This window comes from Geotrypetes seraphini, chromosome 8, assembly GCF_902459505.1.
Source record: "Geotrypetes seraphini chromosome 8, aGeoSer1.1, whole genome shotgun sequence".
NCBI classification, from domain to species: domain Eukaryota; kingdom Metazoa; phylum Chordata; class Amphibia; order Gymnophiona; family Dermophiidae; genus Geotrypetes; species Geotrypetes seraphini.
The window spans coordinates 88,143,919-88,265,814 of NC_047091.1; the positions used below are offsets into that span (position 1 = coordinate 88,143,919).

At 44.3% G+C, this 121,896-nt stretch overlaps 1 protein-coding gene across 4 annotated transcripts; it reads right to left on the minus strand.

The window, feature by feature from the left end:
- Positions 1 to 11,801: 11,801 nt before the first annotated feature.
- TIMM44 (translocase of inner mitochondrial membrane 44) lies at positions 11,802 to 120,806 on the minus strand. 4 transcript variants are annotated; one of them, XM_033953629.1, is made up of 13 exons: positions 120,593 to 120,806; positions 116,106 to 116,213; positions 108,841 to 109,011; positions 98,374 to 98,454; positions 91,636 to 91,785; positions 83,309 to 83,448; positions 74,025 to 74,110; positions 72,846 to 72,938; positions 67,002 to 67,126; positions 52,195 to 52,245; positions 43,727 to 43,816; positions 39,898 to 40,008; positions 11,802 to 12,210 (listed from the first exon to the last, which is right to left on the minus strand). In XM_033953629.1, the coding sequence occupies exons 1-13, from the start codon at positions 120,653 to 120,655 to the stop codon at positions 12,091 to 12,093; spliced, it is 1,389 nt and encodes a 462-aa protein (XP_033809520.1). In that variant the 5' UTR covers positions 120,656 to 120,806; the 3' UTR covers positions 11,802 to 12,090. The 4 variants fall into 4 exon arrangements, with proteins under 4 accessions (XP_033809520.1, XP_033809519.1, XP_033809522.1 ...); XM_033953628.1 differs by lacking the exon at positions 120,593 to 120,806 and adding an exon at positions 119,815 to 120,201; XM_033953631.1 differs by lacking the exon at positions 120,593 to 120,806 and adding an exon at positions 119,770 to 119,798.
- Between the last annotated feature and the right edge of the window lie 1,090 nt (positions 120,807 to 121,896).

The window sequence follows — 121,896 nt, forward strand, 5'->3', positions numbered from 1 at the left end:
CCTGGAATAGGAATCACCTTGTAAAGCTATTCCAGCTTCCTAGGGGCTCCTGGAACGGTGAGAGGAGTTTCTAAATTTTTGTAAAAAGTTTCCCTCAAGATGTCATGGAGGGGTAACTTTAAAAATTCTTTCGGAGGCTGGTCAAAATCCAAAGCATCAAGAAATGCTTTGGATTTTTTAGAGTCAGACTCTAGAGGGATGGAAAGGGTGTCCGACATCTCCTTAAGAAACGTGGTGAAGGACGAGTGCTCTGGCTTACCAGCAGGATCCTGCACCGATGTAACATCCTCCTCCGAGGAATAATCTGCCTCGGTACCGAGGGAGTCATCAGAATCATCCCACAAATCAGGGTCCCGTACCGATGACAGACGGCCCTGAGAAAGTGGGGTAGAAGGTTCGGTATGCTTGGTTTTGCGTACCGATTTACCAGACCTCATGGACACCGTACCGGGTGACTGTACAGCAGTACGGGTGTCAGAGAACGGCACCGGCTCCGAAGTCGAGTAAGCAGTGCGTCGAAGAGACTTCGGTTCCGCCGAGAGAACAGGCATAGAAACAGATTTTTGCGGTGCCGACAACGTCGATGCCGACAAAACAGGCTGTTCGACGATCGGCACCGAATGCTCAGTAGGTACCGACACTGGAAGGCTCGGAGTCAGCAGAGCCGGGAGCAAGTGCTGTAACTGCTCCTTAAGCTGGACCTGAAGGATGGATGCTATTCTCTCATCCAGAGACGGTCCCGATGGCACCGGTACCGCTTTTTTCTTGCTCGGTACCTGTGGTGCAGCTCGACGCTCAGGCGAAGTCGATGCCGATGAAGAGGCAGTGACTTCAATAGGAGCGGAGCGTTTGCGAGGCCGGCACGCAGTCTGCAGGACTTGGCTCACTGCTTGTTCGACTGGCGGGCTAAGGACAGTAGGGGATGGCTTCTTAGCCGGCTTACCTACAGGGTGCGACACCGAGGATGGATCTTGCAGTGTCGAAGTCACCGGTGCCGATTTGGAGGAAGATGACGGTGTCGATGCCGGGGGAACTTCCATGGCGGCACCGAAAAGAATTCGCTGTTGAATTTGGCGATTCTTTAGAGTTCTCTTTTGGAGAGAACTGCAGCGGGTGCACGTTTCTGCCCTATGGTCCGGACCCAGACACTGAAGGCACCACTTGTGCGGGTCGGAAAGGGAAATAGAACGTGCACACCGCTGACACTTCTTAAAACCCGGTGAAGGGAGCATGAAGGGAAAAACGGCCGTAGCAAAATCGAAGCCTGAGGCTTCGATGGTGCCAACAGGCCCCGCTGGGGCTGACCGGAAAAAAGTCGAAAAAAATTGACTTTTTTTTTTTTTTTTAAATAAAAGAAAGAAACGATAAGGTGAATAAATCACGACAAGAAAATAACGCGCAAGCGGGAAGGCAAGAAAAATTTGAAAAAATTTTCCAACAGCAGTTGGAACACGCATCTTCTTAGCTCCGCGGAAACTAAGAAACTGGGGACCGCGCGCCTCTGTCGGGCGGGAAGGCACTCGCGCGTGCGCGGTGCGGCCTACTAGAACTTTCAAAGTTCTTAGAGTGCAATCACTCTAAAATTGTCCGTACCGGGGCTCCGTCGGTGCCGTCACCCATCAGTCAAGAATATGCTGTCTGCTTGTCCTGGGATAAGAAAAGGTTAGTTTGGTGGGGTGGAGGTTTGGGGGCTGTTAGCGCGCGGGGGGGAGGGTGCGGAGGGGGGTGCGTCTTCGGGCAGGAGGGATTGGGCACCCTCCTGCCAGCGATCGGTAGTGTCGGGGGGGCATCTTCTGGCAGGAGGGTTTGGGCACCTCCTGCCAGCGATCAGTTGTGTCGGGGGGGGGGTTGGTAGTGTCGGGGGAGGGCATCTTCTGGCAGGAGGGTTTGGGCACCCTCCTGCCGGCAATCGGACAGGCGGCCGCGGCCCGCTCTACTTATAGCGTCAGAGAGATCCCTTGCCGCAATAAGTATAGTGGCCGCGTCTACTTACAATGTAGACCAGCATTTTGTTGGCCTACATTGTAAGTGTCTCTTCCTCTACTAGGGAGACGCGTAGGGCCGCCTAGGTTCGCCTAAGGCCCTTAGGCGAGCTTAGGCATCTTGCGGGCCTCCCTATGCTCCCGGAGGCGCCTTCAATATAGGCGGCCTGCCTAGGGAGCATTTTTTTAAAAAACGTGCATCCCGATTGGCTGATTAGACAGCTGTAGGACGCCTACAGCTGCCTAAAATCGGGACGCACTTTGTAGAATCAGGGCCTAAATGCGCACCTTAATAAAGACTTTTCCTCTCTCTTTTAGGTCCTAGTTCACGCTTTCTGTCTAACACCAGCTCTGGCAGGATACACATTTCAAATCTTACAGATTGTAATCACAAAACAGAAAATAAAATTATTTTTTCTATCTTTTGTTGTCTGGTCATTATTCAAACCATGTTGGTCCCAGGCTCTGGCTGTCTTCTGATAACTCGCTTGCCAGGGTTCTCTGGCCTATTTGTCATTTTCTTCTTTCTACATGCTAACCATCCATCTTCCATCTCTGTCCTCCCCTTCCATTTCCCTTCCCTCCCCCGGAGATCTGGCATCTTTCCTTTTTTCGTCTCCATCTCCGCTGCTGTAGTGATGGACCCCACAATCCCCAGATCCACCATCTCTCCTTTTCTAAACTACCCTTTCATCCAGCATCTCTCCCCCCAGCACCCAGGGTCCACCATCTCTCCCTTTCTCTTCCCAACTACCCTCCTATCCAGTATCCATTCTCTATCTCCCCTCCTCTTTCCCTTTTTGTTCCTTCCCTCCCTCCATCCTATTGTCTACCATATCTCTCCCTCTCCTCTGCTTTACTCATTATTTCTTCCCCTCCCCCACCCTCAGTCCAGCATATGCACATCTGTTTGGACTCCTCATTCCTTCCCTCCCGCCCGCCATGTACTTCTACACCAGGACACCCCCCCCCCCCCCGAAGGTCTACGTGTTTTTCCCCAACCACCTCCCCAGGTGCACCCAGGCAGCCTCTGATGCATTCACTAGAAAGTGCGGTGGCTAACGTCGCCACCTCCCATCCGATATATCATGTCCAGTCAGTCCAGGACTCTGAAGGAAGGAAAATGGAGCATGCTCACTCCCACCAATCAGGCGTCTGTTGCAGCGGTGATGGACAAGCATGAGGGCCAATGAGGAAAAGAGTGCCGACCCCGTCCATTCATGTATCCTTCTATAGCAGGGGTGTCAAGGATCGCTGGTCAGTTGTAGCAAACCTAGCAGGTTGTCTTGGCCTCCGCGGCATGTTCTCTCTGCCGCAGTCCCACCCCTCCTCTGACATATGGGCCAGAGTTTGACACCCCTGGATTAGAACGAGAACCTGCCAGCAACGCCCCACAGTTCGCCAGCTAAACCAGCCAAACCAAGTGCCGCTGCTCTTAATATACTCCCCAACAACCAAGACAACAAAAACCCACAGAAAAAAAAAGCATAACTCTTCGTGAGAAACACTGAACAAAATGACAGGGCGGAGTCTATGCCGGTCTGGAGGGACTAAAAAAAGAAAATTAGCAGGTAAGAACCTAATTTCTCCTTTTTGATCATCCCTCCAGACAGGCACAGAAAAGATGGGATGTACCAAAGCAGTACCCATCATGTGTAGGACCCCTGAAGGGTCACCACAAGCACACACTCCCTGAACACTGAGTCTCAATGCACCTGAACATCCACCCGGTAGTGACGAACAAAGGAATTGAGCGAAGACCAAAACGCCGCTTTACAGATATACACTGGAGGCACAAGCGAACTCTCATCCCAAGAGGCCACCTGACCCCGAGTGGAATGAGCGTTGAGAAAAGCTGGAACAGGTTTCTTTTGAAGATACGCCGAAGCGATAGCCTCCTTGATCCAACGTGCAATGGTAGCCTTGGAAGAACCATGAGAACAAAAAAAAGATGATTCAACTGACAGAACTCCTGGGTCCGCTGAACATAAACGTGAAGGACTCTATGGACATCCAATTTGTGCAACTGTCTCTGCTCCAAAGAGCCCTCCCGACTACCCAAGACCAGGAGGACCACGAACTGGTTGACATGAAAAGGTGAAACCACCTTCAAAAGAAAAGGAGGGAACCGGCTGCAGCACAACCCGCTCCTTAGAAAACTCCAGGAATAGCAGCCTACAAGAGAAGGCCTGCAGTTTGGAAACGTGCTATGTGAAAGTAGTGGCCAACAGGAAGACTGCCTTAAGAGTAAAGTCCTTCAATGTGCAGGAACCGAGGCTCAAAAGGCAGACAAACAAGCACGGAAAGAAGCAGAGAGAGATCCCAGGCTGGTATAGACAGACGAACTAGAGGGAGGAACAATTTCACCACCTGCAAGAAATGAATCACATCCAGAGAAGAGGCTAAACGCTGACCATGCAATAGACCGCAAAAAGAAGATAAAGATGCAATCTGCACCCTAAGAGACAACCAGGCAAGGCTGCACTCCAGGCCATCCTGCAAAAACTCCAAGAAGTGAGGCAAAGAAGTGCAAAGGGGAACCATGCCACGTGTGAACGCCACTCCTCAAAAAGATGCCAAACATGCACATAAAACCGAAAGGTGGAAAGTGTCTGAGAACCCAAGAAGGTGGAGATCACCTTATCTGAATAACCTTTCCTACTTAGGTGTTCCCCTTTCAAGAGTCAAGCCGTAAGACAAAAGGGACCCGGAACAAACATTGGAATGGGACCCTGAGTCAGAAGATCAGGCGACAGGGACAGTGGGAGTGCCACAAGAAGATGAACTAGATCTGTATACCATAGACACCTGGGCCAGTCCAGAGCCATCAGGATCACGCGGCCAGCATGCCAAACAATGAAAAGAAAAACTCTGCCCACTAGTGGCCACAGAGGAAAGACATACAGCAGGTCATCCATCAACCAAGTCTGCACCAGAGCATCTATCCCCTTGGCCTGGTAATCCCTGCGCCGACTCGGGAACCTTGGCGCTTTGGCATTGACACTCGTAGCCATGAAGTCCATGATTGACCGGCCCCATGATTGAACAATCAACTTGAACGCTTCCTGTCTGAGACACCACTCACCAGGATTGCACACATGACGACTGAGGAAGTCCGTCTGGAAATTGTCCACCGGCTATGTGGGAAGCCAAGATGTCCAGAAGATGAGCTTCCGCCCACTCCATGAGAAGAGAAACCTCCTGTGCCACCAGATGACTCTTGGTTCCCTCCTGCTGATTGACGTAAGCCACCGTGTTGTCTTGAGAGAACTCGAACTGACTTGCACTCCAGCAAGGACTGGAATTCCACCAATGCTAGCCAAATGGCTCTGGTATCCAGAACATTGATCGACCAGGACACCTCCACCAGAGACCAGTTGTCCTGAATCGATCGATTGAGACATTGAGACCCCCAACCGAGGAGACTGGCATCAGTGAAAAGTATCGTCCATTGGGGGCTGATCGAGACTCACTCCCTGAACCTGATTGCAAGACTGTAGCCACCAGCGTAGGCTGCGGCGAACTAACCCCCAAAGAGGTACAGCAGAGTCCAGATCGTGAAACTGAGGCAACCTTTTCTGAAGAAGCACATACTGAACAGGATGCATATGAGCCCGAATCCACCTGACTACTTCCATTGATCCCAAGACCTGCAGAAAATACTGTGCCCATGAGCATTGACAATCCATCAGGGAGCGAATCTACGCTTGCAATTTGCATACCCAAGCCTCTGGAAGGAATACTCTCCCCAAGCTGTTGTCTAAGAGAACACCAAGATACTCCAAGTGCAGAGACAGAGTCAACCGGCTTTTGGATAGGTTGACCACCCAGTCCAGCAACTGCAGAAACTCCACAAACCGAGTCGTAACTCGGGAGCTCTCCTGAAATGACTTTGTTCAAATCAACCATTCATCTATATGGGGTTGAACCAGAATGCCCTCCTTGCACAAGGCCGCTGCCACCACCACCACCACCATAATCTTGGTGAAGGTCTGCGGCATCATGGTTAAACCAAAAGAAAGCGCACAAAACTGCTAATGTTCTCTCAAAATTACAAAGCAAAGGAATCCTTGATGCGAGACCCAAATCGGAACATGCAGATAGGCCTCTGTCAGGTCAAAAGAAGTTGGAAATTCTCCAGGCTGGACAGCATGAATTACGGATGTCAGGATTTCCATATGAAAAGATGAAACCTGGAAAGCTCTGTTGACATCTTTCAGATCCAAAATGGGCCGAAAGACCCATCTTTCTTGGGTACCATGAAGTAAATGGAGTTCCTGCTGGTGCAAATATCTTGAGGAGGCACTGGGACCACTGCTTTGAGGTCCAGCAACCTGAACAGCGTCTGCCGAAAAGCCCTCTTCTTCCAAGTTTCCTGACATGGAGAGGAGAGAAAATGATCTGGCAAAGGATGGGAAAATTCTAGAGCATAGCCGTCCCAAATCACTTCCAGGACACATTATCCAGTATGATCTCAGTCGACCCCCGGTAAAACCCCCGCAACCGGGCTCAGACTGGCATGGGGGGAAGGACTGGCAGCGAGTCATTGGGCTAGGCGGGCCTAAAAAGAGCTCCCAGAAGAGTCTCACCCCTCCTCGGCAGGCTCCCCAAAAGGACTGCATGCATTAAAAGAAATGACCTCTGGAAGGAAAAGGAGCTGAACCCCGGCCAGGGCGGTACCTATGAAAATCATGCAAATGCCCATGGGTGGTACCATCTGTGAAGCCTGGTAAGGTCAGTCCTCTGGCAGCCGAGGCACCTTAGAGTCACTCAAGGCCTGAACCAGCTTATCCAACTCCCCAAAGAAAAAGGAGCCCCAGAAGGGAAATGTAGTGAGCTTAGACTTAGATGCCACATCTGCCGACTAAGGGCCATGGACTTGGCTGAGGTCCGCAACAGATCATACATGGCATCAGAGAGATAAAAAAAGCACCAAGCTCAATCTTAGCCACCTCCTGATCCACTAAGGACCCGCTTAGACCACTGGAAACAAGCCCATGTTACAAGACCACCACAAATCGCCGCCTGGACAGCCAAGGCAGCCACATCAAAGCTTTGTTTAAGGAGAGCCTCCATCTTACAGTCCTGAGGCTCTCTCAGAGCCGAATCATCCTCAACTGGCACTGTATTTCTTTGAGCGATAGTGTAGACCATTGCATCGACCACAGGAGACTTAAAAGTATCTCTATACCCATTAGGAATGGGGTAGAGCCTGGCTATGAACCGCGCCAAACGAGCCAACTGAGCCAACATCACATTCCGAATATCCTGATGCATAGGGAAAGAGTGGGATGCTGACTGGATCTCTCACAGCAGAGGATCCACAACCTGAAGGGGGTCCTTAGCTTCCTCCTCAAAGCGTAAAACCGATGACACCTGAAGAATAAGCTTTTGCTGCTCTTTCCAGTGAAAAACGCACCATCGACGATCTTTGTCAACTGGTGCCTCCAAAAATCCTCCATTCAAATCATCAGACCCTCCTAGAGGATCCTGGAGGAACACCCCAAGATCCAAGTCCTCATCCAGAGAAACCAGATCAGCCATAAAAAGATCCTTGTCCCAAGTCACCCGCAGCCGCTTGGACAATGGCAGTCAGAACAGCAAACTGAATAGGGATGGCCGTGGAAGGTAAAGACCCTGAGACTCCCGGAACAGAAGCAGGACCCCCAGCCGCCTGTAAATAAACCTTCCACATGGCCAACACAAAATCAGGGCAAAAAACCCAGGCAGCAATACAGAATTCACAGCAGGAGCAGAAGACACATGCAAGATCTGTTCCTGTATTTCAAAGACAGGAGCAAAGTCACCTGAGGCTGCAGGCAAAATAGCTGTGTTCCCGCCAAACCCGAGGTAAGGCCTGCCAACGAAGCAGCAAGGAGGCCTGACTTGACCCTGCCACTAAGATAGGACCTCCTGCAGCAGCGGGAATTCCCCCCCCTTCCCCCCACCCCCCCAGCGATCAGCAACACTGAATTTCCCTGACTGCTGGCAGGTGAGGAAACCCCAGCAGAAGCCCAGGCATCACCACTGCCCCCGCCGATGTGCGGTGCATGCACAAAGGGAAGCCCTGCATACCGACACCCAAAGCCTAAGCTGGTTCCCCCTCGAGGCAGCTGGAACCCTTCATGCACACACTACCGCATCCACCGCTCGGCGCCCACAAAACACACACCTTTTCTGCTTTTTAGAAGTGCTAAAAATGAACACACTGAACCCCATGCACAACAATTCCATATAAAAATGGCAGCCTCATGCCCTTTTTATGTTCCTTTCATTTCTTCTTGGTTTTTTTTCTTTTCTTCTTACAGCTCACCAACTGTATCAACAGAACAGACCCCACTGGCTCTCTAAACTGTCTGTGCCTAACAGGTGGCCAGGCGTACAGTTGAGGCTCCTCTAAAGCAAAGACATAAGGGGAGGTGGGGAAATGGGGGAAGTAGCTCGATCCTTTCGAGTGTGACATTCCCAAGGTTGGTAGGACCTCAGAGAGGGTCCCCCAAGCTCTGTTCAAACAGCAAAAAGGACATAAATGATTCACTAATCAGATCCAACAGGCCCTAACAAACCTCAGCACGGACTGCACACGTTTACCACTCCACCTGCTGGCAGAGGAGCGTAAACCCATCCGTTCTGTGCTGGTCTAGAAGGACAATAAAGAATAAGCCCTTCAATTATTTTCTACCAGAAACAGCTAAGCAGATATCATCTGTGCATAAGTCCCTCTTAATTTGTTGCAAGGATCTTATGTGTATACTTGAAGTCACATTAGAACAGGGACAGCAACAACATAAAAGAAAGCCTCGGGGTTTTTTACGGGAAAATCAAGATGGTGTCGGAAGCGGACGCTGTTGACACTGCTTGTTAACCTTCCCTTGTCTGGAGACATGGGGAAGAGGAAGGTGGCCCTTCGTTCTAACCCTCCAGCAATGGTAGCCCAGCAGCAGTTAGTCCACCCAGGCAAATCTGCACTTCCTAACTCGGGGGAGAGCCTGATTTCTTCAGGCAAACCTGTGCAAGTGGAAATGGCCTCACTGAGCCCGGAGCAGCGGATGATACCACCTCAACCTGGAAGCACACTGGTGGAAGGAGAGCTGGGGCTGACAATCCCCAGAATGGAATCTTCAGACCTCGGCTTAGGAGGGAGCCCAGCACTAGCCTCAACAGGAGAGGGAGAGCAAGAAGTTCAACACATACCCAGCACTGCAGCAGAAGTGAGAGGTGCTTCGGGAGGGCCCACCTTACAATTTGGGGTAATGGAAAAGCCAGTAAAAATAGACTTGGAGGCACTATGGCAAGCCATATCAGTTATGGACGCTAATCTAAAGTTACCTTTTTCTACATTATCCACTGACTATGGGACTATCTTCTCCAAAGTGGAGCAACAGGGTTTTGCTATTACACAAGTAAAAGAAAAAGTGGAAAAGCACGAGACAAAACTCTCTGAAATGAAACAGACAGAATTTGAATTGATAAAGGAAAGGTCCTATATTTCAAGAAAAATTGAGTTTTGAAAACCAATTAAGAAAAAATAATTTGAGACTTCTGAATTTTCCTAAACCCCCACCCCCCACCCCCGGTGATCTCTCTCATTGAGATGGTTAGGAAATACCTCAGAGAAATATTATGTATTCCACCAGAAAATTTACCTCCTATTGTCAGAGTTAATTACCTTCAGATAAAAAATCCTGTGGGAGCCTCCACTCCTAATGAGAATCAAGGGGATAAAGGGATGGATATGGATTTAACAACTTTTTTGGAGAGCTCACAGGAGGTTGTAACAGAAAAGAGAACCCTGTTAGTTACCTTAGCTTTGGAAAGTGATAAGAAATATACATTGCGATTGTATTTCCAGCATTTAAATGATCAGTTTTTGGGCTCTAAAATTCATATATTTCCAGACATGTCTCAAAAATCCCAGAGGAGAAAGCAATTCTTGGCAATAAGGCCAAGAATCCTGGCCTTGGGAGGAATATTTTTGTTAAAATTTCCAGTAAAATATTTTATTACTTATCAGACCACGAATCTCCTTTTTTTAGCCCAAAAAGCTAATAAAGTTTATTGAATCAAAGGAAAGAGGAGTATCCGTAACAAATGATGTGTAACTTGTTCTACCGGCTTTAGGAAATGCAGAGTATTACCGCTTCCTTATATTGTATGTTAATTCTAATTGAGGTTTAATTTTCTGTTCATTTTCTCAAATATTGTGGACTAAATATCCTAATACTATTGTTTCCTTTTTATGAATTTTGTTTCCATTATGATGAGATTGATCTGTATTCAAGTTGTAATTATTATGCTTGATTGTAATAAGAAAGTAGTTATAAATAAAAAAAATTAAAAAAGAAAGCCTCATTTTAGAAATAATTCTCTTTAGTTGGATTGTTTGTTCACCCTGACACATATTTCATTTGTTGCTACAGAGGAGAGAGTTCCTTGAATTGAGAACTGCATTGTTGGGAAAGAAATGGCACTAATTTGAACAAACAGGATAGTGAAGTATAGTAAAATATTCGCATGAAAGTCTTCTAGCAACTTGGTAAATCAGGATGCAGAAAGGCACTAGTATGTAGTGCCAGAAATAAGTGCCAGCTTCTTGATTTATTGGAGAGTTTGCATCCTTCTCCCTTCCTTAATTTGGGCAGCTGCAATTTCCAGGCAGTGCTTCTATCCTCTTCTATGAGTAAAAATAAACATCCTGGTCTTCCCTATGCTTGTCCTCTCTGTGCTCTATTTCCAGTTGGGTAATGGATATATTTCAAACAGGATCACCTTAGAGAATACCAGCCTAAACAGAATGCGCCGAGGTTAGTTTTTATCCTTTTCAGTAGAGTATTGCTAGCAACAGGAAACAGTGTCAACTTTACCTTTGGGGAAAACTCTTGCACCCATTTTGACCGTAGGCTCTGCTAAGTTTTTTATTAAAATTGCCCTCCTCAATGGTCTATGAAAGACAGCTAAGCTTGGCTCATATTAGCACAAATAAAGTAGTGCAAAAAAACTCCACTTAAAAGATAGCTGAGAGTCTGCTCAAATGGAAGAAAAAGCCTCAGGTTTTATTGGCAGAGCTCAAACTCAAACCACCACTTCCACATCATTGGCTAAAAAGCTTCCATAGAGTGACAGCTCACTGCTGAGGTTTAAAATAATTGAAGACTGAGATATTTTGCAACTGAAACCACTGTGAGTGTTTGAAGCAGTCTGTTAAAAAGGCATTTTAACAGACTGCTTTAAACACTCACAGTGGTTTCAGTTGCAAAATATCTCAGTCTTCAATTATTTTAAACCTCAGCAGTGAGCTGTCACTCTATGGAAGCTTTTTAGCCAATGATGTGGAAGTGGTGGTTTGAGTTTGAGCTCTGCCAATAAAACCTGAGGCTTTTTATTCCATTTGAGCAGACTCAGCTACCTTTTAAGTGGAGTTCTTTTGCACTACTTTATTTATATTTCCCCACTTCACCTTTTGCAATACTGTAGTTATTCATATTAGCACACACATTAACACACTCAGTCATTCAATGCCAACACATCTCACCAATGCTTCATGTATGCACTCCTCTACTGACTGAAGATAGAGTTTCAAGTTCCCTTCTCAAAAGGACAGCAAATCCAGACATCAGTAATTTCAATGTATCTATCTACAACCAAATGCTCTGCTCAAATCTAGCATGTCAGAAATAGTTGTAAAGCCTCCTCCAAGATGGAATGAACTGGCCGGTTCGCTGGTACTGGAAAGTGTCCTCAGCCACTCATAAGTTTGAGTGCTAGGGCAACCTCAATGAGAAATCAAAAATCTTAAATCAAAACAAAACAGACATCCTCACTGAATGCAATAAAATATCTTTAAAATGAAAACTTCAGATGGTTAAGTCTCAGGCTGAAACTGCTTAAAATAAACAGTTTGCAACATGATAGAATGTTTTGTTAGGCACCTGTCCCCAAAGCTGAAGAGGCAGACCCTTACAGCTCACAGAGGCAAATCGCTCATGAACGCCTCTCCACACAAGCACGTGGACAGGCCATGCCTCATCACCGACACTGCACATGCAGGTATGTGGCAGGCCACATCAGGTAGGGACATCCAGCAGTCCTTGCCCAGGTACAGCTCCTATCAAAGAATCTGTTCTGAGCTAGAGGCAGAAATGTCCAAAAGGCGCCAAGCAGCATAGGGATTAAGTTCGTCCTGATCCCTGCACAGAGCCCAGACATATAGCATCCGCAATACCTTGTCCTGAAAGAGAAGGAAAACAGAGAAATAAAATTATTGACCATGTTATAGACCAGTATATCGCAAACTGTGTGCCACGGCACACCAGTGTGTCTCCTGAGATTTCAGGGGTGCTGTGACATACTGGCGAAGAGGAGAGTCATTTACACCGGCTGACTGTCTACAGGATGTGCGTCTCACGGCAAGAGGCACGCCCTGCAGGAAGTCAGACGGCACATACGACTCTCCTCCTAGTCGGCATCTCTCCTCCTCTCCCCGCACCTCCCAGATCCCTCCCACCGAAGGGTTGGGGCCAGATGGGCCTCAGCACATACGCAGACATCGATGCGATGACATCCGTGTTAATCCACTTCCGGGTGCCTTCTAGCTGGGGCACTAGATTTAGTGTGCTGCCAGCTGGAAAGTTTGTGAGACACTGTTATAGACAGACAACTTAATAGGAAGGAGTCAGTACATGTATAGAAACAGAAGTCTTGTCTTAACTGATATATTTTAATTTTTGAATACATAAAATACCATATGTGGATAAAAGTCAGTCGGTTGATATAGTGTATTTTCAGAAAGCTTTTCACAAAAGTCTCTCAAGAAATATTTCTCAGGAAATTAAAATCATGAGCTAGGGAGAAATACCCTACTATGGCCTGGAATCTAGCTAAAAGGCAGAAAACAGAGAGAGGATTAAATAGTCTATAGAGAATGACACGGTGAAAAAATTGGTCCCCGTCACCGCCCTGTCTCACCATCCTCTGCACCGCCCCGTCACCGCCATTCCCTTCACCGCCCCGTCACCGCCACTGCCACCCCATTCACCGCCCCGTCACCGCCACTGCAACCCCATTCACCGCCCCGTCACCGTCACCGCTGCATACATAAAAGCCTCAAACGGGTACGATTTTATATACTTTTCTTTATTTACGTATAAAGGAAACATTCTTTAAAACTTTAAAACTTAGTTAAATATTAGTTAATAACTATACAAAAACAAAACACGCAGAGAAAAAATTAATTAATATAAATTCTCAAAACTGACACATTTTGATCACTAAATTTAAAATAGTTATTTTTCATACAGTTTTCCCCTCCCCCCAGCGATCACGGCAGGAGGGCACCCAACCCCTCCTGTAGACCCCCCCCAACGGCCCTCCCGACAATCGCAGCAGAAGGGTACCCAACCCCTCCTGCCGGTCCTCCCAATGGCCTCCCCTAAGATCGCCAGCAGGAGGGTACCCAACCCCTCCTGCTGGACCCCCCCCCCAACGAACCCTCCCGCCCCGGAACCCCCTTAGTCTTACTTTCCAAGTTGGACCGGACGGCTCCTCACACGTATGGCCAGCAGGCTTGCCTCCGTCCAAATGAGGCGGGCCCGCCCTTACCCTGCCCAACCCACAGGATCCTAGGGCCTGATTGGTCTAGGCACCTAAAGCCACTCCCGCTATAGGAGGGGCCTTAGGTGCTTGGGCCAATCAGGCCCTAGGATCCTGTGGGTTAGGCAGGGGAGGGGAGGGGCGGGCCCGCCTCATTTGGACGGAGGCAGGCCTGCTGGCCAGACGAGCGAGGAGCTGTCCGGTCCAACTTGGAAAGTAAGACTAAGGGTGGTGTTTCGGGATGGCGGGGTTTGTTGGGGGAGGGTCCGGCAGGAGGGGTTGGGCACCCTCCTATTGGCGATATAGGGGGCCGTTGGGGGTGCCGGCAGGAGGGGTTGGGCACCCTCCTACCAGTGATCATAGGGGGGCTGTTGGGGAGCTGGCAGGAGGGGTTGGATATCCTCCTGCTGCGATCGTCGGGGGGGCAATTGGGGTAGGCAGGAGGGGATGGGTACCCTCCTGCCGCGATCGTTGGGGAGGGCTGGTTCTGTCGGCATGAAGGGCTGAGCACCTTCCTGCCGGCGATCGTCGGGGGGGGGGGGGCGGGTTCTATTGGCAGGAAGGGTTGATCTGACAAATGAGGAGCACGGTGAAACACAGGTAAATAGCGGTTCCTAGAAGGGGGTACATTGGCCTGCGGGGACAAATCTTTTCACCGTTTTTGCGGGCGGTGAAAACTTTTGTCCCCGTGTCTGCAGCGATTTGGCTTTGGAGTCTCCATAACCCGCAGCCAAACCGCAGCCACGCCGCAGCTCCCTGCGGGGATCGCTCCCCGTGTCATTCTCTAATAGTCTATTTCCCAAAATGAAAAAAGTTCAAGGGCTTGGACTGGGATCTGTGACATTTTACATTCAAAAACTGAACTTGAGAAAGGCACAACAGAATTTGCACAAGACAAACTATTCACTCACATACCACAAAATAATAAGGAATGCCTAGTCTAAGGCCACGATGCTCAAAAGCTTACCATGCAAGTTAAGTCTGGTTGTAGCCAGACTTAATTGCAAGTTAGCTTAGCCTCTGATGCACAATAGGGCTTTAACCAATCGTGGTAGCTATGCAAATGAATCACAAGGTGCTCATTAGTATTAAAATGAGCACTATGTGTAATGCTCAGAAAAGAGTGTCCACCTTTTACAGTGCAAACTTTTCCAGCAGGTCTGAAGCTGTCGGTGACTTCTGTAGTAGGAGCAGTTCACTTGAATTACAGCAGATTAGTTAAATTTTAAATTCTGATGTGCGTTTGTGTCCTGCAACTAACAGCCATGTCTAAAATCACTGAAGTATACACACAAAAATACCCTTCCAAACTTGCTGTAGTGAAAGAGACTTCAGGTACAGCTGGAATTTTTTTTTTCTTTTTTGCTCTTGCTGCTGCTTACCTCTGGACTGGAGCTCCTGTGATCACAGCCCTGCACTCTACTGGGCCTGCACACAAGAACTACACCTACCGCTCAGCTCTTATGCTCAGGCACAGCTCCTCACAATTTCACTACAGTACTCAGCACAAAAGGCGAACATATAATTTACATGCTGTTTGTGTTGAGCTGTCTGTTTTGAAAGTCGCTACCAACGCAATGTTTTCCACCACATTGCTGGAGTTCTCTACATCCAGCCCTAAGTGGTTTATGATAAACCAAAAAAATGAAGTGGTAAAGAAATCCCATGGAGAGGAATAGAAGGCGGCCTGGGTTATGAAATTCAAATTAAATATTGTAAATATCAACAAACACCGCAATAACTAATCATAAGGGAAGGAACGGTGAGAAGGAGAATTCTGAGAACTTAAGACTCATACAGACAGGTAGGAGGAAGGGAGATAAACAGTGGCTAACCACCAACGCCGATGACTCCCATGCCACTAATCCAAAGGAAATGGTTGAATAAACTCAAAACATTTTTAGGGCAACCTCAAGTTTTTCAACAGGTTTCAAGGTGGATGCTGAGGGGTAACTAATTCCTGAGAGAAACTGTTAGGAACTGCAGAAGAACCATGTGACACCAGAATACCAGGCATCTAAATGGTACAACGACAGCAGATTAAATGTAAAGTAAACCAGTACAAAGTAATACAAGTACAGAATGATAAGTTTCACATTAGGAATCACAACACTGTGGATAGTTCATTGAAATTTTCAGCTCAGAGTGCCACGGCTGCAAAACAAGCAGTAAATAGGAAGGAATTAAAAAAAAAAAAAGTAGAAAAGTAAACAGAATATCATTATGCCTTTGTATAGGTCCCTGTAATGCAGAGTGCAGTTTTGGTCACCCTCTCTCAAAAAGTATATAGAGGAATTTGAAAAGATTCAAACAACAACAAAAATGCTGAAGGGGATGGCATATTTTCCTATGAAAAGGAAAAAAAAAACCTGTTAGGGTTTTGTAGAAAAATAAAAAAAGATGATGAAGAAAAGGTTATGATGGAAATTTATCAAATCAAGAGTGCTGTGGAATGGTTATATAAGGAGTGGTTTTTAGTCTTTTGGACAGTAAAACAGAGGACACTCTCTGAAATGAACAACCAACTGATTGAAAACAACATATTTTTTTTCCTCTAGTGCATAATTAAACTGTGGTATTTGTTGATGGAGACAGTCAACTGTAGGCTTCCAAAAGAGGTTTGGACAAATTCCTGGAAGAAATTTTCTTGTAAAATTATCAACTTGGGAAAACCATTTTTTATTCCTTGAAATGAGCCGAGAAACAGATCTACATGAGACCTGTAAAGGCAGAATGCACCATCCAATATGCTTCAGACAAATTCTGCATAGCTTAAGTTATGTCTGTATAATTACATGCAGAACAAATCAACAGAGTCAGAAGTTATAAGGTAATTATACTTTGAGTCCAAAAATCAATGGAAGGAAAGTAGAAATATAGAACAATCTAATATTTTTAAGAAGTTAGAAAGGAAGAAGGCAGGCAAAGCCTATAACACAGGGTGGGGCTTCAGGATGAAGTAAAGGTTGCTTTGTTTACCTCATTGGAATAACTACAAGACGGCATTGTATCTTCCAAAACAGACAATATTCGTTTATTGTTAGTATGAAAACTATAAGTATTACAGCAGCAAAAGCATATTAGAAAAATGTATTGTCAGTTCAGAATATGCAATGGAGAGAAGAATTTGCACCCATATGCTTAGCAGGGGGCTAGCAGTTCCCCGTAGCATAAGTAAGTGAATCTCTCTGGCTCTACCTAAAATATACGTGTTTTTTTATACAGAGCAATTATACAGAGCAATTCTTCCTTTGTTCCAAGAAAGTCCATCCCCGAATTCTGGTTATGTAATTCCCTATTGGTACATAAAATAATGTATAGATAACTCCTCCTCTCAGTCCACGCCTCTCTCACCTCCACCCCCCTCCCCAGTAAAAGGGGGGGCCTTGCAGAAACAGAGAACTCTTGGTGAACTTTCTTCTTTCAGCACTGAGACATGTAGATGCTAATTAGTGATTTTACAATTCTGTGCATATTCGGGATGGCGTCCTTGTAAGCTGAAAGTTGGCAAAGGTGACCTTTCAACAATCCAGCTGCTTGGTTCCCATAGCTTGGTTCAGAGACAGGGAGCAAATGTTTTGGTACCAAGTTCTTTCATCTCGTTACACCCACATGAGCAGGGCTCCTTGCTCATTATAAAAGTTTTATGGCTTTCTAGGGTGCCTGGCATATGAAGTCATACAGCACTGATAACAGTTCAGCAGAACCTTGAAGGGATATTCTCCCAGTAGGGAATGGAAACAAGAACATCATTGTTAGCATTGCAAAGGCTGCAGATGTTTACAGACAGCAAGGTACAGGCTGGGCCTGGCTATGGGAAAATATAGGTCTGTAGTGTCCAGCATACACAAGTGAGAATATAGGTCTGTAGTGTCTAGTTGAATCATCTGTATGTCCAGGTTATGCATGTCAAGGACCACTAGACACACCTACAAGAAAGATTACCTAGTTAAGAACCAAATCTTTCTTTCTAGAGCAACGTTTGAATACTAGGGACAAACCAAAGCAGTCCCCAGAGTCTAGGGCAGGTCCAATGAGCCTGCCTTCAAAATGGAGGACCCAAAAGTAACATCTTTCCTGGCTGCTACATCCACCCTATAGAACCTCATAAAGGTATGAAGGATAGACCATTGAGCCGCTCTACAATCCTCAGGTGAGACAGCCCTAGTATCTGCCCAAGAGACGGCAACCCCCCCAGTGGAGTGTGCTTTTAACACGATTGGTGGCTGTTTACCATAGCCCACATACGTGGAAGAAATGGCCATGTTAATCCATATGGAAATTGAGGTCCTAGATTCTGGCCTCCCTTTCTTGGCATGACTGATCAGAACAAAAAGGTGATCTGAAATGTGAAACTCATTGGTAACTTTGACATCCAGCAAACGCAATGCTTTATCAATTTTCTCAGGCAAGGTAGGGTGGAAAACGGGCAAACGAACTGCTTGATTGACGTGGAAAGACAAGACTACTTTCAGTAAAAAGGATGGAATTGTGTGTAAGGAGAGCCCTGCTTCCATGATCCTAAGGAACAGCTCCCTGCAGGAAAGAGCTTTAAACTTTGAAACACATCTTGCAGACGTAATTACCACCAGGAACAGTGTCTTGACTGTTAGATCCAAATGGGACACCTGTGGAAAGGGCTCATACAGAGCAGTACCGAGACCTTGCAAGACAATGTTAAAGTTCCAGGAAGGGAAAGGAGAATGCACCAGAGGGCACAACTGCAGAGCCCCTTTAATGAACCGGGCAACATTTGGATGAGAGGCCATGGAGCTTCATCCCCCCCCCCCCCCCCCCCCGAGCTTGGGAACAGGAAAGGCCTGCTACCTGCACTTTCCGAGAACATACAAACAACCCCTTGTCCAAGACAACTGAAATCTGAGTTTGCTAGGCCCTACATCCTTCACAGCACACCAGTGCTGAAAGGACTTCCAGGTCTTACTATAGGCTGCAACCATGGATGGCTTCTTAGCTATGAGCAATGTGGTAACGATCATGTTCGAATAAACCTTGTTTTGTCAGGGTCGTCTGCTCAAGAGCCATGCTGTAAATCCAAAGTGTCCCAGATTCTAAATAGGAACTGGTTCCTGAGTGAGAAGATCCGCTTGGACCAGAAGTCTGAAACCTTTGTCCCTCTGGAGATGGTCTAGATCCGTATACCATGGTCTGTGAGGCCAATTGGGTACCACTAGGCCTACCAAGCCGGGATGGATCGCAATCCTGCAAATTATTCGACCAAGCATGGGCCATGGGGGAAACACATACATGAGCTTGTTCCCCAGCCAGTTTGACTAACATGTTCAACTCTTCTCTTATGAGCTTGAATCTTGTGCTGTAAAAATGAGGCATCTTGGTATTCACTGACAAGACCATCAGATTCAACTGTCGAGGCCCCTCACTGCGTTTGGATGCTTGTGGAGACAGTGACCAATCCCCAGTGTTGAGAGCCTGCTGATTGAAAAAGTCCACCTACACATTTTCTATTCCTACTACATCCGCAGCCGAGACAGCCTGCAAGCGAGTTTCTGCCCACCAGAAGAGCAGTTGAGATTCTAGGCTCAATGAGGTGCTTCTCGTGCATCCTTGTCTGTTGACATTTGCTACCACAGTTGCATTGTCCAAGAAGACTCTGACTGCCCTGCCTTCCAGAGACTTCTCTAGTGCTTGAAGCACTAGACAAACAGCTCTTAGTTCCAGGTGATTTATGGACCACTTCCACTGAGCCAGAGTCTAATACCCCTAGACTGCATGTCTGTTGCAGTGACCCCCCCCCCAAAACCGTAAAGGCTGGCATCAGTCGTTAGTATCTCCCAAAAGAAGATGTGAAGAGGCAAGCCCCTGGAAAGGGCAGCTGGCCTCAGCCACTACCACAGGCTGCTCTTCGCTGTAGGTAGCTAGGGGAGCAGCTGTTGTAGCAAGTCTAACTGAGGGGACAAGAGAGAGAGAAAGGAGAGAGTCTCATGTGTGCTCTGGTTCAAGGACCACCTCTTTGGTCGCCGCCTTTGATGCCAGGACCTGCAAATAATGCCAACCTTGGGAGCTGGTCTCTGGAGCAACTATGAGATCTGCTTCTGGAGCTTCAGTCTGCATGGCTTTGGAAGAAGATCTAAGCTCCAGTTGACTATCGAACCCAAATCCTGAAGGAGTCGCACCACTTCTCGAAACCGCTAACTCCCTTCTTCCTTAATCAGAGCTCTGATGAACCAATCGTCCAAATATGCATGCACCTGAATCCCAGCTTTGCACAGGTGCACTGCTACCACTATCATCACCTTGATAAAAGTATGAGGTGCCGTGGTCAGGTCAAATTGGAAGTGCTGCTCTACACATGAAATCGCAAGTAACTCCTGTGGGCTGGGAAAATGGGAGGGAGGCGAGAAATTCCCCCTATGAGTGACCAATAGGTCTCCATGCAGAAGTGTGATACCTTCAGAGCCACATTGACTGTCTAGAATTGGTCTACAGTCATCTGAATCTTTCTTTGGCACGATGCAGTATATGGAGTACCTGCTCAAGCCCAAGTCTACGTCCAGGACCTGCTCCATGGCATGAAGGACCAGCAACCTTTTTACTGGAGTCTGAACTTTTGAGGACTCTTTCCGGCCAGCTAGAGAAGTCACAAAGCAGTCAGGCAGGGGGACACAGAACTCGATTTCGTACCCCTACTGGATTACATCTAACACCCAGCGGTCTGTGCCAATCTGAGACCAGACCGACCAAAAGGCCAACAGTCTGCCCCCTTTCTAAGGGAGCTCAGCCCCTGGCCTGGCATTGTTGTGCTTTCTTAGTAACAGGTGAGGAACAAACCCCCGAGGATTGCTGAATCTATGACGCGATCCCTGAAAGGGTCTTTGCATTGTTTGGCCTCCCGAATACATACAAAATCTTTGTGAGTCTCTAAAATTGCCCTGACCCAAACTTCAGGCTATCTGGGCTCTGCTGTGCAGAAAGGACTTGGGGCAACAGTATGTCACACTGGCCATCAGGTCATCTAAGCCCTTGCCTAAAACATCTGCCCTGAAAGTGAAACATTCTTAGTGTAGCTTTAGAGGTAGCATTTCCTGCCCACTGTCTGATCCACAGCATCAGTCGGGAAGCTCCTGACTAGATCAGGGAGGCAAGCAGCTATGCAGGGGATGTCTTCAGAGCTCAAAAAACATAAAAGTAGGCTGGCTAGCTAGGTGTATTCAAAGGCTGATCCTCCTAGCAGCAAACTTCCACCATGCAAGTCTGCATCTTCTTCCAGGCAGAGGTCTCACCAAATGGGAACGTCCAAGTACCGAGCCTCCAAACAATACTGAGAAAAAATACCCAAAAATAATAAAACCACTGAGCAGATAAAAATCACTTCTGAGCAACTTGCTTGCGTAAAACAAACTGTCAGGAGCAGCTCCCTGGGAAGGAGGTGGAGTGAAAACATGATTGACAGCTTTCTGCAAACAACTTGCTAGTTCAGATACAAGACTCTAGCATTCAGGACCACTAGACACATTGCACTAGAACACAAATTATTAAATTATAAACCTGACTGGACTTAAATTCTTGATTTTACAGTCAACCTGCCTCCCAAATTTTCTGTCTATGAATCTCAAATACATATCTGACATCTTAATAGCGGTTGTTTTAGTAAATGTCCTTAAGGAATGGAAACAAAAAGCTATGGTGATTTTTGCTTTTATGGTGGCATTCTGTTTGTCTGATAATGAAATATGAACACAGGATTACAGAGAAGAGTGGAACAATGGACAGATTCTGAGGAATTTGGCAACTTCTACTGTATTTTTGCCTAGAGAACTGATTTAGTTTTCTAAATTCTTTTATTCTATTTGATCCAAAAACTGTAGTCAGTAGGATTTATTTCTTATCATGACTTACTTGTTATCTGGTTATTGTTATATTGTTGTTTTGTACTGTTTACTTTGCTATTTTTCTCTTGTAAAATCAATGGAGATTATTGGACTACAAAAGATTAAAAACCCAGAGCTTAGATCTCCAAAAAGAAAGCCAATGTAGCTGAATCAAGATGTTATCTGGAGTGTGAAATAGAACACAAGGAACATGTTCTGGGAAATAGGTTTTTAGTCTGCCAGACAATAAACCTGACAAGAGAAACCTCTGCCCACCAACTGTCACCTATCCTATTAGTGTTCACATATAATGCAATTGCCTGATTGTAACTGGATTCAGCTGCAGATAGCATTGGGGAATGCAGGTATAAACTAGGTGATGACATCTGATGGACCCTGAGTGCTGAGAGATTTTAATTAAACTTTTCCAAGTGCCGCTTTTCTCTGTGAAGTTCATTCAATCTGTTTCATCTGCAGGACATGCCAACAGCCTCCTTTACACCTCCAGGTTATCTCAGTGCAGACTTGTTTTGTTGGACCAGACTCTGCAGCAGTACTTCCTTCTAAGCAAGACCAATGTTTCTTACCTTTGCTTTCGTTGTGTGATGTCAGTACACCACCAGCAGTTTCCTCTGCAGTATCTCGGATCCCACACCAAATGGAACAAATTCAGCCAGACAAAAAACAATATAACTGCAGAACACTCACTCAGGTGTTCATAATCACATACTTTCAACTGTATACAACTGTTAATGAGTTTTAATGCTCAAAGAAATGAAGGTGATAACAGGGGAACCCCAACACTAGCACCTCACCGCACAATCATCGCATATTCAAAAACTAGTTGTAAAACTTGTCACTTTTGTAAATGCCTACATTGGTGCTCAAGGCTACACTTTTATGATCTCTTTGATCTTATGAACGTTATGTTATTGGTCTGAACAGCAAACTTATCTTATAGCTTTCAGGTTCTGACATGACACGTTTCGTTCCTGCCTCAGGAAACCAAAGGAGTATTTGAAAGTTTTCAAAGCAATAAACTCAAAAACTGAACACTTGTAGCATATATCAGCTCATTTGTAAACCACCTCCTATCGTGTCAGCGGTTTACAAATGAGCTGATATATGCTACAAGTGTTCAGTTTTTTGAGTTTATTGCGCCCATATACTTTGAAAACTTTCAAATACTCTTTTGGTTCCCTGAGGCAGGAACGAAACGTGTCACGTCGGAACCTGCAAGCTATAAGATAAGTTTGCTGTTCAGACCAATAACATAACGTTCATAAGATCAAAAAGATCATAAAAGTGTAGCCTTGAGCACCAATGTAGGCATTTACAACAGTGACAAGTTTTACAACTAGTTTTTGAATATGTGATGATTGGGCGGTGAGGTGGTAGTGTTGGGGTTCCCCCTGTTATCACCTCCATTTCTCTGAGCATAAAAACTCATTAACAGTTGTATACAGTTGAAAGTATGTGATTATGAACACCTGAGTGATTGTTCTACAGTTATTTTGGATATCATTCTCAATCACTCCACTCTCGATCATTTAGAGGTTTTTTTGCCCTATTTTTGTTTATTTGACTGAGTCAAAAAACAATTGCACAGGATGCCACAATCATGAACCCTACAAATGGGGGGAGGAGAAGTGGGGGGGCTCTGAAGTCATAGTCCCACTATATTGAGGCCAATACGTCACTCCCTACTCCTTCTGTAACTTCTGTAGCTTCAGAAAGCAACATCTGTGAATTTGAATTAACTTTCAGAAAAAAAACAAAACAAAACACACCCCTCTTCCCAAAAGTCAAACTTATTCTGACAAGGGAAAAAGCATTATAACTGCTGCTTCTCACAATAAGAGACCTGCAAAACCATACTGATCTAAAGAAGCAGTTTTCTCAGAGGCTCTGACAGTTAGTGTTAGTATTAATTGCTTTTGAAACTTAAAAGTTCTCAAAATTCCATGACATTTTTAGCCCAGCAGACCCTATGGCATCTGACTTAATTTCTCAAGTAGCTACAAATAGCACCCTTATAGAGCAGGTGTTTTGTACAGGATAGTGCCACTCTCTTACAACCGGTAGAAGTCCCAGCGGTCTTAAATCATCTCCTATAGTTCCAGTGCAGTTCCAGGATAACCCACTTTCATTCTCATCTTCTTTGTCTCCTATTTGGTTGTTATGCCTATGGCCAGGGGGTAACAAACTCAGCATACTACGTGATATGTCTCCTCAAGTCTGCTTATCTGCTATCCTGACCTCAGTGACCTGGGTGCTGCCAAAAACAACAAACAAAAGGACAGTAAAACCAGATGGAAAGCTGGTTTCTGCAACAAGTCTGCTTATCTGCTATCCTGACCTCAGTGACCTGGGTGCTGCCAAAAACAACGAACAAAAGGACAGTAAAACCAGATGGAAAGCTGGTTTCTGCAACAAGCCTGCTTATCTGCTATCCTGACCTTAGTGACCTCAGTGACCTGGGTGTTGCGTGCCTGAGTCGTAGTGAAGGAAGCTGATTACTGCAGAATCAGCTTGGATAACTATGAACTCAGCAGTTTTCACCCTATATAAGAACGGGACTTTGCCCCTAACATTAGAATCCAAGACGTTGCAACCATGGAACAGTCTCCTTTGGTCCACCCACCTATCAATTGCAGGGATTCCCAATTGTGAAGGATGGTAGTTGCCTGGGATCACGGTGAAGCTATTTTAATCTTATATTCATATATATATATATAATAAAGGGTTATTGTCTATGCTTTTATATTGTCTGTGTGCTTTTCTGAGTGATACTGATCATCCCATCTGACAGAAATAAGTGGCGGAACATTGGTCATTGCAACATTCTTCAGAATATCACAGCTCCCAAAATTGCTCTCAACACTCTTATAATTGGTATCTCATTACAATTACCTCTGTCTCTCACATGCCACAGCACTCCTCAAATATCTTAATAAATCTTCAGGTCCTATACCATTCAACAACATTTTATACAGTATATCAATGTAACCACTTTAAAATTTATTCTCTTCTCAAACAGCAACCAATGCAATTGATTTAAAAATGGAGTCACACGATCATTATCTTCTAAGATCATCTTAGGCACCTGACCTTATTTAATTTGCCTAAGTTTTTATGTTCCCTGTCCTCCTAAGCTCCTTCCACCTTAATCCTTTTCCCCTTCCTTTCCTCAAGTCGCCTACAGCCTGTTTAGGTATGCGTTGTTTGAAAACTATTAGTAGAAAGGACAGAACAACTGAAAAACCCCCCCCATAACCCTCTTACTCAATTCATTAACTTGGTTCTCAAAAGTCAAACCACAATCCAGTATAATATCCAAAACCCTAGATTTCTCCTGAACTATAAGTATCTCACCAGTAGACAATACTATTTTTTTACCCATAAAACCTTCTGAATTGCTAAAACAAACCAACTAGGTCTTCTGTTTATTCATTCTTAAAAAATTAATAGATATCCAATCAACAATTAATGTTATTGTATTCTGAATAAATCTAAAAGCCTCCTCAAAATTTTCTAAAGCTGGACTCAAAATAAAAATATCATCCACATAAGATAAGACAAATATTCCTAGTCAGCCATTCCCCCAAAGAGCTCATATACAAGTTAAAAAGTAAGGATGAAATTGGTGAGCCCCATGAAACCCCACAATCTGCCAACCAAAAATCAGAATTTAAATTAGCTCCTTTTACACAATATTTTCTTTTAGTCAAGAAATAAAAAAAAAATAATAATTCAACACCTTACCACCCACTCCCACAGCAATCAATCTATTCAACAGTACATTATGATCTATTGAATCAAACACTGCAGATATATCATACTGAAGTAGCCATGTAAATTTACCAAAACTCATAATTTTTCTAATTTCAGAGACCAAAATTAACAATAAATTTTCCATGCTGTGGAATGGGCAGAAACTGTGCTGGGTTGTATGTAAAAAACTTCTGGAAAATATGTAGTCAGAAAACTGTTGATATACCACCAATTCTAACAACTTGGCCTGCCATGGAATACTGGCCACTAGACAATAGATAAGCATTGCAGTTAGTTGATAGTTATAAACTTAACTCTTTAATTAGCAGATGGTTAATGAGAGCAACAGTGCCAAGTAACAGGCATTTTGAGATGCAGATCTCCCATAAGAGCCATAGAAGACACATGTTGCTTCTGAGCAACAATGCCAAATAAAGGGTTAAATTACCAATTAAACTAATTGGTTTTTAACAGGTTTTTCATGGTATGGTCAATTACAAGGTCGTGTTGGTTTGTAGCGTCACAAGATTCGGAGCAACAGTTTGATCGTTGTGTTTTAGAGCATATTTATCCAATTGATACCCAAAGACTCCTAAGACTCCTGATGCAGGCCGGGTGGCTGAAACATGATCATGTCGAGTCATTGAGTTACTTTGGATGAATGAGTTATTTTGGATGAATAAAGACATTTGGATTTATCAGATGAGTTGAAAGACACTTTTTGTGCACCATTCTGATTGGACATTTCCACTTTTGCTCTTGCTTGCTCAATTACCACATCACACCATTTATCCTATTATGTAAAAACAATTAACTTAGGCACAAATTTTAGTTATTCAGATCACTGGGTACTTAAGCTTATTTCCCAAGGTTAGTAGTTAAATTTCCTCAAATCACCTCTATAGCAAATTTCTTTAAGCAGCCCATTACCTCCTGCACACATCAATATCCTGGCAAGAGAGATCAATTCACTCTTGAAAGCGAATGCCATAAGGATACACAGTACATGTTTATTAAAATTCTTTATCTACTACTTAAATTGCCAAATAGGATCAAAGCGGTTAACAAAATAACCCAATTAAAACGATGAAAGGAAAGAAAAAAAGAAAATCACATTATATAAAATAGCATAGCTCATACTTACTTTACAATATGTCTATGATGTATAAATAAAATTATAATACAATATAGTACAAATTAAAACGCTGAACAAGTCCTGTCATTGTAAGAAGGCCAATTGAAAATAGTAGGCCTTTAAATGTCTATTAAAATTTAAAGTCTCTTCTTTTCTCAACTCCAATGGTAGACTATTCCATAAAACTGGAACCAAATTTTAAAAAAATGCACAATTTCTAGTTGAAGCAAGATGAGCCTTAGCTATATGAGGTACAGCTACTCTATAATCGTTCAGTAATCTTAATAATCTTCTAGGTGCATAAAATAAAGCTAAATTTGAAAGATAAGGGGGTTGTAGTTCAAATAATGCTTTATAAGCCAACATCAAAATATTAAACTTGATCCTATACTCTATCTGTAGCCAATGAAATTTAAAATATAGATGAGTTACATGACCCCTAATGTGTAATTTACCTAACAACCAAATAGCAACAACCTTCAAAAATCAGGATTTCTATTTTTCCCTCATTCTCCCAAATCAGGAAGCTTACATTGTATCGGAAAAGTTCAAAATGAATTCTCAAGCTACCATTCTTCCATTCCTGAATCACAATTGGCTTGCTGCCTGCATACACGTAGCCAAATAAGTGGCAGTTTCTAAAATTCACTTTCCTTTATCATCATTTTCAGTACAAGGCACTTTCTTTCAGACTCTCCCCAGCACCAAGGATTTTCACAAACTATCTAGCTGTCATGATAGCACAGTTACTTACCGTAACAGGTGTTATCCAGGGACAGCAGGCAGATATTCTTGACTGATGGGTGACGGCACCGACGGAGCCCCGGTACGGACAATTTTAGAGTGATTGCACTCTAAGAACTTGGAAAGTTCTAGTAGGCCGCACCGCGCACGCGCAAGTGCCTTCCCGCCCGACAGAGGCGCGCGGTCCCCAGTTAGTATAAGCCAGCTAAGAAGCCAACCCGGGGAGGTGGGTGGGACGCAAGAATATCTGCCTGCTGTCCCTGGATAACACCTGTTACGGTAAGTAACTGTGCTTTATCCCAGGACAAGCAGGCAGCATATTCTTGACTGATGGGTGACCTCCAAGCTAACAAAAGGAGGGATGGAGGGAAGGTTGGCCATTAGGAAAACAAATTTTGCAAAACAGATTGGCCGAAGTGTCCATCCCGTCTGGAGAATGAATCCAGACAATAATGAGATGTAAAAGTATGAACTGAGGACCAGGTAGCAGCCTTGCAGATTTCCTCAATAGGAGTGGAACGGAGGAAAGCTGCAGATGCTGCCATAGATCGAACTCTATGGGCCGTGACAGAACCTTCCAGTGTCAGTCCGGACTGAGCATAACAAAAAGAAATGCACGCTGCAAGCCAATTTGATAACGTACGTTTAGAAACAGGACGTCCCAATTTATTTGGATCAAAGAGTTGGGGAGATGATCTGTGGGGCTTGGTACGCTCTAAATAGTAAGCTAGAGCCCGCTTACAGTCCAAAGTATGCAGAGCCTGTTCTCCAGAATGAGAGTGAGGTTTCGGAAAGAAGACAGGCAGAACAATGGATTGGTTGAGATGGAACTCCGAGACAACCTTAGGGAGAAACTTTGGATGTGTACGCAGAACCACCTTGTCATGATGAAAGACTGTAAAAGGTGGATCAGCAACTAGTGCATGGAGCTCACTGACCCTCCTGGCAGAGGTAAGAGCAATAAGGAAAAGTACCTTCCAAGTGAGAAACTTGAAAGGAGCGGTAGCCAAAGGTTCAAATGGAGGCTTCATTAAGGCGGAAAGAACCACATTGAGATCCCAGATTACAGGAGGGGCTCTGAGAGGTGGTTTTACATTGAAAAGACCCCGCATGAATCTGGACACCAAGGGATGAGCCGAGAGAAGTTTTCCATGAACTGGCTCATGAAAAGCAGCAATAACACTGAGGTTGACTCTGATGGAAGTAGACTTGAGGCTAGAGTCAGACAAAGAAAGTAGATAATCCAACAAAGTCTCCACTGCAAGGGAAGTGGGATCATGTTGATGAAGAAGACACCAGGAAGAAAACCGTGTCCACTTCTGATGGTAACATTGCAGAGTGGCCAGTTTCCTGGAAGCATCCAGAATGGAACGAACGGGCTGAGACAAAGAAGTATCATGAGAAGTCAGCCCGAGAGAAACCAAGCTGTCAGGTGTAGAGACTGTAGGTTGGGATGCAGGAGGGTCTCCTGATGTTGCGTAAGCAGAGAAGGAAACAGCGGAAGAAGGAAAGGCTCCCTGGCACTCAGTTGAAGTAGAAGGGAGAACCAATGTTGCCTGGGCCACCGTGGAGCAATCAGAATCATGGTGGCTCCCTCCCTCTTGAGCTTGAACAAGGTTCGTAACATGAGAGGCAGAGGAGGGAAAGCGTACAGGAACAGATTGGACCAATCGAGGAGAAATGCATCCGCTGCCAGACGGTGAGGAGAGTAGAGTCTGGAGCAGAATAGGGGCAGCTGGTGATTGTGAGGAGCTGCAAAGAGGTCTATCTGAGGAGTGCCCCACTGAGCGAAGATGGACTGTAGGGTTAAAGGATCGAGTGTCCACTCGTGAGGCTGGAGAATTCTGCTGAGCTTGTCCGCTAAAGAATTCTGTTCTCCCTGAATGTAGATAGCTTTCAGGAATAGTTGGTGATCTGTGGCCCAAGCCCAAATCTTCTGGGCTTCCTGGCACAAGATGCGAGAGCCTGTCCCACCCTGCTTGTTGATGTAGTACATCGCAACTTGATTGTCTGTGCACAGCAGGAGAACCTGAGGAAAGAGAAGATGTTGGAAGGCCTTGAGGGCATAAAACATCGCTCTGAGTTCCAGGAAATTGATGTGATGCTTCATTTCCTGGGCTGTCCAAAGTCCTTGAGTTTGGAATTCGTTCAAATGAGCTCCCCAGGCATAAGGGGAGGCGTCGGTGGTGATGACCAGTTGATGAGGAGGTAGATGGAACAGAAGACCTCTGGAGAGATTTGAGGATATCAACCACCATTGTAGAGACTGACGAAGAGATGATGTCACAGATATGTGTCGTGAGCAAGGATCTGTCGCTTGGGACCACTGGGTAGCTAGGGTCCATTGAGGAGTGCGCAGGTGAAGACGTGCGAAGGGTGTGACATGAACTGTGGAGGCCATGTGACCCAAGAGTATCATCATGCGTTTGGCAGAGATGGAACGTTGTGGAAGTACCTGCTGACATAGAGATTGAAGAGTGTGAAGACGGTTGGATGGCAGGAACGCTCTCATGAGGACTGTGTCCAGCACCGCTCCAATGAATTGAAGTCTCTGAGTGGGGATGCGATGAGATTTGGGTAGATTGATCTCCCCCCCTTACGCCCCACCGCTCCACTCTCCTATCACCTTCCCGATCTCCAGTATAACCCTCTCTTACTCTCTCCACTAACAAATTGTACCTAAACGCATTTAACTCTCCTTAAACTAAACTACTGTATTTCCCCCTTCTCTCTTTCTGCTATACTCTCCCTGTATTTAATTCTCTCCAAAATCTATAAATCCAATCACTAAACCTGTTGTACTACTTATATGTCTAGTTACTCCCCACTGTGTATGTTCATTTGTAGACCGTTCTGAGCTACTGGGAGGACGGAATAAAAATCCAAATAAATAAATAAAATAAATAAAAAGTTGGAGGAAAAGGATGGTTTGGTTGGTGGCCAGGAGTACTGTCTGAGATGAATTGGCCTTTATCAACCAATCGTCCAGGTAAGGAAAGACCTGAAGGTGGTGAGAGCGTAGAAAGGCAGCCACCACAATCAGACATTTGGTGAACACTCTTGGAAAGGAGGCAAGACCGAAGGGCAGCACCTTGTATTGGTAATGACAGTGATTGATCATGAAACGGAGGTACTGTCTGGAGGTCAGATTGACCGGTATGTGAGTGTATGCCTTTTTGAGATCGAGGGAGCATAGCCAGTCGTTTTGATTGAGAAGAGGGTAAAGAGTGGCTAAAGAAAGCATCTTGAATTTTTCTTTGACTAAGCATTTGTTGAGATCGCGAAGATCTAGAATTGGTCTGAGATCTCCTGTTTTTTTGGGAACTAGAAAGTAACGGGAGTAGAATCCCTGTCCCTTTTGATCTAGAGGAACTTCCTCTATGGCGTTCAAAAGGAGGAGGGATTGAACCTCCTGGAGAAGGAGGGAAGACTGAGGAGTGTTCGAAGCAGACTCTCTTGGTAGACTTTGGGCAGGAAGGGTCTGAAAGTTGAGAGAGTAGCCGTGGCGGATGATGTTGAGGACCCATTGGTCCGAAGTGATAACTTCCCACCGGCTGAGGAAAAAAGTGAGACGGCCACCTATAGGTTGAGGTAGGTGAGTAGATGTTTGGACGCTGGCTATGCCCTGGAGAATCAAGTCAAAAGGGCTGCGTAGATTTTTGCTGTGGAGGTGGCTTCACAGGTTGTTGTTGCGGTGGCCTAGGAGTCTGTCGTTGTTGCTGACGTTGACGCCTAGGTTGCTGGGGAGCTGATGGCAATGGACGAGCCACATAACGGCGTTGATAGGCCGACTGCTGTCTGAAAGGCCGCGCTGGTGGAGTCTTCTTTTTTGTTTTTAGCAGAGTATCCCAGCGAGTTTCATGGGCTGAGAGCTTTTGGGTGGTCGAGTCCATGGATTCCCCAAAGAGCTCATCCCCCAGGCATGGGGCATTAGCCAACCGATCTTGATGGTTGACATCAAGCTCGGATACTCTAAGCCAGGCTAGGCGGCGCATGGCCACAGACATGGCCGTGGCTCTAGAGGTAAGTTCAAACGTGTCATAAATTGATCTTACCATAAATTTACGAAGTTGGAAAAGAGAAGACGAGCAGTGGTGGAAAGCCTGTCGTTTCCGCTCAGGAAGGAACTTTTCAAAGGAAGCCATGGTGGTAAGGAGATGCTTAAGATAAAAAGAAAAGTGAAAAGCATAATTACCAGATCTATTAGCTAACATTGCATTCTGGTATAACCTCTTACCGAATTTGTCCATGGCTTTGCCCTCTCTGCCAGGAGGGACAGAAGCATATACACTAGCTCCCGCAGACTTCTTAAGTGTAGATTCCACAAGCAGAGATTCATGTGGAAGCTGTGGCTTATCGAATCCAGGAATAGGGATTACTTTATATAATGAATCTAATTTACGGGGGAGCTCCTGGAATGGTCAAAGGAGTCTCTAGGTTCTTATAGAAAGTTTCCCTCAGGATGTCATGAAGAGGGAGTTTCAAAAATTCCTTTGGAGGCTGATCAAAGTCAAGGGCATCAAGGAAGGCCTTGGATTTTTTAGACTCAGCCTCCAAAGGAATGGAAAGAGATTCACACATCTCTTTCAGGAAGGAAGTGAAAGATGTAGAATCCTGTTTTGAGGATGGATCTGGAGCAGCAGGATCATCCTCATCCGAGGAACACTCACCCTCAGAAAGAAAAGGTTCTTCGGAGTCACCCCACAGATCAGGGTCCCTAATATGGGAGCTACGGTCTCGAGACTCCGGAGTAGAGGGTTCTAGGTGTCGGGATTTGCGTGCCGACTTACCAGACCGCATAGATACGGTACCGGGTGATGTCACTGACTGTAACGGTGCCGAAGTCTGCACCGATTGATGCTGGGCCCTCGGTTCCGGTGCGAGGAGTGGCATCGATATCGATGAGGCAGAGTGCACCGGTACCGAAGCAGTGGATGCAGACAATAGAGGCTGCTCCACTGCCGGTACCGGTGGCTCAGACCGGACCGGGACCGGAAGGTTCGGTGCCAATAGAGCAGGAAGGAGTTGCTGTAACTGCTCCTTGAGCTGCACCTGTAGGACGGCTGCAATGCGCTCATCCAAAGAAGGCACCGGTACCGCCTTTTTCTTTTGCGGTACCTGCGGTGCCGCTCGACGCCCCGGAGATGAGGAGCCCGAAGTCGAGGGACTCACCTCGATAGGGGCGGAGCGCTTCCGCTGGCGCCTCACACGGTCGGCAGGACTGGGCTCGCTGCAATCGAGACCGGAGGGCGCTCCAGCGGGGAAGGCTTCTTAGCCGGCTTACCTGGGTGTTGCGACGCCGGCGCGGTGTCGACGAAGTGGGTGCCGACCGAGATGGGGCCAATACCGGTGTCGATGCCGCAGGATCGGACATATCAGCACCGAAAAACAAGCGCTGCTGTATCTGGCGATTTTTTAAGGTACGTTTTTTTAAACGTGGCACAGCGGGTGCAGGTGGAAGCCTGATGCTCAGGACCTAGGCACTGTAAGCACCAGTTGTGCGGATCCGTGAGGGATATAGGCCGTGCACACCGCTGGCACTTTTTAAAACCTAGCTGGGGGGGCATGAAAGTAAAAACGGCTTCTGCCAAATCGAAGGCCGAGGCCTCGATGGTGGCAGCAGGCCCCGCCGGGGCAAAACCGAAATGAAGAAAAATAACGAAAAATACTCGTTTTTTTTTTTTTTTTTTAAAGAAAAAAGAAAAGAAATAAAGGAAAAAAATTTTCCCAAAAAGGTTTCGCGAGCGGGAAGGCGAATAAGAAAAGTTTTCAACAGCCGATGAAAAATGCGACTTCTTAGCTCCGCGGAAACTAAGAAACTGGGGACCGCGCGCCTCTGTCGGGCGGGAAGGCACTCGCGCGTGCGCGGTGCGGCCTACTAGAACTTTCCAAGTTCTTAGAGTGCAATCACTCTAAAATTGTCCGTACCGGGGCTCCGTCGGTGCCGTCACCCATCAGTCAAGAATATGCTGCCTGCTTTGTCCTGGGATAACTTCAGATAATCAAAACCAACTCCCCCCGCAAATCAGATTACAGAACTCATTGATGACCTTCCGGAAAGCGGTAAAGACCCTTCTCTTCAACTAAAATTACAACTGCAATCTACCTCTTCACTCCCCCCTTAAACTCCCCCTTCCTTCTACCCTTTTTTCTCCATTCTTATCCTGTACTTAAATTGCCGTATAGTCTTTGTACTGTCCAAATGTACTCCACTGTGAATGTTTGCTTGTAGGCCGTTCTGAGCTACTGGGAGGACGGGATAAAAATAAAAATAAATAAATAAAAACAAGGCCAATATGCCTTTCCATATTTTCATGGCTGGCCAATCTCCAGTCCTTTCAGTTTGCTGCTCTTCACATCTTAAATGTTCAAACCCTAAGTTCTCTCACCAGTGTTGAAAAGTCCACACTAATCTCTACAAGAGCTCTAGTTCAGAGCTCATTCAGACACTATGGCTAACAAGGTCTTTTTTGACAGACGACAAACTCTTCAGATTCTTTCTTCCAAGTTGCCTCACATATATCCAGCTCTAGCTTACAGCCTCCTGCATTTTATTTTTAAACATTTTCTTTATTGAAGAATAAGCAGCATCTTCTAGAGCATATGGAAGTAAAAATATATGTAATTCCTTTGGCCAGATTGCAATTTCTTTTCACTTTATCTATTATTTATATTCTGCTTTCACCAACCATAGGTTCAAGGTGGATTACAGTAATCAAAGGCAAGGAAGGATCAATACATCCTGAATTATAACAAATTCAATCTAAACAGTTACATAATAAAAACCACTTGAAATCAATATAAAATTCAATTCAAAATAAAACTTCTGAAATAGCAGTTTTGATTTTCCTATGAAACCATGCCAAAAACATATATTTGCATTGTCAAAGCTGGTATCAAGTTCCACAATTTAGTGGCACAATAGGAAAGAGACAGAGAAAAAACACATTTTTTAAAATTTAATACCCATAATAAAAGGAATTTTAGTTTCAATTGGTTACATGTACCAGAATTAGAATGAAAAATAAAAAAAATCTATAAATTTATATAAATATATTGGGGCTAAACTATTAAGAATTTAAAAAATAAAACAGTAAAGCTTAAATTTAGTTCTGGCCTCTAAAGGTAACTCGTCATCTCCAATGGCATCTAAAATGTATTTTCAGCTCCTCAGCAATAAGAATCATATGACAAAAGTACACTTTCTGTTGAAGTTTTCTGGCTTCAACATTTGAATCTCACTGTAGAATATCCTCTCCAACCTCATCTATCACAATTAATTGGTTCTGGACCAGGGTTTGACTATGAAGGACCAGGTGAACTCTTTGGTTAGAAAGGGTTTCTATACTCTTTAGAAGCTTCGGTCCATAGAGCGTATTTTGATGTTTCATCATTTAGAATTTTGGTATATTGATTACTGCAATTTCTCAGAAGAATATGCAACGATTGCAAATGGTACAAAATGCGGCAGTCAGGTTAATTTTCAGGTTGAAGAAATACGATCATGTAACACCTTCCTATCGAGTGCTGCACTGGTTGCCGATGGAGGCGCGTGTAAAGTTTAAGTTTGGTTGTTTTTGTTTTAAGGTTTTATTTGGTTTAGCTCCTAAATACATAACTGAGCTTTTTCTCTTTTGCAACCAACAGACATAAGAGAAGCTCACACCTGAATTTTGTTTTTCCGCCGGTTAGAGGATGTAAACTTAAAAAAAATTATCAATATCTTTTTTCATATCAGGCAGCATTATGGGGCAAAGATCTAGAACAATTGCTTCTGCTTACTGATACTTATGGGGAATTTAGGAGACATCTAAAAACATCTGTTTTTTAAGTACTTAGGTAGCAGATTTGTAGAATTTTATCAAGCAATAATCAGATCTTTTTAGGGTTTTTTTATTGGCTTTTAACTTTTTAGTTTTTGGCTTTTAACTTTTTAGTTTTATTCAATTTGTTGTATTGCAAACTGCATAGAACTTTACGGCCTTGCGGTATATAAACTGTTATTATTATTAATTTTTACAAATGCATCCACTACAGGATAGGGAGTTTTTTTGGTTGCTTTTGGGATTTTTTTTTTTTTTTTACACTTAAGGACTCAAGATTCATGGAACAAATATGAACAAAATCTATATAAATCTTCTAGAACTCAGCAGTGATGTAGTGGTCAAATCAGGTGATCATATGTTACCTAAACAACTGGGCTTATGATCCCCATTTGCTCTGCCGAGAAACTCTAAAAATATGTAATTTTACTGTGTTCTGCCCCCACTAATGTGGGCATTTGCTCAATTGCTTATATAAGAACAAGTTTGTGTTTATGTTAAGATGTATATGTAAGGTGTGCTTTGTGAACTTAAATACCCCGAGGGCTTTACTTCTCCCAGAGAGCTAGGCTGCATCCACAGAGCTCAAGCCCGCCCTTCTTCGTCAGTCTGAGAGAGAACAGTTGCCATATTTGTGGATCGCATGGCTGTATGAGAACCTGAGACTAGCACTGTTCTCCTACCAGGTTTTCATCTTTATTTCTAATAATCTAATACAACTTAGTTTTATATCTAAGACTGGAGAACAGTGTCATTTCCACAAGGTGTGGACACACTCCCAGCTCCCTTTTTGAATAGGAGGGGCTGGTACAGTAACATAGTAAATGACGGCATATAAAGACCTGAATGGTCCATCCAGTCTGCCCACTCATCAATTATAAATGTTCATTCTTTACTTCATGTTATTAAAGAAAGCTGTTCAAGAAAGAGTCTGGCTGGTAACACTAAGATTACAGAAGTAAAGGTTAACTGAAAAGGAACTTCATACAATTGCCAATATAATTTAAGAGTGAGTTCAACATTGTTTGGCCATTCAGAGAAGTCCTGTTTTTCAGTACAAAACTTTTTCAGGGAAGCTGTAAAGTTTGTAAACTGTTCAGTGAGCTATAGTCAACATAGACTGTCCAGCTGAAAGTTGCTCTTCAAGCTATGTACCATTTAAGCCAAAATAACTGAACAACAGATTTTCTCAGCTGCAAACTGAATTCTCACAAGTGGTCCCTAGACTCAACCACTATCCTAAAAGTTGTTTGATCTATGAGGAACATCCTCTTCAGACCTTTGTGCTTCACAGGACAATGAAAAGTTTGTACTGTTCTGCTCCCTACACCCAAGCCAACAACTTCTCCAGATGCATTTGCCATTCCTTGAAACCAGAATCTACTGTACATGTTACATCCATTTCCCATCACTCCCAGGGTATTTCAGAAGATTTGCATGGAATGAGAGGGCATAGGATGGAGTTAAGAGGTGATAGGTTCCAGAGTAATCAAAGTCAAAAAATGTTTTTCATGTTTACTAACCCTGTCTATATACCAACCACTTGCTCATCACTCTATATTTCTGACACAGGAAGATGGATGGGTTTTGCACCCCAAACTTAAGACCCTGTCCCAACAGCCTGGAAATTAAGTGGGACTTAATTGAATTTCTATCATACCTGCATAAAACAAGTACTCCTAGTTTTAAGAAAAACAACTCAAAGATCTTATCAGACTAAGTGACAATGCACCCATAATAAAAACAAACAACAAAAGACCCCCATTACCTACCCTCCAACAATCCCTACATATCTGCTCCACCTTTTGGATCAAGACATTGATCATCATCAATCCAGCTATATCTCATGGCCATTTAAGCTCATTATTGTTTCCTTCAGGTAAAGTTTCTCACCACCCATCCTATTATATCTCACTTCATGAAAGGCCTCATGAACATGAGATAATCCCATGAGAATCCCTCATCCAGCATGAGACCTCAATGTCATATTGGCCAAACTCATGAAGCATCCATATGAGCGCCTGGGAGCAGCTTCAATGAAACAGTTAGCCTGGAAGACTATTTTTCTAGTCACTATAACTACTGTCGGTGGATAAGAGAACTTCAAAGCCTACCAGTTTTTTCATAACAAAATACTTCTTCACTTATCCAAACCAAACCATGGATTCTTTTTGCCACCTTATTCATAACAGACTGAAAAACTGCCTTTCTTGACTGTACACAAACTATCTCCAATGAACAAATAGATTTCAGAACATTTATCTAGCTACTCATATCATAATCTCAGTAAGCTAGATTCATCTGTTCCTAAAAGAACCTCAGGATATGTATTTCCTTTTGCTATTCACTTTAAGGTGTGGAATCTCGGCGACAAATAGGACTACAGAAGTTTCATACATAATCCTCCCATAGCTAATCTTCAAGCAGCTTGCACGGCAAATTTTTGGTCATGCAGTTCTATGCAATTTATATGCATGTTAACTGTTTAATATCCTTTTCATCCCCCTCCCACATGATTTCTGTTTGTTTGTATCTGGGCCACTTGGACAGAAAATTTGTTGGAGTAAATTGGAGTGTGCCTACATTCCCCAATGCTGTCTGTAGAGAAAGGAAAGTTGTTTATCTGTAACAGGAGTTCTCTATAGACAGCAGGAGACTGCAGCCCCACTCACCCTCCCTCATGCCCTTCAAAAAAAAACAAAAAAAAAAACCCACACACACACAAAAAGAGAAGAACCCTTTATTTTTGCTTGGATATGGACCAAAGGAATGTCACAGAGCGAGGTAGCACAGGAACCCCCTATGCTTTCTCAGAGAAGTTTTAATTAAACTTCTAAGCTATTCAGAAAAATTTTTAAAAGATAAAGAAAAACACGTTATCTTTTCTGAGCTACTGGAGAAATCTGGCACATGGACTTCATTAGATGACATCAACTGAAGTGCAGGGTAAGCAATTTTGCTTTCTTCAAAGTACAGAAAAATGCAGCCATGACTGGTGATGATATTATCCCTTCAAAAACAGTAGTTGTGCAGATAAGATATTAAAAAAATAAAAATAAAAAAATCTATTCTTGTGTACATGAGAGCTCTTGTGGCAGCAATTACCTCCCCAGAACAGTGCATATCATAGCCATAAGTGAGAACCCAATGAGTGGTTCCAGAAAAAGGGAGAATAGCAGTCAGTGAAGTATCTCCGTTACAGGTAAGTAACTATATTTTTTCCAAAAAAAACAGAGGGAAAAGTAGCATTTACTAGTTGAGACTTGCAGTTGTGTAAGTGCTAGTGTGCATAAGCAGAGTGTTTTAAAAACAAGCTGGCTGCTATTATTACTACTAGTCAAGGCAGCATTTTCCCTCCTGTCAGAAAAAAGAGGAAAGACTAGGTTCTTACCTTAATAATCTTTCTGGTAGTAAGGTACATCAGTCTTGACCAGTAGGTTATTTTCCTCTTTGAGTTGTGTAGAAGACCATCTATCTTTTTCGGCTCTGCTCTCTTCCTCACTGGGCTGTGCTGAAGCTCCTCAGTTTGTCTCAAAGCAGTTGTAAACCACTATAAGATGAGAAATAAGGAGGAGGGGTACAGGGAACCTCTCCGACAAATCACTTCTATTCTGCACTGCATAATTATTGTTAAACAAACAATGTCAATAAAAAACAGCACGGAAAATAAGGTGGAACGAACAAGCCACCTACCTGAGTTCAGCTAGCACTAACACTCATGGAACAGTCATACTCTCACTTGCCTCTTAACAACAGAAATGTCTCTTTACTCTTTAGACCTGTCTGACAATAGAAGATCCTAACCTTTATAGACAATATCCGTCTGAGACAGTAAACAGGCAAAACTATTTGACAGGATGGGTCGTCAAGACTGATGTAACTTTCTACTAGAACGAAGATTATTGAGTTAAGAATCTAATCTTTCCTTCTGGTGCAAAAGGCACTCCACTGTTTACTCTCCTCCATTGCGAAAAATGACCATTTAACCCTACCTTCTGTTTTCTATCCTTTTTTTTTTATAATTCTTTATTCATTTTTGATTCTTACATCAAGTGAATTATACATAATAAATACAATTTTCACATATCACTTGTATTTACAATCAAATATTCTTGTAAGATAAAATAAATACCCTCCCTTTTTATCAATATTCCTATTTCCATATGATATACATTCCCCATCCCAACCCCAAATATAGATTACCTATGTGCTAAGATATCTGATCATTAGAGTAACTGTTTTCTATCCGATAACCAATTCCTAATCCAAAATTGAACTTTGCCTCCTAACCCATGACTCTTTAATTTTCTCAGGAGCCTCTCATGAGGAACTTTAAAAGCTTTCGGAAAATCTAGATATACTATATCAGCCAGTTCACCTTTATCCACATGTGTATTCACACCTTCAAAGAATTCAAGCAAATTGGTGAGGCAAGATCTTCCTTGATATAAAGAAAAGAAAAACAACAGACAAAGTAGTAAGATAACAGTAAAACATGAAGAAAATTGAAGTGGGGAAGGCAACTCGAAGGAACAAATTCAAATACATCTTCTTCACTCCTTGGAAAAGAAAAAACTGACAACCTCAAGAGCTGGCGTCGGGCGGGAAGGCGCATGTGCGGTGCAGGCAGTCTTAAAGCTTTCTAAAGCTTAAAGTGGCAGTACACTTTTACACTATCCATACTAGACTCCATGGATGGCATCACCCACATGTGAGAATATGCTGCCAGCTTGTCTAAGGATAAAAGGTAGGTTATTTTCTACACAATTCAGTTAGAGAGGAAAATAAGCCACTGGTCAAGACTGATGTACCTTTTGCACCAGAAGCATTATCTTAACACTTTTCTACCTGGATTATAAAGCCAGTCCTGACTGAGCTCGAGGTGCAAATGTTTTCATGTTTTACATACAAGGCTACTAATCATGACAAACAGGGACATCTGAAGAACCCAAGCTGAAATTAAGAAAGCTTCTCTTCTTGTAAACATGACTACATTTACTTACTGGGTCTCCTTCCACCACGTCCTCATTCTGGTTCTTAATCACCATAACAATTTGTGCCTGGAAAGTGATAATCAAAACGGGCCCCTGCTCCATCATCTTCCCCATCGCCAGCTGCAAGAAGAGAAAACTTTTAGGAGGATCACAGGGAGCCAGTTACTTGTTCAAGGTCTTACAGAGCCAACGACAAAGCTGGTATTAGAGGCACAGGGAGAAAAAGTGATTCACCCAAGGTCTCCTAAAGACTCTGACTCAAAAATTAAAAACTTAAGAATTAATTGTCTGACGAATAACATATACAATCATCAAACAGTTAATATACAAGGAAATGAAATACCGGCAGATATGATCTGGAATTCCTTCCAAAATTTAGAATGGAACAAGTTTATCAAACTATACAACAAATACACTAAATCATACTGCATTTTGGACTCCTGTCCCCCAGAAATTATGAAAGCAGCCCCATTAAAATTTAAACTAACTTTATTGAATTGCTTGACCAATAAGTTAAATATTTGAAAATTCCTTACTAATAATGTGGAGTACTGTGTGCAATTCTGGAGGCCACATTACAGTAAAGATGTGCGCAGAATTGAATCGGTTCAGCGGATGGCCACCAGGATGATCTTGGGGCTCAAGGGTCTCTCGTATGAAGAGAGACTGAACAAATTGCAGCTCTACACTCTCGAGGAACGTAGGGAGAGGGGAGACATGATCGAAACATTTAAGTACCTCACGGGACGTGTCAAAGTGGAAGATGATATTTTCTTTCTCAAGGGACCCTCGGCCACAAGAGGGCACCCGCTCAAACTCAGGGGCGGAAAATTTCATGGCGACACCAGAAAGTATTTCTTCACTGAGAGAGTGGTTGATCATTGGAACAAGCTTCCAGTGCAGGTGATCGAGGCAGACAGCATGCCAGACTTAAGAATAAATGGGATACCCATGTGGAATCCCTACGAGGGTCAAGATAAGAAAATTGGGTCATTAGGGCATAGACAGGGGGTGGGTAAGCAGAGTGGGAAGACTTGATGGGCTGTAGCCCTTTTCTACTGTCATCTTCTATGTTTCTAATGGTCACATTACAATAACCCCAATTCCAAAAAATCGTAAAGAATCATTAGCATCAGTAACCAATTACAGACCAGTAGCATCCATTCCATTTTTTGTAAAAATGGAATATCTTGACCAGTTCTCTCTGCTACATGAAACTCAATCCGGATTCAGACCTATGTTTAGCACTGAGACAGTAATTGCGGCCATCTTGGATAATTTACGTTTCTTGTTTAGTAGGGGCCTGAATACCCTGATTATGCAATTTGACATGAGCTCTGCCTTTGACTTAGTGGACCATGGGAAATTGTTACAATGCTTAGATGCAATTGGTATCAGAGGTGAGGTGCTAAACTGGTTCCGAGGTTTCCTTATGTTCTGCACCTACCAAGTACGCTTTAATTATAATCTCTCCAATACCTGGAGTAATCAATTTGGCGTTCCGCAAGGGTCACCACTATCCCCACTGCTTTTCAACGTTTACCTGTCATCATTAGGTGCGCAACTGACCCAGCTGGGGATAAAAGTATTCAGCTATGCAGACGACTTTATGATCATTATCCCATTCACTACCACTCTGAAGCTACTTCCATGGCAACAGAAGTATTAGACATGATAGCACAATGGATGACTGAATTTAGACTGAAGCTTAACTCAGAAAAAACAAAATTCTTTGTAGCTTCATCTCACCCACTTGATACAAAAACTTCATTGTGCATCAATAAACTTAGTTACCCTATTCAACAAACTATGAAGGTTCTGGGTGTAACCATAAAAGACCAGGTGGAAGCTTTGGTTAGAAAGGGTTTCTTTACTCTCTGGAAGCTTCGGTCCATCAGAGCATATTTTGATGCTTCTTCATTCAGAATTCTAGTTCAATCCCTTATATTGAACCAACTTGACTTCTGTAACATCGCCTATCTGGAAATTACCCAGAAGAATATACAGTGATTACAACTGGTGCAAAACGCAGCGGTCAGACTGATTTTTGGGTTGAAGAAGTTTGACCATGTAACTCCTTCCTACCGACTCCTGCATTGGTTGCCGATGGAGGCACGTGTGAAGTTTAAGATGCTTCTGCTTTAAGGTACTGTTCGGTTTAGTCCCTAACTATATAAATGACCTTTTCTCCTTCCCAACCAACAGACATAAGAGAAGCTCACACTTGAATTTTATATCCCCACCGGTTAGAGGATGCAAATTCAAAAAAGTCACCATCAACATCTTCTCTCATATCAAGCAGCATTATGGGGTAAAGACCCGGAACTAATACTTATGGAGAATTCAAGAGACACCAAAAACATATCTGTTCCTGCAGTACTTAGGCAGCTGATTTGTACAATCTTTCCCACTTTAATTGATCTCTAGAGCCGCTATTCACTAGTTTAACTCGTCAGTTCTACTCAATTTGTAGCATTTCTAATCATTGTAAACCGCATAGAACTTCACGGTCCTGTAGCATATAAACTGTTATTATTATTATTACACAATGTAAATGCGCATGAGTCGAATCTCTTTCATTTGAAAGGAAACTCTGCAATGAAAGGGCATAGGATGAAGTTAAGAGGTGATAGGCTCCGGAGTAATCTAAGGAAATACTTTTTTTTTTACAGAAAAAGTGGTAGATGAATGGAACAGTCTCCCAGAAAAGGTGGTGGAGACAGAGATCATGTCTGAATTCAAAAGGGCCTGGGATAGGCATGTGGGATTTCTCAGAGAGAGAAAGAGATAATGGTTACTGCGAATGGGCAGACTAGATGGACCATTTGGCCTTATCTGCCATCATGTTTCTATGAAATTGGATTACAACTGAGCCATGTGGTCATAATATTTACCAAAGTTATGCAAAGACACCTTTAATGACAGAGCAGAGCCTGTAAGTGCCAGCGATTATCCTGGCTTCAAAGCCCATGTTTGTATAGTTTTCTCTCCCATCCTATTTATCAAGGCCAAAGAGAGTTATGTGCAGCTGCATCTTCTTCCCTCTGCTCCCCGCATAGTCTGGCATCTCTGTCTTCTGCCCACTCTCTGTTCCCCCATTTCTTTTCAGCGTCTGTTCCTCTCCACTCCCCCTTCTGCGTCTGTTCCTTTCTTTTCCTCCACCACCCTTCCCTATCGCCACCTCACCGCCTTTCAGCACCCCTTGCGCGGCCCGAGAATCTCCCTCCCTCCCCCTTATCTTCACGGCACATTTTAAGTTACTTCCCAGAGTAACTTGCTCAAGCCGCCGGAGCCGGCCTGCAGTCACGTGTGTATGTGGGCGGAAGCTTCTCCTCCGACGCAACCGGAAGTTGTGTCAGAGGAGAAGCTCCCGCCCATAGACACACGCAACTGCAGGCAGGCTCCGGCCAGCTTGAGCAAGTTACTTTGGAAACTAACGCGCCGTGAAGATAAGGGGGAGGGAGGGAGATAGATTTGGCCGGTAGGTAGGAAGGAGGGGGGCCGCATGTAATCAGTGGCCGCGCACATTCCCTCCCTTAACTGTGGGGACAAGGCCATTCACCGCTCCACGGGGCAGTGGATGGCCTTGTCCCCGTGCCTGCAATGAGCACTTTTTCCTCCCCCACCATTTCGGCGGGATAGCCGCGGGTAACAGCCACCGTGTCATTCTCTAGTCTTTAACTCTTCGCAATCTTGGGCTACCGGTAATAATACCCTCTCTATCCTGTGTTAATTGCATGCGAGTTATTACTATTAATACTTCATTCCGTTCTTAATCCTGTGTTATCAGTTCCCCACTATTACAGATTTCATATTCTTCAGGTAAGTGACGACTCACATCAATGTTGTCGATGTCCAGGATCTTGGAATGAAACTGCAGTCCCATAGCCTTGGCTTGCTGGATCGGCTGAGCTAGCTGGCTGTATGTCTGAAAATGAGACAAGATGAAACCATGTTACCCACCTAAATAAAAGTCTCCCAAGCAGGAGGAATCCCCCCTCACCCCAACATGTCCAACCAGCTGCTTGGTCCACAGAATGAACTATGCCACAATCCAAATGCAAAGCACAGTTTAACACTATCCTGAGGTAAGGCCTCTTTCTTTCAGTTCTCATCAAGATGCTTTTCTGTACAACAGGGTGCCGCAAATTTTTTGAAACCGTGGCACACTAAAAGCGGGGCCGTGGCTGGAGAAACACACGACACAATGATGTGTTGACACCATGACGCCATGTGCATGTGTGACATCATCACATCGACGTCTGCGAATGCATGGATGCCCTCCAGCCGTGGCCCTGAGCCTCCTATTACCGCTGGTATGGGGGGGTGCTGGAGAGGTAGAGAGAGGAGAAGAGGCGCCATCGCCGGCTGACTGCCTACGGAACATGTGACCACGAGAGGCACGACTTGTAAGCAGTCAGCCAGCACCTCTCCTCCTCGCCAGCATTTTGCAGCACAGTTTGCGATACACTGCTGTACAGCCTCACTTCTTCCTTTAAAAAGGAGATCATACACAGCTCTTCACTATACTTTCTTCCATCTTTTAATCATGTACAATCTCTCTTTCCTCCCTACCATTCACTCGCACCAAGAAGCCAAGATGCAGACCTCAATCCTTCCCATTTGGATCTCAAAGAGTCTCAACGTTTTTACACCACCACCAGCAGACACATACAAGCAGCATAAACTAGTTCCTCTTATACCTGTCCTAATGAATATGCATGGCAAATGTGTGCCTACTAGCTCCATTATATGCAAATCTCTCATGCATATTCATTATTAATACAATATGGTGAGAAACCTCCTAAATAGCTTCAACTTGTATTCTTACCCTACTTTAATAGCATAGTAAATGACGGCAGATAAAGATCTGAACGGTCCATCCAGTCTGCCCATAAGTTATACCCATTAAAAATACATGATCAAATTAACTTGTCTCTTCATTATTATTTCTGGGTCATAGACTGTAACATCCACCTGGTATTGTCTTAGGTTCCAAATGCTGAAGTTGCTGTCCAAGCTCACTCCAGCCTATCCAACCATTATGTTTGCAGGATATCTACCATAAAGTCTGTCCAGTAATATACTCATGTTCCAAGTTAGTGGAGTTCCCATTGATGCCCTCCCCAGATCATCCTACACCAAATTACCATATATGTGACACAGACCGTGCAAGTCTTAGTTCTTTAATTTACATCTTTCATTTTCTAATTAGAGATCCTCTATTTTTATCCCATGCTTTTTTAAATTCTATCACCATTTTCTTCTCCATCACATCCTTCGGGAGGGCATTCCAAGCGTCTACTACCCTCTCCATGAAAAAAATTTTCCTAACATTGCTCCTAAGTCTTCCTTCTCATAACCTCAAATGATGCCTTCAAGTTTTACCATTTTCTCTTCTTTGGAAAAGATTTGGTTCTATATTAATACCTTTCAAGTATTTAATCATCTGTATCATATCTCCTCTGTCCCTCCTCTCCTCCAGAGTATACATATTCAGGTCTTCCAGTCTTTTCTTATATTCAAACCCCTTACCATTTTCATCGCCTTCTTCTAGACCGCTTCAAGTCTTTATAACCTTCACCAGATACAGCCTCCAAAACTGAACACAATACTCCAGGTGTGGCCTCACCAATGACCTATATAGGGACATCAACACCTCCCTTCTTCTGCTGGTTAATGAAGCTAATTATTGTCAACCGTCATATAAATAATTTTACTGTATTCTAAACATGTAATAATAATTCAATGTAACAGTTCAAAAGTTGTTAAATTCAAAATTTACTAGAAATCTCTATCATATTTAACAATTATTTTACTTTTTCATATTGCAATTGCTGCACTATAATTACAGTCATATCTCATTCATACCACATTCCTCAGACATATTCATTAAAACTTTATTATAATTTGTTTTAACCCAACTCGACAGTCTCAAAAAACCTAGTCCTCGCACACAATTACCATACTATTGTGCCAACTAAATGGTTCATATGTAAACAAAAGACTGTGCAAATAAGCAACTACTGTGCAAACTTGTCTCCTTCTCTGTCAGTCACTAAGCAAACCGATCATGTACTGATCGGTATGCGAGCCCTTTGCGACCTGATCTCCCTCCGACCTGAATCACTAACCTATGCACCGATCTGATTCCGATCCATGCATGCAAATGAGGGAAACGGCATGCAAAGTAGGCAGGGACGCGATTCACTAAACAAAAATGTTTAACACCGACTGGGCTGGCTGATCAACAAGAAGCGACTGCTGGGGACCAGTTGCTCACCTCCTTTCCGAATGTTCTGCCAGCCCTGCAGCCCTGAAATAAACTGCTCTCTGGCTCCCCTGACTCTCTCTTTGGCTCCCCTGATCTCCGCCTCCCCTGACTCTCTCTCTGGCTCCCCAGCTTTCTGCCGCGACTTTTTCTCTGCCTACCCGGCTCTCTTGCTCTCTGCTGCGACCTGCTCTCTACCTCCTGACTCTCTCTCTCTGGCTCCCCAGATCTCTGCTGCGACCTTCTCTCTGGCTCCCCAGCTCTCTGCTGCGACCTTCTCTCTGCCTCCCCGACTCTCTCTCTGGCTCCCCAGCTCTCTGCCGCGACCTTCTCTCTGCCTCCCTGACTCTTTCTCTGGCTCCCCAGCTCTCTGCCGCAACCTTCTCTCTAGCTCCCCTGCTCTCTGCCACAACCTTCTCTCTGCCTACCCAGCTCTCTTGCTCTCTGCTGCGACCTGCTCTCTGCCTCCCCGACTCTCTCTCTGGCTCCCCAGCTCTCTGCCTATCTGGCTCTCTTGCTCTCTGCTGCGACCTGCTCTCTGCCTCCCCAGATCTCTGCTGTGACCTTCTCTCTGCCTCCCCAGCTCTCTGCCGCAACCTTCTCTCTAGCTCCCCAGCTCTCTGCCACGACCTTCTCTCTGCCTACCCAGCTCTCTTGTTCTCTGCTGCGACCTGCTCTCTGCCTCCCCGACTCTCTCTCTGGCTCCCCAGCTCTCTGCCGCGTCCTTCTCTCTGCTTCCCCGACTCTCTCTCTGACTCCCCAGCTCTCTGCCTATCTGGCTCTCTTGCTCTCTGCTGCGACCTGCTCTCTGCCTCCCCAGATTTCTGCCACGACCTTCTCTCTGCCACCCCAGCTCTCTGCCGCGACCTTCTCTCTGCTGCGACCTGCTTTCTGCCTACCTACTCTCTTCTCGGCCTACCCGGCTCTCCTGCTCTCCACCACGATCTGCTCTCTGCCTCTCCAGCTCTCCGCTGCGACCTGCTCTCTGCCTCCCCCGACTCTCCTGCACTCTGCCGCCCTATCCTGCAGTGCGAGCCTGTGGTTTTAACCCACTTTAAACTCGCAGGTTAAAACCATGGGTTCGCACTGCAGGGAAGGGTGGCAGAGAGCAGGTGAGTCAGGGCCAGTAAAAAAAAAAAAAAAACCCAAAAAAAACCCCCATAAAAAAACACAGACAGCAAAACACATGCGCAGACCATCTACAGGCAAAGTAGATGGTCTGCGCATGCGTCAGGATCGCTACCTAGCAATCTGTGTCGGCCCCCATTAGAATATTCTTGCTTTCAGAATCAATCAGCCCTGCCCAGATCGGTCACGATCGGGCAGGTTAGTGAATCGGGTCCCAAGTTTCCATAAGGGTCACACATTAGTCTCTCATTAACCTTCTTAAAGGAACCTACTGTTTTCCTTTTGTTCAACTTGGTACAGGTTCTGTATTTTGCCTTCAGGAGTAGAAACTGCCGAGTCTCTCACTCATGTGTCTCACAATAGCATGAGCCTCTCTTCTAACAGATAGTACTAAAAACATGTACTGTACAATATACAGTATATTCCCTAATGCTCATACAAAACTCCTAATTCAATAAGAATACACAAAAAGTTCTACCTACCTTATAATAGAAGGACTAGTTGTCAAACTCCTCTCCAATTACCTAGAAAACCATAACATACTCCATCCCACACAATCCGGCTTCAGAAACAACTTCAGCACGGAAACACTACTAGGATCTCTCTTGGACACAGCCAGACAACATCTCAGCACAGGAAAAAAAATGATGCTCATACAACTAGACCTTACCGCTGCATTCGACTTGGTGGACCATAACATTCTACTACAAATCCTGGATACAATAGGTATCACAGATAAAGTATACACATGGTTTGAAGGATTCCTTAAATCAAGAACCTATAGAGTAAAATCAGACAAACAAAAATCTGAACCTTGGTCAAACCCCTGCGGAGTTCCCCAAGGATCCCCTCTATCCCCGACTCTCTTCAATCTCTATACAGCCTCCCTCAGCTCTCACCTGGACAAACAAGGCATAACCTCCTTGAACCCAGATAAAACGAAATTCATCCTCCTAGAAAACAACAAAATACCAACCATAACCAACATTGAAATCAACGCAATCCATCCTCCTAGAAAACAACAAAATACCAACCATAACCAACATTGAAATCAACGCAATCAACTACCCCATACAAACCACCCTAAAACTGCAAGGAATAACTATCGACAGATGCTGCACCATGCAACCGCAAATCAATAAAACAATACAAAAGTCATTCTTAGTCATGAGAAACTTAAGACAAGTTTGGAAATTCTTCGAGAAAACAATTCCAGCTCATAGTTCAGTCCTTAATACTAGGCCTACTTGACTACTGTAATATCCTCTACCTCCCATGCCGTACAACCATAACAAAACAACTACAAACTATCCAAAACACAGCACTAAGACTCATCTACTCATTAAAGAAACATGATCACATTACAGAAGCATATCTCCAATCGCATTGGCTTCCGATCCCAGCAAGAATACAATTTAAATTCTACTGCCTACTATTTAAGACTTTATACGGAGACAGTCCAAACCACCTGAATAACCGCCTCATCCACAACACCACAACCAGACATAGGAAAACTCACACCCCATTCTCATACCCCCCAATTAAGGAGGTCAAACGGAAAAAAACTATATGATGGCCTCCTGGCCACTCAAGCAGCCAAACTAGACAACCAAATCGCCAATCTACTGACGGCATCCCTCGACTACAAGACTTTTAGAAAAGAAATAAAGACCATACTCTTCAAGAAAACTCTGAAAAAAGAAATAATACCGCAAGTCTCAAACTCCATCTCTCACTAAAGCCAACTACCCCAAACAAATAACCTTACCCATTTCTTACTCTTTTTGAAAATGACCAATATATATATATTTTTTTTGGTAAGTTCTTGTTGTAATACATCTTGGATAATTCTTTTGTAATCCGCCTTGAACTGCAAGGTAATGGCAGAATAGAAATCCCTAATGTAATGTAATGTAATCATATCTAGCTACAAATAACCGGTTGAGAAACTGCTGCCAGGTTCAACTCCTGAAGATGAATGGTGACATACAGAACCTGACATAGGAGACAAGTTTGCATAGTGGTTGCTTATTTTTACCGTTTCTTGTTTACATATGAACAGGATTGCCATTTGCAGTTTTAAGGCTTTTTGTCTATTTAGTCAGCAAATAGTTTGATAATTATGTGCAAGGATTAGGTTTTTTTTTGGTCTGCTGATTTGGGCTAAAACAAATTGTAATAAGTTTTAATGTGCAAGTCTGGCGAATGTGATGTAATTGCAATATGAAAAAGTAAAATAATGTAATTGCTATTAAATTTGATAGCGAGATGTGTAATAAATTTTGAATTTAACAACTTTTGAACTGTTACACTGAATTATTATTATTCCATGTTTAGAGTACAGTAAAATTATTTATATGACAGTTGCTGACAACAATTTAGCTTCATTAAAGTAATGTAAGTATGCATATTCATCATGGAAATCCTGAAACTTGTCTGTACATAAGACAGACCTGAAAGAGAGGTTAAAAGCTTTATTATAATCATCCTCCAAAATAATGGCAGCCCAATCTTTTATAAGGGTCTACTATAATTGGTAGGATGCAAGTGACCGGAAGTAACCAGAGGGACTTAACCTCACCATAACTGTCCCAAGGTCTAGCTCTCAGGTGACTCTCAGGAGAGTAATGTTGGCGTAAGCCTAAGCCCTGGTAAACCAAAGTGAACAGTGACTAAGGTGACCAGAGGGACTTTAGCCTCACCATAACTGTCCAAGGTCTGGTTCTCAGGCAACCCTTGGGGAAAGGAATGCTGGTGCAAGCCTAACCCCCAATAAGCCAAAGCAGTGGTTCCCAAACCTGTCCTGGGGGACCCCCAGCCAGTCAGGTTTTCCAGATATCCCTAATGAATATGCATGAGAGAGATTTGCATACCTGTCACTTCCATTATATGCAAATCTCTCTCATGCATATTCATTAGGGATATCTGGAAAACCTGACTGGCTGGGGGTCCCCCAGGACAGGTTTGGGAACCACTGAGCCAAAGCAAGCAGGGTGACCAGAGTGGACATAGAGACCGGAGGTGAGCATATTGGATGTTCTTGTGCACTGTTCTGTTTTATGTTTGATGGTTTGCTCAATAAAGAAATATTATATATAAAAAAAAAAAAAGTCTTTGTAATAGTTCTCCCTTTCCTTTAGTTAACAGCCTTTATTTTTGACAGTGTTTCAGTCTTGTCCGGTATTAATAAGGCCACATTTTGTCATACTGATATCAATGCGATAGATGGTTCAACAGTAATCGTTAAAGGTGATCATTCTCATTTGCCTGATGCCATTTGCACAAAAGTTTTAAAAGCAGTTGAAACAAATGATTCAGCAAAAGCCGAAGGATTTAGAGCAGGGATCTCAAAGTCCCTCCTTGAGGGCCGCAATCTAGTCAGGTTTTCAGGATTTCCCCAATGAATATGCATTGAAAGCAGTGCATGCATATTCATTGGGGAAATCCTGAAAACCCGACTGGATTGCGGCCCTCTAGGAGGGACTTTGAGACCCCTGATTTAGAGGATCTTCAGATTTCTGATAACTTTAAGCAAACTGAAAAATGGTCAGAATTTTTCACTTTTTGATTCAGGCGCTGGAAATAACCGAATCCTAATTTTTTCAACATAGCAAAATCTACACTTACTGGAACAGTCTGAAAATTTATACACCAATGGAACCTTTAAAGTTTCTCTAGACATTTTTCCCAATTTTATACTTTGTTGAGGATCAGTTTGTCCCTTTTGTTTATGCACTGCTACCAAATAGGTGTGAGGAAATTTATGTTTGATTTTTGAATGCAATTAGATACCTTTGTCCTATTTTTCAGCCATTATAAATTGTTTGCAATTTTGAAAGAACAGCTGTAAACGCTTTTGAATTTGTTTTTCCAAAAATTGATGTCCATGGATGCTTATTTCACGTGTGTCAAAATGTTTTCTAAAAAGTACAAGCGGCTGGTCTTCAAGAGCAATATGCAAGTGATGCTGAACTTGCTTTAAAAATCCTTAATGCTTTATATTTTGTTCCCATTGATACAGTCCAAGAATATTTTGACTTGCCGATGATGAACTTTCCTGCTGAAGCAGAAACCGTAGCAGATTATTTTGAAGACAGGCAGACTACCCCTAACCCATCTTCGTACAGAAGTTTCTCTTCCCCGTTTTAAAAATACAGTAACCTAAAAACTTTTTTATTTCAAGATGTTTTTGGCACCTAACTGCCCTTATTACAGCTAAAATTTTTAATTTTAATTACCTTTTTTTTTTTTAAATCCCCTTCCTATCGTACCTACCTTTTATGTTAACTTTACTTGATTATTGTAATTCTTCCCTCTTTCCTCTTGTGCCCGTTTATTTTTATGTTAAGTAATATTTGTCTCATAACCTATCTCAAGTTTTACCTGTGTCTTTGAATCCTCATTAGCACTTATTTGTACACCGCTTAGAGGTTTGATTGAGCGGTATAAAAAAATCTTAATAAACTTGAAACTTGATCAATCTACGTACCAAGATTAAATAATTCAGTTGAGGCATGGCATCGCCGCTTTCATTCTCTAGTTTTTTGTGGTCACCCAACTATTTGGCAGCTGATTGCTTCTCTCAAAAAGGAAAAGGCTTTTTATGAAAGCAGAATTAAACAATTGCTAGCTGGTCAGCAAGAACAAAGGAAAAATAAACATGTTGACCTTGATAAGTGCATCAAATGCATTGTTGAAAAATTTGCACAAAAATAATCTGTTCCTTTTCTTTGTGGTATTGCATACAATTTGTCTTGAATTATAAATTATGTCAATATGTAATTAAATTCACTTTTTAAAAACTAGCTAGGTCTTACAATCAAATTTTAAGTAAAAATAGTGGGGGTTTTAAAAGGCAATTTCAAGCATGCAGTTTTTTCTTCCAATTCTCATAGACCCATACCTACCCCTTCATAGCACCAATCTTTGAGAATATCCAGTTCTCCTCTGATCATTGCCTACAACAGAAGAGATAAAAGTCAGTCAGATTCATTAATTCAGCCCCTGGCTCCAATTGCATACAGGATAACGTGAGCACATGTGAATAAGTTTGCTAAGCTGATTGCTGTGACAATTATGTCCTTGTTTCATAAAGTCTGACCTTATTTGGAATAATGTAATTCATCTATATGGGTTTACCAGGTATTTTAGCTCACATATTCCATTTGGATCAAAATACTGCAATCAGAATTGTGGCCAAAATCACCAGTAATGATCATGCTATTAAGCTCTGTTTATAAGTCTGGGAACTACTATTTAGAGAGTTTCAGGCTTGGTGCCTACGTCAGGCCTTTCTCCTGCTGGGTTGGCTGGGGGGGGGGGGATGATGCAGAGGCAGCATTCATAGCCTGCAAGTAGGAGTGGTCGAGGGTGTTAAAGTACTTGTTTGAGAGATTCCTTGCGGTCAGATTTAAAGCCCATTACTATAGAGTTTTGGAGGCACACTGCCAGTTAGGTTTTGGAGGAGTCCTGAATGTTTCACCCAGTAAGGGCACTGTGCAGGCTTAGATGCAGGTGCTGGAACCATAAGGAGCACAGGAAGTATCAAAAAGAATGTCACCGTGTGGTTCGAAAAGCCAAAAGAGAGTATGAAGAGAGGCTAGCCAGGGAGGCACGAAATTTCAAACCGTTCTTCAGATATGTTAAAGGGAAACAGCCAGCTAGGGAGGTGGTGGGACCGCTGGACGAAGGAGACAGGAAGGGAGCGGTGAAGGAGGAGAAAGAAGTCGCAGAAAGACTCAACATGTTCTTCTCGTCTGTATTTACAAACGAAGACACAACCAACATACCGGAACCTGAACAAATCTTCAATGGAAATCAAGCAGAAAAATTAACATCCATGGAAGTGAGCCTTGATGATGTACACAGGCAGATAGAAAAACTTAAAACTGACAAATCCCCGGGTCCGGACGGAATCCATCCCAGGGTTCTGAAGGAATTAAAGGAGGAGATAGCGAAACTACTGCAGCAAATTTGCAACCTATCCTTGAAAACAGGCATGATCCCGGAGGATTGGAAGATAGCCAATGTCACGCCCATCTTTAAAAAGGGATCAAGAGGTGACCCGGGAAACTACAGACCAGTGAGTTTGACCTCGGTTCCTGGGAAACTGGCGGAAGCACTGATTAAAGAACACATCGATGAACATCTGGAAAGAAACGAACTTTTGAAAACAACCCAACATGGTTTCTGCAGGGGGAGATCGTGCCTAACAAACTTATTGCACTTCTTCGAAGGAATTAACAAACGGATGGACAGAGGAGACCCCATAGACATCATATACCTTGATTTCCAAAAAGCCTTTGACAAGGTGCCTCACGAACGTCTACTCCGGAAACTGAAGAACCATGGAGTGGACGGAGACGTACATAGATGGATCAGAAACTGGTTGGCGGGTAGGAAACAGAGGGTAGGGGTGAAAGGCCACTACTCGGACTGGATGAGGGTCACGAGTGGTGTTCCGCAGGGCTCAGTGCTCGGGCCGCTGCTATTTAATATATTCATAAATGATCTAGAAACAGGCACGAAGTGTGAGATAATAAAATTTGCGGACGATACAAAACTATTTAGTGGAGCTGGGACTAAAGAGGAATGTGAAGAATTGCAAAGGGACTTGAACAAATTGGGGGAATGGGCGGCGAGATGGCAGATGAAGTTCAACGTTGAGAAATGTAAAGTATTGCATGTTGGAAACAGAAACCCGAGGTACAACTATACGATGGGAGGGATATTATTGAATGAGAGTAACCAAGAAAGGGACTTGGGGGTAATGGTGGACATGACAATGAAGCCGACGGCACAGTGCGCAACAGCCGCTAAGAAAGCAAATAGAATGCTAGGCATAATCAAGAAGGGTATTACAACAAGGACAAAAGAAGTTATCCTGCCATTGTATCGGGCGATGGTGCGCCCGCATCTGGAATACTGCGTCCAATATTGGTCTCCGTACCTTAGGAAGGATATGGCGTTACTCGAGAGGGTTCAGAGGAGAGCGACACGCTTGATAAAAGGGATGGAAAACCTCTCATACGCTGAGAGATTGGAGAAACTGGGTCTCTTTTCCCTGGAGAAGAGGAGACTTAGAGGGGATATGATAGAGACTTATAAGATCATGAAGGGCATAGAGAGAGTAGAGAAGGACAGATTCTTCAAACTTTCGAAAAATAAAAGAACAAGAGGACACTTGGAAAAGTTGAAAGGGGACAGATTTAAAACGAATGCTAGGAAGTTCTTCTTTACCCAACGAGTGGTGGACACCTGGAATGCGCTTCCAGAGGGCGTAATAGGGCAGAGTACAGTACAGGGGTTTAAGAAAGGATTGGACAATTTCCTGCTGGAAAAGGGGATAGAAGGGTATAGATAGAGGATTACTGCACAGGTCCTGGACCTGTTGGGCCACCGCGTGTGCGGACTGCTGGGCACGATGGACCTCTGGTCTGACCCAGCAGAGGCATTGCTTATGTTCTTATGTTCAATGACAATGCTCATAAATTTTGTCTTATTGCCTCAGGCTCGCATGAAATCCTACAGAGTTCTCTCACTGGTCACTAGATTCCTAGAGCTACAAGCGTTGTTCTCCTGTGCAAGTCTCCTGTCCTGAGTGGAGTTCAATTCTGCTGCTTAAGATGCTGGAACTTCTACCCTTGGATCCCCTTTAAGGAGCATCTTGGAAGAATCTTATCTTTTGGGGAGGTTACTTTGATTTTTATCTCTTCTTATAAGAGAATTTTGAAATACAAATCCTGTTCTTTGGTTTGCAGAATTAGGACTGTCATTAAACAATTCTGTTGAAGGTGATGTCCTCATTCAAATAAAACAGATCTTTACTTTTAATCCATGACCACTGTATACTTTATAAGTAAACTGAAGTGACTAACCAATTTTCAAGGTTGGGCAGATTGACATTGTTTAATTGCAAGTTTCAGATAAGGTGAACCAAACTTCTAAAACTATCATTGCCTGGTTGCCAAAATAATATTCCACCAGCATACTATTTCATTTAAAAAGGAAGCAACCCCTAAGGTTTGAAAACTTTTTTATCAGTGGTGCTTTGACCTTGTGGGCAGAGTTGCAAGCAATACTTCTGATTCACAGCTGCAAACCAGCGATAAGAACATAAGAATAGCCTTACTGGGTCAAACCAATGGTCCATCAAGCCCAGTAGCCCGTTCTCACGGTGGCCAATCCAGGTCACTAGTACCTGGCCAAAACCGAAGATGTAGCAATATTCCATGCTACCGATACAGTTGTTCCTTCTTAAATTTACAAAGCACTGCCTGCTCCAGGTAGGTGTACTGCTGTATATTGAATTTGGGACATAAATTATTTAGGCAGATATTTTGGAGATCTACCCATCTTGAGAACTGTTTTGCTACATCCCGCAGGTTCTGGACTGTTCTGGTGAGGAAAGAGAAAATAGGTCTTACCTGCCAATTTTCTTTCCTTTAGTCCTATTAGACCAGACTAGTCCAGAGACCTCCCTAATATATTCCAATTGTTACACCATTAAAGGATCCGCCTTGAACCGCAAGGTAAAGGCGGAATAGAAATCACTAATGTAATGTAATTTTACTATTCTTTAATACTGCTTTTTTCACTCTTTATCAAACTCTTCAGGTTCAACATTCAGATTTCTCAAACAATTTTTTTTTAACAGGCAATATTTTATGGTGGGTACTATTAGTACAAGAATCAAGATAAAATGGAAGAAAAATGGTCTATTGTTTTCTCATTCAGCATACTGAGCATCTAAAGTTGCACAGTGACCTTTTTGGGTTAAGAGTACATTACTTTTTTTTCCTTTGTCTCCTTCCACTGGTCAACAGTCCTAGGTTCTGGACTAGTCTGTTCCATAATGGATCTTTGCCATATGAAAATGCATATTCAATGTAGTGATCCTGCAATCCTAATTAGCTTTACTTCCAGGAGGATGTCTAAAAAAACCTGTCTTAATATATGGCCTCCAGCCAAAGACTGTCATAGCAATGAAGGGGGTGGGATATAAAACAGAAGCAGCATTCTAAGGTAGTTGCAAATGAAGGCTCCTGATGCCAGACCTCAGCTACAATTCTGACCGATCTGGAGGTATAGGGGAGCAGGAGCAGATGTCTTGGTAATAAAAAAAATAGGCCTGCCTCATTTTAAAAGAAATGAAATACAAGCTGTCTTGGGTATACATTAATCTGACTTCTGAGACTGGTGCATGAACAATTTTGTGCTGGGACAACTCTTGTGGGGTTCCACAGGGCTCCCCCCATCCCCCACCCTGTTTAATATCTATCTCGTCTCCTTGGGAAACCTCCTGCAAAGTTTAAAGCTCAAATTCTTCATCTATGCAGACCAGTGTTCTCCCTAGGGCCTTTTAGCCGGGCGGTCCGCCCAGCTAATTTAGATGACCGCCCAGCTATCATCTGCTGGTGAATTCTGCTGCTGCCTGCTGCTCAACATTAAAAAAAAACAAAACAAAAAAAAAACCGGCTTGGAGATTTGATGCCTTAGCCTTTAGCGAACTTATGCTCTGGGGCTCTAACGTGTGCGTGCCATCTTTCCTTCTCTTCCCTCCGAAACCTGAAATTATGTCCGGGGGGGGTGGGAGGGAAGAGAAGGGAAGCCGGCATGCACAAGTTAGAGCTCCGGAGCATAAGTTCGCTACGGGCTAAGGCGGCACTAGCCTGCAATTTGTATTTGGTGTGTGTATGCGATGGGAGGCTTTCTGATCAGGAAGACGGGCTTGGGGAGGTAAAAAATTGCTTTGGGGAAATGCAGCGCCGGCATGCTTCCTGCCTTCCTGCTGCCGCTGTCATTTTCTATTCTCTATACCTTGGACTAGCAGCAGCACCATTCTCTCCTTATTGTAATTTGCCTGACAGCTGCAGTAGTGTTATCGAATCGATTCCCTTCTGCAGCCTTGGGGATTTTGCTAGGCCGCTCCACCTCCAATGATGTAACTTCCTTCTTCCTCGGAGGCCCCAAGGCTGCTGGAGGGAATTTACTCGCTAAAGCTACGGCAGCAGTCAGGCAAGTTACAATAGAGAGCCTGTTAATCGGGATGGGAGAGTGGTGCCAATGGACCTGGGAGATAAGAGGGAGGGGTGCTGATAGAAGGAGAGGAAAAGAGAGGAGGGAGTGGTGCTGCTAGACCTGGGAGGTGAGTGAGTAAGGGAAGGGAGAGGAGCCCTGCTAGTCAGAGAGGAAAGGTGCTGCTGGCCCTGGGGGTGGAAAGGAGAGGTGCTGCAGCTAGTCAGTGGAGGAAACGGAAGTAGAGGGGAGGGAGAGGTGCTGTTGGAGCTGAGTGGTGGAGGGAGGTGAGAGGGAGAGGTGCTGCTGGATTGGGAACAGAAGAGAGTGCTGCTGGACTTAAAATGGAAGAGGGAAAGCTGCAGCAGGACTGAGGGGAGAGCAGTGGAGGAGGAGAGTGGATAGGGGAAGGGGGAAGAGCAGTGGAGGAGGAGATTGAGAGGGAAGGGGGAAGAGAAATGCTGCTGCACCCAACTGGGGAGAGAGAGGGAAGGAAGGAGAAGGAAGACCAGGAAGGGAGAGGAGAGGAAAGATAGATGCCAAAACCATGGGAAGAAGGGAAAGGAAAGGCAATATTAGACCATGGAGGGAGAGATGTCAGGGCATGGGGGGAGGAGGGAGATGCCAGACCAGGGGAAAGGAAGGAGAGAGGGAGAGAAAGGAAGGAGAGGAGATGCCAGATAATGGAGGGGGAGGGGGAGAGGAGAGAGATGCTAGGGCAAGGGGGAGGGAAGGGAAACTAAAAAGACAAATGCCAGACCAGAGGGAAAGGAAGGAGAGGAGGTGCCAGAGCAGAGAAGGAGAGATAGGAGAGGAGAGGAGAGAGATGCCAGAGCATGGGGTGGAGTGGGCAGGAAGGAAGGAAAGTAGAAGAGAGAGATGCCAGAGCATAGGGGAGGGAATGGAGACAGAAAAATGGAGAGGGGATGAAGCTGAAATGAATCATGTATAAAGGAGAGAAAGGGCACATGATATACAGTTTATTGAAGGGACATAAAAAGAGGGAAGATGTCATATGGAAGAGAGAGAGGGCGGACACTAGATGGAAAGGGCAGAGAGAGGGTGGACAGTGGATGGAAGGGGTAGAGAGAGCAGAGGCTGGGTGGAAGGGGCAAAGATAGAGGGCAGATGTTGCATCAAAGGGAGAGAGGACAAACGCTGTATAGAAAGAAAAGAGCGAAGAGAAGATGATTAAAGCAGAAACTACAAAAGGTAGAAAGAGATATTTTTTGTTGCTTTATATAGAATCCAGTAGTATTGTAACTGTATTGATAAAAAAAACTTTATAAATAGGAAATGGAAATAAGGTTATTTCTTTTGGACTAAACCCCTTTCCTCAGGTCAGGACAGGATATCATAACAGCTATGTACTGTACTGTCTTGAAGAAAGATTTGGCCTCTGAAAGCTAACTGAAAAATGGATTAGTCCAATAAAATTGTATTTTCTTATTTCTTGTTGTTTGTTTTATTTCTATTTATTTTTAAAGTGGCGATTGTTATGTATCAGTTTTTTTCAAATTTACATCTACTGTCTTTATATTTTGTACAGTATTAGGGGACATGTGTCACTGTTTCTGTGGTGTTGCATTCATTTAACTTTTGTCTACATATTTCTATTTTTAATTTGTGATTATTCCATATTGGGTGAGGGTGTTTCTCTGTTCTGTGTGTATGAAAAGGACATAGTTTTCTGTTAGCACTGACTGTACAAAATCAATTGACTGTGCAGGATCTGACTTGTTTAGTTTTACAATTCGTGTGTTGGTGCTCTAGTGCAGTGTTCTTCAACCGCCAGTCTGTGGAACGGTGCCGGTCCGTAGAAATTTTCTGCCAGTCCGCAGGGCCGGCACCTCCATTGGGCCCAAGACAGTGTTCTGCAGTGATCAACGCGGCGTCTTCGGGCCGGCTCCCTGAGTGCTGCAGTGCACAAAGCCACGGGAAAAAGGTTCCTACCCACATCCTACACCTCAATTGGAAGCCTTCTCTCTGTCATATAAACTAGGTACACCACTGGATTTAATGACCCTATTCTAACCACCAAATTTCCCTGTCCCACCCCACCCGGCTACTTTTTCATACCACCCGGCTGGAAAAAAATTCTGGGGAGAACACTGCAGACAATATCACTATAGTCATCCCGCTAACCAGTTTTACACCATAGTTGCTAAACTCTCTATCAAGCATGCTAAATCAGATAGAACTCTAGGTGATATCTTATAGATTAAAATTAAACTCCGAAAAAACTAAATTCTTCCTAGCAACACCCAACGACAAAAATCAAGGACACCACAATTCAAGTGAATGGATCAAATTTTCCCCTAGAACAAACCTTAAAAGTACTGGGAGTCACTTTAGACCAGTGGTTCCCAAACCTGTCCCGGGGGACCCCCAGCAGTCAGGTTTTCAAGATATCCCTAATGAATATGCATGAGAGAGACTTGCATACCTGTCACTTCCATTATATGCAAATCTCTCTCATGCACATTCATTAGGGATATCTTGAAAACCTGACTGGCTGGGGGTCCCCCAGGACAGGTTTGGGAACCACTGCTTTAGACAAACATCTTACCCTGGAGAAACACATCTCGGTGCTCTGGAAACTCCGCACAATAAAAAAATACTTCGATGAGACCTCATTTCGTTTTGTTAGTACATCCTTCATTCTCAGCATCCTGGACTACTGCAACATCATCTACCTGGGCTCCGTGAAAAAAACCATCAGAAGACTGAAATTGATTCAGAACTCCGCCGTCCACCTCATTTTTGGCCTGAACAAATGGGAACACGTCACCCCCTTCTATCATAAATTGCACTGGTTAGCATTTGAATCCAGAGTCCTGTTCAAGTTCTCATGCTTCTGCTACAAAACAGTTTTTGGTATGTCACCAAGATACCTCAACCCACACTTCAATTTAAACTACAACAATAAGAACTCCCGCAGAATTCACCTGTTCGCCTTCCCCTCACTAAAATTATGCCATTTCAAAAGGTTCCTCGACAGAACCTTCTCCTTCCAGGCGGCTAAACTGAACCCATGGCTAGCCCAAATTGTGCTCGACGCCCCCGCCTACTTTGACTTCAGAAAACAACTCAAAACACACTTATTCCACAGACTGAACTCTTAATACACTTGACTTCTACTTCTTTCATCACCACTCACTAATGGCCAGGAATTTCCTCCTCCTCCTTTTTATTGTACTTTCCTAACCTGTTAATTTCAATGACTTCATTGTTTGTAACTCTGATTAACTGATGTGAACCGCCCAGAACTCCCTGGGTAAGGCGGTATACAAAAATAAAATTATTATTATTATTAATGTGCATCACTTTGCATTTGTCCACATTAAATTTCATCTGCCACTTGGAAGCCCAGTCTTCCAATTTCCTAAGGTCTGTCTGCAATTTTTCACAATCCGCATGCATTTTAACAACTTTGAACAGTTTAGTGTCATCTGCAAATTTAGTCACCTCACTCGTCGTTCCAATGTCTAGATCGTTTATAAATAAGTTAAATAGCACCAGTCCCAGTACAGACCCCTGTGGTACTCCACTGTTTACTCTCCTCCATTGAGAAAAATGACCATTTAACCCTACCCTCTGTTTTCTATCCGATAACCAATTCCTAATCCACAACTAAACTTTGACTCCTATATCCCATGACTTTTTAATTTTCTCAGGTGCCTCTCATGAGGAACTTTGTCAAAAGCTTTCTGAAAATCTAGATACACTATACCAACTGGCTCACCTTTATCCACATGCGTATTCACACCTTCAAAGAAGTCAATGAAATTGGTGAGACAAGATCTCCCTCAGTTGAACCCATGCTGACTCTGTCTCATTAAATCATGTTTGTCTACGTGTTCCACAATTTTATTTTTTATAACTGTTTCCACTATTTTGCTCGGTACTGAAGTAGGACTTACTGGTCTGTAATTTCCTGGATCTCCCCTGGAGTGCTTTTTAAAAAATCAGCGTAACATTGGTCACCCTCCAATCTTCAGGTACTATAGATGATTTTAGTGACAGGTTACAGATCACTAACAGCAGGTCAGCAATTTCAAGTTTGAGTTCCTTTAATACCCTGGGATGTATACTATATGGTCTAGGTGATTTATCAGTTTTTAACATGTCAATTTGGCTTAGTACATCTTCCAGATTCACAGAGATTTCTTTCAGTTCCTTAGCGTCATCACCCTTGAATACCATTTCCAGTTCTGGTAGAACTCTTACATCTTCTTCCGTAAAGACCGAAGCAAAGAATTCATTCAGTCTCTCTACTATGGCCTTATCTTCCATGAGTGTCTCTTTTGTTCCTTGATCATCCAATGGTCCCACGGATTCCCTCACTGGTTTTCTGCTTCTGATGTAACTAAAGAAATTGTTATGAGTTTTTGCCTCTTTGGCAAGTTTCTCTTCATATGCTTTCTCAGCATCTAACTTGCCAGTAGTTGTGTCTCTTCTTATTTTCTTCATTCGGATCCTTTTTTCATTCTTTAAAGGATTTTTTTTGGCTCTAATAGCCTTTTTCACTTCACTTTTTTAACCATGCCTGCTCTCATTTCCTCTTCTTTCCACCTTTGCTAATACATGGAATACATCTTGTCTGGTCTTTCACTATGGTATTTTTTAAATAACATCCACGCCCGATTTACAGTCCTAATCTTTGCAATTGATCCTTTTAGCTTCTTTTTAACCATTTTCCTCATTTTATCATAGTCTCCCTTTTTGAAAATTAAATGCCTCTACAGCAAATTTCTTTAGCGATGTAACTCCAGGCATCAGCTCAAATTTGATCACATTATGATCCCTGTTTCCAAGCGGACCCAGCACATTTAACTCCTGTACTATGCTTTGCATTCCACTAAGGACCAAATCTAAAATAGCTCCCCCTCTTGTCGGTTCCTGGACCAGTTGCTCCAAGAAGCACTCGTTTATGATATCTAGCACTCCCTGATGTATCCATAAGGATTCCACACTGCTATCTATGTCATGCAGAATGTTTCCTTTATTTGATACAATTCCCTCTTTAACATATAGCGCAACCCCCCCTCCCCCCTCCAATTTGATCTACTTTATCCTTGCGATATAATTTGTACACAGGTAATACAGTGTCCCATTGATTGTCCTCCTTCCATCAGGTCTCTGAGATGCCTATTATATCTACCTCATCATTCAGTGCTATATACTTTAACTATCTGAACACAATATAAAGATCTGAGATAAACATTTACCCAAAGCTAACATATTTTATTTTTTAGGCATCTAGCATTTGTATACAGACACTTCAAATTGTGTTTATTTTCTTGTAATTACAGACTGCTGAGAAGACAGGGAAAATTTGCCTTCCTAGTAAACCCTCCTGGCTTTCTTTCACCATTATTGAAACCTCTTTACTGGGGATCCCTAAATATTCTGTTTCAATAGTATCCTTCAAGGATACCTCACACTGAATCATCAGATCCTGGGCAATTGTCGGCTTTTCCCCGCATCTCAGTTTGTGGAAAGAAGTTTCAATCAATCTTATGGCCACACCTTGTAGTCTAGAGCTTTCTGCTCTTGATTCTGTCATTTGAATAGGCATAGCTTGTCCCATCTGTCTAACAAACTTTGTGAAAGACAGATTTTCAGGTGGTGACCATCTGCGAGGAGGTGGAGGAGACAGGTGTGATGATATCTCATATGATTCTTCTGCGGAGAGCTCTGAATAGTCGGAGGAACGCTGAGTAAGGTCAGAATCATATTCCTCAATATCATGCCATCGAGGAGAACTAAGAGGAGAGCATCAAGGTGAATGTCAAAGGTACTGATGAGGAGAGCGTCAAGAAGTACTTCTAGAATGTCACTGAGAGGAACATCAGTGTCAACCCAATGAATGTTTTAATTGGAAGAACAGCTATATTCCCTCAAAACGTGGGTCTTTTCGACCTTGAGCGCTGACAGTGTGGAGTCCGAGATCGATCTCTGGATATTACCTTGGAGCGTTGCTCAGACTGGGCTGAAGGTGGATGCTTTGGGGCAGGTACTTGCACCATGTGCATCTGAATAACTCAGCCAACTCCCTCTGTATCAGTTCTCTGATCTGATGCCAGTACTGATGTTACATGCGGTTCAGAAAGTGCAGGCCGAGTCTGGGGTTGAGACATTTGTAACCTCAATGCCAAGGCATGCCTCAGAGGAGATACTAACTACAACAATAGCGATCTTGTCTCAGTGTGCCAACGCTTTGAATGCATAGATGGAGTACATCCTTGAGACAGCAATGCCTCATGCCTGGAGGAGGAAGGGTGTTTGTGCTTCTTAGCCTTTTTATATGAATCCCTAGATGAAAGCAACACCAATGATAAAGAGGGTAAGTGAAGTATCAATTTTGTCGATATTGATGTTGAAACTGATCTCTGGGCATTGGCATCAGAGTCCGCAGACATCTTCAATGCTCCCCAAGGTTGATCCGAAAAGCCTTTCAAATTGTAACTGTCTGGCCTTAAGCAACCTCTTCTGCAGTTTACGGAAGCGCAGACAAGAACTAGGGCAGGAACACGACGACAAGATATGATTTCAGTGATGGCACCGAAGCTTTGGAATGCCATGCCAAGGCATTTAAGAGTGGAAAATGATGAGTCGTTTTAAAAGTAATTTAAAAAGTTTTCTTTTTAAAGACGCTTTTAACCTTTAAATTATGTTTAATCTTTATATTTGTTTCTTTCTTTGATAACATTTTTCTCTTCCTATTGTTTTTCTCCATATATGGTTCTCATCTGTACTTTAAAAATACTGAATTGTAGTTCTGTTTCCTCTTACCTTTTGTATTAGTTGGTCTGTAATGTGTAAGCAGCGAAAAGGGCAAACAAAATGTTAGGATTAAGAAGGGGATCACAAACAGATCTGAGAAGGTTATCAAGCCACAATACCAGGCCATGGTATGCCCCCACCTAGAATACTGCGTCCAACACTGGTCGCCGTACATGAAGAAGGACATAGTACTACTTGAAAGGTTCCAGAGAAGAGCGTCAAAAGTGGTTAAGGGACTGGAGGAGTTGCTGTACAATGAGAGGCTAGAGAAAAGAGGAGACTGAGAGGGAACATGATCGAAACATTCAAGATACTGAAGGGAATTGACTTAGTAGAGAAAGAGAGATTGTTTACCCTCTCCAAGGTGGAGAGAACGAGAGGGCACTCGCTAAAGTTAAAAGGGGATAGATTCCGTACAAACGTAAAGAAGTTCTGCTTCACCCAGAGAGTGGAAGAAATCTGGAATGCTCTTCCAGAGGCTGTTATAGGGGAAAGCACTCTTCAGGGATTCAAGAAAAGGTTAGATTAAGTTCCTGCTGGACCAGAACATACGCAGGTAAGGCTAGACTCAAACAGGGGTTGTCGCGTGAGCGGACTGCTGGCCACGATGGACCACAGGTCTGACCCAGCAGCGGCAAATCTTATGTTCTTATATGTACCTCACTTAATTAAATAAGCGATTCATCAAACTCAAATAAAACCTGAAACTTCAGGACCTAGGCATACCAGTTATGTGGATCAGTAGCCAAAATGCACCACTTGAAGCCGTTTGGAGCTTTGGATGTCGAGGGGAACACCGCTGATGCAAGATCAAAGGACTCAATGGTCCAGGGTGGTTGAGTAAATTGTAAGCTGAAAAAAACTCAATGCACTAAACCTGAAAACAGACTGAGATGAGCCAGAAGACCCAAAACAAAATCTGTCAAAAATCAAAAACTCTGAACTGAATGAAAGATAAAGCAATAAAATTAAAAACTATGAAGAAAACAAGTCAAAAAAAGAACAGGAAGACACTGAAAAATATAAAAAGTTTTACATGCTTGGAAAAGCCCTAAAAACACAGCTTTTCAGCACCGCGAAAAATGGAGAACTCATGGTCTCGTGAGCCGACATAGGGCAGGAAGGCACCACCACAAGTATAATATGGGCGATCAAGACTTTTCAGTCTTTTAATGTAATGCAACAGTACACTTTTGCACTGTCCATACCCACATATGAGAATATGTTGTTGCGTGCTTCTCCTAGGATAAATATATTTATCCTGAAGTTCTTCCACTAATTTCACCTCCAAACTAGCAAAGCTATGAAACCTCATGCCAGTCCAGGGATCCAATGCTGTCCTTAGCCTACCTCAGCCTTCTGATTTCCCATCTACAGTCAGGATGACATCAAAATTGCCCTACCATGTGATCTGTCAAACAATCATGCTGATATCACAATTGCGCCGGGATGCCCCAGCCAGAAAGTTTGTAACCTAGGTACAAGGCAACTCAATTTATCTCTTCAATGTAAAATAATTTTTAAAAGCTAACTTAGAATTTCTTTTGCCATAACACCTGCTACTGTTTAAATTTCACACAATGCTAGATCAGTTTTAGCTAAGAGAGAGAATGACACGGATGAAGTAAGAGACACTTTCATCCTAATTTTAAAACACCATCTCCTTCAGTGTACATGGAATTCCCTGCTCACACAATAAAAAAAAATAGGAACACACTCTGAATCACTTCTACCTCCTGATTAACTAGGGTAAAGATCTTTTTTGGCAAGACCAACAATCCAAATGGACTCTGAGCTGTCAGAAACACTGAATTCTGCATAGCAGTTTAAGAGGAGGAGGACAGACAGATGGAAATTGAGAATGTCAAACTACAGACGTAGTGCTGCTGCACCAATGTCAACAGCTAAGCAATATTGATGGTAACACACAGGGCAGGATTAACCAATAGGCCAAGTAGGCACATGCCTAGGGCTCAAAATGGTCAGGGGGGCCCGATGAAGGAGGGCATCAACATTGTTCTTTCCAAACGGCGATGGGCCCCTCCAGTTTCGATCGGCAATGCGGGCCCCACCCTGATTGGCAACGCGGCCCACCCCTCGACAGAAAGTAAAATAAGCAAGCAACGTGGGTAAGAAAGGCAACGGGAACTGTAATTGTGCAAGCGGTGCTGCTTGCCCAAAGCTTCCCTCTGACGTAGCTTCCTGTTTCTGCCTGGGCGCATGGTGGGGTGGGGCGGGACAGGGGGCCCAGTGTACTTGTGTGCCTAGGGGCCCTCGACGAATTAATCCTGCCCTGGTAACACACACACAAAGTAGACTGCCAAACAATAATTCTTAAAAAATCGTAGCCCAGTCCCTTTGGCACCAGCAGCGATACAGAGGAAGCAATGGACAGGGAGAGCGCTTTCAGAGATGGCAGGAGCAATCACTGGCACCCCAGGGTTTCTGAAGAGATTTGAAACTTGTGCTTTGCTAACATCTAAGGTAGATGGAAGAGAAGTGGGATAACATTTAAGGATAATAAATGGGTAATGCTGTGCACTGCATAGGATCCTGCAGATATTCACAGAAACCTCATATGAGTGGTGATCAGTGGGACTCTTTTGTTGAATACCCCAGAGGGCAAATTCAGAGATATTGACCACCAGACTAGAGAATGACACTTGGACAAACTTTTCTCCATCCCCGCAGGAACTGATTTTCCCATCCCAGCGAGTTCTTTTCCTGTCCCTGCCAGCTCTGTCCTCATCTGCACAAGCCTCAATCATTTTAAAATCATAAGTGTTTGAGGCTTGTGCAGTTAAGGCAGAGCTTATAGGAATGGGGAAGGACAGCGACAAAAAAAACTTTAGCAACTCTCCTCTCATAAGCCTACTCTCCCACAAATGTCTTTCCAGCTATGCCGTACCTCTAGTACATTGGGGATGATATCCCGTTCACACTGCTTGAGAAATTTGTCCTTATCGAAGCCTGGGTCCACTTTCAAGATCTCAGTCAGAACCTCTGACATTTCTGTCTTGGAAAACAGTCCACCTAGCAAAAGACAAAGAATGGAAAAATGAAATTTAAAAACAAGATGTGGTAACCAATATCAGCAGGTAACAACTCCCAATGGCTCAAATCAAAAGTCGTTTTAAAAAGGTACTGCTATAACTCCTTGCCATTTGCCATATAATAGAATTGTCTCTCCTTTGCATGTGATCTGATGAGAGATGGAAAAATGAAAGTCTCACAGATGCTACACTGAACTTCAGTTTTGGGAACAGTCCACCTAGCAAAAGACAAAGAATGGAAAAATGAAATTTAAAAACAAGATGTGGTAACCAATATCAGCAGGTAACAACTCCCAATGGCTCAAATCAAAAGTCGTTTTAAAAAGGTACTGCTATAACTCCTTGCCATTTGCCATATAATAGAATTGTCTCTCCTTTGCATGTGATCTGATGAGAGATGGAAAAATGAAAGTCTCACAGATGCTACACTGAACTTCAGTTTTGGGTAATCCTGACCCCCTTAGAAGAATGTGTTAAATTTTCCTGACAATCACTCACTGCCCTACACCTCATTTACCTTCTTCTACTGGCTTGTCGTCTCTAACCCCATGCTCCTTCTGTGGCCTGTCTCCCTTTCCTTCTGCCTAATCCATACCTTGTCTCCACTCTCTCCCTTCTGGTCACATATCTCTGAGTAACCAAGTTGTATAGATACATAGAACATAGAAACATGACAGCAGATAAAGGCCAAATGGCCCATCCAGCCTGCCCATACTTAGCATCAAATATCCTCATCTCCCCAAGAGATCCCACAAGAGATCCCACTTGCCTGTCCCACGCTTTCTTGAATTCAGACACAGTCTTTGTCTACCATCCTTTCTATAAAAAGTATTTCCTTAGATTACTCCTGAGCCTATCACCTCTTAACCTCATTCTATGCCCTCTTACTATGGAGCAGTGGCGTACCAAGGGGGGGCGGGAGGGGCGGTCCGCCCCAGGTGCCAGCCCTGAGGGGGTGCTCCCGGCCTTGCCGTTCAGTCCCACCCCCCACCCCCGAAGGACCGCTCGCCCCACTGACCTTCCTGCACCACCTATGAAGCAGCCGCAGCAGCATCGCGACGTCAGCGATCCCTGAGCTGCTTGGGCGCTGCTTCCTGCGCCGCGGTCCCGCCCCTCCTCTGATGTCAGAGGAGGGGCGGGACCACAGCGCAGGAAGCAGCGCCTAAGCAGCGCAGAGATCGCTGACGTCGCGATCCTGCTGCGGCTGCTTCATAGGTGGTGCAGGAAGGTCAGTGGGGCGAGCGGTCCTTCGGGGGTGATGGGGGGGGACTGAACGGCAAGGCCGGGAGCATAGGTAGTGCTGCTTCATAGGTGGTGCGGGGAGGCCAGGGGGACGAGCGGTCCTTCGGGGTGGGGCGGGCGGGCAGGCAGGCATTCAAGGGGGAGGGGGGTGACAGGCATGCAGGCAGGCCTTCAAGGGGGGACAGGCCTTCAAGGGGGGGGACAGGCAGGCCTTCAAGGGGGTGGGACAGGCCTACAAGGGGGTGGGACAGGCCTTCAGGGGGGTGCAGGACTTCAGGGGGGGTGCAGGACTTCAGGGGGGGTGCAGGACTTCGGGGGGGTGCAGGACTTCGGGGCGGGTGCAGGACTTCGGGGCGGGTGCAGGACTTCGGGGGGGTGCAGACCTTCAAGGGGGGGATAGGCCTTCAAGGGGGGGACAGGCCTTCAAGGGGGGGACAGGCCTTCGGGGGGGGTGCAAGCCTTCAGGGGGGTGCAGACCTTCAAGGGGGGGACAGGCCTTCAAGGGGGGGACAGGTAGGCAGGCCTTCAAGGGGGGGACAGGCAGGCAGGCCTTCAAGGGGGGGGGGACAGGCCTACAAGGGGGGGACAGGCCTTCAAGGGGGGGACAGGCCTACAAGGGGGTGGGACAGGCCTTCAAAGGGGGACAGGCAGACCTTTAAGGGGGGACAGGCCTTTGGGGGGACCCTGGTTTAAAAGTACACGGAGGGAAGGGGGTGTTCAAAGAGACGTGCATATGCCAAACTTTGGGGGGGAGGAAGAAATAATGGGTCTGAAAATAGAGGAGAGGGAGAGAGATGATGGACCATGGGATTTAGGGAGGGAAGGAACAGAAAGGGAGAGATATTGGACACAAGGGATGGTGTGGAGGAGGGATAGAGATACTGGATAGGAGGGTAATTGGGAAAAGAAAGGGAGAGATGGTGGACTCTGGGGTGGTGGGGAAGGAGAGAGAGATGCCGGATGAAAGGGTAGTTAAGAAAAGGTGGATCTGTGGAGGGAGATGGAAAAAAAGGAAAGATTCCAGACTTCCTGGGGAGGGAAGGGAAATGGAAAGGGAGGACAGAGTTGGCAGATGGATGGTTAGCATGCAGAAAGAAGAAAGAAGGAGACCCTGGCAAGCAAGTTATCAGAAGAAAACCAGAGCCTTGGACCAACAAGATTTGAAATATAACCAGACAACAAAAGGTAGAAAAATTAATTTTATTTTCTGTTTTGTGATTATAATACGTCAGATTTGAAATGTGTATCCTGCCAGAGCTGGTGTTGGACTGCAAACGTGAGCTAGGATTTAACAGAGAGAGGAAAAGTCCTTTTTGTTTCTTTATTTTATTTACACCACAGCGCCAGTGTGGTTAGGAGAAGCCAAAGGGGGTGAAAAAGCTATAAAACCCACCAGGAGTTTTGAAAAAAATCACCCAACTGGGCAGGAAAATCGAATTGAAAAACCAATTCAATAGGCTGAATCGAATCGAAATTTTTTTTCCTGAATCTGGCAGCATTAGTTTGTGCTACTGTCTTAGACTTTAGGACCTGGGATTGGGGAGAGATGGCATCCTCAGTACTTTATAATGCAAGTGAAACGAGGATTTGGTCAGACTTTTGAAGGGTCTGCAGAAAAAAAATATTGTATAGGCCGGGGACATGAGACAGCAGGAAATGGGAACTTTTCTTCCTTCTATTTTTGTGAATGGAAAGGCTGAGGATGTCAGAGAGTTCAGTTAAAATATGTGCTTTATAAGAAAATATAATAATGTGTTTTATAAAGTTTATAGCATAGCTGGACTACCCAGTAAAGTGTTCCTAGTGGTGGTGGTGGCAGCATGTCAGTGTGTTGAGAGGAAGAGGTGGTCTGGGAAATTCTGCTGAGCAACTCCGGGCCCATTTCCACCCCCCAGTTAGTCCACTCCACTCAACTGGTTCATACACTGAGTGGGTCTTTGGGTGTTGTTTTGGGATCTCTTCCAGTGGTTTATCAGTATCTCCTTCTGATCCAAGGAAGGAAACTTTGTTATCCTTAGCATTGACCTACAGAATATGTTTGTAACAGCGCTGCTTGTGTGACATTAGGCTATGTAGTGATCGAAAGAAAAAAACAGACCTTTGCACATTTTTGCACTATATGGTGGGTGTATGAGGAGATTCACATTCCTGCACAGCTAAGTCCATGTGAAGTTACCTTGTGCTGTATTTGACATCTAGCAAGGTCTCTGTTTGAAAGGAAAGATCTAAACTTAAAAATGAAGTGGCCAGAAGTTATGGTAAAAGCAGATAGTGTAGCTGGTTTTAAGAAAGATTTGGACAAATTCCTGGAGGAAAAGTCCATAATCTGTTATTAAGACATGGGGGAAGTGTCTGCTTGCCCTGGATCGGTAGCATGGAATGTTGCTACTCTTAGGGTTTTGACCAGGTATTAGTGTCCTGGATTGGCTACCATGAGAATGGGCTACTGGGCATGAAGGACCATTGGTCTGACCCAGTTAGGCTATTCTTATGTTATGTTCTCATCTGTAGGGGCCTTTGTTTTCACTTCTTATTTTAATGTATTTTTTTTCTGGGAACTTATCAGTGTTTTTTATAATGGGAACAAAAATGGAAGAGATTTAATGTGTGTGGGATGAGGGGGGTAACTAATTTCTTCAGCTAAATAATTAAATCCACCTCAACCAGACATAGGAGAACTCGCACACCATTCACACACCCTCCAACCAAAAACGTCAAAAGAAAAAAACTGTTCGACAACCTCCTAGCCATTCGAGCTGCAACACTCGACCCCCAACTCTACAACCAATTGACATCGACCACAGACTGCAAAACCTTCAAAAAGAAATAAAAACCCTTCTATTCAAAAAACACATAAAACCGAACTAACACAATCAGAACTGTCCCAAGCATCACCTGCAACTACTCCATATGTACTTCTGATGTCATGACAATTCAGACATAATTTATGTTATGTTATGTTTGGAATATAAGAAAATTTTCACTGCCTGTTTCTATTCTGACTATTTATTCCGTTTCATGGTCATTACAAAAAATATTTTTTTACATGGGGGGGGGTGTCAAAAAATGATGGGCCCCGGGTGCCACATACCCTAGGTACGCCACTGCTCTGGAGTCTCCTTTTAATTGAGAGAGACTTGCCTCATGTGTATTTATGCCATATATGTATTTAAACACCTCTATCATATATCTCTCCTCACCCACCTTTCCTTCAAAGTATTGAGATCTTTAAGTCTGTCTCCATATGCCTTATGATGTAGACCACAACCATTTTAGTTGCCTTGCTCTGGATGACTCCATCTTGTTTATATCTTTTTTGATAATAAAGGCTCCAGAATTGTACACAATATTCTAAATGAGATCTCTCCAGAGTTTGATACAGGGGCATCAATACCTCCTTTTTCCTTACTGGCTAGTCCTCACCCAAATATCCTTCTAGCTTTCATCCATCACCTTTTCAACCTGTTTGGTCACCTAAAGATCATCACACACTATTACAGCCAAGTCCCACTCCTCTATCAGGCACAAAGTTCTTCGTTCCCTAAACTATACCGTTCCCTTGGGTTTTTGCAGCCCAAATGCATGACCTTAAATTTGTTAGCATTAAATCTTAGATGCCAAATTTCAGATCATTCTTCAAGCTTCACTAGGTCCTTCCTCATGTTTTCCACACCATCAGATTTTGGTATCATCTGCAAAGAGGCAAATCTTACCAGTCAGATTTTCAGAAATATTGCTTAAAAAATGTTAAAAACCGAACCTTGAGGCACACCACTGGTAACATCCCTTTCCTCAGAGCGATCTCCATTGACCACTGCCCTCTATTGCCTTCCACTCAACCAGTTTGTCACTTCGGAGCTCATACCGAGGGGACTTAGGCCCTCTTTTACAAAAGCGCGCTAAGCGTTTTAGCATGGATTTAGCGCACGCTACATCAACGCGTGCGCTAACCGCTAACGCGTCCATAGAATAACATGCATGCGTTAGCGTTTAGCGCGTGTTTAGAACGCGCTAATATTTAGCAGGCGCTAAAAAGCTTAGTGCACCTTTGTAAAAGAGGGGGGTTAGTTTATTTATTAGATACCTACTGTCAAAGGCTTTGCTCAATTTAAATGCACCACTTCTAGCTGCTACATTCTCACAGAATGCAGTTAGTACTAGCCAGTTTCTCAAAACTTTAAATTCCCCTCAAAATTTCCTAGAAAGTGAAAAGCAGAATTTGATACAAGCTTATACCTACTGCAGTAGGCTTAGATGAACAAGAGCCATATCAAAGAGGCCTTTCAGTCACAGGTAATTCATCTCCCCTATGGCGAGGCCATGTCCACAGCAGCCATAAGCCGAGGAATATCGGCCGTGTCTCCATTCAGCTTGAGGACGGGAGTGCTTGATGCCAGACCTGGAGGTAGGCGGCAAATTCTGCAACAGAAGGTGTTAAGAGGGGCAACACTTCTTACCTATCAAATCAGAAACTTTGTCTGTCAGAGTTCTTGATGCCCTGATGAAGGCATTATCACTTTCATCATATTTCATCTTCATTTCAAAGAACCCTGAAAGTGGTGGAAATTAAAATCACTCACAGAAAGACTGGGAGCCAAGAACAACATGCACAGATCTGAAATACATGGGCTAAAAGAAAACTGAGAAGCAGCTGACACTCACCCCCTAACCCCCACAAGCCCAACAAACAGAGCCAGGGACTTGTCACTCACATACCCGACAACACCCATGGACAGACACAGCTGAGAACCTGTAATTCAGGGCACTTGGGGGGGGGGGGTTATTTTATTAAGAACTTGAGCATGTCAAATAGCATTTTAAGTACTCCTTTGACTCTTATAACACTGCCCTGGGTATACACACAGATTAAAAGTAAGCATGCAGACAACTTGACAACTAGAGTTAATAGTTGATGAATGTTTGAAAATTTTGGTAACATTCACATTCCACTATTTTATAAAAGATGTATAAACAATTACAGCAAGTTTTCTTTGATCATTCTTTTTAAGGACATATTTACAGTTCTAAAACAATTGCAACAGAGGTGTTTATATGCCTTGACAGACCAGGCTCTCTGTTATAAAGTGAACCCATTGGTGTCCTATGACAAACGCCATTAGCCACATGACATCATTAAAAGACTACAGGGTCATGAAAACTTTGGAAAGCCAAAGCAGCACAGAAGATCCTTAGCTGGTAGGGAAGGAAAAAAAAATGTGCACTCTGTATCACTTACTGTTTTAATTTTTGCATTTTGTATTGCCTTTGATTGTGTTCTGTTGTGAAAATTTCATAAATAAAGTTATGAAAAAAAAAAAAAAAGAAGTGATGGGCTTTGTAACTCTTATGTTCTGAAAGCATATGTAGAATTCAAGCACAACTAAAAAGTTCAAGATTTCTATCATTAAACTGAGCTTCTTTGAGCTGCAAGTCACCTCACACCGAAAACAAGGAGGCTTTTAGACTTGTCACTGAGGAAATTTTGACATTTGACAGAGCAATTCTAAAGGTTGTAAACCTACTCAGAAAACAAGCTACAGTCAAAGGAAACAGAAGATAGCACATAGAAAAAAAAAAATCACATACACAAACATCAGATATCAAAAGCATCAGGCAATATTTTGGATAAAACTCACTGTTAAAGACCACATTGTTGTCCTTGAAATCTTTCCACTGTTGATACCACTTGGAATCTTTGTGCAACACAACGCCCATTGCTTCCCTAGAGTATAACGACCCCATATTAGTGCAAATCCTGCAATCCATAAGCTCTGATTCCCAAGCACTGCAACATTTCTCCACTAATGTCTCTTGCATACAACCACATTTGAAGCCAGCCTGGTGATCCAGATGCAGTACCACATACTGGGCCCGTTTCCCCAACCCAGCTGCTCTCCCTCGAGTCAGACTGGGGATAATGCAGCGACAGCGTGCTTGAGAAAGATTTGCAGCATCCCATGTGAGCACTAAAGGGAATTTAATTGCCCCCTCTCTAAATAGACATTCTTAGGGCTAAAAAAAACTGAAAAACCTTATTAAGAAAATATAGATTTAGCATTTCTACAATTTCTTTTTTCCCTTTGTTTCAATAAATTTGTTCATAGAAATAAACAGTGATACAAATAAAGCAAAATATTCAAGCACAGAAAAACCAAATCAAACCATATTCCAATACTCCCCCTTCTACCCACATCATATAACCCTAGAAAACGAGCCCTCCATGGTTTCTGCAGAGAACCCTGCACCATATCCCACCTCCCCTCCCCCATCATTTCTACAATTTCTTTTCTGCCCCTAACTTTGGATTTTTAATTTTCTAAAATGTAAACTTTTTTCCCCAGTTTATTTAGATTCTACTTAATCTTTTGTTCTGAACCTCTCTTTGCTCTAACATTGAGCAGTGGACAACCAGCTATGGGAAGAAAAGATAGCAGGGAGAGATGAGTCACAGAGAAAAGACAATATCTTTGAAACTATAGAGAAGAGAAAGACAGGGCCTTTAAGTCATCTGAAGACACAATACGTGTGCCCTCAAAAATCATTTTTGGATAATTCCTAGGTCAGACTACTAAGTCACAGACTGGACAAAATCTACAATCCCATAAAGGTCAAACAATTTCAAACCATTTAACTTCCATCAGATTTCTGCAAATTGCAGCATTAATGGAAACAACTCAAATATCACCAAACCTAATTGATTAAAGAAATGGACGTCAAAGAACGAAAGGCCCATCAAGCCTGCCCAATTTATTTCTTGTTTCAATGCCATAGATCCCAGCCTTTCCTTTCACAACTAGAGATATGTGCTCTTATCACTTCTTCTGTTGGGTCTCATACGTCTTTCTTTCTTTTTTTTTTTCAAATACATTTTCTTATAGCTATTTAAGAATGAAATAAATACACATTATTCATCTCTTTTCTGAGAGCTGTCCTGTAGGTTATCTGGGTTCCCTCCTGGGATATGGCTCTCGCTCTTTGAGTTGGAACAGGAGTTGGGGATGTTGTGCAGGACAGTTAGAGAGTGCCAACCATCACAGAACTGCAAGTCTTTACCAGCTGGCTTAAAAAAGCATTGGTACTGACTGGGCAATGGAGGAACTGTGGTCAACAAGAGGGTTGAAAGTTAATAAAAACAGAGAAAAAAAACCCCTGGGATGCTATAAATGAAGATACTCATGGGGCAAATGAGGTAGGTTCAGTCCTTTGGTTGCCCTGTGCAGCTATTTGCTTGATATACAATACGACTCCTGCCTCAGGTTCCTACTCGTCAGCTGTCCATGCTGTCTATTCATGCTTTATATGAAATCAGTTCGACCCTTGCATGAGGTTCTGCTTTTCAGCTGTCCATGCTTTGTGAAGGTCTAGAGTTGGCAAATATAAAATGATCCACAAGATAATCTGCTATGAGGCCATGTAACACCTTATAGCACATGGATCTAAATTTAAATATCACTCTTAGCTTTAAGTGGAAGCCAGTGCAACTTGTGATAGTAAGGTGTTACGTGATCTGACTTTCTTAAATTAAAAATTAAATCTTACAGCAGTGTTTTGAATGATACGCAGTCTATAAAGATTTTTTGAAGACCTGCATAATAAATGATGTTACAATAATCCAGAGCTTTGAGAATCAAAGACTGCACTAATTGTCTAAAAGAGGAAGTATCAAAATATGATCTGATCGAACACAATTTCCACAATGTGTAGAAACTTTTTCGAACCAAGAAGTTGGTATGAGCTTTCATTGATAGATGTTGGTCTAAGATGAACCCAAAATGTTAATTGTGGAATTAATTGGATATGAAGTTCTGTTTAGATCTAAACTCTGTTCTATCTTCTTGCTAGGGGTAGAAAAGAAGAATTTTGTTTTGTCTGCGTTGACTTTCAATTTGAACTCATCCATCCATTGCTCTACAATGGAAACTACAGTCAATATTAACTGTGTTGCTTGAGATAGAAAGAATGGAATAGAAATCACAACAATATCATCTGTATAGCTATAAAATTTGATGTCCAGACTGGACAGTCTGATTCCCAAAGAAGCCAATATTGAAAAGTAAAGGAGAAAGAGGGGACCTCTGGGGAGCTCCACAGGGATTACTCCATTTACCAGAAAGGGAATTGTTAAAACGCACCTGATAAGTGCATGAAGTCAAAAAAACAAAAAACAAAACCTGAAACCATCTAAGCAGTAACAAGGCATCCAAATGGCTAAGTAGCTTTTTTATGTTCCACCAAATCAAATGCGCTACTCAGATCAAATTTGCATTATCAGAGCCCCAATACCTTTGCTAAATAAGTTGTGCAAGTAATCCAGAAGGGAGGTAAGAACTGTCTCGGTACTACATCGTGGACGAAATTCTGATTGAGACTATGTAAAAGAGAATGTTGCTCCAAATAATCTAGAAGTTGTTCCAAATAATCTAGAAGTTGGAAACAGACCAAACCCTACATTAACTCCACTGATGTTATAAGCCTATAGTTAGAAGGTGAAGAAGATTCTTTTGAATTTTTGATCATTGGAGTGATAGTAATATGCCCATCCCTCCTGGGAAATTCCCCTAACTCAAGCATATAAGTTAGTTAATTAATCAAAGATCTCTGAAATTTTAAGGGAACAGATTTCACAACTAGGGGAGGACAAAGATCCAAAGGACAATAAGAATTAACATATTTAGTACATAATTGCCTGACATTATCCCAATCAAAGGTTTTGAAAGAATTCCAAACTAAATCTGCATGTTGAATATTTTCTAAGAAAGTTGTAACTCTTTAAGTCTGAGTCTATGAAGTTTGAACTAGAAACTAGAGAATGACACGGGGAAAAAATCTGTCCCCGTCACTGCACCGTCCCCGGCCCACCATCCTCTGCACCGCCCCGTCACCGCCATTCCCGTCACCGCCCCGTCACCGCCATCCCTTTCACCGCCCTGTCACCGCCACTGCCATCCCATTCACCGCCCCGTCACCGTCCCCGTCTACAACCCATCTTCTTCCCTCCGCTCCCCCATAGTCTGGCATCTGTCTTCTTCCCTTCCAGCGTCCTCTCCCCACTCTGCCTTCCACATTTCCTTTCAGGGTCTGTTCCTCTCTACCCTCTTTCAATGTCTGTTCTATTCCTTTCCACCACCACCCTTCCCTCCCTCATTTACCATCTGTTCCTTTCTACCACCCTTCTTTCATATCTTCTATCAGTCCCCCCACCATCACTAGCAGTCTCTCTTCTCCCTTACCATGAGCAAATAGAACTTCTGAAAATTGTATTGCTGAGGCATTATTTCTAGTACGCCTTTTTTTCCAGATGGATAATGACATCAATTTTATAATTCTTACTGTCTGCTCTGATTTCATTCACAATTTGGTTTGTGTTTTGTACCTGAGGATTCCATGAGGCATTTAACCTTTTCCTGTCTCTTCTGTGATTTCAAGTTGATTCCTTCAATAATGGAGTCTCAAGGCAGTAGCAGTTTTCTATTTTGGGCTCTTTTGACATTGTTTAAGGGATTTCTTGTACATTTGGTGCTGGTCTTCTTTGATGATGTCACTTCAGAATCTATTTCCAAGGAAGAGAAACTTTTTCCCTTTCACCCCCTCCTTCCTTGTGTGAGCCGGAACACGCGATCCCCGCAAGCAAGTAATTTTATATCATTTTCATTCTATTCATTCATAGAAATTAAAGTCTAGATAATGCCAGTCACATAACAAAACATGATTTTACAAAAATAATTCCCTGCACAGTCAAGCCTGCAAGGATTACTAGATGTCTTTCAGCAGCTCCCCTCCCTCCCTCCCCCTTGTGGCCAAGTCAAAATGATCTACCAACAATACAATTTTAAAAACACAAAGCACGCTGTACGCAGAGAAAATGTTAATTATCATTTATATTCCGCGGGTTTTCAAAGAGGTCAAGGCAGATGACTTTATGCAATGTCACCTCAGTAACAACTATACAAAAATAGACAAATATTCCCCCTCCCTTTTTACTAAACTGCGATAGCAGTTTTTAGCGCAGGGAGCTGCGCTGAATGCCCCACACTGCTCTCGACGCTCATAGGCTCCCTGCGCTAAAAACCTCTATTGCGTTTTAGTAAAAGGGGGCCATAGTGCAAAATATAGACAGCAGATATAAATTCTCAAAACGGACACATTTTGATCACTAAGTTGAAAATAAAATCATTTTTCCTACCTTTTTGTCTGGTGATTTCATGAGTCTCTGGTCCTTCTTCTGATCCTTCTTCTTTCTTCTCCTGCCCCCCCCCTCTTTCTTTCTCTCTCCCCCTGGCTCCCCTCTTTATTTCTGCCTTTCTTTCTCTCTCCCCCTGGCCCCCCTCTTTATTTCTGCCTTTCTTTCTCTCTCCCCCTGGCCTCCCTCTTTATTTCTCTTTCCCCCTGGCCCTCCTTTTTCTTTCTGCCTTTCTTTCTCTCCCCCTTGACCCCCTCTTTATTTCTGCCTTTCTTTCTCTCTCCCTCTGGCCCCCCTCTTTATTTCTGCCTTTCTTTCTCTCTTCCCCTGGCCTCCCTCTTTATTTCTCTCTCCCCCTGGCCCTCCTCTTTCTTTCTGCCTTTCTTTCTCTCCCTCTTGACCCCCTCTTTATTTCTGCCTTTCTTTCTCTCTGCCCTTGGTCCCCCTCTTTCTTTCTGCCTTTCTTTCTCTCTCCCCCTGACCCCTCTTTATTTCTGCCTTTCTTTCTCCTCTCCCCCTGGCCCCCCCTCTTTATTTTTTCCTTTCTTTCTCTCTCCCCCTAGCCCCCACGAAGCCATCGTGCCAATTTCTCCACTTCCACGATTCTTTCCCTACCCTCACCCCCAAGCCAGCAGCCGATTTCTCCCTGCTCCTTCCCCGATGTCCTGAACTTCATCGGGCAGCAGCAGCATTCACAATTCACTGCTGTTGCCCGCTTCAGGCCTTCCTCTCTGTCGGGTCCTGTCTTCATGAAAACAGGAAGTAGGCAGGACCCGGCAGAGAACAAGGCCTGAAGCCGGCAACAGCAGCGAATTATAAACGCTGCTGCTGCCCGAAGAAGGTAATGGAGCACTGAGGCAGACCGCTTCTCCCCCCTCCCAGCCGAACCCCCGCTGACCCTCCTATCTCCCCCCCATGAACCTTTCCGACCCTCCCAGCGAGAGCAGCAAACCTCCTTCGCGGCTTTCTCCTCCCTCTGCCGCATCACTGATGACGTCATCAGTGATGCGGCAGAGGGAGGAGAAAGCCGACGCTACTGGAGGGAGGTTTGCTGCTTTCGCTGGAAAGGGTCGGAAAGGTTCACTTGGGGGGAGAGATTGGAGAGTCAGCGGGGGTTCAGCTGAGAGGGGGGAGAAGCGGTCTGCCTCGGTGCTCCAAGGCCTGGCGCCATTACCTTTCTCGCCCCTCCCGCCCCCCCCTTGGTACGCTACTGCTCTCCAGGTCTCCTTAGTTTGCCGGTTTTCTTTTTCGGCGACCGGCACACTTTCAAAGAGCCGCGCATGCGCGGCTGCTCAAAGTTCAATCTTCTGCTCTGCTGCAACTTCCTGTTTCCGGTTGGGTCAGAGAAGAAGATTTAATACTGAGCAGCTGCGCGTGCGCGGCTCTTTTGAAAGCGTTCCGGTCGCCGAAAAAGAAAGCCGGCAAACTAAGGTGAGGTGGAGCAAGGAAGCTGGTTAAACTGATCGAGCCGACGTGCGGGTGGGCGCTGCGGGGACCGCACGATCCTTTATGCCTCACTACGGTGACAAAACCATTCAACGCTCCACGGGGCGGTGATGGCCTTGTCCCCGTCCCCGCAGAGGCTGCTAATTTTCATTCCCCGTTTTTGGCGGGTTACCCGCGGCTAAACGCAGTAGCCGCGGGTAAACCGCCACCGTGTCATTCTCTACTAGAAACCTTAAGTTACTAATTTTAGTACTAAAGTAAAAGACTAAAGCATCTGATGTTGGAGGGTTATCTTCAGGAGCTTGTGTGTAATGAGTTATGTAAAAAATGTAGGCGACCAGCTAGAATAATTGTTTTGCATTGATAACATTGGAACCAACCCTGTTGGAATAGTATGCTTTTCATTTTACTTTTAATAATCTTTTGTAAGTATGTACTCCCTGTCTCTAATGCTCACAATCAACACCTGTTCCCGATTTATGCCATTTTCGCTCGAGATGCCTATTTGAGCATTTCAGATCTATAAGTTCTTTATCAAACCAAACTTCTGATTTACGTTGATGTTTATAAAATAGACATTTTGGGGCCATTTCATCAAGGATACCCATGCTAAATTTCTGCCAATATGAATAAAAGTCTGAAATGTCATTTATTGGGGATATTAAATCATATTTAGTCCAAAATGTATCCGAATTAATGGGACCTCTCGAGAAAACTTCTATTTTTCAGGGTTTCAGTAGTTTTTCAGGGATAATGCACATTTCCATTTTTATATTAAAATAATATAAAAATGGTCTGATCAAATATTGGGACACCAGATGCCATGGTCTGTATTAATATTAGGGAGTGAAGTATCTTTTGAAGAAAATGTTATCAAGTCTAAGGGCTCCTTTAACTAAGGTGCGCTAGCGTTTTTAGCGCATGCACAAAATTACCATGCGCTAAACTACGCAGTACGCTTCTAGAATAACGCCAGCTCAATGCTGGCGTTAAGGTCTAGCGTGTGCGGCAATTTAGCGCGCGCTATTCCACGCATTAAGGCCCTAACGCACCTTTGTAAAAGGAGCCCTAAGTGATGACCTTTTTCATGGGTTTTAGTGAACTTGGGAAGTTCATAATCCAAAGATGACAAAGGTTTTTACATCAATTATTGCTGTGTCATCCTCTAATTCCAGATGCAAGTTAATGTCTCCAAACATAGTGTGAGGGGTAGAAACTGAATTGTGTAAAATAAACTCGTAGAAATCTTCCTTCCCTAAAATTAGACAACTCCCTTGCAAGTGGGGATCCCGAAACCGTCCTAGTTGAAGACCACCTCCTCTGGTCTGGCAGCCACAAATCTCCAAGTTCTGCAGCTAGCAGAAGTGTCCCCAAGCTGCCACCAGCTACAGAGCTTAGAGAGTTCTGGCTAATGACTGGAGGAAGAGGTCTTCAGCTGATAGGGCTTTGGGATTCCCCATCAGCTTAGGCATTTATATTTTGCATTTAGGCAAGAAGGAGGGCAGGGAGAAAATTTGGTGCTCACCCATTTTGGGTGCCCCCTTCCCTCCTCTCCCCCCCCTCCCATTGGCTATCTGAACACAATATAAAGATCTGAGAAACATTAACCCAAAGCTAACATATTCCAGTTAATTAATTTAAAATAAAACCCTTTTGATACCTTTGATGTCTGGATATTTTATTTTTCCATCATGTTGGTCCCATTTTGTTACTTTTGCTTTCCTGCATCTTCTGATAATTCTCTTTCTAGTGGTTGCTGTCCATATACCTTTTCTTCTCGCTCTTGTCTTGTTTCATTCCCTCACTACATCTGTCTTTGATATACTAATCTTTTCTTCTTAACTCTTCCTATATTTTTCTTTTCTTCCTCTCTAGCCACTCAAATTTCACTCTTCTTTTTACTTTTCAGCTGCCTACCAACTTTCCATCTCCCTTTCTCCTGTTCTAGCTCTTCCATTTCCCACCTCACTCCTTTTCCAACCTCCTGTTTTTTTCTATCTATTCTCCATTACCACATTTCTACCACTGTACTCACTTCTCTCACTGTTGTTTCACTTATCTTCTTGTCATCCGTCTTTTGACCTCTTCCACATGGCTCTACCATTTCAAAAATATCCCTCCCTCTCTCTTCAGGCTCTCCCTGCCTAATTCCCCCATCCCCTAATATCTTCTATTCCCACCTCTCTTCTCTCCTGCCCTCCCATGGATCCTTTCTTCCCCCATGGTCCAATATTTCTCCCTCTTTTCTGTTGTTGTTCTTCTCCCTCCCCCCCCTTAATGCTGAACAATAGGATGCGGGGGGGAAAGAGATGTTGCATCTCTCTCCCTTCCACCCCAGACCTAAAATTTCTCCCTCTCTTCCCTTCCATCCATCCCCAGTCTCCCTTTCTCTTCCCAACTGCTCTCTCCCATTTCTCTCTCCCCCTGGTCCACCATCTCTATCTTTTTCGAGAACTACCCTACCCTCCCATTCTATATCTTTCCCTCCCTCAGGTCCACTATCTCTCCCCAGCTGCCTTTTCTTCAAGTGTCTTTTTCCCTCCCTCCACACCAACTTCTCTCTTTTTCGCTTCTCTCTCTCCAGACCATTGCCCACCATCTCTCTACATCTCCTCTGTTTCTAGGCCCCATAAGTTCTTCTCCTTCACTTCACCTCCCTCCATCTCCAGTCTGGCGCATCTTTAAACCCCTTCCCCTGTTTCCATGGGCCAGCATGCCTTTCCCTTTTCTTTTAGTGCTGGTCCAGCATCACCCTCACCTTTCCCGTCTCACTGACAAACCAGTTGTGGCAGTAATTTTGAAGTGCTGCCTGTGGAGCCCTCCATGTTTTCCTTCTGCCACGGTCTGACCAAGAAGAAACAGGAAGTTGCATCATCAGGGGTGAACCATGACAGAAGGAAAGCACAAAGGGGCCACAGACAGTGCTTCAGAATTATTGCCACAGACATTTTGTTACATAGAAACATAGAAAATGACGGCAGAAAAGGGCCACGGCCCATCTAGTCTGCCCACACTATGGGGAAAGTGAGGACAATGTCAGACCGGTGCTGAAAAAAGGGAGAAGGCATACCGGCACACAGGGGGCCCCCCAGAGCTGTGGGGCTCAGGGCAATTGCCATGTTTATCCTCCCTGCTCATAGTGCCAGATCTTACTGAGCTGGAAGTCCACAGGAGCAGGAGGAAAACTGTCAGGTTAAAAAAAATATATACAAATGTACTGTTATATAAAATTACTGGAGACAGAAGATTTTTCCCACTTCATTGAACATTCCCAAACCAATCTCGAATACATACTCATTTGCTTCAAACACTTTCTCCTCTTTGGATGTGTCTCTGGAAAATTCAGTTCTCTTCCTCAAGGTCTCCGGGGCTCGATAAGGGCCAGTTTGGCCAAGCACACTCTCATCGATCTCTTTCTTAACCGTTTCCACCCCCTGCAAGATCACAGATGTGTAAAAACTAGGGTCATACCAAAGAGGAATAGAAAGTCAACCCATAATGTAGAAACCCACTTATCAATACACATGTTCTCTATTTAGAGAGCACAGTCCTACAAAGACTTGGCTTTCTAATTACATACCCTGGGTTAATATGCATTTTGTTCCATCCTCCACATTACTCATTTATGGCTCCTATTTAATTTTTCAGTATAAATAGGACAAAATAAAATAACCCTCAAAAAGAAAATAAAAGCTTGCTTATGAGTTTGCTTGAACAATTTTGACACCGTGTGCCTTTTTACATCCCAAAGAAACAAATGTCCTGCAACTTCTGAAATTCTAGAGAAGAAGAGAGAGGGAAAGCTGTACAAACACTTGAGAACAAGAAACAGAGAGATGCTTCAGATTTAGAGGTGATTTTGCAAGGGAAGATCCTAGTGCAGCAGGAGCAGTTCTGAACTGTAGAAAGCTCTGCCCCCAATAGTGTTCAAGTTTATTGTATTTGATATACCGTCTAAGTACCTAGGCGGATTAAATAAAATGAAAAGCATTTGTACAAATGCTTCAAAGATAATAACATAAAAATTAAAAATAAAGGGAGACAAGCAAAAAGGACATACTATAGGGCAGAGTATCTCAAACTGTGTGCCTCCTGAGATTCCAAGTGTGCCACGGCACACTGAGGAGGAAGAGAGGCGCCTGCCAGCTGACTTCCCTACGCGGTACAGCGCCAGCACTGCCCGATTCGCCGAAGGCCTGTATGTTTCCCCCTTCTCTCTAGCGTCCTCTGGCTTCCTGGTCTCACTTTTAAAGCTAATTACAGCAGCCTGCAAAGGATCACCGCTAGGTAAAATGATTTTATTTTCAATATACTGATTGAAATGTGTCAGTTTTGAGAATTTATATCTGCTGTGTATATTGTGTGTATATGAAAAATGAATGGAAAAAATTGCATTACAATTAGTAAAGGGGATGGGATCTGGGACAGAGCTTGGGTGGGCCTAGGGAGGTCTGTGGTTGTGGTACTCAAGTTGATATTTGTTAGACTTAGAGGGTAATTGGCTTGAAGTAGTTGAGAAACAATGCTGAAGGCAATCAATTGACGCCAGTGCCTCTCCTTCTCTCTAGCCTTCTTCCCTGCTGGCACCCCCTACTGGCATCTCAGGGCCCATCTGGAGGGCCTTTGCACATGTGCGGACATTGACCTGATGATGTCATGCATATGCGTGATGTCATCACTCCGACGTCCACACACTTCTGGGTGCCTCAAGCCATGGCCACTAGCTTTATTGTGCCCCGGCTCGAGAAAGTTTGAGAGTCACTGCTATAGGGTAATGATGGATATAAAAGGAAAAACGGTAAGAGCATAAATCATTTAAATTTGGGGTGGGGAAAGGACAAACCAAGAGGGAAGGAAAAGAACTTGAAGGGACAGAGGATGCAGCAAAGGGCCTAGTGGAAAAGGACCAATGCTGACGGAATTATTCATGGGTTGAAAACATAGTTTAAATAATGAATGTGTCTTGAAACGGGAAAGATTGAGGCCTGATTTGAATTTAGAAACACAGAGGGGCATAATCGAAAGGGATGTCTAAGTCCATTTACATCCATCTCGCAAGTCATCCAAAGTTAAAAAGAGCCTAAAACACATTTTTGAAAGAGACGTCCAACTTTTTTTTACTTTCGAAAATCGTCTAATTATACGTCCTGCCGATCTGATTGTCCAAGCCACTAAATCATCCATCTTTATATCACATTTCCGTCCAAGTCCAAAACGCCTAGAACAGGTCCTGTTGGATGTGGGAGGGGTCTGCCAAGTGATGGACTGAACACCCAGACATAGCACCTAAATAATGGGGTACCTTACAGGGCACTCCTGTGAACTTCACAAAAAGGGTGCCATGGCTTCTCCTCCCTACAGCTCCCTTATAGGTGACGGTGAGCCCCCCCAAACCACCTCCAGAATCCCCTAGACCCACTTATCTACCACCCCAATAGCCCTTACGGCTGCAGGAGCCACTTATATGCCAGTCAAAAAGGGTTTTGGGGTGTATAGGGAAGTGTACATGTTTAAGTATCAATGCAGTGATTACAGGGGCTTATGGGCATGGGCCCTCCTCTCTATGGGTCCCTAACCCACCTCCAAGACTACTTAAGCTGCCTCTGGGCTGGACGACTAGGCTTTCCTATGCCAGGCGGCCAGGTGATGATGGACTGGAGGCTGAAATTTAAAGTTGTGAATAAAATTTTTATGGGGGTGGGGGGTCTGTGTTATGTGTTTACAGTGCCTATCTGGTGAGTTTAGGTGGGTTTTTGTGACTTAGTCCAAGTTCCGTCAATCCTGGGCTGTATAACTTTCGGTTATACATGCTGTATGACTAAGTCTAAGCCAGCCCACATCCCGCCCAACTCCCGCCCTCGACACGCCTACCGAAACGCCCCGTTTAGGTTTGGATGTTGAGCGGCACTATGAAGGCCTAGGTCTTTTAGAAATATGTCCAAAACCCGTTTTTATTTTCGGCACTTGGACGTTTTTGAGAAATGTTCGTCAAGTGCCGACTTAGGCTGGTTTTCAGACGTTTTTCTCTTTCAATTATGAGCCTCATAGTGTTCTTATCTCAGATAGATAGGAAGGGAGTTCCACAGTGAGGGTGCAACAGAGAAAATGGTTTTATGTGTAGTGTCATAGTGGTATTGCATGCTGCCAGTTTCTGTATAAAATCAAGTCCTGCTGCATCACAGCCATAAGCCTATGACTGAAGGGGCACATCTTTGCTATTTTGTGCCCGATAGCTGGTCATTTTGCCATTGGTGATGGGGAAAAGGAAGAATAAACCTAAGGCATCTGCGTTTGGTTCAGCCACTACTTTTTAATGGACCAAAGCATGGCTTCTGCATAGATGGGAATCAGTTTCCTTGCTATCTGGAGCGTCCCTCAGCCCAATTATTAGGACTCCTTCTTTGCCACAAGTTTTAGTCATTCTAATAAGGGTGTGCTGGCCCCCTCCACTGTCTGTTGACTCATCCTCTGTAAAGGAACAGAACTTTGCTCCTATGCCATTTCCTATTTCAAAATAGAAGCCTACTGCAGGAGACTCTCCCTCTGACAAGGTTTCCTCTACTGAAGTATCATGAAATGATATTTGGAGAGTAGTCTTTCACACAGATTCCTCTTTGCAAATATTTTGCAGCAGGCAGCTCAGTTTTCCTTATCTACCATTTTTAAGTTTCAGGAACAAGATTTGACAATATTCACATAGTAACATAGTAAATGTTGGCAAATAAAGAACAGCACAGTCCATCAAATCTGCCCAACAAGGTGACCTGAATTGAATCTGGCACTCTACACAGATTCCGCTGCTTCATGATTAAATACTGGCATACTGAAGAAAGTCCATAGTCTGCTAGTAAGAAAGCCCTTGGATAGGTAGCATGGAATGTTGCTATTACAGTACTCCCTCGATATTCACGGGGGTTCCATTCCAGGAACCCCCGCGAATCTTGAAAAACTGCGAATACGGTTTTTCGTGGGGGAGACTGGAGAGGGCAGCGTGAGAGGCAGGAGAGAGCAGCCAGAGCGCGGGCAAAGCAGTTCCTGATTGGTAAGGCCCGACTTAGTGCAGGAAGAGGCGGTCAGAGCATACAGCAAGTGATTTCCTTCACTCGACTGCGCTCCAGCTGCTTTCTCCTGCCTCTCCAGCTGTCCTTTCCTTGTCGGCGGTTAGCAGTCGGAAAATACCGCGAATGACCGGGACTGCAAACAACTGGGGGAACACTGTATTTGGGTTTCTGTCAGATACTTGTAATCTGGAGTGGCCATTGCTGGAAGCAGGATACTGAGCTAGATGAATCACTGGTCTAACCTAGTATGGATATACATCCCGTACCGGGATCTCAAAAAGAGAGTCCCTTTTCTTAAAAAACACATGTGTAGCATCCAATCCTGATCTGAAGATAGTGCAAAGAGTAAGACTGCAACCAGTTGTGAGAGTCACCAACTCAGACCCTGAAGTCTCCAAAATTTCAGAAACATTTAAAACATCAATATCTTTTTTTTTTTTTTACCTGACTGCAGCTTTTTTATTTTACTTTTATATTTAAATTTATCTTTCCTTTTGAAAATGTAGTTCCTTTCTTTTTTGGTTTGTTTTTAAATTTGTAAACAGCTCTGCTGTTATTGTGAAGGGCGGTCTATAAGTACTAATAAACAAACATCTGGATCTGAGTTCCTGTGATAAGGAAGTACATGTACTGGAGAGGAGAGGTTAGGACACAACACAGTCTCATATGAACAAAACACTTTGGCTCAAATTCACTAAGCAAACCGATCGTGTACCGATCGGTTTGCGAGCCCTTTGCGACCAAATTTCCCTCCAACCCTATTCACTAAAGTCTGTAGCGATCCTCCCATGCAAAATAGCTAAGCGATTGATTCACTAACAATTGCTTGGCTATTTTGAATCGGGTTTTACTATTAGCAAACCTGACTTCTGCAGACCCGTCGGTAACTGAGTTACCGTCAGGTCTGCAGGTTTTCTGATAGGCTTGCCTGTCTTAAGTCATTTTTTCCATGGCACAGATATTTTGCGTGTTACACATGCAAAATATCTGCTCCATAAAAAAAAATAATAATAAAATAAGACAGGCAGGCCTGTCAAAAAAAGTGTACCCCCCACAAACAAACGCGCTCCTCCCTGAAGAAAATGTGCCCCCCCAAGCACGGCCACCCCCCCCCACCTCCACGGCCCTCGCCCTCCCTCCCTACGACCGGCACGGCACGGCCCTCCCCCCTCCGGCACCAAAACGTTGGGAGCAGGACGGGTACTCAGTCCCTCCTGCTCCTAGGCCGCCCACCCCTGGTCGGCCAAGGCGGTCAGGCCCAGCCCACCCACCCCGGTACCTTTAAAATAGTTGGGAGCAGGAGGGGTGCCCGGTCCCTCCTGCTCCTACGCCAATCTTTGGGAGCAGGAGGAAAGTCCTCCTGTTCCTGCTCCCCCGGCCGCTGCTGCGCAATAGCGGCCTTAGGCTCCGCCCTGGCGTATCATCTGATGCACGGGGAGGGGACTAAGGTACTGATTGGCTGAGGTGCCTCGGGCGCCTCCCTAGGAGAAGCCTGGGAGGAGCAGGAACAGGAGGACTTTCCTTCTGCTCCCGAAGATTGGCATAAGAGCAGGAGGGTCCGGGCACCCCTCCTGCTCCCGAAGATGGAAGCCTTGTCGCAAGGAGCAGGAGGGACCGGGCACTCCTCCTGCTCCCAACTATTTCAAAGGTACAGGGGTGGGTGGGACGGGCCCAACTGCCTGGGCCAGGGGCTGGGATATCTAGGAGCAGGAGGGTCCGGGCACCCCTCCTGCTCCCAACGTTTTGGTGCTGGGAGGGGCATGGCCGTGCCGGAGGCAAGGGCTGTGCCTTGCCGAGGGAGAGCGAAGGAGAGATCGGGGCCTCGGGGGGGGGGGGGGGGTGTCGGGCAGGGCCGGTGTGTTGGGCCGGTGGGTGGGGCTGGTGTAGGCTCTCCTGCCTGCCCTGCTCTGCCTCGATCTCTCTTGCCTGCTCGCCGGACTCTCATACTCTCTGCCGCCGTTCCCCGCAGTGCAGGCCTGCTTTAAAACCACGGGCTTGCACTGCAGGCAACGGCAGCAGAGAGTAGGAGAGTCCAGGAGCAGGCAAGAGAGATCTGGGCAGAGCAGGGCAGGTAGGAGAGATCGAGGCTGAGCCCTAACAGCAGTGACAGGAGGCTGCTTCTCCTGTCACTACTGTCAGGGTGTGCACATGAGTGGGGATCGCTCTCTAGTGATTCTGGCCATGGGTAGGGGGCGTGCAATCGATCGTCCCCCATTTGCATGCAGGCCTTTAGTGAATTCATCGGCCGGCATGCAAACAGAAACGGATCGCACACGGTTTGGAGGTTTAGTGAATCTAGGCCTTTATTCTTTTTAGTTTGCCTCACACTTTACAGAAAGTTAGCTTGGCTTACCTCAGCCAAGCAGTACAGGCAACAGTCATTTTTGTACAGCTCTGGCCTCAGCTGATGTCTAAGGAAAAAAAAAAATCAAGAGTTCACCTCTCTCGCTCAGGGACCTTCCTGAACTAATCTCAGGCTCATGCATATATTCTCCTCCCTACCTGAGAACCACTCCTGTGACTCATTAGGACCGCTGAGCCCAGTGCATCCTAGGAACTCTATTTTCTGCACTACTGGGCCAGCACCCTCTGCTGCCCAGTGGTAGAACAACATTACTACTGAGCGAGAATCCCTGATTATTTTATAGTCCCCTTGTGCAGGAATCATTTCTTTCTTAGTAGAGGGTAAATAAATACATTGTATAGGTGGAAATCTCTTCAGGTATTTGCAAAACTTCTTTCATATACCATTTAACATTTCTCTTGCTGGAGGAGCTAAGATTGCGGTTGTGGTAGAGGAGCTCCCAAATCACTGGCTACTATCCCTCTGAAACCCAGGAGTTACCTCCCATTACTGTTTCAAGTCCGACGGATACTTTCGTCCAGAGTAGGGATCAACCTCCAGTTGATATCGGTCAGCTGTCTGACCCCCGTGTCCGGTGAAGCAGATGCAGACTCAGTTGGGCAGGCCTACTGTTTTTCTTTTGTCAAAGCAGGCACTGTAAAATTAAATCACTGGAGACTTCCTCAAAAGCTGTGCAGCAACATGGCACAGACCTTGGTGCTTGGCTTTATTTCCAGTTATTCTATACAGTGATCTTCTACATACATCTCACCAGGTTCATTGGGCAAGCTGCTGTTATCTATGTCCATGTCCTTCTCCATCACTCCTTCTCCCTAAGCTGCACTATCTATTCTGCTACAATGTGTCTCCTTCCAGCCATATTTAAGCCCCACCTAAAATTCTACTTTTTCAAGGCTGACCTCAAAGTCTGTCCCATTCTATCACAGGCTTTGCGTGTGTGTTGTCTCCACTGTAAGCTCTATGGGGAAGGAATTCTCTCTAATGGGTATCTGTATAGTGCTGTGCACATCGAGTAGCACTACAAAAGTGAGAAGTAGCAGCAGAACTATCAGCATGAAGACAAGGATGTACATCTTTCTATAAAATTTCATGCAAGGTACCAGGTTAAACCTTACTTTATTTATAAAATTGCATCTATTATGTGGCTGATGCAGCATCGTTCCACTTATTGGTTCAATCTTCCATTTTAAGCATGCTTGACTATTGTAACATCATTTATTTGGGAACCTTAAAAAAAAAAAACAACCCTTTAAAGACTCCGAGTTATTCAAAATTCGGCAGTTCGACTGATTTTTGGGTTAAAAATAATAATAATAATAACTTTATTTTTGTATACCGCAAATACCACAAAATAGTTCAGAGCGGTTCACAATGCAAGAGAATGTACATATACAGCGAAGATACAGAGAATTAATTGTCACAATATGCAGCGGAGATACAGTGAATCATGAGAACACATAAGTCCCTATTATCAAAAACTTCACTGGCTGTCTCTGGAAGCAAGAGGTTTGTTCAAATTTTTCTGTCTTTGCTTTAAATCAATATTTGGTCTGGCCCCTATGTACTTGGTCTCTCAATTTAATTTGGATAGCTCTATTTCACCTATCCAACAATAAAGACCTGCCATTATAAAAGATTCCTGGACAGAACTCTCGCTTTCCAGGCAGGTAAATGGAACGAATGGCTGGGTAACATTATCATGCATTCCTCATTCTATTTTAGTTTTAGAAAATCAGTAAAAACAAAATTGTTCAATCGATTTGTAACCTAAAAATTCTATAGCTTTTACTTCTTCTATTCTGTATGCATGTATCTGACAACTCTATATTGTGACTATTTCTCTGATTGTCCAGCACCTCTTATTGTAAACCACCTTGAACTATTATGGCTTTGGCGGTATAAAAGAATAAAATTATTATTATTATTATTTCTGCAATTCAGTCTTGTCCAAAGAAGTACATTTTTTCTTAAATATCGGCACATTTGGTAGAAGCTTTCCCACTTCACAGTAATAGGCCACTTAAAAACAAAAAATCCAGAGAACAGGACACGCAAAACATTGTTTTATTTGTCCTGTTCATTTAGTGCTGGATTTTACAGCTGAGTTTTGTATACGGTTAGAACGCAGTTAAAAACCGATGCCATCGATCACAGCACATGGCACTGGAAGACTCAGAGCCCACAGTGCTATTTACCTGTGAAATGGCTTTGAAGGCTGCAGACTTGCCAAGTTTCTCCCCGCCTTTGGAGACAGACTCTGCTGACTGCTTTGCTGTTTTTGCTGCTTCTTCCACTCCTTCCTTTATTTTTCTGCCAATATCACTCTTACTGACTTCATCCAAACCCTGCAAAGAAAGGGCAAGGATAAATGAAGAGATAAGGGCTAGCAAGGATTGCCGCCAACATGCTGACAATCCAGGTTTGATTCCTGGGTCAGCTCTGCAGAGGCAGCATTCACAGCTCCTAAGCAGAAAATCTCAGGTTTTTCCTTAACACCACCAAATCAATGGCCAGATGTAGGCCCCACGCAAGCCAGGCTCCAGGGACCCACAGCTTGTGAGGGCTGAACTGAGTTGAGAGGAGGATTAAAAAAATAGGATAAAAAGTCCTGGATAGTTGTGAAGGAGAAATTAGGTCTTACCTGCTAATTTGCTTTAGTCCCTCTAGACTGGCCCAGATGGGTATTATGCACTCCTATGACCAACTCCTACGACCAGACAGAGTGAGAACCACTGAGCTTTGACTTAACCTATAAGTGGACTGTACAGTCCCCTGGAAGCCAGTTACTAAATAGCCAAGCAGATGTCCCTCCAAGGAAAAGAGCAGCCAAACACCTCTCAAAAAAAACTCAAGGCACCTGAGCTGCTGCTGCCTGACCTGGTCAATTTCAGAATAGTTTGGACAACCCTCCGTAGGGCATCCCTGACTACATAAGTGACCACTTGATGACCTCCATACAGAAGCAAAGTAGGAGACCAGCATCGTAACTTAAATAAAGAGATTATGTACTTAACCTGGTAAGCTATTTTCCAGTAGATAGGTGAGACATTCTAGACAGATGGGTAGTGTCCCCCTGGCCACATGCCATCTGCAGAAGGAATCACTCTGGATTTTTCTTTGTGCCTTAGCTGTACTTCACTGGGCTCCTTAGCTCCACCTACAGTTAGTACCCAAGCATCAAGAGCCACTAAATAAACATGAAGTAGAGACACCTATGGCAATGAAGTTCAGCAAGAACCGTTCTGCTCAGGAAATAACATTAGAACATCAATAGCAAACAGCTTACAAAGGTCTCAAAGGAGCTCAGAAACTACTCCCACAGCCCTAAGGGCTGATAGGCATCCAAGAAACAACTTGGAAAAGCAGTAAGCAGGTGTAAGAAAAACAGGGTGGGAGTCTAGAATATCTCGCCTATCTACTGGAAAAGAGCTTACCAGGGAAAGCACATAATCTTTTTCCAGTGCAATAGGGGAGACATTCTAGACAGATAACACGTACAAAAGCAGTCCCCAAACAGCTAGAGAGGGTTTGCTGCGCCAGCCCATAAGACCAAGGACCTAAAGGCAGAGTCCTGTCTCACCAACAAAACTTGACAAACATATGTAGAGAAGACCATGTTGCCGCCCTGCACATCTCCTCAGGGCAGATAGCTCGAGCTCCAGCTCACAAAGAAGCCACACTTCTGGTAGAATGTACTCTAACAGAAACAGGAGGCTGACAAAATGGCCCTACGGATCCATCTGGAAATTGTAGTCTTGGATGCAGGAGCACCCAAGTTTAACAGAATGAGTCAGCACAGTCAGATAGATTAAATTTGTTAGTGACCTCCAGGTAGTGAAGAAGCATTCTGCGCACATCAAGTTTCTTCAAAAGGCGATCTTGCATCCTGGAACCAGTAGACTGAGAAGCAGGCAAATGCACTTTCTGCCAAGCCATCATCAGCCAGGGGAAAACACTGAAAAAAGAGACACCAGAGGCGAGAAAGAAGCCACGCTGCTACCCCCTCTGACTCCCACTCCCTGTGCCCGCTGAAGAAGCTAGGAAGCTTAGAATTTCTTGACGAGGCCATGAGGTCTAGTTCCAGGAGATCTCACTTCCATACAAAGAGCTGGAACGCCTAAGCCAAAATTCTCAATATCCAGGATGTAGAAGATTTCACTATTACTAACATTTACACTTTCTAGAGCTGTACACTATAACATACAATAAATGGGCCATGCTCAGATTTTGCAGAGAGAAAGTCTATCCAAACTTTGTTCCTGACCCGTAAAATGATCTGCCAACAGAAGAGGAAGATGAGGGTCCACCCATTGAAGTAGAACCACAACTTTACCCGCCAACTGAGTACATCACCTACTGCCCAGGCTGTAGAGAAATACCCCCATCATAATACTGATTGACCATGTGGTGTGGTGGACACCTGGAATGTGCTTCCAGAGAGCGTAATAGGGCAGAGTACGGTACTGGGGGTTCAAGAAAAGATTGGACAATTTCCTGCTGGAAAAGGGGATAGAGGAGTATAGATAGAGGATTACTGCACAGGTCCTGGACCAGTTGGGCCGCTGCGTGAGCGGACTGCTGGGCACGATGGACCTCAGGTCTGACCCAGCAGAGGCATTGCTTATGTTCTTATGAGTCGCCTCTTAAGACCAGACTCCTGGAGCTGAGGATGGAAGGCACCGAGCCCCCCAACCCGACAGCCCGGGATGTTTGGTGACCATGAGCTAGTTCAGCAAAAAGGTTTTAACTAGGTCAGTATTTATGGATTCGAATCTATCATAGCCTTTTTTTTGTGTGGTTAATTTACATGTATTTACATTTTATAAGAAAACTGTCTAGTTTGGAAAAAAACACCGACTCGAAGCAACAAAGGAAACAAAATAAATTATGCAGCTAAAGCAAGAAAACTTTAAAATAGACCTCAGTGCATTTGCAGGTCACAGTAAGGGGAAAAGGAATCTTTCTAAAATCTAAACCTTAATTTCACAAAGATAGAGAAAGGAGAACAAGAGGCCAGGACTGCCTTAGTTTTCAGAAAATTATTTGGTGCAGACAAAAGGTTCTGTACATGACCAAAACAATAACGGGGAGTGGGGATCCATCCCCAAGGCAAAAAGACAACAGCTGGCAGGGAAACAGGATCCGACAATAGCGGTTCCCACCAAAATGGAAGCCGTCATCAAAGTTCACTCCTTCTCAGTACACACACCTGCCGAGTCTCCACACAAGGTACTCAAAGGCACTTTTTTGGACACCGAGGCCAATGATGGAAGGGCCAAGAGTCGCGGCTAGCACATAAAGTGTAGATCCCAGCAGCATCCAGAGCTCAATGCTAGCAAACCTTGCAGTGCTTCTGGCGCTGCAAGCTCATCTTCCTTCTGGCACAGAAAGGGATGCCCCAAAGAGAGAAGAAAACCAGCGCCAGATACTGAAAGTAGAGACTGGCAGCTGTGAGGAGCAGATTGAAAGAATAACTAGTTCCCTCTAGTCAATGTACAGTGGTGCCTCGCATAACGGACGCCTCGCACAGCGAACGCTGCGCACAACGAACTTTATGTCTTGATCCGTACAACGAACTTCGTTTCACACAACGAAGTCGCCCGAGCTGCATCCTTCCGCGCAGGCACTGCGCTTAACTGCCCTCTCTCCGCCTGGTTCCCTCTTGCCCCCCCGACTCCCCGACACGATCGGGGCAAAAAGGAGCCCAAGCCCTCTTGCCCCGCCGATTCCCCAACTCCCCACACAATATCGGGCCAGGAGGGAGCCCAAGTCCTCCTGGCCACGGCGACCCCCTAACCCCACCCTGCACTACATTACGGGCAGGAGGGATCCCAGGCCCTCCTGCCCTCGACGCAAACCCCCCCTCCCCCCAACGACCGCCCCCCCCCCAAGAACCTCCGACCGCCCCCCCAGCCGACCCGCGACCCCCCTGGCCGACCCCCACGACACCCCCAACCCCCTTCCCCGTACCTTTCTGTAGTTGGCCGGACAGACGGGAGCCAAACCCGCCTGTCCGGCAGGCAGCCAACGACGGAATGAGGCCGGATTGGCCCATCCGTCCCAAAGCTCCGCCTACTGGTGGGGCCTAAGGCGCCTGGGCCAATCAGAATAGGCCCGGGAGCCTTAGGTCCCTCCTGGGGGCAGGGCCTGAGGCACATGGTCGGGTTGGGCCCATGTGCCTCAGGCCCTGCCCCCAGGAGGGACCTAAGGCTCCCGGGCCTATTCTGATTGGCCCAGGCGCCTTAGGCCCCACCAGTAGGCGGAGCTTTGGGACGGATGGGCCAATCCGGCCTCATTCCGTCGATGGCTGCCTGCCGGACAGGCGGGTTTGGCTCCCGTCTGTCCGGCCAACTACAGAAAGGTACGGGGAAGGGGGTTGGGGGTGTCGTGGGGGTCGGCCAGGGGGGTCGCGGGTCGGCTGGGGGGGCGGTCGGAGGTTCTTGGGGGGGGCGGTCGGTGGGGGGAGGGGGGTTTGCATCAAGGGCAGGAGGGCCTGGGATCCCTCCTGCCCGTAATGTAGTGCGGGGTGGGGGTAGGGGGTCGCCGTGGCCAGGAGGACTTGGGCTCCCTCCTGGCCCGATATTGTCGGGGAGTCGGGGGGGCAAGAGGGCTTGAGCTCCCTCTTGCCCCGATCGTGTCGGGGAGTCGGGGGGGGCAAGAGGGCTTGAGCTCCCTCTTGCCCCGATCGTGTCGGGGAGTCGGGGGGGGCAAGAGGGCTTGAGCTCCCTCTTGCCCCGATCGTGTCGGGGAGTCGGGGGGGCAAGAGGGCTTGAGCTCCCTCTTGCCCCGATCGTGTCGGGGGTGCCAGGGACCACACGGAGTCACCCACCGTACCACCCGATTCGGGTAAGCGCAGGTATCGGTGGGTGGCTTATTTGCGGGGGGGTGCCTTATTTTACATTTTTTTCTAAAAAGGGGGGGCTGTCTTATTTGATGGCCCTGCCTTATCATCGGGGAAACACGGTAGAAAAAAAAAAAAATGAACAGTTAAGTCCCAGTTTTTGCCGCTGAGACTCTGCCCTCTCACTGTAAAATTAGACTCTACTTAGTCTGTCTTTAAATTTAAAAAATGTGTGTTGTTTTAAAAAACAATTATGTTTTTAGATGTATCTAAATAAAAATAATAACCAAAAATTTATCTTTTTTTATGTCATCTTAGCATATTTTATGCTACAGAACGAATTATTTTTTTTAACATGTATTGTTATGGGAAAACGCGTTTCACATAACGAACTTTTCGCATAACAAACTTGCTCCTGGAACGAATTAAGTTCGTTGTGTGAGGCACCACTGTATTTTTATTATTATTTTATTTTTTCAATTGCTCATTTGGCTATATAGCAGGCAGACTCCTCAGGCTCTACAGACTGACCTCTGTTTACAAATAGAACAAACCAGCCAAGGCTTTTTTGTTTTTAAAACCATTCCAAAACCCAAAGAAAAGGATCTAGGATGGAGAAGGGGGAAGAACTCGGCCACTCAAGAGACCCCCCCCCCATGGGCCTCAGTCTCAGTCCAGCAGCCAGTAAAACAAAGGAGAGAGGGAGTTAACATTTCCATAAAACAAAGTCAATAAGAGATTTTCACCTCCAGGAACCAAAACCTCAAAGAGACTGCAGACTTACCACATCTACCATTTGCTGAGGTGGGGCTGGCTTCCAGGTGACTGCACAGTGTACTTATAGGTTAAGTCAAAGCTTAATGGCTCTCAATCTCCATCTGCTGGTAGGACTGCATAATACCCATCTATTCCGGTCTAGAGACTCTAGAGCAGTGGTCTCAAACTCGCATCCCGGGGACCACATGCAGCCACCAGGTACTATTTTGAGGCCCGAGATATGTTTATCATAATCACAAAAGTAAAATAAAACAGTTTCTTGATCATATGTCTCTTTAGCTATAAATTACAATATTATTATTCAGACTTAGCCAAAAGGAAAGATTTATAAACTATAAAGAGTTTTACCTCATGCAAAATTGTCATTTCTTTAATAATACAGTAACTATTTTGTCTGAGGCCCTCCAAGTACCTACAAATCCAAAATGTGGCCCTGCAAAGGGTTTGAGTTTGAGACCACTGCTCTAGAGGGACACTAAGGAAGGAAGACTTGTAGTGCCATAACCAAACAGGAACCTGTTCTGATTGGAGCTGGAAGCACAAGAAAGGAGCAAAGAGAAAACAAGTGCTCTAGATGTGTCTGTTCAACCGATATTCTCAAAATGTTTGGTTTGTAAATAGAAATATCAAAGGAAACAGGTTTGATCATTTAAATGTCCTAAGGAAACCTCCTCACAAATATTCAGCCAGAGTACTTGGCTCTTCCTGACCCAAAGTTACTCTTACAAAAAGCATGCTTCTTTTTTTGTTGTTTTATTTCACTATGCATGTATATAAAAATTGCAGGGACAAACAGCAGCCAGGGCTGTAGCCTCGCTAATTATGCTTTTAGACACACATGGATTTTTCTATGAAATTGTACAAAACTAGACCTAACCATAATGGTCTTCAATTCTTGTTTGTTAATACTGTTCTAGATAAGGGAAATCCTGCTCGTTTTGCCTTGTTTTGGACTGCTGTATCTAACTGCATCAGGGTCTCTGTGCTCTGGCTCCTGACTCATTCTGTTAAGACAAAAAAAAGGCAAGGAAGGTGTCTTTTTTGTCCGACTATCTGTACTCTAAGGCGAGGTGGTGTTCTGTCTTTTTATTTGTCCTGACTCATTCTAACAGGACCAATAATATATTCTGCAATAACTTCAAGTACCCTCTCTTGGAATACAAGGAATATAACTTTTTGTCACTCTACCAATGTGCCATTTAATTTTATTTTTAATAAAAAGACCCTCTTTTCAGAGTGTATTTTAGGACCCAACACATTTTTAACCTGGACAAGATGCTTTACAATTCTTGAGAATGAATACGAGGAAGGACACCTCTTTGACTGTACCGCTTAACTCCTCAAGTTTCTTTCTTAGCACTTCCGAGGTCTTTACAGTTTCAGACTCAATGGACTTCTGCAAAACAAAGAAAAATCAGCTTATAGCTAAAGGCAAAAAAATCTCCACATGTTACAGTGGCAGTGATTTTTAGATCCTGTCATGTCTCATCTTATTACCAAGTGGTAAAATTTGCTAGAGCAGATGCAACTTTCCAGTCTGAATCCTACATTCAAGCAATCATCAGTGCCTAGTGTCAAAGGACATCCACTCTGCTCTTGGACTCTAATTAGCGAGCAGCGTTAAAGATGGCCTGTTGAGACTACAATGCAGATTGAAGTACATGAGCTATGGAATAAAACTTTTAGAAGTGGCATTTTTCAAAGCCCATTTCCATGAGTAAAGTGCTATTTTACCCTCAGAAATGGCTTTGAAAATTGTCTCCCCATATATTTTCATGCTATACATATGGAGAAATTATGTCTTACCTGATAATTTTCTTTCCATTAGTCCTTCATACTATTCCAGACCAGTGGGACAGATACGTACAAGATACAAGGTGGAGATAAAATGTACAAGAGCTGTAAGATATAGGACCTAGCTAACCCTCAATATTAACATAGACAAGAAGAGCAAAATAAGGAAACCAGAGCCTAGCGACCCACTAACATATATACCGAAAATGTGACTTCTTTACTTTTAATCCTTTTTTTCCTTCTGAATATGGAAGTAGACTAGCTCCAAGGGCTAAGGAGAAATGCCCAGCGAGGCCGCCCCAAGGCTCCACAGTAGCGATCATAAGGAGGAGAGTTTCCGGAATAATGTGATGGACTAATGGAAAGAAAATTATCAGGTAAAATCTAATTTCTCCCTCCATAACGTCCTTCCCACTATTCCAGAACAGTGGGATGTTCAAAAGAAGACCTTATCACAAGAAGGTCAAAGTTGTCGCTGCCTGCAAAACTGACACCCCAAACCTAGTGTCAGAGCGTGCCACCATGTCTACCCAGTAATGCTTAACAAAGGAATACAGAGATAGCCTCGTAGCCACTTTACAGATATCTGCCAGCAACAAAAGGGCCGACTCTGCCCAGGAAACAATGTGCCTGGTCAAATGAGTCTGCAAGAGAGTTGGGGGCTACTTCCCGGACAGAAAATATGCTGAGGCAATCGCTTCTTTCAGCCATCTCGTTGGAGTGGGCTTAGCCACCAACCCTTGTCTGCAACCTCCCAAACAATTGATCCAAACAACTAAATTCATTGGTAACCTCCAAATAACAATAGAGCACCCGACGTACATTCAGTAGCCGTAGGCTCTCAAACTGGGCACATGCATCCTCCCCCCAGAAAAGGGAAAAGCTCCACCACCTGGCTACGGTGGAATGCCAAGACCACCTTAGGAAGGAAGGACAGAACGAGACGTAACAGCACTCCCGCCTCAGTAAACCGCAAGAAGGGGTCTCAGCAAGACAACACCTGAATACCTGAAACCTTACAAGCTGAGGTAATAGCCACCAGAAAGAAAGACAGACAGTCTTCAGTGCAAAGTCTTTTAATAATAATAACTTTATTTTTGTATACCGCCATACCCCGAAGAGTTCTAGGCGGTTCACATTAGTTAGACAGAGATTACAAGTGGTTACATATCAAATTGATCATAGAGTTGCAAACAACATGGAGATAGTAGTTACAAGTGGTTACATATCAAATTGATCGTAGAGTTGCGAACAGCAAGGAGAGAAGAAGGAGGGAGGAGGATAGAAAAGGGGATTACGGGTCTTGGTCTAGGTGAGTTTTGAGTAGTTTTCTAAAGTCGAGGTAGTTGTAGGCCTTGAGGACCATTTGGGCTAGCCAAGGGTTTAGTTTGGCGGCTTGGAAGGCATAGGTTTTGTCGAGGAATTTTTTTGAGTGGCATAGTTTTAGGGAGAGGAAGGCGAAGAGTTGAATTTTACGGGAGTTCTTATAGTTGTGGTTAAGGGCAAAGTGGGGGGTTATATAGCTTGGGGATAAACCAAATAATGTTTTGTAGCAAAAACAGGTGAATTTGAACATGATTCTGGATTCTAGAGGGAGCCAGTGGAGTTTGTGGTAGAAAGGGGTGATATGGTCCCATTTTTTCAGGTCAAATATGAGGCGGACAGCGGTGTTCTGGATCATCCTTAGTCTCCTGATGGTTTTCTTTGTGGAGCTCAATTAGATGATGTTGCAGTAGTCCAGTATGCTGAGGATGGAGGATTGTACTAAGAGGCGGAATGAAGTGTCGTCGAAGTATTTTTTTTATGGTGCGGAGTTTCCATAGTGTTGAGATACATTTCCTAACTGTGATATCAGTGTGTTTCTCGAGGGATAGATGTTTGTCCAGTGTTACACCCAGTACTTTTAAAGTTTGTTCAAGGGGGAATGTGGATCCATTTACTTGAATTGTGGTGTCTTTGATTTTGTCTTTGGGGGTTGCTAGGAAGAATTTTGTTTTGTCTGGGTTTAGTTTTAATCTGTAGGATAGCATCCAGAGTTCTATCTGACTAAGTATGCTTGTGAGGGAGTTAAGGAGTTCTTGAGTGAAACTGGTTAGAGGGATGACTATGGTAATGTCATCCGCGTAGATAAATAATTTTAGCTTGAGGCTTTGCAGGAGGTTTCCTAGGGAGGTGAGGTAGATATTGAACAGGGTGGGGGACAGGGGGGAACACCACAGGAGTTTTCCCAGGAGTAGGAGAGAGAATCGTTTTTAAATACTCTGTAAGATCTGTTCCGTAGGAACCCGTTGAACCAGTTAAGGACCTGGCCGGAGATGCCAATGTAGGCAAGGCAGTCTAGGAGAATGTTGTGGTCGACTAGATCGAAAGCACTGCTCAGGTCCAGTTGTAAAATCAGGGCACTGGATCCCAGGCTGAAGAGTGTGTGTATGTGGTCTAGGAGGGAGGCTATGATGGTTTCGGTGCTGTGATTGGAGCGAAAGCCTGATTGGTAGTCATTTAGGATGTCGAATTTTTCTAGGTATGTGGTAAGTTCGGCGTTTACCACCCCTTCTGCTATTTTGGTGAATAGCGGGATGCTTGCGATAGGTCTGTAGTTGGATGGGGTGCTTGATGGTTCTTTCTTGTTTTTGATGATGGGAGTTATTGAAATGTGGCCTTGTTCTGCTGGGAAACTGCCCGTGGTTAAAAGTAGGTTTACCCATGCTAACATATTGGCTTTAAAATGGATTGGAGCAGTTTTCATAACGTTAGGGGGGCAGGTATCCAGTCTGCAGAAGGAATTGGAATATTTGTTAAAGTATGTGTTGAAAGTTGACCAGTCGATAGTTGTGAATTGATTCCAGCTTAGGTCTGTTCTGGATCCTGGGTCTGGTTTGGGCCTGTCTGAGTTTATAAGGATTGGGAAGTCCCCGTGGGGGTTGGCTGGGGCAGATAACGATGATCTTAGTTTTTGTATCTTTGTGTTAAAGAAGTCTGCAAGGGAGTTGGCGGTTAAAGTGGATTCGTTAACGCAGGTGTCGGTGAGAGTTAAGGTTGTAGAGGTCGTTGACCAGTTTGAACAGGGTGCAGCTGTTTGTGACATTTCCAATTTTGTGGGCATAGAAATTTTTTCGTTTGGCCTTGGTGAGGTTTTTGTAGTTTTTTTAGTTTAAGTCTCCATGTAGCTGTGTTCTTGGGCACCAGATTTAATCCATTGTCTTTCTGATCTTCTTAGGTCTCTTTTTGCCTGTAGTAACTCTGAATCAAACCATCCGTCCAGGATTGGAGATCTAATTCTGCGAGTTTTTAAGGGGGCAATTTCATCTAAGATATTTGTGCTGTCTTTGATCCATGAGGTCATGATTTGGTCCGTTTCTACGTTTAGATTAGAGAGAGATTCGTAGAGGGGCCAGAATTCAACCGGGTCGATTTTACCTCTAGTGGAATGAGTTTTGGTGTTTTTTGATATTCTGTTTTTAGTGGCTTTTTGTTGGCATTGGATGGAGAAGTGGCATAGTTTGTGGTCGGACCATATGGAGTCTGTCCAGATGTCATGTTTCCAGTAAAATTTAGGGGTGGATGGTTCTTTGGCGGAGAATGTCACTAGGTCTAACTGATGGCCTCTTTGGTGGGTTGTGATGGGCGGGGGCTTGAAGTAGCCTAGTTGCGAGATTAGTGAAGCCTCCCTCAAAAGGGAGCCTTCTGTAAGGTCAGCAATACCAAATTGAGATTCCACTCAGGACAAATCTGGCAGATAGGGGGTTGAATGCGACCCACCCCTTTCAAGAACTGCACAACATCTGGGTGAGAAGCTAAGGAAGACCATTGCACTCGACCTTGGAAGCAGGCTAATGCCACTACCTCAACTTTCAGTGAACCAAGTGCCAAATCTTTATCCTTGCCCCTCTGGAGGAATGCTAAGATACGGAAAACTGAGGCCAAAAAAAAGGAAAGCACAGTTACTTACCGTAACAGGTGTTATCCAGGGACAGCAGGCAGGAGGAGCAGCAGAAGCAAAGAGGAAGGCAAGAGAGTCAGCAGGAGAAAGGGAGAAAAGCAGTTTTAAAGCTGTTTTAAGGCAGAGGAGGGAGACAGAGAAGAGCAGGAGGCTAGGGGCAGGGCGAGAGTTAGCTCCGCCCACCCCCACCGCGTCGGAGAGTCAGAAACCGAACTCCCTCATAAAAGGGGGTGGAGCCAATGGCGCGCAGCCGTTAGGCGCGCGGCAAAGGCGCTCGCCTTAGCGAGAGCGCCTTTGCGAAGGGCCTCAAGAAGGGCCAAGTCACTACACCCAAGAGCACAGGGAAGGACTGAAAGGTAAAGAAGCGGCAAGCACAGAAAGTAAGAATAAGCAGGAGCAGAAGGGACTAACACATTCAAGCAGCAGTAAGGTAAGGAAGAGAAAGGACAGCACACATAAGAAGGCATCAAGGCAAAAAGCAGATATAGAAGGAACAACCACACACAAGCAAAAGTTAGGCAAGGTTGTGCAAAGGCAGCAGGCACAGAAGGAACACGTAAACTTAACTGTTTTCTTAAAGTAGTAACCCCGATGGAAGCAGAAGGTAACCAGAAGATGAGCTTTCCAGTGTTCTGCACGGACTGTCATATGTATGACTACCTCCCCTCGGGGAGACAGTCATACGTATGCAGTCGGTGTCAGGAGCTGAAAAGCTTGAGGAAAGAAGTCAAGCGACTTGAGGACAAGATACAGGAGCTAGAAGGAATGCACACCACAGAGGACCCTACCAGGGTATTTGAAGACTTCAAGAGTGAGAGACACATCGAGAAGGAAGTCAGGGAACTCGAGGAATTCATTGAGGAAGCATACAGGAGGAGGGTGGAAGAGAACGAACTCCAGAGGAGAGATGAAGTTACACCAACACCAACTTGGAAGGGGGAGCAAGAAGCAGGTGACCTCATAGAAGACACCCACAGAAGAATACCGCACGAGGGGGAAGAATTGGCTAGTCGATGCCCAGAAGAAGAGAGAGTGAAGCACGCTGAGGACATTGACCTGAGACCGAAACGAAAATTGAAGAAGGGAAAGTCAACGATCCTGGTGGGAGACTCGATACCGAGGCATGTGGACAGCCACATAGCAGGAGGGAGAGAGGATCGACTGGTGACCTGCCTCCCAGTAGCGAGAACCAAGGACATCGTGGACAAAATTGGGATGATCCTGGATGGAGCGGAGACGGAAGAGACCGCAGTAATGATCCACATTGGGACGAATGATGTCAGCAGGAGAGACTACAGAAGAGGCACGCTGATAGAACAGTTCAAGATTCTGGGAAGGAAGCTGAAGATGAGGGCCAAGAAGATAGTATTCTCAGAGATCCTACCGGTACCGAGGGCAGATGTGAAAAGGCAGGAAGAACTACAATCAATAAATGCGTGGATGAGGAGATGGTGTGAGGAAGAAGGATTCCTCTTCGTGAGAAACTGGACAACGTTCTGGGGCAAGAGCAAGCTCTACAGGAGAGATGGACTGCACCTGAGCGCGGCGGGAACAAGACTTCTAGCAAACAACGTCAAGAGATGAATAGAACAGGCTTTAAACTAAGAGAAAGGGGAAAGCCGACAGTCGACCTAGCGTCGATGATTCGGAAGAAGGTATCCCGTGAAGATACTGAGGGGAAAAAAGGCAGGGAAGAAACAAGAGACAAATTACAGGAGTCAACTAACCCAGAAGAAGAGGTTAGAAAGATTGTAGCAAAAGAGAAGACACCAAAGACTGAAGCACAGGGAAAAGAAATGAAGACGACAAAATGCCAGGATCTAAACTGCATATATACTAATGCAAGGAGTTTAAGAAACAAAATGGGGGAGCTAGAAGCCATGGCCAATGCAGAGGACATAGACATCATTGGAATCTCTGAAACGTGGTGGAATGAGGAAAACAAATAGGATACAGCACTGCCGGGGTACAAGCTCTATCGCCGGGATAGGTCAGGTCAGAAAGGAGGAGGAATAGCCCTATACGTAAAAGAAAGCATACAATCAACAAGAATGGACACAGCGGAGATGATCAACAAACTGGAATCGCTATGGGTTAAAATACCGGGTAGGAAAGGGCATGAAATAAAGATGGGCCTATACTATCATCCACCCGGGCAAACCGGAGATAGCGATAAAGAAATGGATGCCGAGATGAAGCGAGAATGCAAAAGCGGTTACACAGTTGTTATGGGAGACTTCAACTATCCTGGGATAGACTGGAGTCTTGGAAGCTCAAGATGCGCTAGGGAGACAGAATTCCTGGAGGCTATACAAGATTGCTTCATGGAGCAGCTTGTTAGAGAACCGACGAGAGGAAATGCCACTCTGGATTTAATCCTAAATGGACTAAGGGGACCTGCAAAGGAAGTGGAAGTAGTGGGACCGTTGGGAAACAGTGATCATAATATGATCAAGTTCAAGGTTGAAGTAGGCATACCGAACGGAAAGAGAACCATAGCGACATCTTTCAACTTCAGGAAAGGAAACTATGAAGCAATGAGGGAAATGGTAAGGAAGAAACTTAGGAACACTTCCAAAAAATGGCAAACAGTAGAACATGCCTGGTCTTTTTTCAAAGACACAGTGAGCGAGGCACAAAATCTGCACATCCCCAGATTCAGAAAGGGGTGCAAAAAGGGTCGAACAAAAGACCCAGTATGGATGACTAAAATAGTGAAGGAAGCGATAGGCAATAAGAAAAATTCATTCAGGGAATGGAAAAAGGACAAAACTGAAGGGAACCGGAAGGAGCACAGGAAGTATCAAAAAGAATGTCACCGTGTGGTTCGAAAAGCCAAAAGAGAGTATGAAGAGAGGCTAGCCAGGGAGGCACGAAATTTCAAACCGTTCTTCAGATATGTTAAAGGGAAACAGCCAGCTAGGGAGGAGGTAGGACCGCTGGACGAAGGAGACAGGAAGGGAGCGGTGAAGGAGGAGAAAGAAGTCGCAGAAAGACTCAACATGTTCTTCTCGTCTGTATTTACAAACGAAGACACAACCAACATACCGGAACCTGAACAAATCTTCAATGGAAATCAAGCAGAAAAATTAACATCCATGGAAGTGAGCCTTGATGATGTACACAGGCAGATAGAAAAACTTAAAACTGACAAATCCCCGGGTCCGGACGGAATCCATCCCAGGGTTCTGAAGGAATTAAAGGAGGAGATAGCGGAACTACTGCAGCAAATTTGCAACCTATCCTTGAAAACAGGCATGATCCCGGAGGATTGGAAGATAGCCAATGTCACGCCCATCTTTAAAAAGGGATCAAGAGGTGACCCGGGAAACTACAGACCAGTGAGTTTGACCTCGGTTCCGGGGAAACTGACGGAAGCACTGATTAAAGAACACATCGATGAACATCTGGAAAGAAACAAACTTTTGAAAACAACCCAACATGGTTTCTGCAGGGGGAGATCGTGCCTAACGAACTTATTGCACTTCTTCGAAGGAATTAACAAACGGATGGACAGAGGAGACCCCATAGACATCATATACCTTGATTTCCAAAAAGCCTTTGACAAGGTGCCTCACGAACGTCTACTCTGGAAACTGAAGAACCATGGAGTGGACGGAGACGTACATAGATGGATCAGAAACTGGTTGGCGGGTAGGAAACAGAGGGTAGGGGTGAAGGGCCACTACTCGGACTGGATGGGGGTCACGAGTGGTGTTCCGCAGGGCTCAGTGCTCGGGCCGCTGCTTTTTAATATATTCATAAATGATCTAGAAACAGGCACGAAGTGTGAGATAATAAAATTTGCGGACGATACAAAACTATTTAGTGGAGCTGGGACTAAAGAGGAATGCGAAGAATTGCAAAGGGACTTGAACAAATTGGGGGAATGGGCGGCGAGATGGCAGATGAAGTTCAACGTTGAGAAATATAAAGTATTGCATGTTGGAAACAGAAACCCGAGGTACAACTATACGATGGGAGGGATATTATTGAATGAGAGCAACCAAGAAAGGGACTTGGGGGTAATGGTGGACATAACAATTAAGCCGACGGCACAGTGCGCAACAGCCGCTAAGAAAGCAAATAGAATGCTAGGCATAATCAAGAAGGGTATTACAACAAGGACAAAAGAAGTTATCCTGCCATTGTATCGGGCGATGGTGCGCCCGCATCTGGAATACTGCGTCCAATATTGGTCTCCGTACCTTAGGAAGAATATGGCGTTACTCGAGAGGGTTCAGAGGAGAGCGACACGCTTGATAAAAGGGATGGAAAACCTCTCATACGCTGAGAGATTGGAGAAACTGGGTCTCTTTTCCCTGGAGAAGAGGAGACTTAGAGGGGATATGATAGAGACTTATAAGATCATGAATAGCATAGAGAGAGTAGAGAAGGACAGATTCTTCAAACTTTCGAAAAATAAAAGAACAAGAGGACACTTGGAAAAGTTGAAAGGGGACAGATTTAAAACGAATGCTAGGAAGTTCTTCTTTACCCAACGAGTGGTGGACACCTGGAATGCACTTCCAGAGGGAGTAATAGGGCAGAGTACAGTACAGGGGTTTAAGAAAGGATTGGACAATTTCCTGCTGGAAAAGGGGATAGAGGGGTATAAATAGAGGATTACTGCACAGGTCCTGGACCTGTTGGGCCGCCGCGTGAGCGGACTGCTGGGCATGATGGACCTCAGGTCTGACCCAGCAGAGGCATTGCTTATGTTCTTATGTTCTTATATATTCTCACATATGGGTGACGTCATCTACGGAGCCCCGATGCGGACAGCTTTTTCAAGCAAACTTGATTGAAGATTTAAAGTTTGCTCTGCTGCTCCACGCATGCGTGCCTTCCTGCTCCATCAGAGGGCGCATCTCCCCCTCGTGGTCTCCAGTTCACTTAACCAGCAAAGAAGCCAACCTCGGGGAGGCGGGCGGGTTGTGAGAATATATGCCTGCTGTCCCTGGATAACACCTGTTACGGTAAGTAACTGTGCTTTATCCCAGGACAAGCAGGCATGATATTCTCACATGTGGGTGACCTCCAAGCTATCTGAAAGGGATGGAGGGAAGTTGGCAATTTAAGCAAATAGATTACGCAAAACCGATTGGCCAAAACGGCCATCGCTCCTGGACAATGTATCCAGGCAGTAGTGGGAGGTGAAAGTATGAACTGAAGACCACGTGGCAGCCTTGCAGATTTCCTCAATGGGTGTGGACCAGAGGAAGGCTACGGAGGCTGCCATCGCTCGGACTTTATGTCCCGTTACTCGACCATGCAGCGCGAGACCAACCTGAGCGTAGCAAAAAGAAATACAAGCAGCCAACCATTTGGACAAGGTGCGCTTGGAAACTGGGCGATCCAGCCGATTAGGGTCGAAGGACAAAAACAATTGTGGGACTCTCCGATGAGACTGAGTGCGTTGGAGGTAAAAGGCCAACGCTCTCTTACAGTCAAGCGTGTGTAGCGCCGTCTCTCCGGGGTGAGAGTGGGGCTTGGGGAAAAATACTGGTAAGACGAGTAGCTACTCAGGGGATGGCCCCCGAGCTCCAAAAATATTATAGCAAGCTGGCTAGACAGGTGTTCCTGAGGGCTAACAGCAGAATTCCACTGCGTGAGGCTGTGTCTTCTACCAGGCAGAGGTCCTACAGAGGAAACCTCTAAGCACCGAGCCTCAAACTTAAAATGACAGGTAAAAACCCAGAAATAATAAAACCACAGAGCAGATTAGAAAAACATTTGAACAACTTGCTTGCAGAAGAAAACCTGTATTCAGATGCATAACCCTAGCACTCAGGGCAACTAAACACATTACACTAGAATACCAAAAAGATTAGGGATAAGGGAAATAATGTGACTAAACTTTCGATCATGTGTTAACACTTTGGGTAAAACTTTCCACTTCAGTCCCTCAGTACAGTCACTATTTGACTATGTTCCTGGCCAACTTTCTACAACCAAATTCCAGCAGACACAGGGAGCAGAATACCACAAGATGTCCACAAAAGGCACTATATAAAAAATAGCACACACAGTTAATAGTACACTTACATATTTTCTCCGAGCTTGCTGCAAAGCGTCAGATTCCTCCAGCTTTTTTGCTTCTTCTCTAAATTTTTTTATGCTTTCTTTCATCTCTTTATTCTTAGACAGCTCCTGCTTAATGTTATCCAGAAACCCTGAGAGAAATCCTTTCCTTCCTTCAGATGCATAACATCGGAACTGGAGGGAAAGAAAAAAAACAAACAAACCCACAGATGATCCACTTAGAGGCAACAGTTAATGAGTTCTTTACCAAAAACTATAAGGTAGCAAGGGTCTCAAAGAGTTAGGAGTGGGACTCCTCAGCCAGGCAGGTTTACAGGACATTTACTACAAATATACACATACTGAATCTCAGAGATATGCAAATTTTCTCCTGCATATTCACTTAAGCCCTATCTATAGGGTTCCCCAGGACAAGATTGGAAGTCCCAAGAGATATTAATAAATAAATAAATAATCTACTGCACAGTAGCCATGAGACACACACTGCTAAGTAGTTGTGATACAATAATCCACTGTTCTATTCTATAACTGGCTTAAATTGACAAATGAAAGATTAGTTTCTTACCTGGATAATCTTGTTTCTATTCATTAGGACTGCATACATTAGGTATCAATCCATGCTCACGAACCACTTACAGAAGGGTGTCAATTGTATCTTTTAGTTCCTCCTCCTTCACCAGTGGAGTATAACTAACGTGACCATTTATTTTTTTTCCTCAAAACGGGACAGGACCCTCGGATCCTGGATCCTTCCCGGATCCCATTAAATATAGTGCAAAATATAGACAGCAGATATAAATTCTCAAAAGTGACACATTTTGATCACTAAATTTAAAATAAAATAATTTTTCCTACCTTTTTGTTGTCTGGTGAGTCTCTGGTTGCACTTCCTTCCGACTGTGCATCTGTTCTTTCTCTCTCCCTGTTCCCCCTCTTTCCTTCTCTCTCTCCATGTCCCCCCTCTTTCTTTCTCTCTCTCTCCATGTCCCCCCTCTTTCTTTCTTTCTTTGTCTCTCTCTGCCTCCCCTTTCTTTCTTTGTCTCTCCCTGCCTCCCCTTTCTTTCTTTGTCTCTCCTTGCCCCCCTTTCTTTTAAACCACAAATCTCTCTCCTGTTGCATCTTTGAAGAACTTTAAGCCTACAGCAGGGCTGCCGCTGGCATTCAGGGCCATCTTTCCTATTTGCAGGGGGTTTGGGCACCTCCCGCAACTGGTTGGTGTCGAGCAGCAGCTCCTCTAGGCTTCTGGTCGAAAGAGCTTTGACAGAAATAGACGGCTACAGAAATAGGCAGCTTTTTGCTACAGCCAATGTACAATAACAAAATTGCCATGTGAATCCATCTGGTAATAGAAGCCTTGGAAGAAGGTCTGCCTAGTCTGAACTGACTAGTAGTTAGCACAAAAAAAATGAACGGAAAGATGAGACTCATTTGTCCTTTCTAGACAGTGGAGTAGAACTCTTCGCACATCTAGGCTCTGCAATATCTCATCTTGCTTCTTCAAACCAGTAGGATAAAAAATAGGTAAACTAACCTCTTGGTTGATATGAAAAGCTGACACAACCTCAGTAGGAAATCTCAGCCTCTGAGATCCTTAAAACAGCTCACCTACTCGGTGCTATCTTGCCCTCTGTCATCCCTCCTATCTGCCACATCCTCAACCTATCACTCTCCACTGCAACTGTCCCTGATGCCTTCAAACATGCCGTTGTCATCCCCATCTCAAGAAATCTTCACTGGATCCCATGTGTCCCTCCAACTATCGCTCCCATCTCCCTCCTCCCTTTTTTATCCAAATTACTTGAACGTGCTGTTCACTGCTATTGCCAGGACTTCCTCTCATCTCATGCTATTCTGGATCTGCTTCAGTCAGGCCAGATCCAAAGGCCTCTACTCTGTCCTCATCCTTCTTGATTTGTCTGCCACCTTTGATACTGTGGATCATCGCCTACTTTTTGATATGCTGTCCTTATTGGGTTTCCAGAGTTCTGCCCTCTCCTGGTTTTCTTCCTATCTCTCCCATCACACCTTCAGTGTATGCAATTCCCACTATTGATTGGTGTACCTCAAGGCTCTGTCCTGGGACCACTCCTTTTCTCAATCTACACTTGATCACTTGGAACACTGATCTTCTCCCACAGCTTCCAGTATCACCTCTATGCTGATGACTCCCAGATTTACAGAAACCCAGACCAGAGTCTCAGCCTGCCTGTCTGACATTGCCACCTGGATGTCTCACCGCCATCTAAAATTGAATTTGGCTACAACAGAGATGTTCCATCTTCCCATCTAAATCCACCTCTCCACTTCCCTCATTCTCTGTCTCTGTGGATAACACTCTCATCCTTCCTGTTTGGTCTGCTTGTAATCTTGGGGTCACCTTTGACTCCTCTCTCTCCTTCACCACCCAGATACAACATATCGCTAAAACATGCTGCTTCTTACTCTGTATTATTACCAAACTCCAACCCTTCCTCTCTGAGCACACTACCAAAATACTTATCCATGTCCTCATCACCTTGCACTTAGACTACTGCAACTCGCTACTCTCAGGCCTTCTGCTTAGCCATCTCACTCCCCTCCAATCCATCAAGAATTCGGCTGCATGACTCATATTCCAAGAAGGCCACTATACTCACGTTACCCCTATCCTAAAGTCACTTCATTGGCTTTCCATCCGTTTCAGAATACAATCCAAACTCTTCTTGATGACCTACAAACACACTCACTCAGCTGCCCCTCATTATCTCGCTTCACTTATCTCCCTCTTTGTTCCCCACTGTGAGCTCCGCTCAGTTGGTAAATCCGTCTCTTCTACCTTGCTGTGCCATATGCTTGGAACAAGCTGCCCAAATCCCTATGGCAGGCTCCATCTCTGGCAGTATTCAAGGTCCAGTTAAAAGCCCACCTCTTCGAGAGTGCTTTCAATTCCTAACTCCTCTCATCTTGGGTTCTGCATCCCCAACCCTATGTCATGTCTTGTTTGTCCAAGTTAGATTGTAAGCTCTTTCGAACAGGGAATGTCTATAAATGTCAAAATGTACAGTGCTGTGTACACCTTTCGGCACTATATAAGTGAGTAGTAGTAGTAGGGCTCTTTTGCAAGAAAGAGCCTGCAATTCTGATATCCGACTTGCGGAGACTTTCATCACCAGGAATACAGTCTTCACCGTGAGGTCCAGAAAAGACACCTCATGGAGAAGCAAATATGGAGTCTTGGACATGCCCTTCAGAATGATATTAAGATTCCTGGATGGAAAAGACCTGCATATTGAAGGACGCAACCTGAGCACTCCCATCAAGAACTGGGTCATATCAGGGTAATATGCCAGATTGTTTTCCCCTTTGAGCCCGGAAGAATAAGAGGCCCACCACCTGTACAGTCTTGAGAGACACCACTGTTAGGCCCTTTTCTAATCCTGGTTACCCAAGTCTTACTATTAGCCCTCTATATAAGACAATTTACTTTTCATCATGTTATTTTTCTTAAACACCCTCAGATTCTCAGAGTGGTACACAAGCAATGGCTTGAACCTGAAGTCCCCACTTGCATTTCCACATAACAAAAGAGAGAGTCAGCCTGTCCTTCACTGGCTTGTGTCCTGGCAATATTTTTTTCTCCTGAGTAATGTAGTTGTAGGTCCTCTACGGCAATTTTTTCCAAAATAGGCTGGTTTTATCACAGTTGAACACTTACTGAGGAAGAAAACACTCAGCCTTTACATAGTCACTAAATTCTTGCACTTATTTCTCAGCAGTTTCTTGGTTCGAACTAGAGTTGCACGGGGACAGAAATCCCACCCATCCCCGCCCGTCCCCGCCAGGATCCTCTCCGTCCTCACCCATCCCCGCAAGGAATTACCTCCACCCCCGCCCATCCCCATAAAAAGCAGCAATTACTTCTGACAGGATCATCAATTCCAGTTTCTTTTGTGTTTGCGCTGCTGTTTTCCTTGTGGAATCTCTTTGGTGGAACCCTTTTTTTGTTTTCTGTTCAGGTAATTAACTTGTAAACCCCCTCTTTTACTAAGGCTGACGTGTCCATTATATTATATAGACGAACCCTACTTCCAAAGCCTTCCATCCCCATGGAGTCATGTTGGCTAGCAGGGGGTCGCCGTGGGAGTCCCGTGGGCCAGAGAGGGGTCCCCGTGGAAGTCCTGTGGATTAGGGAGGGATTCCTGTGGGACCCCCACAGGACCCACGGGATTCCCGCGATCCCCGTTCCCGTGCAGACCTCTAGTTCGAACTTGCAGCCTCCTCATGCCTAACCACACTATGTATGCCACTTCTCCTCTTAAATTTCTCAAACCACCCTCTACTAAGCTTTGAACACATCAGTATCAGCACTCGTACCAGGGGTTTTCTTTAACAAGTCTTCTTGTAATCGCCTCGCTTTTTCACAAATTATAGCCTCTGCATTATCAGCTGTTTCTTGTTTATACAAATCGGCAACAATCTTTCCACTTCTTCAATAATCTGTGATCTTTGTTTAGTAAGAACTTTCAATCATCTGTGATCTTTGTTTAGTAAGAACTTTCACTCCTTTTGTAACATCAGCTCCCTCGATCACCTCTTTATTTTTGAGTATAGTAAAAATCATTGATTTCACCATACCGAACTGCATAGCAAGATTCGACACACAAACATCATTTTTATGTTTGGATATGATAATTTTTTTCACCTCTATCGTTGTTCTAACAACTTTTCTTTTCACTTTGCTTCTATCACTATCTTTCTTCAGCCTGTGGCTTATTTAATAACAAAGAAAATCAAGAAAAAACTATAAATTTGAGCAGGAGTGTGGACTAAGTGGAGGCTACAGCCACTCTCCCATCATACATTTCAGCCTACAGAGCACGTGGTTGCCAGTTTGCCTGTTCGGGAACAGGAACCAAGACTCTTGGAAACTGGAACAATTTTTGTTCTGGAACAAATTTGTTCAAGATGAGTTGTTTGACAACCAAGATTCAACTGTACTTTGCTCCAGGGGCGGGGGAAGGGAGGAGAGGAGACTAAGAAGCAGCCCATGGAAAACATAAAAGGCAGGGCAAGGAACAGAAAGGAAGCCAGAGAGAGAGAATTAGGTCACTTGAAGCTATTAAAAGGCACTGATGGAGGTAAACCCAAAAGGGTTTAAAAGGAAATGGGGTTTTTTTTCATTTTCTTTTGATTTAACTTTTAGGTTGGCCAGAAACTTGAGCAGCCTGTTAGAAGAACTCCTGCAGGACCAGTGTTTGGAAAGAAGCAGCTACGTATTATGCCAAACTAACATCAGAGAAGTCCAATACTGAAGTTGGAAGTTTTCTTTAAACTTATCACTGTTCTCTGACCTGTGGAGCAACAGACTCAGGATTTCTGGACTTGCCACTGTTTTCAGACCTGAGGAACAACAGATTAAGGAGTTATGGACTCCTATCAATGTTCTTTGATTGAAGGTTCACTGGCTATCGCTATATGTAGTATAAAGGTTTATTTGGTTGTCAATTCCAGCTGTCTCTGCTGTGTTTGACCAAGTAGCCATCCTGCAAATTTCATCAGGATGAATCACGTGAGATTCCACCCACGACTCAGCCACATTTCTTGCCAAGAGTACTGTAAGTCAAATTGGCAGCTGCTTGCCACGGGTGATGTAAGTTGCGGAAATGGTCCTTTGAATCCATCGAGCGATCGAGGAATTGGACGCCGGCCTATCATGGTGAAGCGCAGCAGTTAGAACAAAAAAGTGATCAGACAGCCCAGAGCTCAATTTATCTTTTTCAAATAAAGGAGCAAGATCCTCCGGATATCTAATTTGTGGAAGATCTGATCTTCACGTTTCAAACCTGTCTAATGAAAAGCTGGCAATCTAACCTCTCGATTGACTTGGAAAGCCAAGACCACCTTTAGCAAGAAGGAACGTACAGTATGGAAGAAAAACACCCACATCTGTAATATGGAAAAAAAGATTCTCTGCATAAAAGAGCAGAAAGTCCAAAATATACTGTGCTGAGACAACAGTGACCAGAAAACCTGTTGTGATCGTCAGACCCAGAAGAAATACATCCTATAGTGGTTCAAAGGGAGCCTCATCAAGGCCCTGTAAAATGATATCAAGAGGCCACGAAAGGAAAAAAAGACACAAGGGAGGATATGGACAAAGCATCCCCCTCATACACCTGGTCAGATCTGAAAGAGCAGTAAGCAAACTACCTCCTCTGCATGCTCGAAAACATGCAAAACCTGCAATCTGAATGTGCAGAAAAGCCATTGCCAGACTGCTGATTAAACTCTGAAGGAAAACCAGGATTACCTAACTGGGAGCCTGCTCCGGCTCCACCCAATTCCTAGCACCCCCTGTGAGAAAAGCACTCCCGAAGTTCCCACAGGAAAAAATGGAGGTACTCACAGTCTCTGTAGTGCCTTTGCTTGTCAGCATTTGTAAAGCAGCCGAGTGGAGAAAAAAAGGACTTTCTGCCTCAGAAACAGCTCCAAATGCACAGAAATGAAGATCTTCAGACTGCCAGCCAGCCAGAGACCGACTACACCCTCCGTCCCCACGGATTCTCTGCTACGCAGTTTGGGGCGGGAAAGGCAGTCTGTGCATTGAAACCCAGGTGGGTTTCTGTCCAGAAGCACTCAGTCTGTGCTAGAAACCTGCAGCAGGGTCCACGGCCAGCAAACTCCATGGGAAGGAACTCTGGGTATTTCCTGAAGGTGGCACACAGCAGGCTGGCTTCACAGATCCACCAGAGTTTCTCTGTGAAGTTGCAGTCCAGGAGTGCAGGACTGCATCCTTTTCTCCGACAGCGGACCATCAGGGAGAGGTCTCAAGGCACTGAAGCACCGAGAAACAAAGTTTAAGTGAAAAAATAAGAAACAGAAGCAAAGCAATAGCAAAAGACTTCTGCTCGGACTGTTTGCAGAAATTGAAAACGATTCTCACATGGGGGGGGGGGGGAGTGCAGCATGTGTTCAGTAAAGATATACATTTCTGCAACATCCGGACTGCAGGTTGGGATTGAACACCTAGCGTATGGAATCCGGAAGGGACGTAACAGAAAGAATGTTGTTGGGAATTTAGAAATAAAGGATTTTTTTGGATCTGCTCCTTCTTTAAAGCAATTTAAACAGCAGTATTTTGTAAATTCTGTAAGCATTTTAAATTGGACAGTTTCAAACCACAGAAAAGAACATTACTATGGTCAAAGTGAGGAAGTTTACATAGCTGCTCCATCGGTCTTACAATTACAGATCATTTTGCTTATTGGTGTACAAATACTGTAGCTTACCTGATGCAATTCCACAGTCAACCTACACATCCTGAATACACTACCATTGCCAAATACTGTGATTGGATATTTTGCAGCTATAAACCGGATATTACTTGCCAGGTGTTTCTAGGATGGAAAAAATAAAAAAAAGTGTTAAAATCACATATATGGTTCCCCAGAGAGTTGCTTACATAGATCGGAGGTCACTAATTGCTCAAACTTCAAAATAATGAATGGCATTACCTAATAATGGGAGAACAGATATTAGTGAAGTATAGTAAAACCTTGGATTGCAAGTAACTTGGTTTGCAAGTGTTTTGCAAGACAAGCAAAACATTTTATTAAATTTTAACTTGATATACAAGCAATGTCTTGCAATACAAGTACAGTATATACATTACAACACATCACAACTGAGCCGATGGTTTTTCTCTCTCCGACACTGCAAGAGTGTAGTGACTGTTCTAAACAAGCAGAGTCTTGCAATACGAGTACATACAGTATACAGTGCTTCCCCGCGAATTCGTGGTCCTGGTCATTTGTGGTATTTTCCGACCATGAAGGGGAGGCAGGAGAGGTCAGCAAGAAAGGCAGGAGAGGACAGCCGGAGCGCCGGTGAGTAAAGGAAAATCACTCACTGTATGCTCCGTCTGCCTCTTCTTGTACTAAAGTCGAGCCTCACTAATTAGGAGCTGCTTGTCAAAGCAGCTCCTGATTGGTGAGGCCCGACTTTAGTACAGGAAGAGGCGGTTGGAGCATACCGTGAGTGATTTTCTTCACTCACCGGCACTCCAGCTTCCCTCTCCTGTCTCCCCTGCCTAAAAAACGTATTTGCGGGGGTTCCTAGAACATGCATCATATCATCACAACTGAGTCGATGGTTCTTCTCTCTATGATGCTGCAGGAGTGTACTCAAGGTTCTAAATGAGCGAGGTCTTGCAATACAAGCGTATAGTATTTTGTATTAAAGTTTTTGGGTTGTGGAATGAATCATCTGAGTTTCCATTATTTCCTATGGGGAAATTCGCTTTGATATACAAGTGCTTTGGATTACAAGCATGCTTCTGGAACTAATTATGCTCGCAAACCAAGGTTTTACAGTAATGACAACTGAAAATTCAAGGCTGGTTCAACATCAAGATCTAGTACTGCATAAGTTTGCAGCACCAAACTGTGCTCAGCTCCTATCCTGGCAGTGAGAAGTAGACTACCCGGCCTTACATGCATCCTTTAAACTAGTTGCAATATTTCTTATGGTATTAGACAGTATCTCACAAATTTCTGGAAGTCGCAGCACACTAAACCCTGTGCTGCGACTAAAGGGCATCCAGAAATGCGAGAATGTCAATGTGATGTTGTCACGCGTATGCGTCACGTCATCACGCTGATGTTTGCATATGGGCGAAGGCCCTCAGCCGCCAGTAGGGGAATGATACCAAAAAAAAAAAAGAGACGCTTGTAGAGAAGGAGAGGCGCTGGCGCCAGTTGACTGCTTACAGAACATGCCTCTCGCCATGAGAAGCACATCTTGTAGGCAGTCAACTGGTGCCTCTCCTCCTCGCCAGCATCTCGCAACACACCTGGAATCTGCCGCAGCACACAGTTTGCAATACACTGGTATGAGTATCTTGCAGAAACTAGATACATTTTACTTGTGAAGTTCTATCAAGCAAGATTAAGAGCACCATGAAGCAAACGTGGGCATTTTCAGTGTGCCCCAACCAGAAAATGATAACACCTCTCATAGCTGTTTCCTAGCCTTTTCAAATCTAAGGCACACACTGGAGGAAAGGTTGGAGAGCGGAGATATGATAGAGATGTTTAAATACCTACGTGGCATAAATGTGTGTGAGGCAAATCTTTCATTTGAAAGGGAGCTCCAAAATGAGAGGGCATCGGATGAAGTTAAGAGGTGATAGGCTTAGGAGTGATGTATAAAAATACTTTTTTTTACAGAAAGGGTAAAGATGCATGGAGTCTCCCAGTAGAAGTGATGGAGAGAAAGACTGTGTTTGAGTTAAGTAAGCATGGGACAGGAGGAGATAGTAGATGCTGCTTATGGGCAGACCATTTGGCCTTTATCTACCTTCATGTTTCTATGTTCTATGTTTGTATGTTACAAGTGGGTGCAAAAAGTTCTCAGCCCAACCAAGAAGGGAATAATGTGGAGTCATGAAACTTACAAGTTATTTCAAATATTTACCCCTAAGTAACACACTTGGGACTTAATGTTTGAAGTTTCTGTAACCCTTCCAAAAAATACTCTGCTGTCTGGTCACTGAAATACGGCTCTGCTGCTGAATCACCTCTGGAATCACTTGAAAACTGTCACCCTTTCAAATTCTTTTTAGGGTTTAGAAACAGAAAAGTGTCAGTTGCAGCTAGATCTGGTGATTAAGGTGGATAGGGTGAACAGAATGCTAGGAATTATTAAGAAGGGGATCACAAACAGATCGGAGAAGGTTATCATGCTGCTTTACCGGGCCATGGTGAGATCCCCCACCTGGAATACTGCGTCCAGCACTGGTCGCCGTACTTGAAAAAGGACATGGTACTACTCGAAAGAGTCCAGAGAAGAGCGACTAAAATGGTTTAGGAGCTGGAGGAGTTGTCGTACAGCGAGAGATTAGAGAAACTGGACCTCTTCTCCCTTGAAAAGAGGAGACCGAGAGAGGACATGATTGAAACATTCAAGATAATGAAGGGAATAGACTTAGTAGATAAAGACAGGTTGTTCACCCTCTCCAAGGTAGGGAGAACGAGAAGGCACTCTCTAAAGTTTAAAGGGGATAGATTTTGTACAAACGTAAGGAACTTCTTTTTCACCCAGAGAGTGGTGGAAAACCCTTCAGGGATTCAAGACAAAGTTAGACAAGTTCCTGCTAGACCAGAATGTACGCAGGTAAGGCTAGACTCAGTTAGGGCTCAGGTCCTTAACCTAGGGGCCGCCGCAGGAGCGGACTGCTGGGCGCGATAGACCACTGGTCTGACCTAGCATCAGCAATTCTTATGTTCTTATACCTGCTGTACACCACCTTGGGTAAATCTCTTCATAAAGGTGGTTAAATAAAGCCCAATAAATAAACACGCACGTGTATATCTCCATAGTCACTGAATTAACTTAAGGCCTTCATGTGAGAGAGAGGAGAAGGGGCTAGTGGTGAAAGTCTTTTCTAAAGTACTGAACATTTCATTATCTTCATCACCTTAAGCACTATGAATAAAAAAACTACCTTCAGATAATCCAATTGCAAAGTTAAATAAAAATGACCAACCACCACTCAATCCCGGGTCTTGTTCCACGCCTAAGGAATAGTACAGTATTAAACTTTTGTCAATATCTGATAATAACCAGAAAACACAATCTCAAGGTATGTGTGAGTTCTGAAAGAACCTATAAATTTAAGTAAACCAGAGCTAATAGAGGAAGTATTAAAGATAAACATTCCGCAGAGAGCTCAAGAAATCCTATGAAAAGGAGGAGAGAACAGCATTGTGAAACATCCAAACTATGATTACAGCAGATAACTAGAACGATGCAGTATTCCCGTAACAAGCAGTGCATGTCTCTACGCCCATAAACATCTCTAGAAAAAAAAAAAAAGGATCACATATGAGAACGTATAAGAAATAAAAACCTATCGGAATTAGGATCAATTAAACTTTAGCGCCGCCACCCAACTTCAATAGGAGCACAGAACTATCATCTCACAATCCTTTCACTCACCCGGTAACATTGACACAAGGCTACCGCCATTTTGGGGGAAGAACGAGTGACTTTCCCGCGCAGCATTCTGACGTCACCCTCTTCCTACTTCCTATTGATGGGCGGAAAGCAAATTACTAGCTGGCGCTGTAATAATTGCCTCAAAAACAGGACGGGATGCGTTCATGAACAAGCATCTATTTGTATTAGCATATTCTTGCATGGGTTAACTAATCTAATAGGATAATTCCCCCACCCAGCAAAAAACTACATTCATAGATATACATTGGTCGTCTACAAGGATTAAGAAGGAGCAAGTTTTCTGTTTTTGGAACCGATAAGTAACTCCAGATGATACAGCTATATTTGAGCTGACACAATGTACCAGCTGCTAGACTAATACGACTTTACGCATAACTGACACCAGCAGCGGAGTGAAGTAGTCAGTAAAATAAAAACCTGGCAATTCCAGAGCAGATATAGGAGAAAAGAAAGCCTTCCTGTCGCTGTTTGATGACGTAAACGACGGCGTGTCCTTATCACCTGAAAACTTCTGCCTTCAGTTTCTAGAGAACGTTTTCCTCTACTGTTCTGTTCCGGGGTTTGTTTTTCGTTGTCCTTTATATTGTCTCTTTTTAGTTCGCTTTTTATTTTAATAGTGATATTTTAATGTTTTCCTTTCCTCTGTCCCCTTCTGCATCTTTCCTCTCTCGGTATTCCCCCTTTCTCATATGTCTTATTCATTTCTAATCTCCTTCCTCCTACATTATTTCCATCTATTCTCTCAAATGTCGTTTACCTGTTTATAGTGTAGATGGGCGCACAAACATGGTGTTAAGTGAGCATTAATATCCTCCTCCATCCTCTTATCTCTCTTCCTCAGAATAAGTTCATTTTCCCTCTCCCCATTTTTGCTAAATTCTCGTCCTACTTTTGCTTATTCTTTTCCTCTCTTCTACGCTTTACAGCGAATATTGCACACCCTTAACAGGTGTTCTCCGTGGACAGCTGACGGCATTGAGCGGTCCTTATCAAATAGCTCAGATTGACCTTTACAAAGGTTTCTGAGCATGTGTACTAGGTTCCTCTCTGAATGAATCCCTTTGAACGTTCCATCCCTGTCCGTTAATATGTACAGAGCTATAGAGATTGAAAAAGCACAGTTACTTACCGTAACAGGTGTTATCCAGGGACAGCAGGCAGATATTCTTAACACATGGGTGACGTCACCGACGGAGCCCTCGGTACGGACCTTTTAACTAGAAGTTTCTAGTTGGCCGCACCGCGCGTGCGCGAGTGCCTTCCCGCCCGACGAAGGAGTGCGTGGTCCCCAGTTAGGATAAGCCAGCTAAGAAGCCAACCCGGGGAGGTGGGTGGGACTTAAGAATATCTGCCTGCTGTCCCTGGATAACACCTGTTACGGTAAGTAACTGTGCTTTATCCCAGGACAAGCAGGCAGCATATTCTTAACACATGGGTGACCTCCAAGCTAACAAAGAGGGAGGAGGGATGGTTGGCCATTAGGAAAATAAATTTTGTAACACAGATTGGCCGAAGTGTCCATCCCGTCTGGAGAACGCATCCAGACAGTAGTGAGTAGTGAACGTGTGAACTGAGGACCAAGTGGCCGCCTTGCAGATTTCCTCGATGGGCGTGGAACGGAGGAAAGCCACAGAAGCAGCCATAGCTCGGACTCTGTGGGCCGTGACAGATCCTTCCAGTGAGAGACCGGCCCGAGCATAACAGAAGGCAATACAGGCAGCAAGCCAATTTGAAAGTGTCCGTTTGGAGACAGGACGGCCCAAACGGTTGGGATCGAAAGACAAAAAGAGCTGAGGGGATGTTCGGTGAGCTCTGGTACGATCAAGGTAGTAAGCAAGGGCACGCTTACAATCCAGCGTGTGCAACGCCTGTTCTCCAGGATGCGAGTGAGGCTTAGGGAAGAAGACGGGAAGCACAATGGACTGGTTGAGGTGAAAAGCCGAGACCACCTTGGGAAGGAATTTAGGGTGGGTACGCAGAACAACCTTGTCATGGTGAAAAACAGTGAACGGTGGGTCGGCAACCAGTGCATGCAGTTCGCTAACCCTCCTGGCAGAGGTG

Bases quoted from the DNA above. Each gene is read 5' to 3' on its own strand.
- TIMM44 (XM_033953628.1), bottom strand. From the start codon at position 119,880: ATGCTGCGCGGGAAAGTCACTCGTTCTTCCCCCAAAATGGCGGTAGCC. The intron at 67,127-72,845 runs GTAAGAAGTGTT...GTCTTTTGCTAG, and splicing joins CAAAGTTTCTGATTTGATAG to GTGGACTGTTTTCCAAGACA. The intron at 40,009-43,726 runs GTGAGTCGTCAC...CTCTTCTTGCAG, and splicing joins TGGACATCGACAACATTGAT to CTGGCGATGGGGAAGATGAT.